This window comes from Coregonus clupeaformis, unplaced genomic scaffold (genome assembly GCF_020615455.1).
Source record: "Coregonus clupeaformis isolate EN_2021a unplaced genomic scaffold, ASM2061545v1 scaf0187, whole genome shotgun sequence".
NCBI classification, from domain to species: Eukaryota; Metazoa; Chordata; class Actinopteri; order Salmoniformes; family Salmonidae; genus Coregonus; species Coregonus clupeaformis.
This window is the reverse complement of record NW_025533642.1, coordinates 181,621-325,799: the sequence shown is the minus strand read 5'-3', so window position 1 is coordinate 325,799 and position 144,179 is coordinate 181,621. Positions and strand designations below refer to the sequence as shown.

At 48.9% G+C, this 144,179-nt stretch overlaps 2 protein-coding genes across 3 annotated transcripts in view; one reads left to right on the top strand and one right to left on the bottom strand.

The window, feature by feature from the left end:
- The first annotated feature begins 51,020 nt into the window (after positions 1–51,020).
- Positions 51,021–136,211, top strand: ptpn2b (protein tyrosine phosphatase non-receptor type 2b). The gene is made up of 10 exons (XM_041869321.2): positions 51,021–51,179; positions 57,589–57,679; positions 57,894–57,994; positions 64,689–64,787; positions 65,996–66,133; positions 72,201–72,410; positions 100,460–100,621; positions 103,255–103,469; positions 129,779–129,886; positions 136,055–136,211. Exons 1-10 carry the CDS (start codon positions 51,123–51,125, stop codon positions 136,074–136,076), a joined length of 1,203 nt encoding a protein of 400 aa, XP_041725255.1. The 5' UTR covers positions 51,021–51,122; the 3' UTR covers positions 136,077–136,211.
- Positions 136,212–138,801: 2,590 nt separating this feature from the next.
- psmg2 (proteasome (prosome, macropain) assembly chaperone 2) overlaps positions 138,802–144,179 on the bottom strand; it is an 8,032-nt gene continuing 2,654 nt past the window's right edge. The window contains exons 4-8 of one of the 2 annotated variants that reach the window (XM_041869318.2): positions 143,168–143,286; positions 142,916–142,979; positions 142,776–142,885; positions 141,782–141,902; positions 138,802–140,049 (exon numbers count right to left, since the gene is read on the bottom strand). In XM_041869318.2, coding sequence (XP_041725252.1) covers positions 139,969–140,049; positions 141,782–141,902; positions 142,776–142,885; positions 142,916–142,979; positions 143,168–143,286 — 495 coding nt within the window. In that variant the 3' untranslated portion in view covers positions 138,802–139,968. Of the gene's footprint in view, positions 140,050–141,781; positions 141,903–142,775; positions 142,980–143,167; positions 143,287–144,179 lie in introns of both variants that reach the window. The other variant, XM_041869317.2, reaches the window with a different exon arrangement.

Genomic DNA, 144,179 nt, shown 5'->3' with positions numbered 1-144,179 from the left:
ATAATACTATACTAGGTATATACTATATTAGGTATATACACAACACTAATACTATACTAGGTATATACTATACTAGGTATATACACAACACTAATACTATACTAGGTATATACTATACTAGGTATATACTATACTAGGTATATACACAACACTAATTATATACACTAATACTATACTAGTTATATACTATACTAGGTATATACACAACAATAATACTATACTAGGTATATACTATATTAGGTATATACACAACACTAATTATATACACTAATACTATACTAGGTATATACTATACTAGGTATATACACAACACTAATTATATACACTAATACTATACTAGTTATATACTATACTAGGTATATACACAACAATAATACTATACTAGGTATATACTATATTAGGTATATACACAACACTAATACTATACTAGGTATATACTATACTAGGTATATACACAACACTAATTATATACACTAATACTATACTAGGTATATACTATACTAGGTATACACTTTCCATGACAGACTGACCAAGTGAATCAAATCAAATTGTATTTGTCACATGCGCCGAATACAACAGGCTATATACAGGCTATATACAGGCTATATACAGCTATATACAGGCTATATACCGCTATATACAGGCTATATACAGGCTATATACAGGCTATATACAGGCTATATACAGGCTATATACAGCTATATACAGGCTATATACAGCTATATACAGGCTATATACAGGCTATATACAGGCTATATACAGGCTATATACAGGCTATATACAGCTATATACAGGCTATATACAGGCTATATACAGGCTATATACAGCTATATACAGGCTATATACAGGCTATATACAGGCTATATACAGGCTATATACAGCTATATACAGGCTATATACAGCTATATACAGGCTATATACAGGCTATATACAGCTATATACAGGCTATATACAGGCTATATACAGGCTATATACAGGCTATTTACAGGCTATATACAGGCTATATACAGCTATATACAGGCTATATACAGGCTATATACAGGCTATATACAGCTATATACAGGCTATATACAGGCTATATACAGGCTATATACAGGCTATATACAGCTATATACAGGCTATATACAGCTATATACAGCTATATACAGGCTATATACAGACTATATACAGCTATATACAGGCTATATACAGGCTATATACAGGCTATATACAGCTATATACAGGCTATATACAGGCTATATACAGGCTATATACAGGCTATATACAGCTATATACAGGCTATATACAGGCTATATACAGGCTATATACAGCTATATACAGGCTATATACAGCTATATACAGCTATATACAGGCTATATACAGGCTATATACAGCTATATACAGGCTATATACAGGCTATATACAGCTATATACAGCTATATACAGGCTATATACAGGCTATATACAGCTATATACAGGCTATATACAGGCTATATACAGGCTATATACAGGCTATATACAGCTATATACAGGCTATATACAGGCTATATACAGGCTATATACAGCTCTATACAGGCTATATACAGGCTATATACAGGCTATATACAGGCTATATACAGCTATATACAGGCTATATACAGCTATATACAGGCTATATACAGGCTATATATACAGGGGGTACTGGTACAGAGTCAACGGGAAATAACAGTAGAGAGGCTATATACAGGGGGTACCGGTACAGAGTCAATGTGTAATAATAGTAGGGAGGCTATATACAGGGGGTACCGGTACAGAGTCAATGTGAAATAACAGTAGGGAGGCTATATACAGGTACCGGTACAGAGTCAATGGGAAATAACAGTAGGGAGGCTATATACAGGGGTACCGGTACAGAGTCAATGGGAAATAACAGTAGGGAGGCTATATACAGGGGTACTGGTACAGAGTCAATGGGAAATAACAGTAGGGAGGCTATATACAGGGGGTACCGGTACAGAGTCAATGGGAAATAACAGTAGAGAGGCTATATACAGGGGTACCGGTACAGAGTCAATGGGAAATAACAGTAGGGAGGCTATATACAGGGGGTACCGGGACAGAGTCAATGGGAAATAACAGTAGAGAGGCTATATACAGGGGGTACCGGTACAGAGTCAATGGGAAATAACAGTAGGGAGGCTATATACAGGGGGTACCGGTACAGAGTCAATGGGAAATAACAGTAGGGAGGCTATAGACAGGGGGTATCGGTACAGAGTCAATGGGAAATAACAGTAGAGAGGCTATATACAGGGGGTACCGGTACAGAGTCAATGGGAAATAACAGTAGGGAGTCTATATACAGGGGGTACCGGTACAGAGTCAATGGGAAATAACAGTAGGGAGGCTATATACAGGGGGTACCGGTACAGAGTCAATATACAGGCTATATACAGGCTATATACAGGGGGTACCGGTACAGAGTCAATGGGAAATAACAGTAGGGAGGCTATATACAGGGGGTACCGGTACAGAGTCAATGGGAAATAACAGTAGGGAGTCTATATACAGGAATTACGTACAGAGTCAATGGGAAATAACAGTAGGGAGGCTATATACAGGGGATTGCCGGGACAGAGTCAATGTGTAATAACAGTAGGGAGGCTATATACAGGGGTACCGGTACAGAGTCAATGGGATATAACAGTAGGGAGGCTATATCACAGGGGGTACCGGTACAGAGTCAATGGGAAATAACAGTAGGGAGGCTACATACAGGGTACCGGGACAGAGTCAATGGGAAATAACAGTAGGAGGCTATATACAGGGGTACCGGGACAGAGTCAATGGGAAATAACAGTAGAGAGGCTATATACAGGGGGTACCGGTACAGAATCAATATACAGGCTATATACAGGCTATATACAGGGGGTACCGGTACAGAGTCAATGGGAAATAACAGTAGGGAGGCTATATACAGGGGTACCGGTACAGAGTCAATGGGAAATAACAGTAGGAGGCTATATGCAGGGGTACCGGTACAGAGTCAATGGGAAATAACAGTAGGGAGGCTATATACAGGGGGTACCGGTACAGAGTCAATGGGAAATAACAGTAGGGGCTATATACAGGGGTACCGGTACAGAGTCAATGTGAAATAACAGTAGGGAGGCTATATACGGGGGTACCGGTACAGAGTCAATGGGAAATAACAGTAGGAGGCTATATACAGGGGTACCGGTACAGAGTCAATGGGAAATAACAGTAGGGAGGCTATAGACAGGGTTACCGGTACAGAGTCAATGGGAAATAACAGTAGAGAGGCTATATACAGGGGGTACCGGTACAGAGGCTATATACAGGGGGTACCGGTACAGAGTCAATGGGAAATTTCAGTAGAGAGGCTATATACAGGGGGTACCGGTACAGAGTCAATGGGAAATAACAGTAGAGACTATATACAGGGGGTACCGGTACAGAGGCTATATACAGGGGGTACCCGGTACAGAGTCAAATGGGAAATAACAGTAGAGAGGCTATATACAGGGGGTACCGGTACAGAGTCAATGGGAAATAACAGTAGGGAGGCTATATACAGGGATACGGTACAGAGTCAATGGGAAATAACAGTAGGGAGGCTATATACAGGGGTACCGGTACAGAGTCAATGGGAAATAACAGTAGAGAGGCTATATCGGGGTACTACAGAGTCAATATACAGGCTATATACAGGCTATATACAGGGTACCGGTACAGAGTCAATGTGTAATAACAGTAGGGAGGCTATATACAGGGGTACCGGTACAGAGTCAATGGGAAATAACAGTAGAGAGGCTATATACAGGGGTACCGGTACAGAGTCAATGGGAAATAACAGTAGAGAGGCTATATACAGGGGTACCAGTACAGAGTCAATGGGAAATAACAGTAGAGAGGCTATATACAGGGGTACGGTACAGAGTCAATGGGAAATAACAGTAGGAGGCTATATACAGGGGGTACCGGTACAGAGTCAATGGGAAATAACAGTAGGAGTCTATATACAGGGGGTACGGTACAGAGTCAATGGGAAATAACAGTAGGAGGCTATATACAGGTACGGTACAGAGTCAATATACAGGCTATATACAGGCTATATACAGGTTACGGTACAGAGTCAATGGGAAATAACAGTAGGAGGCTATATCGGGGGTACGGTACGAGTCAATGGGAAATAACAGTAGGGGAGTCTATATACAGGGGTACGGTACAGAGTCAATGGGAAATAACAGTAGGGGGGCTATATACGGTTGCAGGGACAGAGTCAATGTGTAATAACAGTAGGGAGGCTATATACAGGGGTACCGGTACAGAGTCAATGGGAAATAACAGTAGAGAGGTATATACAGGGTTACGGTACAGAGTCAATGGGAAATAACAGTAGGAGGCTACATACAGGGGTACCGGTACAGAGTCAATGGGAAATAACAGTAGGGGGCTATATACAGGGGGTACCGGTACAGAGTCAATGGAAATAACAGTAGGGAGGCTATATACAGGGGACCGGTACAGAGTCAATGGGGAAATAACAGTGAGGCTATAGACAGGGGTTACCGGTACAGAGTCAATATACGGGGTACCGGTACGAGTCAATATACAGGGGTACCGGTACAGAGTCAATGTGTAATAACAGTAGGAGGCTATATACAGGGAGGTGCCGGTACAGAGTCAATGTGAAATAACAGTAGGAGGCTATAGACAGGGTGTTGCGGTACAGAGTCAATGGGAAATAACAGTAGGGGCTATATACAGTACGGTACAGAGTCAATGGGAAATAACAGTAGGGGGCTATATACAGTAAATTCGGTACAGAGTCAATGGGAAATAACAGTAGGAGGCTATAGACAGGGGTACGGTACAGAGTCAATGGGAAATAACAGTAGGAGGCTATAGACAGGGTTACCGGTACAGAGGCTATATACAGGGGTACCGGTACAGAGTCAATGTGTAATAACAGTAGGGAGGCTATATACAGGGGTACGGTACAGAGTCAATGGGAAATAACAGTAGGGAGGCTATATACAGGGTACCGGTACAGAGTCAATGTGTAATAACAGTAGGGAGGCTATATACAGGGGTACTGTACAGAGTCAATGGGAAATAACAGTAGGAGGCTTATGCAGGGATTTGCGGTACAGAGTCAATGTGAAATAACAGTAGGAGGCTATATACAGGGTACCGGTACAGAGTCAATGGGAAATAACAGTAGAGAGGCTATATACAGGGGTACCGGTACAGAGTCAATGGGAAATAACAGTAGGAGGCTATATACAGGGGGTATCGGTACAGAGTCAATGGGAAATAACAGTAGGGAGGCTATATACAGGGGTACCGTTACAGATCAATGGGAAATAACAGTAGGGAGGCTACATACAGGGGGTACGTACAGAGTCAATGGGAAATAACAGTAGGGAGGCTATATACAGGGGGTACCGGTTACAGAGTCAATGGGATACGTAGGGAGCTATATACGGGGCCGTACGGTCAATGGGAAATAACAGTAGAGAGGCTATAGACAGGGGGTACCGGTACAGAGTCAATATACAGGGGGTACCGGTACAGAGTCAATATACAGGGGGTACCGGTACAGAGTCAATGTGTAATAACAGTAGGGAGGCTATATACAGGGGGTACCGGTACAGAGTCAATGTGAAATAACAGTAGGGAGGCTATAGACAGGGGGTACCGGTACAGAGTCAATGGGAAATAACAGTAGGGAGGCTATATCGGGGGTACGGTACAGAGTCAATGGAAATAACAGTAGGGAGGCTATATACAGGTACCGGTACAGAGTCAATGGGAAATAACAGTAGGGAGGCTATAGACAGGGGAATTGCGTACAGAGTCAATGGGAAATAACAGTAGGAGGCTATATACAGGGGTACGGTACAGAGTCAATGGGAAATAACAGTAGGGGGCTATAGACAGGGGTCAGTTACAGAGGCTATATACAGGGGGTCGGTACAGAGTCAATGTGTAATAACAGTAGGAGGCTATATACAGGGGTACCGGTACAGAGTCAATGGGAAATAACAGTGGGAGGCTATATACAGTACTGGTACAGAGTCAATGTGTAATAACGTAGGGGGCTATATACAGGGGTACCGGTACAGAGTCAATGGGAAATAACAGTAGGGAGGCTATATGCAGGGAGTACGGTACAGAGTCAATGTGAAATAACAGTAGGAGGCTATATACAGGGGTACCGGTACAGAGTCAATGGGAAATAACAGTAGAGAGGCTATATACAGGGGTACGGTACAGAGTCAATGGGAAATAACAGTAGGAGGCTATATACAGAGTATCGGTACAGAGTCAATGGGAAATAACAGTAGGGAGGCTATATGCAGGTTCGGTACGAGTCAATGTGAAATAACAGTAGGAGGCTATATACGGGGTACGGTACAGAGTCAATGGGAAATAACAGTAGAGAGGCTATATGCAGGGATGGTCAGAGTCAATGGGAAATAACAGTAGGGAGGCTATATACAGGGGGTACGGTGCAGAGTCAATGGGAAATAACAGTAGGAGGCTATATACAGGGGGTACCAGTACAGAGTCAATGGGAAATAACAGTAGGAGGCTATATACAGGAAGTACCGGTACAGAGTCAATGGGAAATAACAGTAGGAGGCTATATACAGGGGTACCGGTACAGAGTCAATGGGGAAATAACAGTAGAGACTATATACAGGGGTACGGTACAGAGGCTATATACAGGAATTGCAGTCAGAGTCAATGGGAAATAACAGTAGGGAGGCTATAGACAGGGGGGTACCGGTACAGAGTCAATGGGAAATAACAGTAGGAGGCTATATACAGGGGTACCGGTACAGAGTCAATGGGAAATAACAGTAGGGAGGCTATATACAGGGTACCGGTACAGAGTCAATGGGAAATTTCAGTAGAGAGGCTATATACAGGGGTACCGGTACAGAGTCAATGGAAATAACAGTAGAGAGGCTATATACAGGGGTACCGGTACAGGGCTATATACGGTGCACCGTACAGAGTCAATGGGAAATAACAGTAGAGAGGCTATATACAGGGGGTACCGGTACAGAGTCAATGGGAAATAACAGTAGGGAGGCTATATACAGGGGTACGGTACAGAGTCAATGGGAAATAACAGTAGGAGGCTATATACAGGGGTACGGTACAGAGTCAATGGGAAATAACAGTAGAGAGGCTATATACAGGGGGTACCGGTACAGAGTCAATATACAGGCTATATACAGGCTATATACAGGGGGTACCGGTACAGAGTCAATGTGTAATAACAGTAGGGAGGCTATATACAGGGGGTACCGGTACAGAGTCAATGGGAAATAACAGTAGAGAGGCTATATACAGGGGGTACCGGTACAGAGTCAATGGGAAATAACAGTAGAGAGGCTATATACAGGGGGTACCAGTACAGAGTCAATGGAAATAACAGTAGAGAGGCTATATACAGGGTACAGTACAGAGTCAATGGGAAATAACAGTAGGGAGGCTATATACAGGGTTACGGTACAGAGTCAATGGGGAAATAACAGTAGGGAGTCTATATACAGGGGGTACGGTACAGAGTCAATGGGAAATAACAGTAGGGAGGCTATATACAGGGGTACCGGTACAGAGTCAATATACAGGCTATATACAGGCTATATACAGGGGTACACTGTACAGAGTCAATGGGAAATAACAGTAGGAAGGCTATATACAGGGGGTACCGGTACAGAGTCAATGGGAAATAACAGTAGGGAGTCTATATACAGGGGTACCGGTACAGAGTCAATGGGAAATAACAGTAGGGAGGCTATATACAGGAGTACCGGGACAGAGTCAATGTGTAATAACAGTAGGGAGGCTATATACAGGACCGGTACAGAGTCAATGGGAAATAACAGTAGGGAGGCTATATACAGGGAGACCGGTACAGAGTCAATGGGAAATAACAGTAGGGAGGCTACATACAGAGGTACCGTGTACAGAGTCAATGGGAAATAACAGTAGGGAGGCTATATACAGGGGGTACCGGTACAGAGTCAATGGGAAATAACAGTAGGGAGGCTATATACAGGGGGTACCGGTACAGAGTCAATGGGAAATAACAGTAGAGAGGCTATAGACAGGGGGTACCGGTACAGAGTCAATATACAGGGGGTACCGGTACAGAGTCAATATACAGGGGGTACCGGTACAGAGTCAATGTGTAATAACAGTAGGGGCTATATACAGGGGGTACGGTACAGAGTCAATGTGAAATAACAGTAGGAGGCTATAGACAGGGGGTACCGGTACAGAGTCAATGGGAAATAACAGTAGGAGGCTATATACAGGGGTACCGGTACAGAGTCAATGGGAAATAACAGTAGGAGGCTATATACAGGGAGTACCGGTACAGAGTCAATGGGAAATAACAGTAGGGAGGCTATAGACAGGGGGTACCGGTACAGAGTCAATGGGAAATAACAGTAGGGAGGCTATATACAGGGGGGACCGGTACAGAGTCAATGGGAAATAACAGTAGGGAGGCTATAGACAGGGGGTACCGGTACAGAGGCTATATACAGGGGGTACCGGTACAGAGTCAATGTGTAATAACAGTAGGGAGGCTATATACAGGGGGTACCGGTACAGAGTCAATGGGAAATAACAGTAGGGAGGCTATATACAGGGGGTACCGGTACAGAGTCAATGTGTAATAACAGTAGGAGGCTATATACAGGGGTACCGGTACAGAGTCAATGGGAAATAACAGTAGGGGGAGGCTATATACAGGGGATTGCCGGTACAGAGTCAATGTGAAATAACAGTAGGGAGGCTATATACAGGGGTACCGGTACAGAGTCAATGGGAAATAACAGTAGAGAGGCTATATAAAGGGGTACCGGTACAGAGTCAATGGGAAATAACAGTAGGGAGGCTATATACAGGGGTATCGGTACAGAGTCAATGGGAAATAACAGTAGGAGGCTATATACAGAGGTACCGGTACAGAGTCAATGTGAAATAACAGTAGGAGGCTATATACAGGGGTACCGGTACAGAGTCAATGGGAAATAACAGTAGAGAGGCTATATACAGGGGTACCGGTACAGAGTCAATGGGAAATAACAGTAGGAGGCTATATACAGGGGGTACCGTGCAGAGTCAATGGGAAATAACAGTAGGGAGGCTATATACAGGGGGTACCAGTACAGAGTCAATGGGAAATAACAGTAGGGAGGCTATATACAGGGGGTACCGGTACAGAGTCAATGGGAAATAACAGTAAGGAGGCTATATACAGGGGTAACCGGTACAGAGTCAATGGGAAATAACAGTAGAGAGGCTATATACAGGGGTACTGGTACAGAGGCTATATACAGGGGCGTGACAGAGTCAATGGGAAATAACAGTAGGAGGCTATAGACAGGGGTACCGGTACAGAGTCAATGGGAAATAACAGTAGGAGGCTATATACAGGGGTACCGGTACAGAGTCAATGGGAAATAACAGTAGGGAGGCTATATACAGGGGGTACCGGTACAGAGTCAATGGGAAATAACAGTAGAGAGGCTATATACAGGGGGTACCGGTACAGAGTCAATATACAGGCTATATACAGGCTATATACAGAGGTACAGGGACAGAGTCAATGGGAAATAACAGTAGGAGGCTATAGACAGGGGTACCGGTACAGAGTCAATGGGAAATAACAGTAGGGAGGCTATATACAGGGGTACCGGTACAGAGTCAATGGGAAATAACAGTAGGAGGCTATAGACAGGGGTACGGTACAGAGTCAATGGGAAATAACAGTAGGGAGGCTATAGACAGGGGGTACCGGTACAGAGTCAATGGGAAATAACAGTAGGGAGGCTATATACAGGGGGTACCGGTACAGAGTCAACGGGAAATAACAGTAGAGAGGCTATATACAGGGGGTACCGGTACAGAGTCAATGGGAAATAACAGTAGGGAGGCTATATACAGGGGTAATCGGTACAGAGTCAACGGGAAATAACAGTAGAGAGGCTATATACAGGGGGTACCGGTACAGAGTCAATGGGAAATAACAGTAGAGAGGCTATATACAGGGGGTACCGGTACAGAGTCAATATACAGGCTATATACAGGCTATATACAGGGGGTACCGGGACAGAGTCAATGGGAAATAACAGTAGGGAGGCTATATACAGAAATTGCGGTACAGAGTCAATGGGAAATAACAGTAGGGAGGCTATATACAGGGGTACCGGGACAGAGTCAATGGGAAATAACAGTAGGGAGGCTATATACAGGGGGTACCGGTACAGAGTCAATGGGAAATAACAGTAGGAGGCTATATACAGGGGGAAATACGGTACAGAGTCAATGGGAAATAACAGTAGGGAGGCTATATACAGGGGGTACCCGGTACAGAGTCAATGGGAAATAACAGTAGGGGAGGCTATATACAGGGATACCGTACAGAGTCAATGTGTAATAACAGTAGGGAGGCTATATACAGGGGTACCGGTACAGAGTCAATGGGAAATAACAGTAGGGGAGGCTATATACAGGGGGTACCGGTACAGAGTCAATGGAAATAACAGTAGGGAGGCTATATACAGGGGGTACCGGTACAGAGTCAATGGGAAATAACAGTAGGGAGGCTATAGACAGGGGGAACCGGTACAGAGTCAATGGGAAATAACAGTAGGGAGGCTATATACAGGGGTACGGTACAGAGTCAATGGGAAATAACAGTAGGGAGGCTATATACAGGGGATACCGTACAGAGTCAATGTGTAATAACAGTAGGGAGGCTATATACAGGGGTACCGGTACAGAGTCAATGGGAAATAACAGTAGGAGGCTATATACAGGGGTACAGGTACAGAGTCAATGGGAAATAACAGTAGGAAGGCTATATACAGGGGTACCGGTACAGAGTCAATGGGAAATAACAGTAGGGAGGCTATATACAGGGGGTACCGGTACAGAGTCAATGGGGAAATAACAGTAGGGAGGCTATAGACAGGGGTACCGGTACAGAGTCAATGGGAAATAACAGTAGGAGGCTATATACAGGGGTACCGGTACAGAGTCAATGAGGAAATAACAGTAGGGAGGCTATATACAGGGATACCGGTACAGAGTCAATGTGTAATAACAGTAGGGAGGCTATATACAGGGGGTACCGGTACAGAGTCAATGGGAAATAACAGTAGGGAGGCTATATACAGGGGGTACCGGTACAGAGTCAATGGGAAATAACAGTAGGAAGGCTATATACAGGGGGTACCGGTACAGAGTCAATGGGAAATAACAGTAGGGAGGCTATATACAGGGGGTACCGGTACAGAGGCTATATACAGGGGGTACCGGTACAGAGGCTATATACAGGCTATATACAGGCTATATACAGGGGGTACCGGTACAGAGTCAATGGGAAATAACAGTAGAGAGGCTATATACAGGGTTACCGTACAGAGGCTATATACAGGGGTACCGGTACAGAGTCAATGGGAAATAACAGTAGGGAGCTATAGACAGGGGTACGGTACAGAGTCAATGGGAAATAACAGTAGGGAGGCTATAGACAGGGGTACCGGTACAGAGTCAATGGAAATAACAGTAGGGAGGCTATATACAGGGGGTACCGGTACAGAGTCAACGGAAATAACAGTAGAGAGGCTATATACAGGGGTACCGGTACAGAGTCAATGGGAAATAACAGTAGGGAGGCTATATACAGGGGGTACCGTACAGAGTCAACGGAAATAACAGTAGAGAGGCTATATACAGGGGGTACCGGTACAGAGTCAATGGGAAATAACAGTAGAGGCTATATACAGGGAGTACGCAGTACAGAGTCAATATACAGGCTATATACAGGCTATATACAGGATTACCGGGACAGAGTCAATGGGAAATAACAGTAGGAGGCTATATACAGGGGTACCGGTACAGAGTCAATGGGAAATAACAGTAGGGAGGCTATATACAGGGGGTACCGGACAGAGTCAATGGGAAATAACAGTAGGGAGGCTATATACAGGGGTACCGGTACAGAGTCAATGGGAAATAACAGTAGGGAGGCTATATACAGGGGTACCGGTACAGAGTCAATGGAAATAACAGTAGGGAGGCTATATACAGGGAGTACGGTACAGAGTCAATGGGAAATAACAGTAGGGGAGGCTATATACAGGGATACCGGTACAGAGTCAATGTGAAATAACAGTAGGGAGGCTATATACAGGGGTACCGGTACAGAGTCAATGGAAATAACAGTAGGAGGCTATATACAGGGGTACGGTACAGAGTCAATGGGAAATAACAGTAGGAGGCTATATACAGGGGTACCGGTACAGAGTCAATGGGAAATAACAGTAGGAGGCTATAGACAGGGGTACCGGTACAGAGTCAATGGGAAATAACAGTAGGAGGCTATATACAGGGGTACCGGTACAGAGTCAATGGGAAATTACAGTAGGGAGGCTATATACAGGGGATACCGGTACAGAGTCAATGTGTAATAACAGTAGGGAGGCTATATACAGGGGTACCGGTACAGAGTCAATGGGAAATAACAGTAGGGAGGCTATATACAGGGGTACCGGTACAGAGTCAATGGGAAATAACAGTAGGGAGGCTATATACAGGGGGGTACCGGTACAGAGTCAATGGGAAATAACAGTAGGAGGCTATATACAGGGGATTGCGGTACAGAGGCTATATACAGGGAAATTGCATCAGAGGCATATACAGGCTATATACAGGCTATATACAGGGGTACGGTACAGAGTCAATGGGAAATAACAGTAGAGAGGCTATATACAGGGGTACGGTACAGAGGCTATATACAGGGTACCGTACAGAGTCAATGGGAAATAACAGTAGGGAGGCTATAGACAGGGTACGGTACAGAGTCAATGGGAAATAACAGTAGGAGGCTATAGACAGGGTACCGTACAGAGTCAATGGGAAATAACAGTAGGGAGGCTATATACAGGGGGTACCGGTACAGAGTCAACGGGAAATAACAGTAGAGAGGCTATATACAGGAAATCGGTACAGAGTCAATGGAAATAACAGTAGGAGGCTATATACGGGGTACCCGGTACAGAGTCAACGGGAAATAACAGTAGAGAGGCTATATACAGGGGTACGTACAGAGTCAATGGGAAATAACAGTAGAGAGGCTATATACAGGGGTACAGTGTACAGAGTCAATATACAGGCTATATACAGGCTATATACAGAGATACCGGGACAGAGTCAATGGGAAATAACAGTAGGAGGCTATATACAGGGGTACCGTACAGAGTCAATGGGAAATAACAGTAGGGAGGCTATATACAGGGGTGCACGTGACAGAGTCAATGGGAAATAACAGTAGGGAGGCTATATACAGGGAAATTGCGGTACAAAGTCAATGGGAAATAACAGTAGGAGGCTATATACAGGGGTACCGGTACAGAGTCAATGGGAAATAACAGTAGGGAAGGCTATATACAGGGGGTACCGGTACAGAGTCAATGGGAAATAACAGTAGAGAGGCTATATACAGGGGACCGGTACAGAGGCTATATACAGGGGTAACGGTACAGAGTCAATGGGAAATAACAGTAGGGAGGCTATAGACAGGGTACCGGTACAGAGTCAATGGGAAATAACAGTAGGGAGGCTATATACAGGGGTACCGGTACAGAGTCAATGGGAAATAACAGTAGGGAGGCTATATACAGGGATACTGTACAGAGTCAATGGGAAATAACAGTAGAGAGGCTATATACAGGGGGTACCGGTACAGAGTCAATATACAGGCTATATACAGGCTATATACAGGGGGTACCGGGACAGAGTCAATGGGAAATAACAGTAGGGAGGCTATAGACAGGGGGTACCGGTACAGAGTCAATGGGAAATAACAGTAGGGAGGCTATATACAGGGGGTACCGGTACAGAGTCAATGGGAAATAACAGTAGGGGAGGCTATATAGACAGGGGAGTACCGGTACAGAGTCAATGGGAAATAACAGTAGGGAGGCTATAGACAGGGGTACGGTACAGAGTCAATGGGAAATAACAGTAGGGAGGCTATATACAGGGGGTACCGGTACAGAGTCAACGGAAATAACAGTAGAGAGGCTATATACAGGGGTACTGTACAGAGTCAATGGGAAATAACAGTAGGGAGGCTATATACAGGGGTACGGGTACAGAGTCAACGGGAAATAACAGTAGAGAGGCTATATACAGGGGGTACCGGTACAGAGTCAATGGGAAATAACAGTAGAGAGGCTATATACAGGGGGTACCGGTACAGAGTCAATATACAGGCTATATACAGGCTATATACAGGGGTACGGGACAGAGTGAATGGGAAATAACAGTAGGGAGGCTATATACTAGGGGTAACTGTACAGAGTCAATGGGAAATAACAGTAGGGAGGCTATATACAGGGTACCGGGACAGAGTCAATGGGAAATAACAGTAGGGAGGCTATATACAGGGGTACCGGTACAGAGTCAATGGGAAATAACAGTAGGGAGGCTATATACAGGGGGTACCGGTACAGAGTCAATGGGAAATAACAGTAGGAGGCTATATACAGGGGGTACCGGTACAGAGTCAATGGGAAATAACAGTAGGGGAGGCTATATACAGGGATACCGGTACAGAGTCAATGTGTAATAACAGTAGGAGGCTATATACAGGGGGTACCTGTACAGAGTCAATGGGAAATAACAGTAGGAGGCTATATACAGGGAGTACCGGTACAGAGTCAATGGGAAATAACAGTAGGGAGGCTATATACAGGAGTTACGTACAGAGTCAATGGGAAATAACAGTAGGAGGCTATAGACAGGGAGTACCGGTACAGAGTCAATGGGAAATAACAGTAGGGGAGGCTATATACAGGGGTACGGTACAGAGTCAATGGGAAATAACAGTAGGGGAGGCTATATACAGGGGATACCGTTACAGAGTCAATGTGTAATAACAGTAGGGAGGCTATATACAGGGGGTACCGGTACAGAGTCAATGGGAAATAACAGTAGGGAGGCTATATACAGGGGGATACGGTACAGAGTCAATGGAAATAACAGTAGGGAGGCTATATACAGGGGATACCGGTACAGAGTCAATGGGAAATAACAGTAGGGAGGCTATATACAGGGGTACACGGTACAGAGGCTATATACAGGGGTACCGCAGTACAGAGGCTATATACAGGCTATATACAGGCTATATACAGGGGTACCGGTACAGAGTCAATGGGAAATAACAGTAGAGAGGCTATATACAGGAATACCGGTACAGAGGCTATATACAGGGGGTACAGTACAGAGTCAATGGGAAATAACAGTAGGAGGCTATAGACAGGGGGTACCGGTACAGAGTCAATGGGAAATAACAGTAGGGGAGGCTATAGACGGGGGACGGTACAGAGTCAATGGGAAATAACAGTAGGAGGCTATATACAGGGATACGGTACAGAGTCAACGGGAAATAACAGTAGAGGGGCTATATACAGGGGCAACTGTACAGAGTCAATGGGAAATAACAGTAGGGAGGCTATATACAGGGGGTACCGGTACAGAGTCAACGGGAAATAACAGTAGAGAGGCTATATACAGGGGGTACCGGTACAGAGTCAATGGGAAATAACAGTAGAGAGGCTATATACAGGGGGTACCGGTACAGAGTCAATATACAGGCTATATACAGGCTATATACAGGGGGTACCGGGACAGAGTCAATGGGAAATAACAGTAGGGAGTTTATACAGGGGGTACCGGTACAGAGTCAATGGGAAATAACAGTAGGGAGGCTATATACAGGGTACCGGGACAGAGTCAATGGGAAATAACAGTAGGGAGGCTATATACAGGGGTACCGGTACAGAGTCAATGGGAAATAACAGTAGGAGGCTATATACAGGGGTACCGGTACAGAGTCAATGAGAAATAACAGTAGGAGGCTATATACAGGGGTACCGGTACAGAGTCAATGGGAAATAACAGTAGGGAGGCTATATACAGGGGATACCGGTACAGAGTCAATGTGTAATAACAGTAGGAGGCTATATACAGGGGGTACCGGTACAGAGTCAATGGGAAATAACAGTAGGAGGCTATATACAGGGGTACGACAGAGTCAATGGGAAATAACAGTAGGGGAGGCTATATACAGGGGGTACCGGTACAGAGTCAATGGAAATAACAGTAGGGAGGCTATAGACAGGGGTACCGGTACAGAGTCAATGGGAAATAACAGTAGGGAGGCTATATACAGGGGTACCGGTACAGAGTCAATGGGAAATAACAGTAGGGAGGCTATATACAGGGATACCGGTACAGAGTCAATGTGTAATAACAGTAGGGAGGCTATACACAGGGGTACGGTACAGAGTCAATGGGAAATAACAGTAGGGAGGCTATATACAGGGGGTACCGGTACAGAGTCGAATGGGAAATAACAGTAGGGAGGCTATATACAGGGGTACCGGTACAGAGTCAATGGGAAATAACAGTAGGGAGGCTATATACAGGGGGTACCGGTACAGAGGCTATATACAGGGGGTACCGGTACAGAGGCTATATACAGGCTATATACAGGGGGTACCGGTACAGAGGCTATATACAGGCTATATACAGGCTATATACAGGGGGTACCGGTACAGAGTCAATGGGAAATAACAGTAGGGAGGCTATATACAGGGGGTACCGGTACAGAGTCAATGTGAAATAACAGTAGAGAGGCTATATACAGGGGGTACCGGTACAGAGTCAATGGGAAATAACAGTAGGAGGCTATATACAGGGGGTACCGGTACAGAGTCAATGGGAAATAACAGTAGGAGGCTATAGACAGGGTACCGGTACAGAGTCAATGGGAAATAACAGTAGGGAGGCTATATACAGGGGTACCGGTACAGAGTCAATGGGAAATAACAGTAGGAGGCTATATACAGGGAATACGGTACAGAGTCAATGGAAATAACAGTAGGAGGCTATATACAGGAAATTACCCGGGACAGAGTCAATGGGAAATAACAGTAGGGAGGCTATATACAGGGGGCACCGGTACAGAGTCAATGGGAAATAACAGTAGGGGAGGCTATATACAGGGGGAATTTCAGGGACAGAGTCAATGGGAAATAACAGTAGAGAGGCTATATACAGGGGGTACGGTACAGAGTCAATGGAAATAACAGTAGAGAGGCTATATACAGGGGGTACCAGTACAGAGTCAATGGGAAATAACAGTAGAGAGGCTATATACAGGGGTACCCGGTACAGAGTCAATATACAGCTATATACAGGCTATATACAGGAATCGGGGACAGAGTCAATGGGAAATAACAGTAGGGAGGCTATAGACAGGGGGTACCGGTACAGAGTCAATGGGAAATAACAGTAGGGGAGGCTATATACAGGGAGTACCGGTACAGAGTCAATGGGAAATAACAGTAGGAGGCTATAGACAGGGTACGGTACAGAGTCAATGGGAAATAACAGTAGGGAGGCTATATACAGGGGTACCGGTACAGAGTCAATGGGAAATAACAGTAGGGGAGGCTATATACAGGGGTACCGGTACAGAGTCAACGGAAATAACAGTAGAGAGGCTATATACAGGGGGTACCGTACAGAGTCAATGGGAAATAACAGTAGGGAGGCTATATACAGGGGGTACCGGTACAGAGTCAACGGGAAATAACAGTAGAGAGGCTATATACAGGGAAGTACGGTACAGAGTCAAATGGAAAATAACAGTAGAGAGGCTATATACAGGGGGTACCGGTACAGAGTCAATATACAGGCTATATACAGGCTATATACAGGGGGTACCGGGACAGAGTCAATGGGAAATAACAGTAGGGAGGCTATATACAGGGGGTACCGGTACAGAGTCAATGGGAAATAACAGTAGGGAGGCTATATACAGGGGGCAACGGGACAGAGTCAATGGGAAATAACAGTAGGGAGGCTATATACAGGGGGTAACGGTACAGAGTCAATGGGAAATAACAGTAGGAGGCTATATACAGGGATACGGTACAGAGTCAATGGGAAATAACAGTAGGGAGGCTATATACAGGGGTACCCGGTACAGAGTCAATGGGAAATAACAGTAGGAGGCTATATACAGGATACCGGTACAGAGTCAATGTGTAATAACAGTAGGGAGGCTATATACAGGGGGTACCCGGTACAGAGTCAATGGGAAATAACAGTAGGGACTATATACAGGACTGCGTACAGAGTCAATGGGAAATAACAGTAGGGAGGCTATATACAGGGGGTACGGTACAGAGTCAATGGGAAATAACAGTAGGGAGGCTATAGACAGGGGTACCGGCACAGAGTCAATGGGAAATAACAGTAGGAGGCTATATACAGGGGGTAACGGTACAGAGTCAATGGGAAATAACAGTAGGAGGCTATATACAGGGATACGTACAGAGTCAATGTGTAATAACAGTAGGGAGGCTATATACAGGGGGTACGGTACAGAGTCAATGGGAAATAACAGTAGGGAGGCTATATACAGGGGGTACGGTACAGAGTCAATGGAAATAACAGTAGGAGGCTATATACAGGGGGTACCGGTACAGAGTCAATGGAAATAACAGTAGGGAGGCTATATACAGGGTCAACGGTACAGAGGCTATATACAGGGATACGGTACAGAGGCTATATACAGGCTATATACAGGGGGTACCGGTACAGAGGCTATATACAGGCTATATACAGGCTATATACAGGGGTACCGGTACAGAGTCAATGGGAAATAACAGTAGGAGGCTATATACAGGGGGTACCGTACAGAGTCAATGTGAAATAACAGTAGAGAGGCTATATACAGGGGTACCGGTACAGAGTCAATGGGAAATAACAGTAGGGAGGCTATATACAGGGATACCGGTACAGAGTCAATGGGAAATAACAGTACGGAGGCTATAGACAGGGGGTACCGGTACAGAGTCAATGGGAAATAACAGTAGGGAGGCTATATACAGGGGGTACATTGCACAGAGTCAATGGGAAATAACAGTAGGAGGCTATAGACAGGGGGTGCAACTGTACAGAGTCAATGGGAAATAACAGTAGGGAGCTATATACAGGGGGCACCGCACAGAGTCAATGGGAAATAACAGTAGGGAGGCTATATCACAGGGGGTACCGGTGCAGAGTCAATGGGAAATAACAGTAGGGAGGCTATAGACAGGGGGTACCGGTACAGAGTCAATGGGAAATAACAGTAGGGAGGCTATATACAGGGGGTACCGGTACAGAGTCAATGTGAAATAACAGTAGGAAGGCTATATACAGGGGTACCGGTACAGAGTCAATGGGAAATAACAGTAGGAGGCTATATACAGGGGAATTACGGTACAGAGTCAATGGGAAATAACAGTAGAGAGGCTATATACAGGGGGTACGGTACAGAGTCAATGGGAAATAACAGTAGGGGAGGCTATAGACGGGGTACCGGTACAGAGTCAATGGGAAATAACAGTAGGAGGCTATATACAGGAGTACCGGTACAGAGTCAATGGGAAATAACAGTAGAGAGGCTATATACAGGGAGTACCGGTACAGAGTCAATGGGAAATAACAGTAGGGAGGCTATATACAGGGTACCGGTACAGAGTCAATGGGAAATAACAGTAGGGAGGCTATATACAGGGGTACCGGTACAGAGTCAATGGAAATAACAGTAGAGAGGCTATATACAGGGGAACCGGTCACAGAGTCAATGTGTAATAACAGTAGGGAGGCTATATACAGGGGTAACGGTACAGAGTCAATGGAATAACAGTAGGGGAGGCTATATACAGGGATAACGTGTACAGAGTCAATGGGAAATAACAGTAGGGAGGCTATATACAGGGGGTACGGTACAGAGTCAATGGGAAATAACAGTAGGGAGGCTATATACAGGGGGCACCGGTACAGAGTCAATGGGAAATAACAGTAGGAGGCTATATACAGGGGTACCGGCACAGAGTCAATGGGAAATAACAGTAGGGAGGCTATAGACAGGGGTACCGGTACAGAGTCAATGGGAAATAACAGTAGGGAGGCTATATACAGGGGTACGGGACAGAGTCAATGGGAAATAACAGTAGGGAGACTATATACAGGGAATGCGGTACAGAGTCAATGGGAAATAACAGTAGGGAGGCTATATACAGGGGGTACGGTACAGAGTCAATGGGAAATAACAGTAGAGAGGCTATATACAGGGGGTACACGGTACAGAGTCAATGGAAATAACAGTAGGGAGGCTATATACAGGGGTAACGGTACAGAGTCAATGGGAAATAACAGTAGGAGGCTATATAACAGGGGATACCGGTACAGAGTCAATATACAGGCTATATACAGGGGGTACCGGGACAGAGTCAATGTGTTAACAGTAGAGAGGCTAAAATACAGGGAGTACCAGTACAGAGTCAATGGGAAATAACAGTAGGGAGGCTATATACAGAGGTACCGGTACAGAGTCAATATACAGGCTATATACAGGCTATATACAGGGTGCACCGGGACAGAGTCAATGTGTAATAACAGTAGGAGGCTATATACAGGGTACACGGTACAGAGTCAATGGGAAATAACAGTAGGGGAGGCTATATACAGGGGTACCGGTACAGAGTCAATGGGAAATAACAGTAGGGAGTCTATATACAGGGGAGTACCGGCACAGAGTCAATGTGTAATAACAGTAGGAGGCTCTATACAGGGAGTACGGTACAGAGTCAATGGGAAATAACAGTAGAGAGGCTATATACAGGGGGAGTACCGGTACAGAGTCAATGGGAAAATAACAGTAGGGAGGCTATATACAGGGGGTACCGGTACAGAGGCTATATACAGGGGGTACCGGTACAGAGTCAATGGGAAATAACAGTAGAGAGGCTATAGACAGGGGGTACCGGTACAGAGTCAATGGGAAATAACAGTAGAGAGGCTATATACAGGGGGTACCGGTACAGAGGCTATATACAGGGGGTACCGGTACAGAGGCTATATACAGGGGTACGGTACAGAGTCAATGGGAAATAACAGTAGAGAGGCTATAGACAGGGGAACCGGTACAGAGTCAATATACAGGCTATATACAGGGGAGTACCAGACAGAGTCAATGTGAAATAACAGTAGGAGGCTATATACAGGGGTACCGTACAGAGTCAATGGAAATAACAGTAGGAGGCTATATACAGGAGTACCGTACAGAGTCAATGTGAAATAACAGTAGGAGGCTATATACAGGGGTACTGTACAGAGTCAATGGGAAATAACAGTAGGGAGGCTATATACAGGGGGTACGGTACAGAGTCAATGGGAAATAACAGTAGAGAGGCTATAGACAGGGGGTACCGGTACAGAGTCAATATACAGGTGGTACGGTACAGAGTCAATGGGAAATAACAGTAGAGAGGCTATATACAGGTACTGTACAGAGTCAATGGGAAATAACAGTAGGAGGCTATATACAGGGGGTACCGGTACAGAGTCAATGGGAAATAACAGTAGGGAGGCTATAGACAGGGGGTATCGGTACAGAGTCAATGGGAAATAACAGTAGGGAGGCTATATACAGGGGGTACCGGTACAGAGTCAATGGGAAATAACAGTAGGGAGGCTATATACAGGGGGTACCGGTACAGAGTCAATATACAGGCTATATACAGGGGGTACCGGGACAGAGTCAATGTGTAATAACAGTAGAGAGGCTATATACAGGGGGTACCAGTACAGAGTCAATGGGAAATAACAGTAGGGAGGCTATATACAGGGGGTACCGGTACAGAGTCAATGGGAAATAACAGTAGGAGGCTATATACAGGGTTACCGGTACAGAGTCAATGGGAAATAACAGTAGGGAGGCTATATACAGGGGTACCGGTACAGAGTCAATATACAGGCTATATACAGGGGACTGGGACAGAGTCAATGTGTATAACAGTAGAGAGGCTATATACAGGGTACCAGTACAGAGTCAATGGGAAATAACAGTAGGGAGGCTATATACAGGGGGTACCGGTACAGAGTCAATATACAGGCTATATACAGGCTATATACAGGGGGTACCGGGACAGAGTCAATGTGTAATAACAGTAGGGAGGCTATATACAGGGGGTACCGGTACAGAGTCAATGGGAAATAACAGTAGGGAGGCTATATACAGGGGGTACCGGTACAGAGTCAATGGGAAATAACAGTAGGGAGTCTATATACAGGGGGTACCGGTACAGAGTCAATGGGAAATAACAGTAGGGAGGCTATATACAGGGGGTACTGGGACAGAGTCAATGTGTAAAAACAGTAGGGAGGCTATATACAGGGGTACTGCGGTACAGAGTCAATGGGAAATAACAGTAGGGAGGCTATATACAGGGGGTACGGTACAGAGTCAATGGGAAATAACAGTAGGAGGCTATATACAGGGGGCACCGGTACAGAGTCAATGGGAAATAACAGTAGAGAGGCTATATACAGGGGTACGGACAGAGTCAATGGGAAATAACAGTAGGGAGGCTATATACAGGGTACCGGTACAGAGTCAATGGGAAATAACAGTAGGGAGGCTATATACAGGGGTACACTGTACAGAGTCAATGGGAAATAACAGTAGGGAGGCTATATACAGGGGTACCGGTACAGAGTCAATGGGAAATAACAGTAGGGAGGCTATATACAGGGGTATCGGTGCACAGAGTCAATGGGAAATAACAGTAGAGAGGCTATATACAGGGGGTACGCTACAGAGTCAATGGGAAATAACAGTAGGGAGGCTATATACAGGGGTACCGGTACAGAGTCAATGGGAAATAACAGTAGAGAGGCTATATACAGGGGGTACCGGTACAGAGTCAATGGGAAATAACAGTAGAGAGGCTTTATACAGGGGTACCGGTACAGAGTCAATGTGAAATAACAGTAGAGAGGCTATATACAGGGGTACCGGTACAGAGTCAATGGGAAATAACAGTAGAGAGGCTATATACAGGGGTACGGTACAGAGTCAATGTGAAATAACAGTAGGGAGGCTATATACAGGGGGTACGGTACAGAGTCAATGGGAAATAACAGTAGAGAGGCTATAGACAGGGGGTACCGGTACAGAGTCAATGGGAAATAACAGTAGGAGGCTATATACAGGGGGTACCGGCACAGAGTCAATGTGAAATAACAGTAGGGAGGCTATATACAGGGGGGCACCGGTACAGAGTCAATGGGAAATAACAGTAGGGAGGCTATATACAGGGTACCGGTACAGAGTCAATGTGAAATAACAGTAGGGAGGCTATATACAGGGGTACCGGTACAGAGTCAATGGGAAATAACAGTAGGGAGGCTATATACAGGGGGTACCGGGACAGAGTCAATGGGAAATAACAGTAGGGGAGGCTATATACAGGGGTACCGGTACAGAGTCAATGGGAAATAACAGTAGGGAGGCTATATACAGGGGGTACCGGTACAGAGTCAATGTGAAATAACAGTAGGGAGGCTATATACAGGGGGTACCGGTACAGAGGCTATATACAGGGGGTACCGGTACAGAGTCAATGTGCAGGGGGCAGAGGTGAAAGCTATGATCCCTTATTGATGTCACTTGTTAAATCCACTTCAAATCAGTATAGATGAAGGGGAGGAGACAGGTTAAAGAAGGATTTTTAAGCCTTGAGACAATTGAGACATGGATTGTGTATGTGTGCCAAACAGAGGGTGAACGGGCAAGACAAAATATTGAAGTGCCTTTGAACGGGGTATGGTAGTAGGTGACAGGCGCACAGGTTTGTGTCAAGAACTGTAACTCTGCTGGGTTTTCACGCTCAACAGTTTCCTGTCTGCATCAAGAATGGTCCACCACCCAAAGGACATCCAGCCAACTTGACACAACTGTGGGAAGCATTGGAGTCCCTGTGGAAGGCTTTAGACACCTTGTAGAGTCCAATGCCCCGATGAATTGAGGCTGTTCTGAGGGCAAAAGGTGGTGCAACTCAACATTAGGAAGGCATCCTTAAGGTTTTGTACAGTGTATACTATACTAGGTATACTCAGTTTTTTAGGTACACCACCCTGTTCACCAAATTGGTTCGCTCCTCCTACAGACAGTTTGGCCGTGGCTTGCTATATAAAGCAGGCAGACAGGCATCCAGTTACTGTTCGATTGAACATTAATGAGTTACCTAAGCAACCTTGAGAGTGGTATGATCGTTGCTGCCAGGCGCGTCGGATCCAGTATCTCAGAAACGGCCGCCCTCCTGGGCTTTTCACGCACGACCGTGTCTAGGGTTTACCGAGAATGGAGCGACAAAAAGCATCCAGTCAGCGGGCAAAAACAGGGGCGAAAACAGCTTTTTGATGAGAGGTCGAAGGAAGAGAATAGCAAGAATCGTGCAAGCTAACCGCGGGCCACAAACAGGCAAATAACGGCACAGTGGTGTGCAGGAACGGCATCTTGGAACCAACAACTCGTCGATCCTTGTCATGGATGGGCTGTTGCAGCAGACGACCACACCTGGTTCCACTCCTATCAGCTAAAAACAAGAAGAAGCGGCTCCAGTGGGCATGCTATCACCAACACTGGACAACTGAGGAGTGGAAAAACATCGCCTGGTCCGACGAATCCTGTTTCCTGTTGCGTCATGCTGATGGCAGAGTCAAGATTTGGCGTAAGCAGCATGAGTCCATGGCCCCATCCTGCCTGGTGTCAACGGTACAGGCGGTGGTGGAATGGTGAGGGGAATGCTTTCCTGGCACACGTTAAGTGCCTTGATATCATTTAAGCAACGTTTGAAGAACACACATTGTAGAATCCCCAAAGAATTCCGGCTGTTCTGTAGGCAAAGGGGGGTCCTACCAGGTACTAGATGGTTGTACCTAATAAACTAAGTATACTATACTAGGTATATACTATACGAATACTATACTAGGGGTATACACTATACTAGGTTTAAACTATACTAACTATATACTATACTAGGTCTACTAATACTACACTAGGGGGTATACAGTGAGGGAAAAAAGTATTTGATCCCCTGCTGATTTTGTACGTTTGCCCACTGATAAAGAAATGATCAGTCTATAATTGTAATGGTAGGTTTATTTGAACAGTGAGAGACAGAATAACAACAACAAAATCCAGAAAAACGCATGTCAAAAATATTATAAATTGTGTATAAAATGTATTTGACCCCCTCTGTCACGATCGTCATATGGAACAGACCAAGGCGCAGCGTGATGAACAAACATACTTTAATTAGTTAAAGTTTAAACATGAATACAAAACAAGAAACGACTCGTGACGTCCACGGTATCAATGACCGAACACGGAACAAAAACCCACAAACACAAAGGGAAAACAGACAGTTTAAATATGGCTCCCAATCAGAGACAACCAGCCAACAGCTGACACTCGTTGCCTCTGATTGGGAGTCACTCAGGCAAACATAGAAATCAACGAACTAGAACCCCCAACATAGAAATAAACACATAGAATAAACACACCCTGGCTCAACAAATAGAGTCCCAGAGCCAGGGTGTGACACCCTCTCAATCAGAAAGATTTCTGGCTCCCAGGTGTCTTTTATACAGGTAACGAGCTGAGATTAGGAGCACACTCTTAAAGGGAGTGCTCCTAATCTCAGCTTGTTACCTGTATAAAATACACCTGTCCACAGAAGCAATCAATCAGATTCCAAACTCTCCACCAAGCATTCCATAAGTGTCAAAGGTTTTATTGACAATTACATTAAGTTTATGCAAAGAGTCAATATTTGCAGTGTTGACTCTTTTTTTTCAAGACCTCTGCAATCCGCCCTGGCATGTTGTCAATTAACTTCTGGACCACATCCTGACTAATGGCAGCCCATTCTTGCATAATCAATGCTTGGAGTTTGTCAGAATTTGTGGGGTTTTGTTTGTCCACCCGCCTCTTGAGGATTGACCACAAGTTCTCAATTGGATTAAGGTCTGGGGAGTTTCCTGGCCATGGACCCAAGATGTCGATGTTTTGTTCCCTGAGCCACTTAGTTATCACTTTTGCCTTATGTCAAGGTGCTCCATCATGCTGGAGAAGGCATTGTTCGTCACCAAACTGTTCTTGGATGGTTGGGAGAAGTTGCTCTCGTGAATGGTCTCAGGATGCTTTACTGTTGGCATGACACAGGACTGATGGTAGCGCTCACCTTGTCTTCTCCGGACAAGCTTTTTTCCGGATGCCCGAAACAATCCGAAAGGGGATTCATCAGAGAAAATGACTTTACCCCAGTCCTCAGCAGTCCAATCCCTGTACCTTTTGCAGAATATCAGTCTGTCCCTGATGATTTTCCTGGAGATAAGTGGCTTCCTCGCTGCCCTTCTTGACACCAGGCCATCCTCCAAAAGTCTTCGCCTCACTGTGCGTACAGATGCACTCACACCTGCCTGCTGCCATTCCTGAGCAAGCTCTGCACTGGTGGTGCCACGATCCCGCAGCTGAATCAACTTTAGGAGACGGTCCTGGCGCTTGCTGGACTTTCTTGGGCGCCCTGACGCCTTCTTCACAACAATTGAACCTCTCTCCTTGAAGTTCTTGATGATCCGATAAATGGTTGATTTAGGTGCAATCTTACTAGCAGCAATATCGTTGCCTGTGAAGCCCTTTTTGTGCAAAGCAATGATGACGGCACGTGTTTCTTTGCAGGTAGCCATGGTCAACAGAGGAAGAACAATGATTTCAAGCACCACCCTCCTTTTAAAGCTTCCAGTCTGTTATTCTAACTCAAATTAGCATGACAGAGTGATCTCACCTGTGTTAACTAGAGAATCACTGACATGATGTCAGCTGGTCCTTTTGTGGCAGGGCTGAAATGCAGTTCAAATGTTTTTGGGGGGATTAAGTTCATTTTCATGGCAAAGAGGGACTTAGTAATTAATTGCAATTCATCTGATCACTCTTCATAACATTCTGGAGTATATGCAAATTGCCATCATAAAAACTGAGGCAGCAGACTTTGTGAAAATTAATATTTGTGTCATTCTCAAAACTTTTGACCACGACTGTAGAAACAAAGCTTGATTTGATTTGATTTGGTTCCAGTCTATACACTATACTAATAAACTCAGCAAAAAAAGAAACGTCCTCTCACTGTCAACTGCATTTATTTTCAGCAAACTTAACATGTGTAAATATTTGTATGAACATAACAAGATTCAACAACTGACACATAAACTGAACAAGTTCCACAGACATGTGACTAACAGAAATTGAATAATGTGTCCCTGAACAAAGGGGGGGGGGGGGTCAAAATCTAAAGTAACAGTCAGTATCTGGTGTGGCTACCAGCTGCATTAAGTACTGCAGTGCATCTCCTCCTCATGGACTGCAACAGATTTGCCAGTTCTTGCTGTGAGATGTTACCCCACTCTTCCACCAAGGCACCTGCAAGTTCCCGGACATTTCTGGGGAGTATGGCCCTAGCCCTCACCCTCCGATCCAACAGGTCCCAGACGTGCTCAATGGGATTGAGATCCGGGCTCTTCGCTGGCCATGGCAGAACACTGACATTCCTGTCTTGCAGGAAATCACGCACAGAACGAGTAGTATGGCTGTTGGCATTGTCATGCTGGAGGGTCATGTCAGGATGAGCCTGCAGGAAGGGTACCACATGAGGGAGGAGGATGTCTTCCCTGTAACGCACAGCGTTGAGATTGAGATTGCCTGCAATGACAACAAGCTCAGTCCGATGATGCTGTGACACACCGCCCCAGACCATGACGGACCCTCCACCTCCAAATCGATCCCGCTCCAGAGTACAGGCCTCGGTGTAACGCTCATTCCTTCGACGATAAACACGAATCTGACCATCACCCCTGGTGAGACAAAACCGCGACTCGTCAGTGAAGAGCAATTTTTGCCAGTGCTGTCTGGTCCAGCGACGGTGGGTTTGTGCTCATAGGCGACGTTGTGGCCGGTGATGTCTGGTGAGGACCTGCCTTACAACAGGCCTACAAGCCCTCAGTCCAGCCTCTCTCAGCCTATTGCGGACAGTCTGAGCACTGATGGAGGGATTATGCGTTCCTGGTGTAACTCGGTGTCACGATCGTCGAACACAGTGGACCAATGCGCAGCGTGATAAGTGAACATACTTTTATTATTCCACACGAAACAAAACAACAAAACGATAACGTGAAGTCCTTGGTTACAATACAAAACCAACATGGCACAAGATCCCACAAAACACTGTGGAAAACAGGCTGCCTAAGTATGGTTCCCAATCAGAGACAACAAGCAACAGCTGATACTCGTTGCCTCTGATTGAGAACCACCCCGGCCAACACAGAAACACATGAGCTAGATAATCAACCTAGAACACAAAACACATAGAAACAACACACCCTGGCTCAACATAACAGAGTCCCAGAGCCAGGGGCGTGACAGTACCCCCAAAGGCGCGGACTACACCGCGCCAAACATAAACCGAACAGGGAGGGCCGGGTGGGCATTCCTCCTTGGAGGCGGTTCCGGCTCGGGCTTGACCACCACCCTCTGTAGCGCCCCTGGTCCGGTCTGGCCCCGCTGGCTGGAGCTGGACTGGACATCGGTGGAGCGGATTGCTTAGGCTCCGATGTGGAGCAGCTGACCGGTACCTGACCAGGCACCGGTGACCCAGGCACGTGCTGTGCCGGACTGGCGACGCCACCACAGGCTTGGTGCGGAGAGCAGGAACGGGCGGACCGGGCTGACGACGCACACAACAGGCTTGGTGTGGGGAGCAGGGACGCAGGCGAACCGGGCTGACGAAGCGCACTACAGGCTTGGTGCGGGAGCAGGAACAGGCCGGGCCGGGCTGGCGACGCGCACCATTGGCTTGGTGCGGGGAGCAGGAACAGGCCGGGCCGGGCTGGCGACCCCGCGCACCATTGGCTTGGTGCGGGGAGCAGGAACAGGCCGGGCCGGGCTGGCGTGCGCACTCATAGGCTTGGTGCGGGGAGCAGGCACAGGCCGGGCCGGGCTGGCGAGCGCACCATTGGCTTGGTGCGGGGAGCAGGAACAGGCCGGGCCGGGCTGGCGACGCGCACCATTGGCTTGTGCGGGGAGCAGGAACAGGCCGGGCCGGGCTGGCGGCCGCACCACTAGCCTGGTGCGGGAGCAGGCACAGGCCGGGCCGGACTGACGACGGCACCATTGGCTTGGTGCGGGGAGCAGGAACAGGCCGGGCCGGGCCGGGCTGGCGACGCGCACCATTGGCTTGGTGCGGGGAGCAGGAACAGGCCGGGCCGGGCTGGCGACGCGCACCATAGGCTTGGTGCGAGAGGCAGGAACAGGCCGGACCGGGCTGGCGACGCGCATCACAGGCTTGGTGCGAGGGACAGGAACAGGCCAGACCGCACTGGGAACACACACCACTGGCCTTACCCGGGGATCAGGAACGGGCCGGACCGGACTGGCGACACACCTCAGTACCTCTCGCCGTGCCTCTACATTTTCCTTCCCTATACTCGCCAATGGCTCCCGTAACCCGGTGGCCTTCTCTCCTCGTCCACTAACTCGCCCCTTATCTGCCTCCAGCAGTCCCGTCGTCCCACGGTGTGAGCCCCCCCTAAAAATGTGATTGGGTTCGTCTCTCCCGTGGCTATGGCCTCCATGGCTCTCGCCAGACTCTCCAGCCTCTGCTCCCAAGTCCAACCTCTCTCCTCCTCACGCGGCTTGACCCAGTCGAGGTTGATATCCATTAGAGTCCTCTCTGGCGTTGGCTCCTGGACACGCTGCTTGACCCAGTCGAGGTGGACATCCATTAGATTCACCTCTGGCGTTGGCTCCTGGACACGCTGCTTGGTCCAGTTATGGTGGGATCTTCTGTCCCGATCGTTGGAGGAAGTGGACCAATGCGCAGCGTGATAAGTGAACATACTTTTATTATTCCACACGAAACAAAACAACAAAACGATAACGTGAAGTCCTTGGTTACAATACAAAACCAACACGGAACAAGATCCCACAAAACACTATGGAAAACAGGCTGCCTAAGTATGGTTCCCAATCAGAGACAACAAGCAACAGCTGATACTCGTTGCCTCTGATTGAGAACCACCCCGGCCAACACAGAAACACATGAGCTAGATAATCAACCTAGAACACAAAACACATAGAAACAACACACCCTGGCTCAACATAACAGAGTCCCAGAGCTAGGGTGTGACACTCGGGCAGTTGTTGTTGCCATCCTGTACCTGTCCCGCAGGTGTGATGCTCGGATGTACCGATCCTGTGCAGGTGTTGTTACACGTGGTCTGCCTCTGCGAGGACGATCAGCTGTCCGTCCTGTCTCCCTGTAGCGCTGTCTTAGGTGTCTCACAGTATGGACATTGCAATTTATTGGCCACATCTTCAGTCCTCATGCCTCCTTGCAGCATGCCTAAGGCACGTTCACGCAGATGAGCAGGGACCCTGGGTATCTTTCTTTTGGTGTTTTTCCAGAGTCAGTAGAAAGGCCTCTTTAGTGTCCTAAGTTTCCATAACTGCGACCTTAATTGCCTACCGTCTTAAGGACCGTTCCACAGGTGCATGTTTATTAATTGTTGTACCTAATACTAGGTACAGTTGAAGTCGGAAGTTTACATACACTCATTAAAACTAATTTTTCAACCACTCCACAAATTTCTTGTTAACAAACTACAGTTTTGGCAAGTCGGTTAGGACATCTACTTTGTGCATGACACAAGTAATTTTTCCAAAGATTGTTTACAGACAGATTATTTCACTTATAATTACATTTACATTACATTTACGTCATTTAGCAGACGCTCTTATCCAGAGCGACTTACAAATTGGTGCATTCACCTTATGATAGCCAGTGGGACAACCACTTTACAATGTTATTATTTTAATTTTTCTGGGGGTGGGGTAAGGGGGGGTAGAATGATTACTTTATCCTATCCCAAGTATTCCTTAAAGAGGTGGGGTTTCAAGTGTCTCCGGAAGGTGGTGAGTGACTCCGCTGTCCTGGCGTCGTGAGGGAGCTTGTTCCACCATTGGGGTGCCAGAGCAGCGAACAGTTTTGACTGGGCTGAGCGGGAACTGTGCTTCTGCAGAGGTAGGGGGGCCAGCAGGCCAGAGGTGGATGAACGTAGTGCCCTCGTTTGGGTGTAGGGACTGATCAGAGCCTGAAGGTACGGAGGTGCCGTTCCCCTCACAGCTCCGTAGGCAAGCACCATGGTCTTGTAGCAGATGCAAGCTTCAACTGGAAGCCAGTGGAGTGTGCGGAGGAGTGGGGTGACGTGAGAGAACTTGGGAAGGTTGAACACCAGACGGGCTGCGGCGTTCTGGATGAGTTGTAGGGGTTTAATGGCACAGGCAGGGAGCCCAGCCAACAGCGAGTTGCAGTAATCCAGACGGGAGATGACAAGTGCCCGGATTAGGACCTGTGCCACTTCCTGTGTAAGGCAGGGTCGTACTCTGCGAATGTTGTAGAGCATGAACCTACAGGATCGGGTCACCGCCTTGATGTTAGCGGAGAACGACAGGGTGTTGTCCAGGGTCACGCCAAGGCTCTTTGCACTCTGGGAGGAGGACTCAACGGAGTTGTCAACCATGATGGCGAGATCATGGAACGGGCAGTCCTTCCCCGGGAGGAAGAGCAGCTCTGTCTTGCCGAGATTCAGCTTGAGGTGGTGATCCGTCATCCACACTGATATGTCTGCCAGACATGCAGAGATGCGATTCGCCACCTGGTTATCAGAAGGGGGAAAGGGAGAAGATTAATTGTGTGCCGTCTGCGTAGCAATGATAGGAGAGGCCATGTGAGGATATGACAGAGCCAAGTGACTTGGTGTATAGCGAGAATAGGAGGCCTAGAACTGAGCCCTGGGGGACACCAGTGGTGAGAACACGTGGTGCGGAGACAGATTCGCCACGCCACCTGGTAGGAGCGACCTGTCAGGTAGGACGCAATCCAAGAGTGAGCTGCGCCGGAGATGCCCAACTCGGAGAGGGTGGAGAGGAGGATCTGATGGTTCACAGTATCAAAGGCAGCAGACAGGTCTAGAAGGACAAGAGCAGAGGAGAGAGAGTTAGCTTTAGCAGTGCGGAGAGCCTCCGTGACACAGAGAAGAGCAGTCTCAGTTGAATGACCAGTCTTGAAACCTGACTGGTTTGGATCAAGAAGGTAATTCTGAGAGAGATAGCAAGAGAGTTGGCCAAAGACGGCACGCTCAAGAGTTTTGGAGAGAAAAGAAAGAAGGGATACTGGTCTGTAGTTGTTGACATCAGAGGGATCAGTGTCGGTTTTTGAGAAGGTGCAACTCTGCGTTCTCTTGAAGACGGAAGGAAATAGCCAGCGGTCAAGGATGAGTTGATAAGCGAGGTGAGGTAAGGGAGAAGGTCTCGGAAATGGTCTGAGAAGAGAGGAGGGGATAGGGTCAAGCGGGCAGGTTGTTGGGCGGCCGGCCGTCACAGTCGCAAGATATTTCATCTGGAGAGAGAGGGGAGAAAGAAGTCAAAGCATAGGGTAGGGCAGTGTGAGCAGGACCAGCGGTGTCATTTGACTTAATAAATGAGGATCGGATGTCGTCAACCTTCTTTTCAAAATGGTTGACGAAGTCATCCACAGAGAGGGAGGGGGGGGAGGATTCAGCAGGGAGGAGAAGGGCTGGGTTAGTTGTCACTCAGGGCTGACAACTAACCCAGCCCTGAGTGATAACTAACCCAGCCCTGAGTGATAACTAACCCAGCCCTGAGTGATAACTAACCCAGCCCTGAGTGATAACTAACCCAGCCCTGAGTGATAACTAACCCAGCCCTGAGTGATAACTAACCCAGCCATGAGTGATAACTAACCACTTGTCACTCAGGGCTGGGTTAGGGTTAGTTGTCACTCACGGCAACTAGAATCCTTACTTCTCCACAGTTCTCACCCAGTGTGAGTCGCCTCCGCTAACTCATCTATACTCTCTCCTTCTCCACAGTTCTCACCATGTGACTGAGTCCTCTCTGTTAACTGAGTCCTCTCTGTAAACTGACTTTCCTTCTCCACAGTTCTAACCCTATTACTGAGTCCTCTCTGTTAACTGATCTACACTCTCCTTCTCAACAGTTCTCACCCAGTGACTGAGTCCTCTATATTAACTGATCTAGACTCCTTCTCCACAGTTCTCACCCTGTGACTGAGTCCTCTACATTAACCGATCTCTCCTTCTCCACAGTTCTCACCCAGTGACTGAGTCCTCTATATTAACCGATCTCTCCTTCTCCACAGCTCACCCAGTGACTGAGTTGTCTCTGTTAAAGGAGAAGTTTACCCAAAATCCTGAAACTCTTAAGTGATTCCATACATTGAAACTAGTTCAGTGTAGTTTGCCCTCTCTCTCCCCCTGTAGTGCTGTACTGAAACAGCTGCGAAAACGGGTGACGTTGCTGGAAGCAGGTCTAGCTCTGCTCCGCTGCCAGTGAATTCATGATTCAGAAATCCGTCAGGCTCGGCTACATACCTCCGCAGTGTCCTCACGCTTGCTTTGTCACTTTCTCCCCTCAAGCACACCTTTGTATTTTGGCACTGCTCCAGATCCAGTCATGGACATACAGTAGCAACAGTTGTATATTTTAGTATCCTTCATGTTTTGGTCATTTCAGATTGCATATCTCGTTCATATGCCTCGTCGCTGAAGTGCTTGCTACATACACGCAGTGATGCAAGGTTGTCTGCAGGAGTGTTTACATCATATTTACCATTTCTAATTGGTACTAACCATCTTCTGCATCTCTGTGTATTTTTTATCGGAAAACAGTGCAATTCGGTGCCTTCTTCCCATGATTTCCTGTATAAAGTGCAGCCAGGGACCTAAAAACATCTTGTTCTTGTTACCATCTCTTTTTCCACTTCACGTATCTGACTTTACCTGCGATTTGCCTAACTATCAACTTTCGCAACAGCTCCTTCTCCCCCCCAAACATCTATGCAGCAGGGTTCCCCCCACGAGGGTGCACATGTGCACTTGTTACCCATCTCTGCTGCCGTAGCAGTTGGCTACATAAAATAATGATGTAAAATAATCGCAAATGTTTTAGGTGGAAAAGTACACTTTTGCTGACTCAAAACCGATAGCACTTCTGACAAAAATAGCTCATTCGGCCGTACTCTTTTCAATAAAAGAATGAATTTGTCCACACTTCACAGATTTCTGAATCATGAATTCACTGGCAGCGGAGCAGAGCTAGGCCTGCTTCCAGCAACGAGGCACGTGACTCATTTTCGCAGCTGTTTCAGTACAGCACTACAGGGAGAGAGAGGGCAAACTCCACTGAACTAGTTTCAATGTATGGAATCACTTGTGAGTTTCTGTATTTTTGGGTAAACTTCTCCTTTAACTGACTCTCTCCTTCTCCTCAGTTCTCACCCAGTGACCGCCCACACAGCAGCGGTCTGGTTGAAGGAGCAGGAGGCCAGCGCCTGACCAAACTCTGGATGGGCCCAGGTCACCCTCCACACTGATCCACTATGGGTCTGGACAGAGAGAATAAAGTATGATGTCATCAACCACCTCTGCTTTCAACACACAATAAAGTAAAAGCATTTGTCTTTATGTAGCCTAGTTAGTTCAGACTTTTCTTCAGCAGTAAAATTATACCGCGTTTGTCTCTTATGAAATAGAAATGTGTCTAATTGTGATGGTCATACTGATAAACTGAAAATGAACAGAAACGTTAGCTAGCTACCTTCCAACTGGCAGTGCCGTTACACTCTCCATTGTCACTCTTGTCCCACACCTTAAACCAGGGGTGTCAAACTCATTTTAGCTCAGGGGCCACATGGAGGAAAATCTATTCCCAAGTGGGTTGGACCGGTAAAATCATGGTATATATAACTTAAAAACAACAACTTCAGATTGTTTTCTTTGTTTTAATACGATCAACATAAAACATAAAGCTGGAGCCTGAGGACAGTGTGTCCAAAATAGTACAAGCACAACATCACTATTAATCATAAAACACGTCAAGTTTATTTGAAAATTCTAAAGAAAAAGAACACACAAACACACAATGCCTCAGTGATTGACAAACTGTTTCACAGATCACAGAACTATATCAGGGGGTCATTTCTCAGGCAGAAATGTAGATAAAAATAATGAAATCCTGTTCCCCAAACAAGTGCAAGAACCACAGAGTCAAGAATAGGTTAAATATATAAATAAAATAAAATCAATTAAAAACAACATCAACATAAAAACATATAAACATAAAGCTGGAGCCTGAGGACAGTGTGTCCAAAAGCACAACATCACTATTAATCATAAAACACCTCAAGTTATTTGAACATTCTGAGGACAAAGAACACACAAACACACAATGCCTCAGTGATTCACAGAAGTATATCAGGGTGTCTCATGCAGCACTTTAAGTGGGGTTGCATAGTTTATTTGACTCCTGATACCTGGCATCTTTTAGCTTTCACCAGCGCATCAATATCAGGCATCACATCCTGAGTGGCAGCCAACTTCAGGATGTGATTCAAGTGCTTGTGCGTGAGCCTTGAGCGCAGCTTTGTTTTATTTATGCTCATTACAGAGAAAACTTGCTCACAAAGATATGTGGTTCCAAACATGCACAACAGTTTTGCAGCGAGGGCTGTCAAGTTGGGGTAACCTGGCAAGAGATTCTGATAAAATGTGTCCAAGCCAGCTGCGGCAAATTTGCCCTTCAAATCCGAGTCACACTGCAAGTCTATTATTTCAAGTTGGATGCTGACGGGCAGATCAGAGGGATTCACAGTGAATGGCGAGCAAAAAACTTTGAAGTCTTTCTCCAGTTCACCAAAAATCTGAAAGCGTTGCTCAAACTCCCGTAACAGTCCCATTATTTTATCTTTGAACCGCTTCATGTCTGCCACATGTTGGGTTGCGCACACATTTTTCAGACAGGGGAAGTGAGCTGCATCACCACCGGCGAGTTGCGTCTCCCACAATGACAGCTTCAACTTGAAAGAACGTATGCTGTCATAATAATGCGTGACAACTCTGTTGCGCCCTTGCAGCTGTTTGTTCAAGTTATTCAGGTGCTCTGTAACATCCACCATAAATGCAAGGTCCTGCATCCATTCTGCGGAATGAAATTCTAACACTGGTTTGCCCTTTTCTTCCATGAACTGTTCAATTTCTTCTCGTAAATCAAAGAAACGCCTCAGCACAGCACCTCGGCTTAACCATCTTACCTCAGTGTGGTATGGCAGGCCATAGATGTGGTCTTTCTCTCTGAGAAGGCTGTCAAACTGACGGTGATTCAGGCTTCTGGATCGGATGAAATTAACAGTTTGGATGACCACCTTCATGACGTTATCCATCTTTAATGACTTGCAACACAAAGCCTCCTGGTGCAAAATACAGTGAAAAGTCCAAAAATCACGTCCTCCATTTGCAGATTGCACTTTCTCTCTGAACTTTGTCACAACGCATGCTTTTTTCCCGATCAGCCAGGCTGACAGCGCGGGACCAGTCCACTCCGACCCTGTCCAGCGCGCCGACGAGTGCGGTGAAAATATCAGCTGCTGTCGTTGTATCTGTCATCGGCACCAACTCCACGAACTCCTCGGTGACGGTCAATGTGTCATCAACTCCGCGGATGAAAATGGCCAGTTGTGCAACATCTGTAATGTCCGTGCTTTCATCAATTGCAACCGAAAAACACAATAAATGACTTTACTTTTGCTTCAACTGGCTGTCCAAATCCACTGAAAGATCGGAAATCCTGTCTGCAACTGTGTTTCTTGTCAGGCTGATATTTGCAAAAAGCCTGGCGCTTTTCAGGGCACACAATCTCCGCTGCCTTCATCATGCATGTTTTTACAAATTCACCCTCACTAAATGGTTTTGAAGCCACTGCGATTTCATTAGCAATGAGGTAGCTAGCTTTCACTGCAGCGTCACTGATGTCTCGGCTGTGAGTAAACACAGACTGCTGTTTCTTCAGACCCGCCAACAGTTCATTCACCTTCTCTCTTCTCCGCTGTCCTTGAAAGTTGTTATATTTGTCGGCATGAAGACTCACATAGTGGCGACAAAGGTTATATTCTTTCAGCACTGCAACATACTGTGAACACACCAAACATACAGCTTTCCCATTCAATTCCGTGAATAAATAGGATGACAATTTTTCTTGGAACACTCTGCACTCTGCGTCCACTTTTCTCTTTTTTGACAGAGACATATTGGGGCAATGAGGGTGCCAAAGCACATAATGTTAAAAGTAGAAGCCGTAATAAATATCGCGGGCAAAACAAAGTAGCTCATCCGGACTGGCTGCACTTGCTTGACCTACTTGCTCTGCCCCGGTATAAACAGTTTGCTTGCTTAACACAATTGCTATTGCCATCCAGTGGACGCAATTGGAACAGCAGTTTATTTTATTGAAAAATTGCAGCACATTTTTATACTTTACAAAATCATCTCGCTGGCCGGATTAAACCTGTTTGCGGGCCGGACGTTTGACACCCCAGCCTTAACGATGGATAGAAGGGACAGGGTTATTTCAAACAGATGGGTTTGCCAAGTAGAACTAACTAACTGGCGGGCTTATCCTTAGACGTCATAGACATCAGGGGAAGTAAATGTAAGATCAGGGGATTCAAAATGATTGGTTTGTTGTTGTTAGCCTCGCCTGGTTCACCAACTACTTCTCAGATAGAGTTCAATGTGTCAAATCGGAGGGCCTGTTGTCTGGACCTATGGCAGTCTCTATGGGGGTGCCACAGGGTTCAATTCTCGGGCCGACTCTTTTCTCTGTGTATATCAATGTTGTCGCTCTTGCTGCTGGTGACTCTCAGATCCACCTCTACGCAAATGACACCATTTTGTATACATCTGGCCCTTCATTGGACACTGTGTTAACAAACCTCCAAACGAGCTTCAATGCCATACAACACTCCTTCAGTAGCCTCCAACTGCTCTTAAACACTAGTAAAACTAAATGCATGCTCTTCAATCGAACGCTGCTGACACCCGCCCACCCGACTAGAATCACTACTCTCGACGGGTCTGACCTAGAGTATGTGGACAACTACAAATACCTAGGTGTCTGGTTAGACCGTAAACTCTCCTTCCAGACTCACATTAAGAATCTCCAATCCAAAGTTAAATCTAGAATCGGCTTCCTATTTCGAAACAAAGCCTCCTTCACTCATGCTGCCAAACATAACCTCGTAAAACTGACTATCCTACTGATCCTTGACTTCGGCGATGTCATTTACAAAATAGCCTCCAACTGTCACGATTCAGACAGACGACCAGGGGACCACAATTGCGTCACACCAGAAAGTTTATTAAACTTAAGGGAAAAGGGAAGTAGGGAGTGAATGAAGGCTCCAGGGGTAACAGGGATCCCGTCCAATGCGCTGGGTCTGTGCCCCCAGTGGCAGCGATCGTCCATGAAGCCGGTGGTGGGTGGTCCAGAAGTCCTGGGGGGGAGAACACAGACACAACAGGGTCGGAATGAAACCAGGCAGCAGTACAGTTCAAGGGAAATCCAAAATACGTAGTAGCAAGGCAGAAGGCTGGTCAGAGTTACCGGGATTGAAGAGTAGTCAGGAGTCGTAATGGCAGAAGCAGGTCTGGATCTCCTGAGGCAGAAGAGTATCCAAAAACAGGCAGGTCGGGTCACAAAACCAGGGTGAGCCAGAAGCGCGAGCAAACAGGTTCCTGGGGTGTGAGCTTTGCAGACGATCTGACACCGGAGAGCTGAAAGACAGGGCCTTAAATACTGGGAGAGGTTAGTGGGTAATGCAGCGCAGCTGGCAGAGTAATTAGAGCCGAGCAGAGCAGGGACAGGTGGAGCTAGTTAGGCTGAGTAGAGAGAGGGAGGTGAGCAGAGTGGAAGATAGTGGAAACAAATTAAGGTGGTAACCCGGTGGAGTGAGAGGGCTCATGACAGAACCCCCCCAAGGGGACGGCCCCAGAAGTCCCAAGAGCAACACCACGCCGGGCGGGAGGAGGGAGCCGGAGGAGGCTTCCTCCGAACGGTCCGAGTGAACGTCCTCATCCTCGGAGGAAGCCGGAGGGCCGTGGTCGGGAGATGGGACAGGTCCCGAGACAGGATCAGGCACAGGACAGGAAGCCGAGCGGGCCGGACGGTTAGGGACCCCTCTGGGGCGGCCCCTACGGATTGCAGGTTGATCAGGATGCCGTTGGTGGAAAGCGGTGATGAGAGTCCTATCCACAATCCGACTAGCTGGCACCCAGGTCCTTTCCTCAGGTCCATAGCCCTCCCAGTCAATGAGGTACTGGAGACCCTACCCCTCCGTCTGGACCGAAGCAGGCGGCGGACGGTGTAAACCAGGCCACCATCGACGAGCCGTGGAGGAGGAGGACCAGGCGCAGCAGGGACCAGCGGACTCTCATGGATGGGCTTAATCTTAGACACATGGAAAGTGGGGCACCCTCAGGGAATTAGGCAGTTGGAGCCGGACAGCAGTTGGGCTAATCACTCTTATGATAGGGAATGGGCCAATGAACCGAGGTGCCAGCTTCGCGACTCCACCCTGAGTGGCAGGTTCTTCGATGACAACCACACCCTTTGACCAACATGGTAGGTGGGAGCAGGAATTCTCCGACGGTTGGCCCCGTGAGTGTAGCTGGCAAACGGACCTGAGGAGTGTGGCTCGGGCTTGTGACCAGGTGCGGCGACATCGACGGGCAAAAGCAAGTGCAGATGGGCAAGTAACCTCCTCCTCCTGGCTGGCAAATAGAGGAGGCTGGTATCCATAAACACATTAGAAAGGGGACATACCGATGGCAGAGCAGGTCAGAGAATTGTGTGCGTACTCCACCCATGTCAATTGCTGCGACCAGGAGTGGAGGTTGCGTGAAGTCATGCACTCGCAGTGCCTTCTCGAGCTCCTGATTAGCCCGCTCTGACTGCCCATTGGATTGGGGGATGGAATCCGGAAGTCAGACTGACTGTGGCTCCCAGCAGGTGACAGAACCTCCTTCCAAAAGCGGAGGAGAATTGTGGACCACGGTCGAAACAACATCCCTTGGCAGTCCGTGGATCCGGAAGACGTGTTCCAGGACCACCTGGCGGTCTCCTAGCGGTTGGGAGCTTGGGGAGGAATGAAGTGTGCCATCTTGCTGAAACGGCCAACGATGGTGAGAATGACGGTCATGCCACTTGAAGGGGGCAGCCCCGTGACAAAGTCAAGGGCGATGTGAGACCAGGGACGTCTGGGCACAGGCAGGGGCTGCAGCAATCCGGCTGGGGGCTGGCAGGACGACTTGTGTTGGTTGCAGATGGGGCAGGCTTGGACGAATTCCCGACATCCTTCCTCAGAGAGGGCCACCAGAACCTCTAAGGCGAGCAGGTTGTAAGTGCGGGTGGAGCCAGGGTGACAAGCTAAGCGGGAGTCATGTCCCACTGAATGACCTGGGACCTCAGGTCTTCGGGGACAAAAAGACGGTCAGCTGGGCAAGTGCTGGGACCTGGCTGGTTACGGAGAGCCTCCAGCACCTGTTCCTCAACAGCCCAGGTCAGGAGCTGCAACGATGCGGGACTTGGCAGAATCGACACAGGATCCTTGGAGGGGTTGTCATCCTTCTGGAATTGACGGGAGAGGCGTCTGGCTTGGTGTTGCGTGATCCAGGCCGGTATAGACAGAGTGAAATTAAACCTGGTGAAGAACAGGGCCCAGCGGACTGCCTGAGTTCAACCGTTTGGCCGTGTGGATGTACTCCAAGTTCTTATGATCGGTCCAAACGAGAAATGGAATGGTGGACCCCTCCAGCCAGTGACGCCACTCCTCCAAGGCAAGCTTCACAGCCAGCAGCTCACGGTTCCCTATGTCGTAATTGCACTCAGAGGGGGACAACCGACGCGTGAGAAAAAGGCACAGGGATGGAGCTTCCTATCCTCCGCAGCCCACTGAGAAATCACAGCACCAACTCCCACATCCGAGGCGTCCACCTCCACAATGAATTGCCGGTCCACATCAGGCATCTGGAGGATGGGAGCGGAGGTGAACCTCACCTTGAGGGTACTGAAGGCTTTGTCGGCTGCTGGGGGTCCAGGTGAAGGGTTGCTTGGTGCTGGTTAGAGCAGTGAGAGGGCAATCGGTACTGTAGTTCCGGATAAACTTCCACTAGAAGTTAGCAAACCCCAGAAACTGTTGCAGCTTCTTTCTGTTCTCCGGAACTGGGCCATGAAGTGACTGCTGATACTTTGGCAGGATCCATTTGGATACTTCCTTCTGCCACTATGTACCCCAGGAAGGCCACTGTCTTGACGATGAAACTCACATTTCTCTGCCTTGGCGTAGAGGAATTCTCCAGAAGACGATGAAGGACTTGCTGGACATGGCGGGTGTGTTCAGACAGGTTTCTGGAGTAAATTAAGATGTCATCCAGGTAAACGAAGACAAACTTGTTTAACATGTCCCGCAGTACATCATTCACTAGAGCCTGGAACACAGCAGGAGCATTGGTGAGGCCAAAAGGCATAACCAGATACTCGTAGTGGCCTGTTGGTGTATTGAATGCGAGTTTCCATTCATCTCCCTCCCCGGATCCGCACTAGGGTGGTAGCGTTTCTGAGATCCAACTTGGTAAAAACAGTGGCTCCTGGAGCAACTCGAAGCAGAGGTGAGCAGAGGCAGAGGGTAACGGTTTTCACTGTGATGTCGTTGAGTCCCCTGTAGTCGATGCAGGGGCGAAGAGATCCGTCCTTCTTCCCCACAAAGAAGAAGCCAGCACCAGCAGGGAGATGAAGATGAACGGATTAATCCTGCGGACAGAGAGCCATTGATGTAGTCCTCCATGGACTTTCTTTCAGGAGCAGACAACGCATAAAGACGACCCCTTGGAGGAGCTGTTCCAGGGAGGGAGGTCGATGGCACAGTCGTACGGGTCGGTGAGGGGGCAGAGATGTGGCTCTTGCTTTGTTAAACACCTCTCTGAGACCATGGTATCATTCTGGGGACATTGGAGAGGTCAGGAGCGGAGTTAGTAGGTACTGGCCGAGGGGGTAGTGCGGCAGCAAGCAGGCAGGTTCGGTGGCAGTCCTCTCCCCACTCCCTGATCACCCCCAGGTCACCCAGTCGAGCTGAGGGTTGTGCCGGCGGAGCCATGGGTAACCCAGGATGAGGGTTGGCCTGGAGAGGGGGAGCAGGTGAAACTGGATAGTTTCTTGATGGTTTCCGGACAGACCCATCGAGACCGGGACGTGACATGAGTGACCGATCCGAGTAAGTGTCCGTCCAGTGCCCGGGCAGGAATAGGAGGTGTCAAACGGAGGTTCTCCAGTCCCAGTTGGCGTGCCAGCTTGATGTCCATTATGTTGGCTTCGGCGCCAGAATCCACCAGAGCAGCCAGGGTGTGAGTTGAGTCAGAGAGGCGGAGGTGAACTTGCAGCAGGGGTTTGCGGTCGGAGGACTGGATGGTCATTGAACTCAACCGGGCTCCCCTACGCCCGGTGAGCTTCGGCCCTTTAAAGGGCAGGTTACCACACGATGTCCATCACCTCCACAATAGAGGCAGAGGTTTGAGGTGAGCGGCGCTGGCGCTCTGCAGGAGTGAGGAGGCTCGCCCAATCTCCGCAGGGCTCAGACTGATCAAGCTGACCTGGGTGAGTGGCAGTAGATGACAGGAGCCCAGTCGGATCTCTCCGAATGCCGGTAGTAGGTGGACCTTGGCGCCCCCTCTCACTGCACGACGGGTCTGTATCCTTCTGTCGATCCTGACAGTCAGTGCGATGGCTTCATCAAGAGTGGAAGGCAGTTCATGGGAGACCAACTCGCCCTTGATATAGTCAGCCAAACTATGGAAGAACGCGTCCCACCAACGATGGTGTGTTCCAAGAACTTCGTCTAGCCAGGGTTCGGAAGTCGATGGAATGGTCTGCGACTGTACGTCTGCCTTGTCGAATACTGAACAGTTCACGAGACGCCTCTGCGGTGGGTGAATCCAGGTCAAACACCTTCAGCATCTCCTCAGCAAACAGGTCGAAGGTTGCACATGCGGGGGTTTGACGTTCGAACTCTGCTGTTCCCCAGAGTCGAGCTCGGCCCGTCAGGTGAGTGATGGCATACCAACTTTAGCCCCCCTCCGTGGCGAAGGTCCTTGGCTGCAAGGAGAACTGAAGTCGGCAGCTAGTCAGGAATGGCCGGACCTGGGTTGAATCGCCGTTGAACCGCTCGGGGTTTCCAATCTTGGGTTCGGAGCAGCCGGCCTGCAATGACCGGGGCAGGTAACTCGGGGCTGGGCTGGTGGGCAGACTGGCTGGGGTAAGGTTGGTGAGGAGTTGAATGATCATGGCGAGTTGTTGTTGCTGCTGCTGGAACTGCTGCTCATGCTCATCGGTTTCCATGTCGGGAAAGTGTGCGCTGAGTCCATAATGGTCAGATCGTACTGTCACGATTCAGACAGACGACCAGGGGACCACAATTGCGTCACACCAGAAAGTTTATTAAACTTAAGGAAAGGGAAGTAGGGAGTGAATGAAGGCTCCAGGGGTAACAGGGATCCCGTCCAATGCGCTGGGTCTGTGCCCCCCAGTGGCAGCGATGCGTCCTATGAAGCCGGTGGTGGGTGGTCCAGAAGTCCTGGGGGGAGACACAGACACAACAGGGCGGAATGAAACCAGGCAGCAGTACAGTTCAAGGGAAATCCAAAATACGTAGTAGCAAGGCAGAAGGCTGGTCAGAGTTACCGGGATTGAAGAGTAGTCAGGAGTCGTAATGGCAGAAGCAGGTCTGGATCTCCTGAGGCAGAAGAGTATCCAAAAACAGGCAGGTCCGGGGTCACAAAACCAGGGTGAGCCAGAAGCGCGAGCAAACAGGTTCCGGGTGTGAGCTTTGCAGACGATCTGACACCGGAGAGCTGAAAGACAGGGCCTTAAATACTGGGAGAGGTTAGTGGGTAATGCAGCGCAGCTGGCAGAGTAATTAGAGCCGAGCAGAGCAGGGACAGGTGGAGCTAGTTAGGCTGAGTAGAGAGAGGGAGGTGAGCAGAGTGGAAGATAGTGGAAACAAATTAAGGTGGTAACCCGGTGGAGTGAGAGGGCTCATGACACCAACACTCTACTCAGCAAATTGGATGTAGTCTATCACAGTGCCATCCGTTTTGTCACCAAAGCCCCATATACTACCCACCACTGTGACCTGTACGCTCTTGTTGGCTGGTCCTCACTACATATTCGTCGCCAAACCCACTGGCTCCAGGCCATCTATAAATCACTGCTAGGCAAATCCCCGCCTTATCTTAGCTCATTGGTCACCATAGCAACACCCACCCGTAGTATGCGCTCCAGCAGGTATATCTCACTGGTCATCCCCAAAGCCAACACCTCCTTTGGCCGCCATTCCTTCCAGTTCTCTGCTGCCAATGACTGGAACGAACTGCAAAAATCTCTGAAGCTGGAGACTCTTATCTCCCTCACTAACTTTAAGCATCAGTTGTCAGAGCACCTTACCGATCACTGCACCTGTACACAGCCCATCTGAAATTAGCCCACCCAACTACCTCATCCCCATATTGTTATTTATTTTGCTCATTTGCACCCCAGTATCTCTATTTGCACATCATCTCTTGCACTTCTATCACTCCAGTGTTAATACTAATTGTAATTATTTTGCACTATGGCCTATTTATTGCCTTACCTCCATAACTTGCTACATTTGCACACACTGTATTATGATTGGACAGGTTGCATTGGTCGGCGCCATTTTTCTAAAAAGTAGTGTAATGACCTGACTAGATCATAAAAGAACAACTGTCCAGACAGAGGATTGAGTTTACGAATGGACGGTTTATTAAACCAACTTCACACAGGCTACTGTTTGGCCGTAGCCCACGCCAAATAAATGAAAGATAACCCACAAGCCAATCGTGACCTTCTCTTGTGAAGCCCAGACGTAAAAAGAGAGAGAACAAAGGCTAAACCTGGTCTTAACTTCCAATGCTCCATCCCCTGCCCAACCCCCTCCACGCCACTCCGCCAACCGCCAGGATGCCCGGCATCAGAACATTCCAGGCATTCCCCGTGATTGGCAGATAGCAGGTTGATTGACATGTCGGACCCCGAACACTGGGTACTGGTAGGTACAACACAACCATCTACTAGCCTAACACATAACACACAGCTGTCTGTGCGGAGTCGCTCCACAGCCCCCCACCACAAAGTCCCTCGTCCCCGAGGGAACAAACAAAGTCTCTGAAGTGACCCGGAGGTCTCCTTTGCCTGCGTGGCTGTGATGGCGCAGAGTGCCTCTCTGGGAACCAGGGGATGAAGGCAAGGACATGGGGGACAAGGAAGCGGAACGGGTAATACAGTCCGTGGCTCTGGGGAACCACGCGGTGACACAGGGGAGTGGGCTGTCTGGAGCCTTTGTCTCGGCACCTGGGGGTGGGTGCCTGGAGAATTTTCATTGCCAGAGCGGGAATTGTGGGGGTTCCTGGGGTTTGGGGAGAAGAGGCCCTCTCTATGGGGCTAACCTGTCCCGGTGCAGTGTCACCTTTCTCCCCCTGGGAGGAAGCTGCACCCAGTAAACAACCTCCCCTACCCTCTCCAGGGACACTGCAGGGTCCCACCCAGTGACTGTCCAACTTGGGGCATCTGCCTTTTTTCCTCAGCGGGCTGTGAGACCCAGACCAGCTCCCCAGCCACAAAGTGCCTTCCCCCGGGTGTGCACGTCATAGTTCCTCTTCTGCCTCACACCTGCATTCAGCAGCTGCTCTCTGGCGAAGGTGTGGGCTGTCTCCAGGCGGTCCTGGAGTCTCCGGGCATACTCCGGCCCCGGGAAACATGAGGGCTATCAGGGGGCCGACCAAACGCCATCTCCGCAGGGTCACGGATCTCTCTCCCAGCATGAGGAGGGCAGGCGTGCAGGAGGTGGAGTCTTGGACAGCGGAGCGGCATGCCATGAGGACCATAGGCAGGTGCTTGTCCCAGTCACGCTGGTGTTTGGAAGAGACGATGGCCAGCTGCTGTCCAAGCGTTTTTGTTGAAGCGCTCCACAAGGCCATCACTTTGAGGATGGAGAGGAGTAGTGCGGGTCTTGTGCATACCCAGCCTCTCACACATGGTGGCGAACACACGGGACTCAAAGTTTCTGCCTTGGTCGCTGTGGATGGACTCTGCAGTTCCAAACCTGCTGAACATCCCCGCTGTCAGGGCGTCGACGATGGTCTCTGCCTCCTGGTCAGGCAGACCATAGGCCTCGGGCCATTTTGTGAAATAGTCCATGACCGTGAGCACCCAGCGGTTTCCACTGTCTGTGGTGGGGAACGGCCCAACTACATCCACTCCCACCCTCTCCATGGGAGCCCCCACTGGGAACTGTTGGAGCTGAGCATGAGAGCGGCCTGGGGGGCCCTTTCTCGCTGTGCAGTTGTCACAGCGGCGGCAAAAGTCTTCCACATCCCTCTTGTGCTGCCCCCAGTAAAAGCCCTGACGGAGGCGGCGCAGTGTTTTTGTGACCCCAAAGTGTCCAGTCCCCACCCCCATGAGTACTCTGGAGCACAGCCTCCCGCAATGCTTTTGGGACCACCACCTGCCACCTCTCCTCCCCCGTAGCTGACTCCTTCCATGCCCGCTGTAACACGCCATCAGCCAGCCGCAGTCGCTCAAACTTTGACCACAACCCTTTGGTCGCGAGTGAGAGCGCTGTCACCTCTTCCCATGGTGGCCTCACCTGCGCCTCTACCCACTGTAGCACTGGCTGTAGGTCTGTGTCCCGTCCCTGCTGCTGCCCCCATTCAGCCACGTCGACAGTCTGCAGCTCACAGCAGACAGGCCCGCTCGCCCGGCACACTGTGGCACAGACCCCCTCCTCTGCACACAGCTCTCTCTCCGTCCCTCTCCGTTCACAGTGGCGGCAGCCGTCTGCAGTACAGGGCCGACGGGACATGGCGTCGGCGTTGAGTGGCGTGCCCCTGCCCTGTGCACCACCGTGAAGTCATACGGCTGAAGCTCCTCCAACCAGCGTGCCACCTGCCCCTCTGGCTCTCTGAAAGACATGAGCCACTGGAGAGCAGAGTGGTCAGTCCCTTAGCAGTAAAGGGCAGACCACCCAGGTAGTACTTGAAGTGTTTGACGGAAGCCACAACAGCCAAGAGCTCCCGCCGGGTGACACAGTAGCGGCGCTCATGTTTGTCAAATGTTTTGCTGAAGTACGCCACCACTCTCTCCCCTCTGGCCCCCACCTGGGCCAGCACCCCACCCATGCCCACATTGCTCGTCGTCTGTGTCCAGGATAAAGGGCAATGTGAGGTCAGGGTGAAGCGAGCACGGGGCCTCGATCAGTGCACGTTTGAGGGTGTTGAACGCCTCCTCACACTCCACTGTCCAAGTGAAAGCCTTGTCCTTCGGCAGCAGGCGGTTCAGTGGAGCAGCAACGCTTGAGAAGCCCCGTACAAACCTCCTGTAGTACGAGGCCAGGCCCAGGAAGCTCTTCAGCTGACGCTGGTCGGTGGGGGTGGGCCAGTCTCTGACAGCCGCTACCTTGTCCTCCATGGTGCTGATCCCCTCCTTCCCCACTCGGTGGCCCAAGAAGGACACCTCTCTCTTTTTATGAAGTGGCACTTTTCGGGGTGGAGCTTCAGACCTGCGGCAGCCACCCTCTCCAGCACACACCGTAGCGCCCCCAGGGCTGACTGGAAGGAGCTGCCATGGGCCAGGATGTCATCGAGGTATACCAGACACTGCTGTCGGGGGATGCCATCCAGCACCCTGTCCATCAAACGCTCAAAAGTAGCTGGAGCGTTGCACAGGCCAAAGCACAGGACCTTGAACTGCCAGTGTCCTCTGTTAGTGGAGAACGCAGTTTTGGCTCTGGCCTCTGGGGAGAGGGGCACCTGCCAGTAGCCACTGCGGAGGTCTAGTGAGGAGAACCAGGAGGACCCCCTAACCAGGTCCAGCGACTCATCGATACGTGGTATGGCGTATGAGTCCTTCCTGGTTACCTCATTCAGCCGCCTGTAGTCCGCACAGAACCTCAGCTTGCCCCCTTCTTGGAACCATGACGACTGGCGCCGCCCAGGGGCTGTCTGAGGGCTCAACGAAGTCTGCCCGCTGCATCTCCAACACAGCCTTGTCTGCCGCCTCCTGGCGTGCCAGCGGGATACGGCGGGGACGCATCTTGATAGGTCGAGGCATCACCTGTGTCGATCTCATGCTGCACCAGATGAGTCTGACCCACCTCTTCCTCACTCAGCGCAAAGCTGTCTCTGAATTCAAACAGCAACTGCCTCAACCGTTCCTGCTGCTCGGGGTCAAGACCAACACAGTTCCTCCCCCATATCTCCCTCACTGCAGACAGTGTCCTCTCCCCTCCCATCTGGGGTAGCTGGGCTGGGGGGGCGCTGCCCGGGCTCACAGAGGACTGTGTCGTGGAGGTAGCTGGGGGAATGTAACGCAACGCCGTAGGTGACAGGGGGCTGGGGAAAAGTCACACCCAGATGTGGGGGAGGGGGCAGCCATGAGTCTCTGCTGCTTTAACTGTTGGAGTAAAGGGTTTGTTGGGTTGAGTGAATGTGACATTAGGGGCCATGGTGACCTCCGGCCCTCCCTGGAAGCTCAGTGTGCCCCTATTTAGGTCTAACTGGCAGCCTGTGCTCCTAAGAAAGTCCAACCCCAGGATACAAGGGTCCTGCACAGCCGCCACCCACACAGGATGACGCACAGTCCTGCCCCCTACTGTCAGAGTCATTATTCCCTTCCCTTTCATGGGTGCCAGCTCACCTGTGACTGTGCGGAGCTGCACAGTTGTAGGCTCACACTGAGTCCAACCTGGCACAATATCTGGCCTCACCAGGGTTACTGTGGACCCAGTGTCCACCAGGGCGGAGCAGGGCACCCCCTCCACAGTGACAGGGACATGACAAAAGTCCCCAACACAGGTCCGGCCCACCACAACAACAGGCTCCATCCGCTTGCCCTCGTCTGCTTCTGGGGGAAGTGGAGCCTTGCTTCCCCGTCTGTGCCGGTGGGCTCCTCCTGAAGAAGATGGTGGTTTTGAGATAGAAAGCCAGGGGTCCGCACTACCCGGTCTATGCGGACCCCGAGCGGTTTCCCTGAACTCTGGGGGACATGGGGCAATCTCGGTGCAGATGGCCTGGCTGGCCACAACCCCAGCAGACCCTGGGACCAGGGCGTGTGTTTCGTGCCGCCTGTAGCGACACAGCACGAATGAGTTCTGTCATTTCAGCCACCCATGCAGGCTTTTCCGGCTCCGGGCTGCTCTGCCCCCCAGCTCGCACAGAGGGTCTGTCTCCCTGCACCCCCACCAAAGCCCCAGCTGAAGCCCCAGCCCACACCAGCTCCTCTCCAAAGCCATCTCCAAGGCTACCTGCAATGACTCAGGATGAGCCAGCTGGGTCTGTATGCGCAGCTCCGTAGAGAGAGCGCCTGTATGAACTGGTCCGTGCTAGCTCGCTCTGCACGGAGGGGGGCATGTGAGCATATGCCCGCCGAGAAGGCTCTCAATGTCATTAGCTAGCACCCGTAGAGGCTCTCCAGGCTGCCTGCGTCTATTACTCAGTTCGGAGCGCAGTAGCCCGGGCTGTACACGCTGTCCATAGCGCCTCCTCAGTGCTCCCACTAAAGCACCATAATCACGTCTGTCCGCGAGCTAATCAATATCAAACAGGCCAGAGCTTCATCCGTGAGGCATAAAGCCAACTGCAGTGCCCTATCTTCATCCGACCACCCCTAAAATGAGCTAACAGTTCAAACTGAGCATGAAAAGCTTCCCAATCCGCCTTACCGGAATACTTCGGGGTCTTAACGGATACGGACGCAGCCGGGAACTGGGCGCCGCCATGTTTGTTTACATCCTGAGCCCCAGATTCCTCGTCCCGCCGCGGCCGACGTCACCCCCTTCGGTCCGCCCACCAGAATCCGCGCGAAACACAGTCGACGAAGCACTCATGCCCGCTTCAGCCGCCATCACTCTAACGTCCTCCCTCAAGCGGCCTCTGGGCTCCGATGCCCTGGCGATCTCCTCAGCCAGAACCCCCGACGTCCATGCACACGCACCTCCTTGGCCATAATACCTCCACCTTCACTTTCGGATTCCCTCGAAGCATCTTCAACCCCCGTTCTCACCTACGGTAGCTAGCCACAGAAGTCAGCTAGCTAGCTGGCTAACTTTTATCAACGTTTTTACTTCTGACACCAATGTAATGACCTGACTAGATCATAAAAGAACAACTGTCCAGACAGAGGATTGAGTTTACGAATGGACGGTTTATTAAACCAACTTCACACAGGCTACTGTTTGGCCGTAGCCCACGCCAAATAAATGAAAGATAACCCACAAGCCAATCGTGACCTTCTCTTGTGAAGCCCAGACGTAAAAAGAGAGAGAACAAAGGCTAAACCTGGTCTTAACTTCCAATGCTCCATCCCCCTGCCCAACCCCCCTCCACGCCACTCCGCCAACCGCCAGGATGCCCGGCATCAGAACATTCCAGGCATTCCCGTGATTGGCAGATAGCAGGTTGATTGACATGTCGGACCCCGCGAACACTGGGTACTGGTAGGTACAACACAACCATCTACTAGCCTAACACATAACACACAGCTGTCTGTGCGGGTCGCTACAGTAGTTTCACTGCCAAGCTGAAATACGCCACTTCATAATATTTGACTGCCAAATTGTGCCAAAGCAAACTATATTATAGTCCCAAACGATATGAATTAATTATTCTCTCGAAACCAGGCCGCAGTCACTAATATGCCTTAAAAAGGTGAGCATTTATTATCTCGAATGACATAGAAAATCTTTGTTTTTGACAGATCCCGAAGGTTTCCTCTAGTTACCACAGCCACAAAGTCAATATCGTAAACATTCATACAAATAAATAGATTTTCGGTCTTAATTTAAGGTTAGGCATAAGGTTAGCAGTGCGGTTTGGTTAAGGTTAGATTTAAAATCACAGTTTAAAATTAGAAATTGTAGAAATAGGCTGAGTTTATGACTTTGTGGCAACTAGTGACGAACATTACCGAAGGACCCCTAATGGCGCATGCGCACATCACCCCGTATTAGACGTCAACTACACTGAGAAAGTCTGTAATCGTTTTTTTTTTTTTTTTTGCGAATGGCTTTGTTTTAAAACAAGTAATGACTTAAATAATTTATAGTTATCATCCATATTGATAAAATAACACTTTAAAAATGGACCAGGACTTTAAGGACATGGATTCAGAGGGCCGGTGGCAGAACTTATACATAGTAAGTTAGCTAGCTGTTAGCTTAGCTAATGCAGCTAGCAGCACCAGTGTCAGCTGCTATTTACGCACGCAAATAGCAGCTATTCGTAGAAATACGCAGGGGATGTTTATTTCTTAGTTCTCTTGTTGCCTTTTACTTTTCTGTCTTTAGACATCTCTTTTCGGTGATGGCGCACAACAATACTTAGCTAGACTCAAAGCCAACAATCTGGAGTTTTTAGCGTGCGCATGCATGCGGTTACTAACGACATCCTCGCTAAGAGGTTTATCTAGCCAGCTAGCTAGCTACTTAGCTAACGGTTGTTCTCTTTTCGATAGTATTTGTATTTATTATAGATCCCCATTAGCTGGGGTCCAGCAAAATTAAGACAGTTATACATTTAAAAAAACATTACAATACATTTATAACATATTTCACAGCACACTAAGTGTGTGCCCTCAGGCCCCTACTCCACTACCACATATCTACAACACAAAATCCGTGTGTGTATGCATGTGTCTGTGCCTATGTTTGTGTTGCTTCACAGTCCCCGCTGTTCCATAAGGTGTATTTTTATGTATTTTTAAAATCTGATTATGCTGCTTGCATCAGTTACCTGATGTGGAATAGAGTTCCATGTAGTCATGGCTCTATGTAGTACTGTGTGCCTCCCATAGTCTGTTCTGGACTTGGGGACTGTGAAGAGACCTCTGGTGGCATGTCTTGTGGGGTATGCATCTGTGTCCGAGCTGTGCGCCAGTAGTTCAAACAGACAGCTCGGTGCTTTCAACATTTCAACATCTCTCACAAACACAAGCAGTGATGAAGTCAATCTCTTCTCCACTTTGAGCCAGGAGATTGACATGCATATTATTAATGTTTGCTCTCTGTGTTTATCCAAGGGCCAGCCGTCCTGCCCTGTTTTGAGCTAATTTTCCTAAGTCTCTCTTTGTGGCACCTGACCACACGACTGAACAGTAGTCCAGGTGCGATAAAACTAGAGCCTGTAGGACCTGCCTTGTTGATAGTGCTGTTAAGAAGGTAGAACAGCGCTATATGTTCTGACCATGATAGTTTACAATCCAGGGTTACTCCAAGCAGTTTAGTCATGTCAACTTGCTCAATCTCCACATTATTTATTACAAAATTTAATTCAGGTTTGGAGTTTAGTGAAGGATTTGTTCCAAATATTTAGGACTAACTTATTCCTTGCCACACACTCTGAAACTAACTGCAACTCTTTAAGTGTTGCAGTCATTTCAGTCGCTGTAGTAGCTGACATGTATAAATCAAATCAAATCAAATTTTATTGGCCACATGCGCCGAATACAACAGGTGCAGACATTACAGTGAAATGCTTACTTACAGCCCTTAACCAACAGTGCATTTATTTTTAACAAAAAAGTAAAAATAAAACAACAACAAAAAAGTGTTGAGAAAAAAAAGAGCAGAAGTAAAATAAAATAACAGTAGGGAGGCTATATATACAGGGGGGTACCGGTGCAGAGTCAATGTGCGGGGGTACCGGCTAGTTGAGGTAGTTGAAGTAATATGCACATGTGGGCAGAGATAAAGTGACTATGCATAAATAATTAACAGAGTAGCAGCAGCGTAAAAGGATGGGGTGGGGGGGCAGTGCAAATATTTAGTCCGGGTAGCCATGATTAGCTGTTCAGGAGTCTTATGGCTTGGGGGTAGAAGCTGTTGAGAAGTCTTTTGGACCTAGACTTGGCACTCCGGTACCGCTTGCCGTGCGGTAGCAGAGAGAACAGTCTATGACTAGGGTGGCTGGAGTCTTTGACAATTTTGAGGGCTTTCCTCTGACACCACCTGGTATAGTGTTGAGTCATCCGCATACATAGATAGACACTCTGGCTTTACTCAAAGCCAGTGGCATGTCATTAGTAAAGATTGAAAAAAGTAATGGGCCTAGACAGCTGCCCTGGGGAATTCCTGATTCTACCTGGATTATGTTGGAGAGGCTTCCATTAAAGAACACCCTCTGTGTTCTGTTAGACAGGTAACTCTTTATCCACAATATAGCAGGGGGTGTAAAGCCATAACGCATACGTTTTTCCAGCAGCAGACTATGATCGATAATGTCAAAAGCCACACTAAAGTCTAACAAAACAGCCCCCACAATCTTTTTATCATCAATTTCTCTCAGCCAATCATCAGTCATTTGTGTAAGTGCTGTGCTTGTTGAATGTCTTTCTCTATAAGCATGCTGAAAGTTTGTTGTCCATTTGTTTACTGTAAAATAGCATTGTATCTGGTCAAACACTATTTTTTCCAATAGTTTACTAAGGGTTGGTAACAGGCTGATTGGTCGGCTATTTGAGCCAGTAAAGGGGGCTTTACTATTCTTAGGTAGCAGAATGACTTTTGCTTCCCTCCAAGCCTGGGGGCACATACATTCTAGTAGGTTTAAATTGAAAATATGGCAAATAGGATTGGCAATATCGTCCGCTATTATCCTCAGTAATTTTCCATCCAAGTTGTCAGACCCCGGTGGCTTGTCATTGTTGATAGACAACAATACTTTTTTCACCTCTTCCACACTCACTTTACGGAAATCAAAATTACAACGTTTGTCTTTCATAATTTGGTCAGATATCAAATCAAATCAAATTTTATTGGCCACATGCGCTGAATACAACAGGTGCAGACATTACAGTGAAATGCTTACTTACAGCCCTTAACCAACAGTGCATTTATTTTTAATAAAAAAAGTAAAATAAAACAACAACAAAAGTGTTGAGAAAAAAAGAGCAGAAGTAAAATAAAATAACAGCAGGGAGGCTATATATACAGGGGGGTACCGGGGCGGGGGCACCGGCTAGTTGAGGTAATATGTACATGTGGGTAGAGTTAAAGTGACTATGCATAAATAATTCACAGAGTAGCAGCAGCATAAAAAAATGGGGTGGGGGGCAGTGCAAATAGTCTGGGTAGCCATGATTAGCTGTTCAGGAGTCTTATGGCTTGGGGGTAGAAGCTGTTGAGAAGTCTTTTGGACCTAGATTTGGCACTCCGGTACCGCTTGCCGTACGGTAGCAGAGAGAACAGTCTATGACTAGGGTGGCTGGAGTCTTTGACAATTTTGAGGGCCTTCCTCTGACACCGCCTGGTATAGAGGTCCTGGATGGCAGGAAGCTTGGCCCCAGTGATGTACTGGGCCGTACGCACTACCCTCTGTAGTGCCTTGCGGTCGGAGGCCAAGCAGTTGCCATACCAGGCGGTGATGCAACCAGTCAGGATGCTCTCGATGGTGCAGCTGTAGAATTCTTTGAGGATCTGAGGACCCATGCCAAATCTTTTCAGTCTCCTGAGGGGGAATAGGCTTTGTCGTGCCCTCTTCACGACTATTTTAATGTGTTTGGACCATGATAGTTTGTTGGTGATGTGGACACCAAGGAACTTGAAGCTCTCAACCTGTTCCACTACAGCCCCGTCGATGAGAATGGGGGCTTGGATATACTTGGATGTGTAGTGTCAACGTTTGTTGCTGGCATGTCATGCCTAAATTAGCTAATCTTGCCAATGATTAGATTGCCAGCTACATTTACATTTAACATTTACGTCATTTAGCAGACGCTCTTATCCAGAGTGACTTACAAATTGGTGCATTCACCCTATAGCCAGTGGGATAACCACTTTACAATTTTTTATTTTTATTTTATTTTTTTGGGGGGGGTAGAAGGATTACTTTATCCTATCCCAGGTATTCCTTAAAGAGGTGGGGTTTCAAATGTCTCCGGAAGGTGGTGAGTGACTCCGCTGTCCTGGCGTCGTGAGGGAGCTTGTTCCACCATTGGGGTGCCAGAGCAGCGAACAGTTTTGACTGGGGTGAGCGGGAACTATGCTTCCGCAGAGGAAGTGGAGTCAGCAGGCCAGAGGTGGATGAACGCAATGCCCTCGTTTGGGTGTAGGGACTGATCAGAGCCTGAAGGTACGGAGGTGCCGTTCCCCTCACAGCTCCATAGGCAAGCACCATGGTCTTGTAACAGATGCGAGCTTCAACTGGAAGCCAGTGGCGTGTGCGGAGGAGCGGGGTGACGTGAGAGAACTTGGGAAGGTTGAACACCAGACGGGCTGCGGCATTCTGAATGAGTTGTAGGGGTTTAATGGCACAGGCAGGGAGCCCAGCCAACAGCGAGTTGCAGTAATCCAGACGGGAGATGACAAGTGCCTGGATTAGGACCTGTGCCGCTTCCTGTGTAAGGCAGGTCGTACTCTCCGAATGTTGTAGAGCATGAACCTGCAGGATCGGGTCACCGCCTTGATGTTAGCGGAGAACGACAGGGTGTTGTCCAGGGTCACCCAAGGCTCTTCGCACTCTGGGAGGAGGACACAGCGAGTTGTCAACCGTGATGGCGAGATCATGGAACGGGCAGTCCTTCCCGGGAGGAAGAGCAGCTCCGTCTTGCCAGGGTTCAGCTTGAGGTGGTGATCCGTCATCCATACTGATATGTCTGCCAGACATGCAGAGATGCGATTCGCCACCTGGTTATCAGAAGGGGGAAAGGAGAAGATTAGTTGTGTATCGTCTGCGTAGCAATGATAGGAGAGGCCATGTGAGGATATGACAGAGCCAAGTGACTTGGTGTATAGGGAGAATAGGAGAGGGCCTAGAACTGAGCCCTGGGGGACACCAGTGGTGAGAGCACGTGGTGCGGAGACAGATTCTCGCCACGCCACTTGGTAGGAGCGACCGGTCAGGTAGGACGCAATCCAAGAGTGAGCCACGCCGGAGATGCCCAGCTCGGAGAGGGTGGAGAGGAGGATCTGATGGTTCACAGTATCAAAGGCAGCAGACAGGTCTAGAAGGACAAGAGGAGAGAGAGTTAGCTTTAGCAGTGCGGAGAGCCTCCGTGACACAGAGAAGAGCAGTCTCAGGTGAATGACCAGTCCTGAAACCTGACTGGTTTGGATCAAGAAGGTCATTCTGAGAGAGATAGCAAGAGAGTTGGCTAAAGACGGCACGCTCAATAGTTTTGGAAAGAAAAGAAAGAAGGGATACTGGTCTGTAGTTGTTGACATCAGTGGGATCGAGTGTTGGTTTTTTGAGAAGGGGTGCAACTCTCACTCTCTTGAAGACGGAAAGGACATAGCCAGCGGTCAAGGATGAGTTGATCAGCGAGGTGAGGTAGGGGAGAAGGTCACCGGAGATGGTCTGGAGAAGAGAGGAGGGGATGGGGTCAAGCGGGCAGGTTGTTGGGCGGCCTACAGTCACAAGTCGCAAGATTTTATCTGGAGAGAGAGGGGAGAAAGAAGTCAAAGCATAGGGTAGGGCAGTGTGAGCAGGACCAGCAGTGTCATTAGACTTAACAAACGGGGATCGGATGTCGTCAACCTTCTTTTTCAAAGTGGTTGACGAAGTCATCCACAGAGGGAGGAGGAGGGGGGTTCAGCAGTGAGGAGAATGTGGCAAAGAGCTTCCTAGGGTTAGAGGCATATGCTTGGAATTTAGAGTGGTAGAAAGTGGCCTTAGCAGCAGAAACAGATGAAGAAAATGTAGAGAGGAGGGAGTGAAAAGATGCCAGGTCGGCAGGGAGTTTAGTTTTCTTCCATTTCCGTGAGCTCGCAATGAGTCATCAAGCCACGGAGCTGGAGGGGAGGACCGAGCCGGCCGGGAGGATAGGGGACACAGGGAGTCAAAGGATGCAGAAAGGGAGGAGAGGAGGGTTGAGGAGGCAGAATCAGGAGATTGGAGGGAGAAGGATTGAGCAGAGGGAAGAGATGATAGGATGGAAGAGGAGAGAGTAGTGGGAGAGAGAGAGCGAAGGTTGCGGCGAAGCATTACCATCTGTGTAGGGGCAGAGATGGTTTGTCAACAGATTCAAAACCCTGCTGGTGCTTCCAATTAGTGAGCACAAGTGTTTATTTGGGCAATCGCAGATGACAACTATTTCCTGAATTTGTTGGTCAGCGGTTTTAACCTTTTAAACATCCATTGGTTGCTGCCAAGTGTGGCAGATTGTGTTATGAGTTTATAGCAATCCGCTGTCTTTAATTTTAAAAGACGCTCCTAAAGATGATGAACTGCCTTTCTCCCTGAGTTGATGTTTCCCGTCCTTGTTTTAGACCAGTCAGTGATGCTGATGAGACCTGCCTTTATGTCATGATCATTTCAGGGATGAGATTATTCCTGATCAATAAGGAGTACCTGCTCTTCTGACATCATCCACTGTTCATAAACTACTGAACTAGTCCCCCGAACCTAAACCGTTATCCTACCAGTAATACATGAGGTTCCATTCAGTGCCCACAGCATCATCCATCCTATCAGTGTGACCAGAGGATCTAGCTAAACATGGTCTGATTCCGTGAAATCTATCTAAAGTAGTCTGACCTTGTGTGCAGGCCTATAGAGAAACCATTCATAGTCTATAAGTCTGTGATGACTGAACCGTTTGTTTGTCTGCAGGAAATACGGAATCAGTCCCATGAATGCCCTTTCAAAGTTGCTAAATATCCAGAAAATCGCAACCGGAACCGATACAGAGATGTCAATCCATGTAAGTGACTTCATACCCCTTTATATCTTGTTCGTTTTTTAAAAGGTTTCGTTGTTGTTGTCTTACGTACCACATTGATAGCTGTATGATACCAACTTCAGATTCAGAAAATGTTATTGTCCTCAATGAGGCAATTCAATACATACATAAACTTGTCTTTCACTTGGATATGTTGTTAATATATTACTTCTCTCCTCTGTGGTTGTCTGTGTAGTTGATCACAGCAGAGTTAAACTGGAGAAGGCAGAGAACGACTACATCAACGCCAGCCTGGTGGTCATAGAGGAGGCCCAGAGGAGTTACATTTTAACTCAGGTGACTTGTCCATTCTGTTGTTATTGTTGTCCATTCTGTTATTATTGTTGTCCATTCTGTTGTTATTGTCGTCCATTCTGTTGTTATTGTCGTCCATTCTGTTGTTATTGTCGTCCATTCTGTTGTTATTGTCGTCCATTCTGTTGTTATTGTTGTCCATTCTGTTGTTATTGTTGTCCATTCTGTTGTTATTGTTGTCCATTCTGTTGTTATTGTCGTCCATTCTGTTGTTATTGTCGTCCATTCTGTTGTTATTGTCGTCCATTCTGTTGTTATTGTCGTCCATTCTGTTGTTATTGTTGTCCATTCTGTTGTTATTGTTGTCCATTCTGTTGTTATTGTCGTCCATTCTGTTGTTATTGTTGTCCATTCTGTTGTTATTGTCGTCTATTCTGTTGTTATTGTTGTCCATTCTGTTGTTATTGTTGTCCATTCTGTTGTTATTGTCGTCCATTCTGTTGTTATTGTCATCCATTCTGTTGTTATTGTCGTCCATTCTGTTGTTATTGTCGTCCATTCTGTTGTTATTGTTGTCCATTCTGTTGTTATTGTTGTCCATTCTGTTGTTATTGTCGTCCATTCTGTTGTTATTGTCGTCCATCTACAGCCCTCTAATATGATGTTTTCCTCTTTGTATTGTTTCTTTCCTATTATGTCTGACTTCTATTAACATAACTAACTCTTGATTAACAGAGCTAACACTTGATTAACAGAGCTAACACTTGATTAACAGAGCTAACACTTGATTAACAGAGCTAACACTTGATTAACAGAGCTAACACTTGATTAACAGAACTAACACTGATTAAAAGAACACTTGATTAAAAGAACACTTGATTAACAGAACTAACATTTGATTAACAGAACTAACACTTGATTCACAGAACACTTGATTCACAGAACACTTGATTCACAGAACACTTGATTCACAGAACACTTGATTCACAGAACTGACACTTGATTAACAGAACACTTGATTAACAGAACACTTGATTAACAGCGCTAACACTTGATTAACAGAGCTAACACTTGATTAACAGAGCTAACACTTGATTAACAGAGCTAACACTTGATTAACAGAGCTAACACTTGATTAACAGAGCTAACACTTGATTAACAGGGCTAACACTTGATTAACAGAACTAACACTTGATTAACAGAACTAACACTGATTAACAGAACACTTGATTAAAAGAACACTTGATTAACAGAACACTTGATTAACAGAACACTCGATTAACAGAACTAACATTTGATTAACAGAACTAACACTTGATTCACAGAACACTTGATTCACAGAACACTTGATTCACAGAAGACTTGATTCACAGAACACTTGATTCACAGATCTGACACTGATTAACAGAACACTTGATTAACAGAACACTTGATTAACAGAACACTTGATTAACAGAACTAACACTTGACTAACATAACACTTGATTCACAGAACACTTGATTCACAGAACACTTGATTCACATAACACTTGATTCACAGAACACTTGATTCACAGAACACTTGATTAACAGAACTAACACTTGACTAACAGAACTAACACTTGATTCACAGAACACTTGATTCACAGAACACTTGATTCACAGAACACTTGATTCACAGAACACTTGATTCACAGAACACTTGATTCACAGAACACTTGATTCACAGAACACTTGATTAAAAGAACAGTTGATTAACAGAACAAATAGTTGATTAACATAACAAATAGTTGATTAACAGAGCTAACACTTGATTAACAGAGCTAACACTTGATTAACAGAGCTAACACTTGATTAACAGAGCTAACACTTGAGTAAAAAGAACACTTGATTGACAGAACTAACACTGATTAATGATTAACAGAACAAACACTCGATTAACAGAACTAACACTCGATTAACAGAACTAACACTAGATTCACAGAACTAACACTCGATTCACAGTACTAACACTCGATTAACAGAACTAACACTCGATTAACAGAACTAACACTCGATTAACAGAACTAACACTCGATTCACAGAACTAACACTCGATTCACAGAACTAACACTCGATTCACAGAACTAACACTCGATTAACAGAACTAACACTCGATTAACAGAACTAACACTAGATTCACAGAACTAACACTAGATTCACAGAACTAACACTCGATTCACAGAACTAACACTCGATTCACAGAACTAACACTCGATTAACAGAACTAACACTCGATTCACAGAACTAACACTCGATTCACAGAACTAACACTCGATTCACAGAACTAACACTCGATTCACAGAACTAACACTCGATTCACAGAACTAACACTTGATTCACAGAACTAACACTTGATTAACAGAGCTAACACTGATTAACAGAACACTTGATTAAAGAACACTTGATTCACAGAACTGACACTGATCAACAGAACACTTGATTCACAGAACACTTGATTCACAGAACACTTGATTCACAGAACACTTGATTCACAGAACTGACACTGATCAACAGAACTAACACTAATTAACAGAACTAACACTTGATTAACAGAACACTTGATTAAAATAACAAACAATTGATTAACAGAACAAATAGTTGATTAACAGAACAAACATTTGATTAACAGAACAAACATTTGATTAACAGAACAAACAGTTGATTAACAGAACAAACAGAACAAACAGTTGATTAGCAGAAACAGCGCCGGAGAAGATGGCTGCCGTTTTACAGCCCTCTAACCATTTGTACTATTATGTGTGTTTTTCCGCGTTATTTGTAATTGATTTTGTACATAATGTTTCTGCCATCGTCTCTTATAACTAAAAAGAGCTTCTGGATATCAGGACAGCGATTACTCACCTCGTATTGGACGAAGATTTTTTCTTCAACGAGGCGGCCGCGAAGGATATCATACAGACACCCGACAAGGCCCAAATCCCCGTCATTCGCATGAGGAAGAGACAGAGATATCGTGGACGTAGATCGGGGTGCCTTGTAAGGATCCGACGGCGAGCGAGTAAACTGCCTCTTCCATCAATCCTATTAGCCAATCTTCAATCATTGGATAACAAATTGGATGACCTAAGATTACGGTTATCCTACCAACGGGACATTAAAAACTGTAATATCTTATGTTTCACCGAGTCGTGGCTGAACGACATGGATAACATACAGCTAGCGGGCTATACGCTACATCGGCAGAATAGAACGGCTGACACCGGTAAGACAAGGGGTGGCGGTCTGTGTATATTTGTAAACAACAGCTGGTGCACAAAATCAAATACTAAGGAAGTCTCGAGGTTTTGCTCGCCTGAGGTAGAGTATCTTATGATAAGCTGTAGACCACACTATTTACCAAGAGTTTTCTTCTATATTTTTCATAGCTGTCTATTTACCACCACAAACCAATGCTGGCATTAAGATTGCACTGAATGAGTTGTATAAGGCCATAAATCAACAGGAAAACGGCTCCTAGTGGCCGGGGACTTTAATGCAGGGAAACTTAAATCCGTTCTACCTAATTTCTACCAGCTGTTAAATGTGCAACCAGAGGAAAAAAAACTCTAGACCACCTTTACTCCACACACAGAGACGCATACAAAGCTCTCCCTCGCCCTCCATTTGGCAAATCTGACCATAACTCTATCCTCCTGATTCCTGCTTATAAGCAAAAACTAAAGCAGGAAGCACCAGTGACTCGGTTAATAAAAAAGTGGTCAGATGACGCAGATGCTAAGCTACAGGACTGTTTTGCTAGCACAGACTGGAACATGTTCCGGGATTTTCTTCAGACAGCATTGAGGAGTACACCACATCAGTCACTGGCTTCATCAATAAGTGCATCGATGATGTCGTCCCCACAGTGACCGTACGTACATACCCCAACCAGAAGCCATGGATTACAGGCAACATCCACACTAAGCTAAAGGGTAGAGCTGCCGCTTTCAAGGAGCGGGACTCTAACCCAGGTGCTTATAAGAAATCCCGCTATGCCCTCCGACAAACCATCAAACAGGCAAAGAGTCAATACAGGACTAAGATTGAATCCTACTACACCGGCTCCGACGCTCGTCGGATGTGGCAGGGCTTGAAAACTATTACAGACTACAAAGGGAAGCACAGCCGCGAGCTGCCCAGTGACACAAGCCTACCAGATGAGCTAAACCACTTCTATGCTCGCTTCGAGGCAAGCAACACTGAAGCATGCATGAGAGCACCAGCTGTTCCGGATGACTATGTGATCACGCTCTCCGTAGCCGATGTGAGTAAGACTTTTAAGCAGGTCAACATTCACAAGGCCGCAGGGCCAGACGGATTACCAGGACGTGTACTCCGAGCATGTGCTGACCAACTGGCAAGTGTCTTCACTGACATTTTCAACATGTCCCTGACTGAGTCTGTAATACCAACATGTTTCAAGCAGACCACCATAGTCCCCGTGCCCAAGGACCTGCCTAAATGACTACCGACCCGTAGCATTGACGTCTGTAGCCATGAAGTGCTTTGAAAGGCTGGTCATGGCTCACATCAACAGCATTATCCCAGAAACCCTAGACCCACTCCAATTTGCATACCGCCCCAACAGATCCACAGATGATGCAATCTCTATTGCACTCCACACTGCCCTTTCCCACCTGGACAAGAGGAACACCTACGTGAGAATGCTATTCATTGACTACAGCTCAGCATTCAACACCATAGTGCCCTCTAAGCTCATCACTAAGCTAAGGATCCTGGGACTAAACACCTCCCCTCTGCAACTGGATCCTGGACTTCCTGACGGGCCCGCCCCCAGGTGGTAAGGGTAGGTAACAACACATCTGCCACACTGATCCTCAACACGGGGGCCCCTCAGGGGTGCGTGCTCAGTCCCCTCTTGTACTCTCTGTTCACCCATGACTGCATGGCCAGACACGACCCCAACACCATCATTAAGTTTGCCGACGACACAACAGTGGTAGGCCTGATCACCGACAACGATGAGACAGCCTATAGGGAGGAGGTCAGAGACCTGGCCGTGTGGTGCCAGGACAACAACCTCTCCCTCAACGTGACCAAGACAAAGGAGATGATTGTGGACTAGAGGAAAAGGAGGACCGAGCATGCCCCCATTCTCATCGACGGGGCTGTAGTGGAACAGGTTGAGAGCTTCAAGTTCCTTGGTGTCCACATCACCAACAAACTATCATGGTCCAAACACACCAAGACAGTCGTGAAGAGGGCACGACAAAGCCTATTCCCCCTCAGGAGACTGAAAAGATTTGGCATGGGTCCTCAGATCCTCAAAAAATTCTACAGCTGCACCATCGAGAGCATCCTGACTGGTTGCATCACCGCCTGGTATGGCAACTGCTTGGCCTCCGACCGTAAGGCACTACAGAGGGTAGTGCGTACGGCCCAGTACATCACTGGGGCCAAGCTTCCTGCCATCCAGGACCTCTATACCAGGCGGTGTCAGAGGAAGGCCCTCAAAATTGTCAAAGACTCCAGCCACCCTAGTCATAGACTGTTCTCTCTGCTACCGCACGGCAAGCGGTACCGGAGTGCCAAGTCTAGGTCCAAAAGACTTCTCAACAGCTTCTACCCCCAAGCCATAAGACTCCTGAACAGCTAATCATGGCTACCCGGACTATTTGCACTGCCCCCCCACCCCATCCTTTTACGCTGCTGCTACTCTGTTAATTATTTATGCATAGTCACTTTAACTCTACCCACATGTACATATTACTTCAACTACCTCAACTAGCCGGTGCCCCCGCACATTGACTCTGCACCGGTACCCCCCTGTATATATAGCCTCCCTACTGTTATTATATTTTACTTCTGCTCTTTTTTTTCTCAACACTTTTTTTGTTGTTGTTTTATTTGTACTTTTTTGTTAAAAATAAATGCACTGTTGGTTAAGGGCTGTAAGTAAGCATTTCACTGTAATGTCTGCACCTGTTGTATTCGGCGCATGTGGCCAATAAAATTTGATTTGATTTGATTAACAGAACAAACAGAACTAACACTTGATTAACAGAACTAACACTTGATTACAGAACTAACACTTGATTAACAGAGCTAACACTTGATTAACAGAACTGACACTTGATTAACAGAACTAACACTTGATTAACAGAGCTAACACTTGATTAACAGAACTGACACTTGATTAACAGAACTAACACTTGATTAACAGAACTAACACTTGATTAACAGAACTGACACTTTATTAACAGAACTAACACTAACAGAACTAACACTTGATTAACAGAACTAACACAGTGATGTTGTTATGAAGGATCTGTTTAACCACAGCCAAACTGATGATGTTACAGAGCAATGACTGGAAACAGGAAATGGATGATGAGGATGAAGGGTTTGAGGGGAGGAACTAATCGTTACCAAATTGACTAAAACAATCTGTTTGCACTCTGACCTGGTGGTGTGATATTATATGAATGGTGTTTCTAAGCCTGAAAAAAGTTACAAATAGAACTGTTGATATCTTGTAATATTTATTACTTGACTGACCCCCAAATGCACTTTAATTTCCCAATGCCTAATCTTGGTTAGCTAATGGGTTTGTGTCTGTCTGGTCTGTCTGTCTGTCTGTATGGTCTGTCTGTCTGTCTGTCTGTATGGTCTGTATGGTCTGTCTGTCTGTATGGTCTGTCTGTCTGTATGGTCTGTCTGTCTGTCTGTCTGTCTGCCTGTCTGTCATCCACAGGGCCCTCTGAGGAACACCTGTGGTCACTTCTGGTTGATGATCTGGGAACAAAATACCAAGGCTGTCATCATGCTGAACAGAGTCATAGAGAAGGGATCAGTGAGTACATTAGGCTGTCATCATGCTGAACAGAGTTATAGAGAAGGGATCAGTGAGTACATTAGGCTGTTATAATGCTGAACAGAGTTATAGAGAAGGGATCAGTGAGTACATTAGGCTGTCATCATGCTGAACAGAGTTATAGAGAAGGGATCAGTGAGTACATTAGGCTGTCATCATGCTGAACAGAGTTATAGAGAAGGGATCAGTGAGTACATTAGGCTGTTATAATGCTGAACAGAGTTATAGAGAAGGGATCAGTGAGTACATTAGGCTGTCATCATGCTGAACAGAGTCATAGAAAAGGGATCAGTGAGTACATTAGGCTGTCATCATGCTGAACAGAGTCATAGAGAAGGGATCAGTGAGTACATTAGGCTGTTATAATGCTGAACAGAGTTATAGAGAAGGGATCAGTGAGTACATTAGGCTGTTATAATGCTGAACAGAGTTATAGAGAAGGGATCAGTGAGTACATTAGGCTGTCATCATGCTGAACAGAGTTATAGAGAAGGGATCAGTGAGTACATTAGGCTGTTATAATGCTGAACAGAGTTATAGAGAAGGGATCAGTGAGTACATTAGGCTGTCATCATGCTGAACAGAGTCATAGAGAAGGGATCAGTGAGTACATTAGGCTGTTATAATGCTGAACAGAGTTATAGAGAAGGGATCAGTGAGTACATTAGGCTGTCATCATGCTGAACAGAGTCATAGAGAAGGGATCAGTGAGTACATTAGGCTGTTATAATGCTGAACAGAGTTATAGAGAAGGGATCAGTGAGTACATTAGGCTGTTATAATGCTGAACAGAGTTATAGAGAAGGGATCAGTGAGTACATAAGGCTGTTATAATGCTGAACAGTCATAGAGAAGGGATCAGTGAGTACATAACTACTATCTTCTAGTATTGCCTGCATGTGGTACACAGATCACACTATTTTTGGTAAGATGGGGGAGTGAAAAGCCACTTTCTGTGGAGTTGTATTTCCTCCGACTCTGTGGTTTAGAGAATGGGAGGGGGCCTGACAGTTCCCCAAGCACAGGATTTTATTCTTCAGATGCTGCTTGAGCCAACCCCCCCTTCATGCATAGTGCTTATGCAGTATATTATTAAGACTGGAAACGCTTCTCTTTTCTGTCACGAGTTCACCGTTCAACTAAGGTGTCTGACTTACTGACTGTCTTCTGTATTTCCCGCCTGACAGGAAAAGTGTGCTCAGTATTGGCCGACGCAGGATGAGCATGAGATGTCGTTCAGAGATACACATTTCCTGATAACGCTGGTTTCAGAAGACGTCAAGTCCTACTACACAACCAGAGTGCTGGAGCTGCATAATGAGAAGGTGAGTCACTTTAACATGATGGAAGTCTGAGTAATGCACCAGGGCTTGTCTCCATAAAGCATGTCATAGCAAGAGTGCTAATCTAGGATCAGGTCTCCTCTGTGATCTTATTCATTGTGATCTAAAACTTTAAACTGATGCTAGATCAGGGTGAAGGAGTTGTAGAATGCTAACGAGTCATATCTAAAATGGTGTGAATATGATGATGCATCAGAGATGACGTTGTGATACATCTCTATTAGAGCTGGGCGATATGGACAATAAGTAATATCGCAATATAAAACTGACTTTTCCATTAGTAGCAGGGCTCTAGACTGACTTTTCCATTAGTGGCAGGGCTCTAGACTGACTTTTCCATTAGTGGCAGGGCTCTAGACTGACTTTTCCATTAGCAGCAGGGCTCTAGACTGACTTTTCCATTAGCGGCAGGGCTCTAGACTGACTTTTCCATTAGTGGCAGGGCTCTAGACTGACTTTTCCATTAGTGGCAGGGCTCTAGACTGACTTTTCCATTAGTGGCAGGGCTCTAGACTGACTTTTCCATTAGTGGCAGGGCTCTAGACTGACTTTTCCATTAGCGGCAGGGCTCTAGACTGACTTTTCCATTAGCAGCAGGGCTCTAGACTGACTTTTCCATTAGCAGCAGGGCTCTAGACTGACTTTTCCATTAGTGGCAGGGCTCTAGACTGACTTTTCCATTAGTGGCAGGGCTCTAGACTCCGACTTTTCCATTAGTGGCAGGGCTCTGGACTGACTTTTTCCATTAGTGGCAGGGCTCTAGACTGACTTTTCCATTAGTGGCAGGGCTCTAGACTGACTTTTCCATTAGTGGCAGGGCTCTAGACTGACTTTTCCATTAGTGGCAGGGCTCTAGACTGACTTTTCCATTAGGGGGAGGGCTCTAGACTGACTTTTCTGTGACTTTATCCACTCCACATAGAAACGTATACAGTACATACAAACAACAACTTACAGACGCACAGAAACAATGACTACATCTCATATGCCCAGACCCTCATGCTCTCACCTCCATCCCTGCCCAGACCCTCATGCTCTCACCTCCATCCCTGCCCAGACCCTCATGCTCTCACCTCCATCCCTGACCAGACCCCCATGCTCTCACCTCCATCCCTGACCAGACCCTCATGCTCTCACCTCCATCCCTGACCAGACCCTCATGCTCTCACCTCCATCCCTGACCAGACCCTCTCACCTCCATCCCTGACCAGACCCTCATGCTCTCACCTCCATCCCTGACCAGACCCCCATGCTCTCACCTCCATCCCTGACCAGACCCTCTCACCTCCATCCCTGCCCAGACCCTCATGCTCTCACCTCCATCCCTGCCCAGACCCTCATGCTCTCACCTCCATCCCTGACCAGACCCTCATGCTCTCACCTCCATCCCTGACCAGACCCTCATGCTCTCACCTCCATCCCTGACCAGACCCTCATGCTCTCACCTCCATCCCTGACCAGACCTACATGCTCTCACCTCCATCCCTGACCAGACCCTCTCACCTCCATCCCTGACCAGACCCTCTCACCTCCATCCCTGCCCAGACCCTCTCACCTCCATCCCTGCCCAGACCCTCATGCTCTCACCTCCATCCCTGACCAGACCCTCATGCTCTCACCTCCATCCCTGCCCAGACCCTCATGCTCTCACCTCCATCCCTGACCAGACCCTCATGCTCTCACCTCCATCCCTGACCAGACCTTCATGCTCTCACCTCCATCCCTGACCAGACCCTCTCACCTCCATCCCTGACCAGACCCTCATGCTCTCACCTCCATCCCTGACCAGACCCTCATGCTCTCACCTCCATCCCTGCCCAGACCCTCTCACCTCCATCCCTGCCCAGACCCTCTCACCTCCATCCCTGCCCAGACCCTCATGCTCTCACCTCCATCCCTGACCAGACCCTCATGCTCTCACCTCCATCCCTGACCAGACCCTCATGCTCTCACCTCCATCCCTGACCAGACCCTCATGCTCTCACCTCCATCCCTGACCAGACCCTCATGCTCTCACCTCCATCCCTGACCAGACCCTCATGCTCTCACCTCCATCCCCGACCCTCATGCTCTCACCTCCATCCCTGACCAGACCCTCATGCTCTCACCTCCATCCCCGACCCTCATGCTCTCACCTCCATCCCTGACCAGACCCTCATGATCTCACCTCCATCCCTGACCAGACCCTCATGCTCTCACCTCCATCCCTGACCAGACCCTCATGCTCTCACCTCCATCCCTGACCAGACCCTCATGCTCTCACCTCCATCCCTGCCCAGACCCTCATGCTCTCACCTCCATCCCTGACCAGACCTACATGCTCTCACCTCCATCCCTGCCCAGACCCTCTCACCTCCATCCCTGACCAGACCCTCATGCTCTCACCTCCATCCCTGACCAGACCCTCTCACCTCCATCCCTGACCAGACCCTCATGCTCTCACCTCCATCCCTGACCAGACCCTCATGCTCTCACCTCCATCCCTGACCAGACCCTCTCACCTCCATCCCTGACCAGACCCTCATGCTCTCACCTCCATCCCTGACCAGACCCTCATGCTCTCACCTCCATCCCTGACCAGACCCTCATGCTCTCACCTCCATCCCTGACCAGACCCACATGCTCTCACCTCCATCCCTGCCCAGACCCTCATGCTCTCACCTCCATCCCTGACCAGACCCTCTCACCTCCATCCCTAGAGCCTGCATTATTGTTTGCCACTTGGCCTTAAATTGTACCAGTTGTTTTTCTCGGTCGTCCATGCTATTTCAATATTTCAATAATAAATCATTAGATTTTTCCATTGTGTTAATTATGGCGGATTGATTGATATCCAAGTTTTTAGTATACGTTTTATCAAGATGAGTGATCAGAAGAGAATAGTCCAGCCCATTGGGTGTCTCACTACACCCCCATATGAAATATACAGACAGATGGATTAAAAGTCAGTTTACATTGTAATACTTCTGACAGCCAACTTTCTAGCTCCATCCATAACTTTTGGACTTTGTAGCATTCCCAGAAAGCATAGATTATTGAGTCATTGTTCGTTTTACACTTAAGACATGACTCTGCCGTTGTGCTGTAGAATTTATGAATTTTGTTGTATAATAAATTCTATACATTAGTTTATACTGGATTAAGCGTACATTTTCGTTATCTGTAATTTAGTTAGTTATGCTCCATCATTCCCTCCATTTTGTGCCAACATCAGTTCTCTTTAAGTCTCGGTTCCAATAGTTTATATTTTCTTCTAAGTGATTGTCAGTTGGATCGGCTCTCTGCTCTCTGCAAGGTTTTGTATATCTTCCCTATCATATGAACATCCTTTTCTGACTCAAATAAGATTCCTTCAAGGTTGCTCTGATTTTAGTGATATGTAACTTTTAAGTTGTATATATTTGAAACTATCTACATTCTATCATGTAAATAAATATATTTTCCAATTTATCAGTGAATTCTGAAAAGCTATCCAAGGATTGTTCCATAAGGTTGTGTTTTTTGGGAGTGATATTGGTTGTTGTAGAATACGTTTATAGTGTTTTTAACTAAGAAGTTGTTAATGTTCTTAGCTTTATCCTTTGAAAATAGACAGGTAAAAAGATTCTGGGGATGAGCATGCGCATCTTCACTATGTACCCATTGTTCCTCTTTAGTGCGTTTAACTATATGTCGCACGTAAAAGCCTTGAATAGCCAGTTGATGCAATTCCAAGTCTGGAAGGTTAAAACTTTCCTCTTTATTCTATGAGTTTTATTTGCCCAAATAAAGTCTGTTATGACCGATATATGACCTTATGGGTCTATAATCAGCAGGGGACTCTCCAAATTTACCTGGTTTCAATATAACTGAAATAACTGTTTGATACATGGAACTAGGAAGTACTGACCTGTGTGACGTGTGTTGTCATTTGTGTAAATAGTGGTGCTACTATAAATAATAATAATGTCCCAAAATGTTGAATAGAATTCTCTGGGAAAGCTTCCGTTCCTGGTGCTTTTCTCTGTGTGAATGTTTTAACAGTATGTCATATTTATTCGTGAGTGATCACTGTTTTAAGTGATTTTTTTTTTTTTGTCTGTTGATATTTTCTTCGGAGTTGAGTCTAAGAAGGCTATAGGATCCATCCAACTGTTTCATTCTGATTTATATAAATGTTCATAGCCTGCATGTTTTTGGCATAATGCTGGCCTAGGCCATATGCTACATGATTCACCACCTGAGGAAGTGGGAACTCAAAACACATCAGCAAGATTGCTAATTTTAAATGTCAAACTGTTGCTAGATTGATCTAACAATACATTTAATGTCCTACAAAAGCGTTCCATTGGTAGGCTCCACTTCATTCCATAGACGCATCATCTCAAGTACATACTCAGTTTGTAAAGTGGTGTTATTTCCTTAACATTGGGAGTTGAGAAATACTTTCTATACTCCCATAAAGCTGAGACGCTCCTCTTTTTTAACAACAGTAAATGCATCCCTCCCTTCACTCCGTGTGCAAAGTGGGGAGAGGGAGTGAGAGCCTGCAGCGAGACAGGGCAGATACATACAATGCAAGAAGCAGGTTTAGGGTTTTAGAACCAAGATATCTGCAGGAACGTTGTGTAGCCTAATCATCGAAATTACAGACGTAAGCAAAATTGCTTCGGTAAGAGTAGGGCACTGTCGGTGTCAGTAATTTTCAGTTTATCGTCCACTAATTATAGTTCACTAATCTCTATCTATTATCCCCTCCCTTCCTGCCCAGGGACCTCATACAGTGTCCTACTATCTCCAGGGTTAGGGTCAATACAGTGTACTACTATCTCCAGGGTTAGGGTCAATACAGTGTCCTACTATCTCCAGGGTCAGGGTCAATACAGTGTCCTACTATCTCCAGGGTCAGGGTCAATACAGTGTCCTACTATCTCCAGGGTCAGGGTCAATACAGTGTCCTACTATCGTCAGGGTCAATACAGTGTCCTATCTCCAGGGTCAGGGTCAATACAGTGTCCTACTATCTCCAGGGTCAGGGTCAATACAGTGTCCTACTATCTCCAGGGTCAGGGTCAATACAGTGTCCTACTATCTCCAGGGTCAGGGTCAATACAGTGTCCTACTATCTCCAGGGTCAGGGTCAATACAGTGTCCTACTATCTCCAGGGTCAGGGTCAATACAGTGTCCTACTATCTCCAGGGTCAGGGTCAATACAGTGTCCTACTATCTCCAGGGTCAGGGTCAATACAGTGTCCTACTATCTCCAGGGTCAGGGTCAATACAGTGTCCTACTATCGTCAGGGTCAATACAGTGTCCTACTATCTCCAGGGTCAGGGTCAATACAGTGTCCTACTATCTCCAGGGTCAGGGTCAATACAGTGTCCTACTATCTCCAGGGTTAGGGTCAATACAGTGTCCTACTATCTCCAGGGTCAGGGTCAATACAGTGTCCTACTATCTCCAGGTTAGGGTCAATACAGTGTCCTACTATCTCCAGGGTTAGGGTCAATACAGTGTCCTACTATCTCCAGGGTTAGGGTCAATACAGTGTCCTACTATCTCCAGGGTTAGGGTCAATACAGTGTCCTACTATCTCCAGGGTTAGGGTCAATACAGTGTCCTACTATCTCCAGGGTTAGGGTCAATACAGTGTCCTACTATCTCCAGGGTCAGGGTCAATACAGTGTCCTACTATCTCCAGGGTCAGGGTCAATACAGTGTCCTACTATCTCCAGGGTTAGGGTCAATACAGTGTCCTACTATCTCCAGGGTTAGGGTCAATACAGTGTACTACTATCTCCAGGGTTAGGGTCAATACAGTGTACTCCTCCTATCTCTTTTTTTCCAAGGATCAGAATTGGAATTTGTTTGCTTCCTGAATTGAAGTGGAATTGAGTCCAATCCTGCTCCTGACTATATCTACAGTACGTCCCAAATGACACCCTATTCCCTTTGTGGTGCAGTTTAGACCGGGGCCCACAGGACTCTGGTCAGAAGTAATGTACTATATAGGGAATAGGGTGCCATTTGGGACACAAGCAATGTCTTTTGTCCTCTGTGTCTTACAGACGGGGGAGAAGAGAGAGATCTATCACTTTCACTACACCACCTGGCCTGACTTTGGTGTCCCGGAATCGCCGGCGTCCTTCCTCAACTTCCTGTTCAAGGTGCGGGAGTCTGGCTCGTTGGGGGCGGACCACGGACCGGCGGTGGTGCACTGCAGCGCTGGAATTGGCCGCTCAGGCACCCTCTCATTGGTTGACACCTGTCTGGTCCTGGTAAGCCCCACCCCTCACACTAACTAGTCTGATAATTTGGTAGTTTTACAGTTGACACCATAAACCAGTCATGTCAAACTCATTTCCCCAGCATTCGGTCCAGAAGGGGCGCACTTATTTATACAGTGCATTCGGAAAGTATTCAGACCCCTTCCCCTTTTCCACATACAGCCTTATTCTAAAATGGATTGAAAAAAAATACCCTATAATGACAACGTGAAAACAGGTTTTTAGAAATGTTTGCAAATTTATAAAAAATAAAAAAACGATACCTTATTTACATAAGTATTCAGACCCTTCGCAATGAGACTCAAAATTGAGCTCAGGTGCATCCTATGTCCATTGATCATCCTTGAGATGTTTCTACAACTTGATTGGAGTCCACTTGGACATGATTTGAAAAGGCACACACCTGTCTATATAAGGCCCCACAGTTGACAGTGCATGTCAGAGCAAAAACCAAGCCATGAGGTCGAAGGAATTGTCCGTAGAGCTCCGAGACAGGATTGTGTCGAGGCACAGATCTGGGGAAGGGTACCACAACATTTCTGCAGCATTGAAGGTCCCCAAGAACACAGTGGCTTCCATCATTCTTAAATGGAAGAAGTTTGTAACCACCAAGACTCTTCCTAGAGCTGGCCGCCCGGCCAAACTGAGCAATCGGGGGAGAAGGGCCTTGGTCAGGGAGGTGACCAAGAACCCGATGGTCACTCTGACAGAGCTCCAGAGTTCCTCTGTGGAGATGGGAGAACCTTTCAGAAGGACAACCATCTCTGCAACACTCCACCAATCAGGCTTTTAAGGTAGAGTGGCCAGACGGAAGCCACTCCTCAGTAAAAGGCACATGACAGCCTGCATGGAGTTTGCCAAAAGGCACCTAAAGGACTCTCAGACCATGAGAAACCAAGATCGAACTCCAAGGCCTGAATGCCAAACAAAGTAAAGGGTCTGACTACTTATGAAAATGTAATTTTGCAAAGATTTCTACAAACCTGTTTTTGCTTTGTCATTATGGGGTATTGTGTGTAGATTGATACAAATATTGAATCCATTTTAGAATAAGGCTGTAACGTAACAGAATGTGGAAGAAGTCCAGGGGTCTGAATACTTTCCCAATGCTCTCTGTATGTCCTCGCCATTAAAAATTGCAAAAAAATAGTCCTCTATCTATCGCTTTTGGAATTTTCAATTCTCCCTGACTTTCTAGCTTTCGTTTCGATGACTGTTAGCTAGCTGGGGAGAGTGAGGAGACTACCTGTAGCTCCATTAGACTGTTAGCTAGCTGGGGAGAGTGAGGAGACTACCTGTAGCTCCATTAGACTGTTAGCTAGCTGGGGAGAGTGAGAGACTACCTGTAGCTCCCATTAGGACTGTTAGCTAGCTGGGGAGAGTGAGGAGACTACCTGTAGCTCCATTAGACTGTTAGCTAGCTGGGGAGAGTGAGGAGACTACCTGTAGCTCCATTAGACTGTTAGCTAGCTGGGGAGAGTGAGGAGACTACCTGTAGCTCCCATTAGACTGTTAGCTAGCTGGGGGAGAGGGTGAGGAGACTACCTGTAGCTCCATTAGGCTGTTAGCTAGCTGGGGAGAGTGAGAGACTACCTGTAGCTCCATTAGGCTGTTAGCTAGCTGGGGAGAGTGAGGAGACTACCTGTAGCTCCATTAGACTGTTAGCTAGCTGGGGAGAGTGAGGAGACTACCTGTAGCTCCATTAGGCTGTTAGCTAGCTGGGGAGAGTGAGGAGACTACCTGTAGCTCCATTGGCTGTTAGCTAGCTGGGGAGAGTGAGGAGACTACCTGTAGCTCCATTAGACTGTTAGCTAGCTGGGGAGAGTGAGGAGACTACCTGTAGCTCCATTAGACTGTTAGCTAGCTGGGGAGAGTGAGGAGACTACCTGTAGCTCCATTAGGCTGTTAGCTAGCTGGGGAGAGTGAGGAGACTACCTGTAGCTCCATTAGACTGTTAGCTAGCTGGGGAGAGTGAGGAGACTACCTGTAGCTCCATTAGACTGTTAGCTAGCTGGGGGAGAGTGAGGAGACTACCTGTAGCTCCATTAGACTGTTAGCTAGCTGGGGAGAGTGAGGAGACTACCTGTAGCTCCATTAGGCTGTTAGCTAGCTGGGGAGAGTGAGGAGACTACCTGTAGCTCCATTAGGCTGTTAGCTAGCTGGGGAGAGTGAGGAGACTACCTGTAGCTCCATTAGACTGTTAGCTAGCTGGGGAGAGTGAGAGACTACCTGTAGCTCCATTAGACTGTTAGCTAGCTGGGAGAGTGAGGGAGACTACCTGTAGCTCCATTAGACTGTTAGCTAGCTGGGGAGAGTGAGGAGACTACCTGTAGCTCCATTAGGCTGTTAGCTAGCTGGGGGAGAGTGAGGAGACTACCTGTAGCTCCATTAGGCTGTTAGCTAGCTGGGGAGAGTGAGGAGACTACCTGTAGCTCCATTAGACTGTTAGCTAGCTGGGGAGAGTGAGGAGACTACCTGTAGCTCCATTAGACTGTTAGCTAGCTGGGGAGAGTGAGGAGACTACCTGTAGCTCCATTAGACTGTTAGCTAGCTGGGGAGAGTGAGGAGACTACCTGTAGCTCCATTAGACTGTTAGCTAGCTGGGGAGAGTGAGGAGACTACCTGTAGCTCCATTAGACTGTTAGCTAGCTGGGGAGAGTGAGGAGACTACCTGTAGCTCCATTAGACTGTTAGCTAGCTGGGGAGAGTGAGGAGACTACCTGTAGCTCCATTAGACTGTTAGCTAGCTGGGGAGAGTGAGGAGACTACCTGTAGCTCCATTAGACTGTTAGCTAGCTGGGGGAGAGTGAGGAGACTACCTGTAGCTCCATTAGACTGTTAGCTAGCTGGGGGAGAGTGAGGAGACTACCTGTAGCTCCATTAGACTGTTAGCTAGCTGGGGAGAGTGAGGAGACTACCTGTAGCTCCATTAGACTGTTAGCTAGCTGGGGAGAGTGAGGAGACTACCTGTAGCTCCATTAGACTGTTAGCTAGCTGGGGAGAGTGAGGAGACTACCTGTAGCTCCATTAGACTGTTAGCTAGCTGGGGAGAGTGAGAGACTACCTGTAGCTCCATTAGACTGTTAGCTAGCTGGGGAGAGTGAGAGACTACCTGTAGCTCCATTAGACTGTTAGCTAGCTGGGGAGAGTGAGGAGACTACCTGTAGCTCCATTAGACTGTTAGCTAGCTGGGGAGAGTGAGGAGACTACCTGTAGCTCCATTAGACTGTTAGCTAGCTGGGGAGAGTGAGGAGACTACCTGTAGCTCCATTAGACTGTTAGCTAGCTGGGGAGAGTGAGGAGACTACCTGTAGCTCCATTAGACTGTTAGCTAGCTGGGGAGAGTGAGGAGACTACCTGTAGCTCCATTGGGACTGTTAGCTAGCTGGGGAGAGTGAGGAGACTACCTGTAGCTCCATTAGACTGTTAGCTAGCTGGGGAGAGTGAGGAGACTACCTGTAGCTCCATTAGACTGTTAGCTAGCTGGGGAGAGTGAGGAGACTACCTGTAGCTCCATTAGACTGTTAGCTAGCTGGGGAGAGTGAGGAGACTACCTGTAGCTCCATTAGACTGTTAGCTAGCTGGGGAGAGTGAGAGACTACCTGTAGCTCCATTAGACTGTTAGCTAGCTGGGGAGAGTGAGGAGACTACCTGTAGCTCCATTAGACTGTTAGCTAGCTGGGGAGAGTGAGGAGACTACCTGTAGCTCCATTAGACTGTTAGCTAGCTGGGGAGAGTGAGGAGACTACCTGTAGCTCCATTAGACTGTTAGCTAGCTGGGGAGAGTGAGGAGACTACCTGTAGCTCCATTAGGCTGTTAGCTAGCTGGGGAGAGTGAGGAGACTACCTGTAGCTCCATTAGAACTGTTAGCTAGCTGGGGAGAGTGAGGAGACTACCTGTAGCTCCATTAGACTGTTAGCTAGCTGGGGAGAGTGAGGAGACTACCTGTAGCTCCATTAGACTGTTAGCTAGCTGGGGAGAGTGAGGAGACTACCTGTAGCTCCATTAGACTGTTAGCTAGCTGGGGAGAGTGAGGAGACTACCTGTAGCTCCATTAGACTGTTAGCTAGCTGGGGAGAGTGAGGAGACTACCTGTAGCTCCATTAGACTGTTAGCTAGCTGGGGAGAGTGAGGAGACTACCTGTAGCTCCATTAGACTGTTAGCTAGCTGGGGAGAGTGAGGAGACTACCTGTAGCTCCATTAGACTGTTAGCTAGCTGGGGAGAGTGAGGAGACTACCTGTAGCTCCATTGGGCTGTTAGCTAGCTGGGGAGAGTGAGGAGACTACCTGTAGCTCCATTGGGCTGTTAGCTAGCTGGGGAGAGTGAGGAGACTACCTTAGCTCCATTAGACTGTTAGCTAGCTGGGGAGAGTGAGGAGACTACCTGTAGCTCCATTAGACTGTTAGCTAGCTGGGGAGAGTGGGGAGACTACCTGTAGCTCCATTAGACTGTTAGCTAGCTGGGGAGAGTGGGGAGACTACCTGTAGCTCCATTAGACTGTTAGCTAGCTGGGGAGAGTGAGGAGACTACCTGTAGCTCCATTAGACTGTTAGCTAGCTGGGGAGAGTGAGGAGACTACCTGTAGCTCCATTAGACTGTTAGCTAGCTGGGGAGAGTGAGGAGACTACCTGTAGCTCCATTAGACTGTTAGCTAGCTGGGGAGAGTGAGGAGACTACCTGTAGCTCCATTAGACTGTTAGCTAGCTGGGGAGAGTGAGGAGACTACCTGTAGCTCCATTAGACTGTTAGCTAGCTGGGGAGAGTGAGGAGACTACCTGTAGCTCCATTAGACTGTTAGCTAGCTGGGGAGAGTGAGGAGACTACCTGTAGCTCCATTAGACTGTTAGCTAGCTGGGGAGAGTGAGGAGACTACCTGTAGCTCCATTAGACTGTTAGCTAGCTGGGGGAGAGTGAGGAGACTACCTGTAGCTCCATTAGACTGTTAGCTAGCTGGGGAGAGTGAGGAGACTACCTGTAGCTCCATTAGACTGTTAGCTAGCTGGGGAGAGTGAGGAGACTACCTGTAGCTCCATTAGACTGTTAGCTAGCTGGGGAGAGTGAGAGACTACCTGTAGCTCCATTAGACTGTTAGCTAGCTGGGGAGAGTGAGGAGACTACCTGTAGCTCCATTAGACTGTTAGCTAGCTGGGGAGAGTGAGGAGACTACCTGTAGCTCCATTAGACTGTTAGCTAGCTGGGGAGAGTGAGGAGACTACCTGTAGCTCCATTAGACTGTTAGCTAGCTGGGGAGAGTGAGGAGACTACCTGTAGCTCCATTAGACTGTTAGCTAGCTGGGGAGAGTGAGGAGACTACCTGTAGCTCCATTAGGCTGTTAGCTAGCTGGGGGAGAGTGAGAGACTACCTGTAGCTCCATTAGACTGTTAGCTAGCTGGGGAGAGTGAGGAGACTACCTGTAGCTCCATTAGACTGTTAGCTAGCTGGGGAGAGTGAGGAGACTACCTGTAGCTCCATTAGACTGTTAGCTAGCTGGGGGAGAGTGAGGAGACTACCTGTAGCTCCATTAGACTGTTAGCTAGCTGGGGAGAGTGAGGAGACTACCTGTAGCTCCATTAGACTGTTAGCTAGCTGGGGAGAGTGAGGAGACTACCTGTAGCTCCATTAGACTGTTAGCTAGCTGGGGAGAGTGAGGAGACTACCTAGCTCCCCATTAGGCTGTTAGCTAGCTGGGAGAGTGAGGAGACTACCTGTAGCTCCATTAGAGCTGTTAGCTAGCTGGGGAGAGTGAGGAGACTACCTGTAGCTCCATTAGGCTGTTAGCTAGCTGGGGAGAGTGAGGAGACTACCTGTAGCTCCATTAGGCTGTTAGCTAGCTGGGGAGAGTGAGGAGACTACCTGTAGCTCCATTAGGCTGTTAGCTAGCTGGGGAGAGTGAGGAGACTACCTGTAGCTCCATTAGGCTGTTAGCTAGCTGGGGAGAGTGAGGAGACTACCTGTAGCTCCATTAGGCTGTTAGCTAGCTGGGGAGAGTGAGGAGACTACCTGTAGCTCCATTAGGCTGTTAGCTAGCTGGGGAGAAGTGAGGAGACTACCTGTAGCTCCATTAGGCTGTTAGCTAGCTGGGGAGAGTGAGGAGACTACCTGTAGCTCCATTAGGCTGTTAGCTAGCTGGGGAGAGTGAGGAGACTACCTGTAGCTCCATTAGGCTGTTAGCTAGCTGGGGAGAGTGAGGAGACTACCTGTAGCTCCATTAGGCTGTTAGCTAGCTGGGGAGAGTGAGGAGACTACCTGTCAGCTCCATTAGGCTGTTAGCTAGCTGGGGAGAGAGTGAGGACTACCTGTAGCTCCATTAGGCTGTTAGCTAGCTGGGGAGAGTGAGGAGACTACCTGTAGCTCCATTAGGCTGTTAGCTAGCTGGGGAGAGTGAGGAGACTACCTGTAGCTCCATTAGGCTGTTAGCTAGCTGGGGAGAGTGAGGAGACTACCTGTAGCTCCATTAGGCTGTTAGCTAGCTGGGGAGAGTGAGGAGACTACCTGTAGCTCCATTAGGCTGTTAGCTAGCTGGGGAGAGTGAGGAGACTACCTGTAGCTCCATTGGGCTGTTAGCTAGCTGGGGAGAGTGAGGAGACTACCTGTAGCTCCATTAGGCTGTTAGCTAGCTGGGGAGAGTGAGGAGACTACCTGTAGCTCCATTAGGCTGTTAGCTAGCTGGGGAGAGTGAGGAGACTACCTGTAGCTCCATTAGGCTGTTAGCTAGCTGGGGAGAGTGAGGGAGACTACCTGTAGCTCCATTAGGACTGTTAGCTAGCTGGGGAGAGTGAGAGACTACCTGTAGCTCCATTAGGCTGTTAGCTAGCTGGGGAGAGTGAGGAGACTACCTGTAGCTCCATTAGACTGTTAGCTAGCTGGGGAGAGTGAGGAGACTACCTGTAGCTCCATTAGGCTGTTAGCTAGCTGGGGAGAGTGAGGAGACTACCTGTAGCTCCATTAGACTGTTAGCTAGCTGGGGAGAGTGAGGGAGACTACCTGTAGCTCCATTAGGCTGTTAGCTAGCTGGGGAGAGTGAGGAGAACTACCTGTAGCTCCATTAGGCTGTTAGCTAGCTGGGGAGAGTGAGGAGACTACCTGTAGCTCCGTTAGCTGTTAGCTAGCTGGGGAGAGTGAGAGACTACCTAGCTCCATTAGGCTGTTAGCTAGCTGGGGAGAGTGAGGAGACTACCTGTAGCTCCATTGGGCTGTTAGCTAGCTGGGGAGAGTGAGGAGACTACCTGTAGCTCCATTGGAGCTGTTACTAGCTGGGGAGAGAGTGAGGAGACTACCTGTAGCTCCATTAGGCTGTTAGCTAGCTGGGGAAGTGAGAGACTACCTGTAGCTCCATTAGACTGTTAGCTAGCTGGGGAGAGTGAGGAGACTACCTGTAGCTCCATTAGACTGTTAGCTAGCTGGGGAGAGTGAGGGAGACTACCTGTAGCTCCATTAGACTGTTAGCTAGCTGGGGAGAGTGAGGAGACTACCTGTAGCTCCATTAGACTGTTAGCTAGCTGGGGAGAGTGAGGAGACTACCTGTAGCTCCATTAGACTGTTAGCTAGCTGGGGAGAGTGAGGAGACTACCTGTAGCTCCATTAGACTGTTAGCTAGCTGGGGAGAGTGAGAGACTACCTGTAGCTCCATTGGACTGTTAGCTAGCTGGGGAGAGTGAGGAGACTACCTGTAGCTCCATTAGACTGTTAGCTAGCTGGGGAGAGTGAGGAGACTACCTGTAGCTCCATTGGACTGTTAGCTAGCTGGGGGGAGTGAGGAGACTACCTGTAGCTCCATTAGACTGTTAGCTAGCTGGGGAGAGTGAGGAGACTACCTGTAGCTCCATTAGGCTGTTAGCTAGCTGGGGAGAGTGAGGAGACTACCTGTAGCTCCATTAGACTGTTAGCTAGCTGGGGAGAGTGAGAGACTACCTGTAGCTCCATTAGGCTGTTAGCTAGCTGGGGAGAGTGAGGAGACTACCTGTAGCTCCATTAGACTGTTAGCTAGCTGGGGAGAGTGAGGAGACTACCTGTAGCTCCATTAGACTGTTAGCTAGCTGGGGAGAGTGAGGAGACTACCTGTAGCTCCATTAGGCTGTTAGCTAGCTGGGGAGAGTGAGGAGACTACCTGTAGCTCCATTAGGCTGTTAGCTAGCTGGGGAGAGTGAGGAGACTACCTGTAGCTCCATTAGGCTGTTAGCTAGCTGGGGAGAGTGAGGAGACTACCTGTAGCTCCATTAGGCTGTTAGCTAGCTGGGGAGAGTGAGGAGACTACCTGTAGCTCCATTAGGCTGTTAGCTAGCTGGGGAGAGTGAGGAGACTACCTGTAGCTCCATTGGGCTGTTAGCTAGCTGGGGAGAGTGAGAGACTACCTGTAGCTCCATTAGGCTGTTAGCTAGCTGGGGAGAGTGAGGAGACTACCTGTAGCTCCATTAGGCTGTTAGCTAGCTGGGGAGAGTGAGGAGACTACCTGTAGCTCCATTAGGCTGTTAGCTAGCTGGGGAGAGTGAGGAGACTACCTGTAGCTCCATTAGGCTGTTAGCTAGCTGGGGAGAGTGAGGAGACTACCTGTAGCTCCATTAGGCTGTTAGCTAGCTGGGGGAGAGTGAGGAGACTACCTGTAGCTCCATTAGGCTGTTAGCTAGCTGGGGAGAGTGAGAGACTACCTGTAGCTCCATTAGGCTGTTAGCTAGCTGGGGAGAGTGAGGAGACTACCTGTAGCTCCATTAGGCTGTTAGCTAGCTGGGGAGAGTGAGGAGACTACCTGTGGCTCCATTAGGCTGTTAGCTAGCTGGGGAGAGTGAGGAGACTACCTGAGCTCCATTAGGCTGTTAGCTAGCTGGGAGAGTGAGAGACTACCTGTAGCTCCATTAGGCTGTTAGCTAGCTGGGGAGAGTGAGGAGACTACCTGTAGCTCCATTAGGCTGTTAGCTAGCTGGGAGAGTGAGGAGACTACCTGTAGCTCCATTGGGCTGTTAGCTAGCTGGGGAGAGTGAGAGACTACCTGTAGCTCCATTAGGCTGTTAGCTAGCTGGGAGAGTGAGGAGACTACCTGTAGCTCCATTAGGCTGTTAGCTAGCTGGGGAGAGTGAGGAGACTACCTGTAGCTCCATTAGGCTGTTAGCTAGCTGGGGAGAGTGAGGAGACTACCTGTAGCTCCATTAGGCTGTTAGCTAGCTGGGGAGAGTGAGGAGACTACCTGTAGCTCCATTAGACTGTTAGCTAGCTGGGGGAGAGTGAGGAGACTACCTGTAGCTCCATTAGGCTGTTAGCTAGCTGGGGAGAGTGAGGAGACTACCTGTAGCTCCATTAGACTGTTAGCTAGCTGGGGAGAGTGAGGAGACTACCTGTAGCTCCATTAGACTGTTAGCTAGCTGGGGAGAGTGAGGAGACTACCTGTAGCTCCATTAGGCTGTTAGCTAGCTGGGAGAAGTGAGAGACTACCTGTAGACTCCATTAGACTGTTAGCTAGCTGGGGAGAGTGAGAGACTACCTGTAGCTCCATTAGACTGTTAGCTAGCTGGGGAGAGTGAGGGAGACTACCTGTAGCTCCATTAGGCTGTTAGCTAGCTGGGGAGAGATGAGGGACTACCTGTAGCTCCATTAGGCTGTTAGCTAGCTGGGGAGTGAGGAGACTACCTGTAGCTCCATTAGACTGTTAGCTAGCTGGGGAGAGTGAGGAGACTACCTGTAGCTCCATTAGGCTGTTAGCTAGCTGGGAGAGTGAGGAGACTACCTGTAGCTCCATTAGACTGTTAGCTAGCTGGGGAGAGTGAGAGACTACCTGTAGCTCCATTAGACTGTTAGCTAGCTGGGGAGAGTGAGGAGACTACCTGTAGCTCCATTAGACTGTTAGCTAAGGCTGGGGAGAGTGAGGAGACTACCTGTAGCTCCATTAGACTGTTAGCTAGCTGGGGAGAGTGAGGAGACTACCTGTAGCTCCATTAGACTGTTAGCTAGCTGGGGAGAGTGAGAGACTACCTGTAGCTCCATTAGACTGTTAGCTAGCTGGGGAGAGTGAGGAGACTACCTGTAGCTCCATTAGACTGTTAGCTAGCTGGGGAGAGTGAGGAGACTACCTGTAGCTCCATTAGACTGTTAGCTAGCTGGGAGAGTGAGGAGACTACCTGTAGCTCCATTGGGCTGTTAGCTAGCTGGGGAGAGTGAGAGACTACCTGTAGCTCCATTAGACTGTTAGCTAGCTGGGGAGAGTGAGGAGACTACCTGTAGCTCCATTAGACTGTTAGCTAGCTGGGGAGAGTGAGGAGACTACCTGTAGCTCCATTAGACTGTTAGCTAGCTGGGGAGAGTGAGGACTACCTGTAGCTCCATTAGACTGTTAGCTAGCTGGGGAGAGTGAGGAGACTACCTGTAGCTCCATTAGACTGTTAGCTAGCTGGGGAGAGTGAGGAGACTACCTGTAGCTCCATTGGAGCTGTTAGCTAGCTGGGGAGAGTGAGAGACTACCTGTAGCTCCATTAGACTGTTAGCTAGCTGGGGAGAGTGAGGAGACTACCTGTAGCTCCATTAGACTGTTAGCTAGCTGGGGAGAGTGAGGAGACTACCTGTAGCTCCATTAGACTGTTAGCTAGCTGGGGAGAGTGAGGAGACTACCTGTAGCTCCATTAGACTGTTAGCTAGCTGGGGAGAGTGAGAGACTACCTGTAGCTCCATTAGGCTGTTAGCTAGCTGGGGAGAGTGAGAGACTACCTGTAGCTCCATTAGGCTGTTAGCTGCTGGGGAGAGTGAGGAGAGACTACCTGTAGCTCCATTAGACTGTTAGCTAGCTGGGGAGAGTGAGGAGACTACCTGTAGCTCCATTAGACTGTTAGCTAGCTGGGGAGAGTGAGAGACTACCTGTAGCTCCATTAGGCTGTTAGCTAGCTGGGGAGAGTGAGGAGACTACCTGTAGCTCCATTAGGCTGTTAGCTAGCTGGGGAGAGTGAGGAGACTACCTGTAGCTCCATTAGGCTGTTAGCTAGCTGGGGAGAGTGAGAGCTACCTGTAGCTCCATTAGGCTGTTAGCTAGCTGGGGAGAGTGAGGAGACTACCTGTAGCTCCATTAGGCTGTTAGCTGAAGCTGGGGAGAGTGAGAGACTACCTGTAGCTCCATTAGGCTGTTAGCTAGCTGGGAGAGTGAGGAGACTACCTGTAGCTCCATTAGGCTGTTAGCTAGCTGGGGAGAGTGAGGAGACTACCTGTAGCTCCATTAGGCTGTTAGCTAGCTGGGGGAGAGTGAGGAGACTACCTGTAGCTCCATTAGGCTGTTAGCTAGCTGGGGAGAGTGAGGAGACTACCTGTGGCTCCATTAGGCTGTTAGCTAGCTGGGGAGAGTGAGGAGACTACCTGTAGCTCCATTAGGCTGTTAGCTAGCTGGGGAGAGTGAGGAGACTACCTGTAGCTCCATTAGGCTGTTAGCTAGCTGGGGAGAGTGAGGAGACTACCTGTAGCTCCATTAGGCTGTTAGCTAGCTGGGGAGAGTGAGGAGACTACCTGTAGCTCCATTAGGCTGTTAGCTAGCTGGGGAGAGTGAGAGACTACCTGTAGCTCCATTAGGCTGTTAGCTAGCTGGGGAGAGTGAGGAGACTACCTGTAGCTCCATTAGGCTGTTAGCTAGCTGGGAGAGTGAGGAGACTACCTGTAGCTCCATTAGCTGTTAGCTAGCTGGGGAGAGTGAGGAGACTACCTGTAGCTCCATTAGGCTGTTAGCTAGCTGGGGAGAGTGAGGAGACTACCTGTAGCTCCATTAGCTGTTAGCTAGCTGGGAGAGTGAGGAGACTACCTGTAGCTCCATTAGCTGTTAGCTAGCTGGGGAGAGTGAGGAGACTACCTGTAGCTCCATTAGGCTGTTAGCTAGCTGGGGAGAGTGAGGAGACTACCTGTAGCTCCATTAGACTGTTAGCTAGCTGGGGAGAGTGAGGAGACTACCTGTAGCTCCATTAGACTGTTAGCTAGCTGGGGGAGTGAGGAGACTACCTGTAGCTCCATTAGACTGTTAGCTAGCTGGGGAGAGTGAGGAGACTACCTGTAGCTCCATTAGACTGTTAGCTAGCTGGGGAGAGTGGGAGACTACCTGTAGCTCCATTAGACTGTTAGCTAGCTGGGGAGAGTGAGGAGACTACCTGTAGCTCCATTAGACTGTTAGCTAGCTGGGGAGAGTGAGGAGACTACCTGTAGCTCCATTAGACTGTTAGCTAGCTGGGGAGAGGAGGAGACTACCTGTAGCTCCATTAGACTGTTAGCTAGCTGGGGAGAGTGAGGAGACTACCTGTAGCTCCATTAGACTGTTAGCTAGCTGGGGAGAGTGAGGAGACTACCTGTAGCTCCATTAGACTGTTAGCTAGCTGGGGAGAGTGAGGAGACTACCTGTAGCTCCATTAGACTGTTAGCTAGCTGGGGAGAGTGAGAGACTACCTGTAGCTCCATTAGACTGTTAGCTAGCTGGGGAAGTGAGGAGACTACCTGTAGCTCCATTAGACTGTTAGCTAGCTGGGGAGAGTGAGGAGACTACCTGTAGCTCCATTAGACTGTTAGCTAGCTGGGGAGAGTGAGAGACTACCTGTAGCTCCATTAGACTGTTAGCTAGCTGGGGAGAGTGAGGAGACTACCTGTAGCTCCATTAGACTGTTAGCTAGCTGGGGAGAGTGAGGAGACTACCTGTAGCTCCATTGGACTGTTAGCTAGCTGGGGAGAGTGAGGAGACTACCTGTAGCTCCATTAGACTGTTAGCTAGCTGGGGAGAGTGAGGAGACTACCTGTAGCTCCATTAGACTGTTAGCTAGCTGGGGAGAGTGAGAGACTACCTGTAGCTCCATTAGACTGTTAGCTAGCTGGGGAGAGTGAGGAGACTACCTGTAGCTCCATTAGACTGTTAGCTAGCTGGGGAGAGTGAGGAGACTACCTGTAGCTCCATTAGACTGTTAGCTAGCTGGGGAGAGTGAGAGACTACCTGTAGCTCCATTAGACTGTTAGCTAGCTGGGGAGAGTGAGGAGACTACCTGTAGCTCCATTAGACTGTTAGCTGGCTGGGGAGAGCGAGGACTACCTGTAGCTCCATTGGACTGTTAGCTAGCTGGGGAGGCGGTGAGACACCTGTAGCTCCATTAGGCTGTTAGCTAGCTGGGGAGAGCGAGGAGACTACCTGTAGCTCCATTAGACTGTTAGCTAGCTGGGGAGAGCGAGGAGACTACCTGTAGCTCCATTAGGCTGTTAGCTAGCTGGGGAGAGCGAGGAGACTACCTGTAGCTCCATTAGACTGTTAGCTAGCTGGGGAGAGTGAGGAGACTACCTGTAGCTCCATTAGGCTGTTAGCTAGCTGGGGAGAGTAGAGAGACTACCTGTAGCTCCATTAGGCTGTTAGCTAGCTGGGGAGAGTGAGGAGACTACCTGTAGCTCCATTAGGCTGTTAGCTAGCTGGGGAGAGCGAGAGACTACCTGTAGCTCCATTAGGCTGTTAGCTAGCTGGGGAGAGCGAGAGACTACCTGTAGCTCCATTAGGCTGTTAGCTAGCTGGGGAGAGTGAGAGACTACCTGTAGCTCCATTAGGGCTGTTAGCTAGCTGGGGAGAGCGAGAGACTACCTGTAGCTCCATTAGGCTGTTAGCTAGCTGGGGAGGCGAGGAGACTACCTGTAGCTCCATTAGGCTGTTAGCTAGCTGGGGAGAGTGAGGAGACTACCTGTAGCTCCATTAGGCTGTTAGCTAGCTGGGGAGAGTGAGGAGACTACCTGTAGCTCCATTAGGCTGTTAGCTAGCTGGGGAGAGTGAGGAGACTACCTGTAGCTCCATTAGACTGTTAGCTAGCTGGGGAGAGTGAGGAGACTACCTGTAGCTCCATTAGACTGTTAGCTAGCTGGGGGAGAGTGAGGAGACTACCTGTAGCTCCATTAGACTGTTAGCTAGCTGGGGAGAGCGAGGAGACTACCTGTAGCTCCATTAGGCTGTTAGCTAGCTGGGAGGAGGAGACTACCTGTAGCTCCATTAGGCTGTTAGCTAGCTGGGGAGAGGGGGAGACTACCTGTAGCTCCATTAGACTGTTAGCTAGCTGGGGAGAGTGAGGAGACTACCTGTAGCTCCATTAGACTGTTAGCTAGCTGGGAGAGCGGGGAGACTACCTGTAGCTCCATTAGACTGTTAGCTAGCTGGGGAGAGCGCGGAGACTACCTGTAGCTCCATTAGACTGTTAGCTAGCTGGGGAGAGTGAGGAGACTACCTGTAGCTCCATTAGGCTGTTAGCTAGCTGGGGAGAGTGAGGAGACTACCTGTAGCTCCATTGGACTGTTAGCTAGCTGGGGAGAGTGAGGAGACTACCTGTAGCTCCATTAGACTGTTAGCTAGCTGGGGAGAGTGAGGAGACTACCTGTAGCTCCATTAGACTGTTAGCTAGCTGGGGAGAGTGAGGAGACTACCTGTAGCTCCATTAGACTGTTAGCTAGCTGGGGAGAGTGAGGAGACTACCTGTAGCTCCATTAGACTGTTAGCTAGCTGGGGAGAGTGGAGAGACTACCTGTAGCTCCATTAGACTGTTAGCTAGCTGGGGAGAGTGGGGAGACTACCTGTAGCTCCATTAGACTGTTAGCTAGCTGGGGAGAGTGGGGAGACTACCTGTAGCTCCATTAGACTGTTAGCTAGCTGGGGGAGAGTGAGGAGACTACCTGTAGCTCCATTAGACTGTTAGCTAGCTGGGGAGAGTGAGAGACTACCTGTAGCTCCATTAGACTGTTAGCTAGCTGGGGAGAGTGAGGAGACTACCTGTAGCTCCATTAGACTGTTAGCTAGCTGGGGAGAGTGGGGAGACTACCTGTAGCTCCATTAGACTGTTAGCTAGCTGGGGAGAGTGGGGAGACTACCTGTAGCTCCATTAGACTGTTAGCTAGCTGGGGAGAGTGAGGAGACTACCTGTAGCTCCATTAGACTGTTAGCTAGCTGGGGAGAGCGAGGAGACTACCTGTAGCTCCATTAGACTGTTAGCTAGCTGGGGAGAGTGAGGAGACTACCTGTAGCTCCATTAGACTGTTAGCTAGCTGGGGAGAGTGAGGAGACTACCTGTAGCTCCATTAGACTGTTAGCTAGCTGGGGAGAGTGAGGAGACTACCTGTAGCTCCATTAGACTGTTAGCTAGCTGGGGAGAGTGAGGAGACTACCTGTAGCTCCATTAGACTGTTAGCTAGCTGGGGAGAGTGAGGAGACTACCTGTAGCTCCATTAGACTGTTAGCTAGCTGGGGAGAGTGAGGAGACTACCTGTAGCTCCATTAGACTGTTAGCTAGCTGGGGAGAGTGAGGAGACTACCTGTGCTCCATTAGACTGTTAGCTAGCTGGGGAGAGTGAGGAGACTACCTGTAGCTCCATTAGACTGTTAGCTAGCTGGGGAGAGTGAGAGACTACCTGTAGCTCCATTAGGCTGTTAGCTAGCTGGGGAGAGCGAGGAGACTACCTGTAGCTCCATTAGGCTGTTAGCTAGCTGGGGAGAGCGAGGAGACTACCTGTAGCTCCATTAGGCTGTTAGCTAGCTGGGGAGAGCGAGGAGACTACCTGTAGCTCCATTAGGCTGTTAGCTAGCTGGGGAGAGCGAGGAGACTACCTGTAGCTCCATTAGGCTGTTAGCTAGCTGGGGAGAGCGAGAGACTACCTGTAGCTCCATTAGGCTGTTAGCTAGCTGGGGAGAGCGAGGAGACTACCTGTAGCTCCATTAGGCTGTTAGCTAGCTGGGGGAGAGCGAGGAGACTACCTGTAGCTCCATTAGGCTGTTAGCTAGCTGGGGAGAGCGAGAGACTACCTGTAGCTCCATTAGGCTGTTAGCTAGCTGGGAGAGCGAGGAGACTACCTGTAGCTCCATTAGGCTGTTAGCTAGCTGGGGAGAGCGAGAGACTACCTGTGGCTCCATTAGACTGTTAGCTAGCTGGGGAGAGCGAGGAGACTACCTGTAGCTCCCATTAGACTGTTAGCTAGCTGGGGAGAGCGAGAGACTACCTGTAGCTCCATTAGACTGTTAGCTAGCTGGGGAGAGTGAGGAGACTACCTGTAGCTCCATTAGACTGTTAGCTAGCTGGGGAGAGCGAGGAGACTACCTGTAGCTCCATTAGACTGTTAGCTAGCTGGGGAGAGCGAGGAGACTACCTGTAGCTCCATTAGACTGTTAGCTAGCTGGGGAGAGCGAGAGACTACCTGTAGCTCCATTAGACTGTTAGCTAGCTGGGGAGAGCGAGGGAGACTACCTGTAGCTCCATTAGACTGTTAGCTAGCTGGGGAGAGCGAGGAGACTACCTGTAGCTCCATTAGACTGTTAGCTAGCTGGGGGAGAGTGGGGAGACTACCTGTAGCTCCATTAGACTGTTAGCTAGCTGGGGAGAGCGAGAGACTACCTGTAGCTCCATTAGACTGTTAGCTAGCTGGGAGAGTGAGGAGACTACCTGTAGCTCCATTAGACTGTTAGCTAGCTGGGGAGAGTGAGGAGACTACCTGTAGCTCCATTAGACTGTTAGCTAGCTGGGGAGAGCGAGGAGACTACCTGTAGCTCCATTAGACTGTTAGCTAGCTGGGGAGAGCGAGGAGACTACCTGTAGCTCCATTAGACTGTTAGCTAGCTGGGGGAGAAGTGAGGAGACTACCTGTAGCTCCATTAGACTGTTAGCTAGCTGGGGAGAGTGAGGAGACTACCTGTAGCTCCATTAGACTGTTAGCTAGCTGGGGAGAGTGAGGAGACTACCTGTAGCTCCATTAGACTGTTAGCTAGCTGGGGAGAGTGAGGAGACTACCTGTAGCTCCATTAGACTGTTAGCTAGCTGGGGAGAGTGAGGAGACTACCTGTAGCTCCATTAGACTGTTAGCTAGCTGGGGAGAGTGAGGAGACTACCTGTAGCTCCATTAGACTGTTAGCTAGCTGGGGAGAGTGAGGAGACTACCTGTAGCTCCATTAGACTGTTAGCTAGCTGGGGAGAGTGAGGAGACTACCTGTAGCTCCATTAGACTGTTAGCTAGCTGGGGAGAGTGAGGAGACTACCTGTGGCTCCATTAGACTGTTAGCTAGCTGGGGAGAGTGAGGAGACTACCTGTAGCTCCATTAGACTGTTAGCTAGCTGGGGAGAGTGAGAGACTACCTGTAGCTCCATTAGACTGTTAGCTAGCTGGGGAGAGTGAGGAGACTACCTGTAGCTCCATTAGACTGTTAGCTAGCTGGGGAGAGCGAGGAGACTACCTGTAGCTCCATTAGACTGTTAGCTAGCTGGGGAGAGTGAGGAGACTACCTGTAGCTCCATTAGACTGTTAGCTAGCTGGGAGAGTGAGGGAGACTACCTGTAGCTCCATTAGACTGTTAGCTAGCTGGGGAGAGTGAGGAGACTACCTGTAGCTCCATTAGGCTGTTAGCTAGCTGGGGAGAGTGAGGAGACTACCTGTAGCTCCATTAGGCTGTTAGCTAGCTGGGGAGAGTGAGGAGACTACCTGTAGCTCCATTAGGCTGTTAGCTAGCTGGGGGAGAGTGAGGGAGACTACCTGTAGCTCCATTAGGCTGTTAGCTAGCTGGGGAGAGTGAGGAGACTACCTGTAGCTCCATTAGGCTGTTAGCTAGCTGGGGAGAGTGAGGAGACTACCTGTAGCTCCATTAGGCTGTTAGCTAGCTGGGGAGAGTGAGGAGACTACCTGTAGCTCCATTAGACTGTTAGCTAGCTGGGGAGAGTGAGGAGACTACCTGTAGCTCCATTAGGCTGTTAGCTAGCTGGGGAGAGTGAGGAGACTACCTGTAGCTCCATTAGGCTGTTAGCTAGCTGGGGAGAGTGAGGAGACTACCTGTAGCTCCATTAGACTGTTAGCTAGCTGGGGGAGAGTGAGGAGACTACCTGTAGCTCCATTAGACTGTTAGCTAGCTGGGGAGAGTGAGAGACTACCTGTAGCTCCATTAGGCTGTTAGCTAGCTGGGGAGAGTGAGGAGACTACCTGTAGCTCCATTAGACTGTTAGCTAGCTGGGGAGAGTGAGAGACTACCTGTAGCTCCATTAGACTGTTAGCTAGCTGGGGAGAGTGAGGAGACTACCTGTAGCTCCATTAGACTGTTAGCTAGCTGGGGAGAGTGAGGAGACTACCTGTAGCTCCATTAGACTGTTAGCTAGCTGGGGAGAGTGAGGAGACTACCTGTAGCTCCATTAGACTGTTAGCTAGCTGGGGAGAGTGAGGAGACTACCTGTAGCTCCATTAGACTGTTAGCTAGCTGGGGAGAGTGAGGAGACTACCTGTAGCTCCATTAGGCTGTTAGCTAGCTGGGGAGAGTGAGGAGACTACCTGTAGCTCCATTAGACTGTTAGCTAGCTGGGGAGAGTGAGGAGACTACCTGTAGCTCCATTAGACTGTTAGCTAGCTGGGGAGAGTGAGGAGACTACCTGTAGCTCCATTAGGCTGTTAGCTAGCTGGGGAGAGTGAGGAGACTACCTGTAGCTCCATTAGACTGTTAGCTAGCTGGGGAGAGTGAGGAGACTACCTGTAGCTCCATTAGGCTGTTAGCTAGCTGGGGAGAGTGAGGAGACTACCTGTAGCTCCATTAGACTGTTAGCTAGCTGGGGAGAGTGAGGAGACTACCTGTAGCTCCATTAGGCTGTTAGCTAGCTGGGGAGAGTGAGAGACTACCTGTAGCTCCATTAGGCTGTTAGCTAGCTGGGGAGAGTGAGGAGACTACCTGTAGCTCCATTAGGCTGTTAGCTAGCTGGGGAGAGTGAGAGACTACCTGTAGCTCCATTAGGCTGTTAGCTAGCTGGGGAGAGTGAGGAGACTACCTGTAGCTCCATTAGGCTGTTAGCTAGCTGGGGAGAGTGAGGAGACTACCTGTAGCTCCATTAGGCTGTTAGCTAGCTGGGGGAGAGTGAGGAGACTACCTGTAGCTCCATTAGGCTGTTAGCTAGCTGGGGAGAGTGAGAGACTACCTGTAGCTCCATTAGACTGTTAGCTAGCTGGGGAGAGTGAGGAGACTACCTGTAGCTCCATTAGACTGTTAGCTAGCTGGGGGAGAGTGAGGAGACTACCTGTGGCTCCATTAGACTGTTAGCTAGCTGGGGAGAGTGAGAGACTACCTGTAGCTCCATTAGACTGTTAGCTAGCTGGGGAGAGTGAGGAGACTACCTGTAGCTCCATTAGGCTGTTAGCTAGCTGGGGAGAGTGAGGAGACTACCTGTAGCTCCATTAGACTGTTAGCTAGCTGGGGAGAGTGAGGAGACTACCTGTAGCTCCATTAGACTGTTAGCTAGCTGGGGAGAGTGAGGAGACTACCTGTAGCTCCATTAGGCTGTTAGCTAGCTGGGGGAAGTGAGGAGACTACCTGTAGCTCCATTAGACTGTTAGCTAGCTGGGGAGAGTGAGAGACTACCTGTAGCTCCATTAGACTGTTAGCTGGCTGGGGAGAGTGAGGAGACTACCTGTAGCTCCATTAGACTGTTAGCTAGCTGGGGAGAGTGAGGAGACTACCTGTAGCTCCATTAGAGCTGTTAGCTAGCTGGGGAGAGTGAGAGACTACCTGTAGCTCCATTAGGCTGTTAGCTAGCTGGGGAGAGGTGAGAGACTACCTGTAGCTCCATTAGACTGTTAGCTAGCTGGGGAGAGTGAGGAGACTACCTGTAGCTCCATTAGACTGTTAGCTAGCTGGGGAGAGTGAGGAGACTACCTGTAGCTCCATTAGACTGTTAGCTAGCTGGGGAGAGTGAGGAGACTACCTGTAGCTCCATTAGACTGTTAGCTAGCTGGGGAGAGTGAGGAGACTACCTGTAGCTCCATTAGACTGTTAGCTAGCTGGGGAGAGTGAGGAGACTACCTGTAGCTCCATTAGACTGTTAGCTAGCTGGGGGAGAGTGAGGAGACTACCTGTAGCTCCATTAGACTGTTAGCTAGCTGGGGAGAGTGAGGGAGACTACCTGTAGCTCCATTAGACTGTTAGCTAGCTGGGGAGAGTGAGGAGACTACCTGTAGCTCCATTAGACTGTTAGCTAGCTGGGGGAGAGTGAGGAGACTACCTGTAGCTCCATTAGACTGTTAGCTAGCTGGGGAGAGTGAGAGAGACCTGTAGCTCCATTAGACTGTTAGCTAGCTGGGGAGAGCGAGAGACTACCTGTAGCTCCATTAGACTGTTAGCTAGCTGGGGAGAGTGAGGAGACACCTGTAGCTCCATTAGACTGTTAGCTAGCTGGGGAGAGTGAGGAGACTACCTGTAGCTCCATTAGACTGTTAGCTAGCTGGGGAGAGTGAGGAGACTACCTGTAGCTCCATTAGACTGTTAGCTAGCTGGGGAGAGTGAGGAGACTACCTGTAGCTCCATTAGACTGTTAGCTAGCTGGGAGAGTGAGAGACTACCTGTAGCTCCATTAGACTGTTAGCTAGCTGGGGAGAGTGAGGAGACTACCTGTAGCTCCATTAGACTGTTAGCTAGCTGGGGAGAGTGAGAGACTACCTGTAGCTCCATTAGACTGTTAGCTAGCTGGGGAGAGTGAGAACTACCTGTAGCTCCATTAGACTGTTAGCTAGCTGGGAGAGTGAGGAGACTACCTGTAGCTCCATTAGACTGTTAGCTAGCTGGGGAGAGTGAGGAGACTACCTGTAGCTCCATTAGACTGTTAGCTAGCTGGGGAGAGTGAGGAGACTACCTGTAGCTCCATTAGGCTGTTAGCTAGCTGGGGAGAGTGAGGAGACTACCTGTAGCTCCATTAGACTGTTAGCTAGCTGGGGAGAGTGAGGAGACTACCTGTAGCTCCATTAGACTGTTAGCTAGCTGGGGAGAGTGAGGAGACTACCTGTAGCTCCATTAGGCTGTTAGCTAGCTGGGGAGAGTGAGGAGACTACCTGTAGCTCCATTAGGCTGTTAGCTAGCTGGGGAGAGTGAGAGACTACCTGTAGCTCCATTAGGCTGTTAGCTAGCTGGGGAGAGTGAGGAGACTACCTGTAGCTCCATTAGACTGTTAGCTAGCTGGGGAGAGTGAGGAGACTACCTGTAGCTCCATTAGACTGTTAGCTAGCTGGGGAGAGTGAGGAGACTACCTGTAGCTCCATTAGGCTGTTAGCTAGCTGGGGAGAGTGAGGAGACTACCTGTAGCTCCATTAGACTGTTAGCTAGCTGGGGGAGAGTGAGGAGACTACCTGTAGCTCCATTAGACTGTTAGCTAGCTGGGGGAGAGTGAGGAGACTACCTGTAGCTCCATTAGGCTGTTAGCTAGCTGGGGAGAGTGAGGAGACTACCTGTAGCTCCATTAGACTGTTAGCTAGCTGGGGGAGAGTGAGGAGACTACCTGTAGCTCCATTAGGCTGTTAGCTAGCTGGGGGAGAGTGAGGAGACTACCTGTAGCTCCATTAGGCTGTTAGCTAGCTGGGGAGAGTGAGGAGACTACCTGTAGCTCCATTAGGCTGTTAGCTAGCTGGGGAGAGTGAGGAGACTACCTGTAGCTCCATTAGGCTGTTAGCTAGCTGGGGAGAGTGAGGAGACTACCTGTAGCTCCATTAGGCTGTTAGCTAGCTGGGGAGAGTGAGGAGACTACCTGTAGCTCCATTAGGCTGTTAGCTAGCTGGGAGAGTGAGGAGACTACCTGTAGCTCCATTAGGCTGTTAGCTAGCTGGGGAGAGTGAGGAGACTACCTGTAGCTCCATTAGGCTGTTAGCTAGCTGGGGAGAGTGAGAGACTACCTGTAGCTCCATTAGGCTGTTAGCTAGCTGGGGAGAGTGAGAGAGACTACCTGTAGCTCCATTAGGCTGTTAGCTAGCTGGGGAGAGTGAGGAGACTACCTGTAGCTCCATTAGACTGTTAGCTAGCTGGGGAGAGTGAGGAGACTACCTGTAGCTCCATTAGACTGTTAGCTAGCTGGGGAGAGTGAGGAGACTACCTGTAGCTCCATTAGGCTGTTAGCTAGCTGGGGAGAGTGAGGAGACTACCTGTAGCTCCATTAGACTGTTAGCTAGCTGGGGAGAGTGAGAGACTACCTGTAGCTCCATTAGACTGTTAGCTAGCTGGGGAGAGTGAGGAGACTACCTGTAGCTCCATTAGACTGTTAGCTAGCTGGGGAGAGTGAGGAGACTACCTGTAGCTCCATTAGACTGTTAGCTAGCTGGGGAGAGTGAGGAGACTACCTGTAGCTCCATTAGACTGTTAGCTAGCTGGGGGAGAGTGAGGAGACTACCTGTAGCTCCATTAGACTGTTAGCTAGCTGGGGAGAGTGAGGAGACTACCTGTAGCTCCATTAGACTGTTAGCTAGCTGGGGGAGAGGAGGAGACTACCTGTAGCTCCATTAGACTGTTAGCTAGCTGGGGAGAGGAGGAGACTACCTGTAGCTCCATTAGACTGTTAGCTAGCTGGGGAGAGGGAGGAGACTACCTGTAGCTCCATTAGACTGTTAGCTAGCTGGGGGAGAGGGAGGAGACTACCTGTAGCTCCATTAGACTGTTAGCTAGCTGGGGAGAGAGGAGGGAGACTACCTGTAGCTCCATTAGACTGTTAGCTAGCTGGGGAGAGGAGGAGACTACCTGTAGCTCCATTAGACTGTTAGCTAGCTGGGGAGAGGGAGGAGACTACCTGTAGCTCCATTAGACTGTTAGCTAGCTGGGGAGAGGAGGAGACTACCTGTAGCTCCATTAGACTGTTAGCTAGCTGGGGAGAGGGAGGAGACTACCTGTAGCTCCATTAGACTGTTAGCTAGCTGGGGAGAGGGAGGAGACTACCTGTAGCTCCATTAGACTGTTAGCTAGCTGGGGGAGAGGGAGGAGACTACCTGTAGCTCCATTAGACTGTTAGCTAGCTGGGGAGAGGAGGAGACTACCTGTAGCTCCATTAGACTGTTAGCTAGCTGGGGAGAGTGAGGAGACTACCTGTAGCTCCATTAGACTGTTAGCTAGCTGGGGAGAGGGAGGAGACTACCTGTAGCTCCATTAGACTGTTAGCTAGCTGGGGAGAGGAGGAGACTACCTGTAGCTCCATTAGACTGTTAGCTAGCTGGGGAGAGTGAGGAGACTACCTGTAGCTCCATTAGACTGTTAGCTAGCTGGGGAGAGTGAGGAGACTACCTGTAGCTCCATTAGACTGTTAGCTAGCTGGGGAGAGTGAGGAGACTACCTGTAGCTCCATTAGACTGTTAGCTAGCTGGGGAGAGTGAGGAGACTACCTGTAGCTCCATTAGACTGTTAGCTAGCTGGGGAGAGTGAGGAGACTACCTGTAGCTCCATTAGACTGTTAGCTAGCTGGGGAGAGTGAGGAGACTACCTGTAGCTCCATTAGACTGTTAGCTAGCTGGGGAGAGTGAGGAGACTACCTGTAGCTCCATTAGGCTGTTAGCTAGCTGGGGAGAGTGAGGAGACTACCTGTAGCTCCATTAGGCTGTTAGCTAGCTGGGGAGAGTGAGGAGACTACCTGTAGCTCCATTAGGCTGTTAGCTAGCTGGGGAGAGTGAGAGACTACCTGTAGCTCCATTAGGCTGTTAGCTAGCTGGGGGAGAGTGAGGAGACTACCTGTAGCTCCATTAGGCTGTTAGCTAGCTGGGGGAGAGTGAGGAGACTACCTGTAGCTCCATTAGGCTGTTAGCTAGCTGGGGGAGAGTGAGGAGACTACCTGTAGCTCCATTAGGCTGTTAGCTAGCTGGGGAGAGTGAGGAGACTACCTGTAGCTCCATTAGGCTGTTAGCTAGCTGGGGAGAGTGAGGAGACTACCTGTAGCTCCATTAGGCTGTTAGCTAGCTGGGGAGAGTGAGGAGACTACCTGTAGCTCCATTAGGCTGTTAGCTAGCTGGGGAGAGTGAGGAGACTACCTGTAGCTCCATTAGGCTGTTAGCTAGCTGGGGAGAGTGAGAGACTACCTGTAGCTCCATTAGGCTGTTAGCTAGCTGGGGAGAGTGAGGAGACTACCTGTAGCTCCATTAGGCTGTTAGCTAGCTGGGGAGAGTGAGGAGACTACCTGTAGCTCCATTAGACTGTTAGCTAGCTGGGGAGAGTGAGGAGACTACCTGTAGCTCCATTAGACTGTTAGCTAGCTGGGGAGAGTGAGAGACTACCTGTAGCTCCATTAGACTGTTAGCTAGCTGGGGAGAGTGAGGAGACTACCTGTAGCTCCATTAGACTGTTAGCTAGCTGGGGAGAGTGAGGAGACTACCTGTAGCTCCATTAGACTGTTAGCTAGCTGGGAGAGTGAGAGACTACCTGTAGCTCCATTAGACTGTTAGCTAGCTGGGGGAGAGTGAGAGACTACCTGTAGCTCCATTAGACTGTTAGCTAGCTGGGGAGAGTGAGGAGACTACCTGTAGCTCCATTAGACTGTTAGCTAGCTGGGGAGAGTGAGGAGACTACCTGTAGCTCCATTAGACTGTTAGCTAGCTGGGAGAGTGAGGAGACTACCTGTAGCTCCATTAGACTGTTAGCTAGCTGGGGGAGAGTGAGGAGACTACCTGTAGCTCCATTAGACTGTTAGCTAGCTGGGGAGAGTGAGAGACTACCTGTAGCTCCATTAGACTGTTAGCTAGCTGGGGAGAGTGAGGAGACTACCTGTAGCTCCATTAGACTGTTAGCTAGCTGGGGAGAGTGAGGAGACTACCTGTAGCTCCATTAGACTGTTAGCTAGCTGGGGAGAGGGAGGAGACTACCTGTAGCTCCATTAGACTGTTAGCTAGCTGGGGAGAGTGAGGAGACTACCTGTAGCTCCATTAGACTGTTAGCTAGCTGGGGAGAGTGAGGAGACTACCTGTAGCTCCATTAGACTGTTAGCTAGCTGGGGAGAGTGAGGGAGACTACCTGTAGCTCCATTAGACTGTTAGCTAGCTGGGGAGAGTGAGGAGACTACCTGTAGCTCCATTAGACTGTTAGCTAGCTGGGGAGAGTGAGGAGACTACCTGTAGCTCCATTAGACTGTTAGCTAGCTGGGGAGAGTGAGGAGACTACCTGTAGCTCCATTAGACTGTTAGCTAGCTGGGGAGAGGGAGGAGACTACCTGTAGCTCCATTAGACTGTTAGCTAGCTGGGGAGAGGGAGGAGACTACCTGTAGCTCCATTAGACTGTTAGCTAGCTGGGGAGAGGGAGGAGACTACCTGTAGCTCCATTAGACTGTTAGCTAGCTGGGGAGAGGGAGGAGACTACCTGTAGCTCCATTAGACTGTTAGCTAGCTGGGGAGAGGGAGGAGACTACCTGTAGCTCCATTAGACTGTTAGCTAGCTGGGGAGAGGAGGAGACTACCTGTAGCTCCATTAGACTGTTAGCTAGCTGGGGAGAGGAGGAGACTACCTGTAGCTCCATTAGACTGTTAGCTAGCTGGGGAGAGTGAGGAGACTACCTGTAGCTCCATTAGACTGTTAGCTAGCTGGGGAGAGTGAGGAGACTACCTGTAGCTCCATTAGACTGTTAGCTAGCTGGGGAGAGTGAGGAGACTACCTGTAGCTCCATTAGACTGTTAGCTAGCTGGGGGAGAGTGAGGAGACTACCTGTAGCTCCATTAGACTGTTAGCTAGCTGGGGAGAGTGAGGAGACTACCTGTAGCTCCATTAGACTGTTAGCTAGCTGGGGGAGAGTGAGGAGACTACCTGTAGCTCCATTAGACTGTTAGCTAGCTGGGGAGAGTGAGGAGACTACCTGTAGCTCCATTAGACTGTTAGCTAGCTGGGGAGAGTGAGGAGACTACCTGTAGCTCCATTAGACTGTTAGCTAGCTGGGGAGAGTGAGGAGACTACCTGTAGCTCCATTAGACTGTTAGCTAGCTGGGGAGAGGAGGAGACTACCTGTAGCTCCATTAGACTGTTAGCTAGCTGGGGAGAGTGAGGAGACACCTGTGGCTCCATTAGACTGTTAGCTAGCTGGGGAGAGTGAGGAGACTACCTGTAGCTCCATTAGAGCTGTTAGCTAGCTGGGGAGAGTGAGGAGACTACCTGTAGCTCCATTAGACTGTTAGCTAGCTGGGGAGAGTGAGGAGACTACCTGTAGCTCCATTAGACTGTTAGCTAGCTGGGGGAGAGTGAGGAGACTACCTGTAGCTCCATTAGACTGTTAGCTAGCTGGGGAGAGGAGGAGACTACCTGTAGCTCCATTAGACTGTTAGCTAGCTGGGGAGAGGGAGGAGACTACCTGTAGCTCCATTAGACTGTTAGCTAGCTGGGGAGAGGAGGAGACTACCTGTAGCTCCATTAGACTGTTAGCTAGCTGGGGAGAGGAGGAGACTACCTGTAGCTCCATTAGACTGTTAGCTAGCTGGGGAGAGGAGGAGACTACCTGTAGCTCCATTAGACTGTTAGCTAGCTGGGGAGAGGAGGAGACCACCTGTAGCTCCATTAGACTGTTAGCTAGCTGGGGAGAGTGAGGAGACTACCTGTAGCTCCATTAGACTGTTAGCTAGCTGGGGAGAGGAGGAGACTACCTGTAGCTCCATTAGACTGTTAGCTAGCTGGGGGAGAGTGAGGAGACTACCTGTAGCTCCATTAGACTGTTAGCTAGCTGGGGAGAGGGAGGAGACTACCTGTAGCTCCATTAGACTGTTAGCTAGCTGGGGAGAGGGAGGAGACTACCTGTAGCTCCATTAGACTGTTAGCTAGCTGGGGAGAGTGAGGAGACTACCTGTAGCTCCATTAGACTGTTAGCTAGCTGGGGGAGAGTGAGGAGACTACCTGTAGCTCCATTAGACTGTTAGCTAGCTGGGAGAGTGGAGGAGACTACCTGAAGCTCCATTAGACTGTTAGCTAGCTGGGGAGAGTGAGGAGACTACCTGTAGCTCCATTAGACTGTTAGCTAGCTGGGGAGAGTGAGGAGACTACCTGTAGCTCCATTAGACTGTTAGCTAGCTGGGGAGAGTGAGGAGACTACCTGTAGCTCCATTAGACTGTTAGCTAGCTGGGGAGAGTGAGGAGACTACCTGTAGCTCCATTAGACTGTTAGCTAGCTGGGGAGAGTGAGGAGACTACCTGTAGCTCCATTAGACTGTTAGCTAGCTGGGGAGAGTGAGGAGACTACCTGTAGCTCCATTAGACTGTTAGCTAGCTGGGGAGAGTGAGGAGACTACCTGTAGCTCCATTAGACTGTTAGCTAGCTGGGGAGAGTGAGGAGACTACCTGTAGCTCCATTAGACTGTTAGCTAGCTGGGGAGAGTGAGGAGACTACCTGTAGCTCCATTAGACTGTTAGCTAGCTGGGGAGAGTGAGGAGACTACCTGTGGCTCCATTAGACTGTTAGCTAGCTGGGGAGAGTGAGAGACTACCTGTAGCTCCATTAGACTGTTAGCTAGCTGGGGAGAGTGAGAGACTACCTGTAGCTCCATTAGACTGTTAGCTAGCTGGGAGAGTGAGGAGACTACCTGTAGCTCCATTAGACTGTTAGCTAGCTGGGGAGAGTGAGGAGACTACCTGTAGCTCCATTAGACTGTTAGCTAGCTGGGGAGAGTGAGGAGACTACCTGTAGCTCCATTAGACTGTTAGCTAGCTGGGGAGAGTGAGGAGACTACCTGTAGCTCCATTAGACTGTTAGCTAGCTGGGGAGAGTGAGGAGACTACCTGTAGCTCCATTAGACTGTTAGCTAGCTGGGGAGAGTGAGAGACTACCTGTAGCTCCATTAGACTGTTAGCTAGCTGGGGAGAGTGGGAGACTACCTGTAGCTCCATTAGACTGTTAGCTAGCTGGGGAGAGTGAGGAGACTACCTGTACTCCATTAGACTGTTAGCTAGCTGGGGAGAGTGAGGAGACTACCTGTAGCTCCATTAGACTGTTAGCTAGCTGGGGAGAGGAGGAGACTACCTGTAGCTCCATTAGACTGTTAGCTAGCTGGGGAGAGTGAGGAGACTACCTGTAGCTCCATTAGACTGTTAGCTAGCTGGGGAGAGCGAGGAGACTACCTGTAGCTCCATTATCATCTTGTTTGACAGCCATGCTTTAAACACTATTTCAGTGTGATGGCTCGATACTGTATTATATGTGGAGCATAGATTTCTAACCTGATTTGCCTTTCTTAATTGATAGTTGGATTGAATTGGATGGAATAGCATGATGAGCATGTTAAGGAAAAGGAATGTTCACAGCCAACAAACACATCTTCAGCTCTCAACCATTGAACCTGTGGTTTCTTTGTCTGTCTCTGTGGTGTCAGATGGACAAGAGGAAAGACCCATTGTCTGTGGACATCAAGGCCGTGCTGCTGGACATGAGGAAGTACCGTATGGGTCTGATCCAGACTCCTGACCAGTTACGCTTCTCCTACAGGGCTGTCCTGGAGGGAGCCAAGTACATCATGGGGGACTGCTCTATACAGGTAACACCTAACCCTCTCTAGGACAAGTAGATACTTCTCCTACAGGGCTGTCCTGGAGGGAGCCAAGTACATCATGAGGGGGACTGCTCTGTACAGGTAACACCTAACCCTCTCTAGGACAAGTAGATACTTCTCCTACAGGGGGCTGTCCTGGAGGGAGCCAAGTACATCATGGGGGACTGCTCTATACAGGTAACACCTAACCCTCTCTAGGACAAGTAGATACTTCTCCTACAGGGCTGTCCTGGAGGGAGCCAAGTACATCATGGGGGACTGCTCTGTACAGGTAACACCTAACCCTCTCTAGGACAAGTAGATACTTCTCCTACAGGGCTGTCCTGGAGGGAGCCAAGTACATCATGGGGGACTGCTCTGTACAGGTAACACCTAACCCTCTCTAGGACAAGTAGATACTTCTCCTACAGGGCTGTCCTGGAGGGAGCCAAGTACATCATGGGGGACTGCTCTGTACAGGTAACACCTAACCCTCTCTAGGACAAGTAGATACTTCTCCTACAGGGCTGTCCTGGAGGGAGCCAAGTACATCATGGGGGACTGCTCTATAGTACAGGTGGATAGCACACCTAGCTACAGGTGGATAACACACCTGGATAACACACCTAGCTACAGGTGGATAACACACCTGGATAACACACCTAGCCACAGGTGGATAACACACCTAGCTACAGGTGGATAACACACCTAGCCACAGGTGGATAACACACCTAGCCACAGGTGGAGAACACACCTAGCTACAGGTGGATAACACACCTAGCTACAGGTGGAGAACACACCTAGCCACAGGTGGATAACACACCTAGCCACAGGTGGATAACACACCTAGCTACAGGTGGATAACACACCTAGCCACAGGTGGAGAACACAACTAGCCACAGGTGGATAACACACCTAGCTACAGGTGGATAACACACCTAGCCACAGGTGGATAACACACCTAGCTACAGGTGGATAACACACCTAGCCACAGGTGGATAACACACCTAGCCACAGGTGGATAACACACCTAGCCACAGGTGGATAACACACCTAGCCACAGGTGGATAACACACCTAGCCACAGGTGGATAACACACCTAGCTACAGGTGGATAACACACCTAGCCACAGGTGGATAACACACCTAGCCACAGGTGGATAACACACCTAGCTACAGGTGGATAACACACCTAGCTACAGGTGGAGAACACACCTAGCCACAGGTGGATAACACACCTAGCCACAGGTGGATAACACACCTAGCCACAGGTGGATAACACACCTAGCCACAGGTGGATAACACACCTAGCTACAGGTGGATAACACACCTAGCCACAGGTGGATAACACACCTAGCCACAGGTGGATAACACACCTAGCCACAGGTGGATAACACACCTAGCCACAGGTGGATAACACACACCTAGCCACAGGTGGATAACACACCTAGCTACAGGTGGATAACACACCTAGCCACAGGTGGATAACACACCTAGCCACAGGTGGATAACACACCTAGCCACAGGTGGATAACACACCTAGCCACAGGTGGATAACACACCTAGCCACAGGTGGATAACACACCTAGCCACAGGTGGATAACACACCTAGCTACAGGTGGATAACACACCTAGCCACAGGTGGAGAACACACCTAGCCACAGGTGGAGAACACACCTAGCCACAGGTGGATAACACACCTAGCTACAGGTGGATAACACACCTAGCCACAGGTGGAGAACACACCTAGCTACAGGTGGATAACACACCTAGCTACAGGTGGATAACACACCTAGCCACAGGTGGATAACACACCTAGCCACAGGTGGATAACACACCTGGATAACACAGGTGGATAACACACCTGGATAACACAGGTGGATAACACACCTAGCCACAGGTGGATAACACACCTAGCCACAGGTGGATAACACACCTAGCCACAGGTGGATAACACACCTAGCCACAGGTGGATAACACACCTGGATAACACAGGTGGATAACACACCTAGCCACAGGTGGATAACACACCTGGATAACACAGGTGGATAACACACCTAGCCACAGGTGGATAACACACCTAGCCACAGGTGGATAACACACCTAGCCACAGGTGGATAACACACCTAGCCACAGGTGGAGAACACACCTAGCCACAGGTGGAGAACACACCTAGCCACAGGTGGATAACACACCTAGCCACAGGTGGATAACACACCTAGCTACAGGTGGATAACACACCTAGCTACAGGTGGATAACACACCTAGCCACAGGTGGATAACACACCTAGCCACAGGTGGATAACACACCTAGCCACAGGTGGATAACACACCTAGCCACAGGTGGATAACACACCTAGCCACAGGTGGATAACACACCTAGCTACAGGTGGATAACACACCTAGCTACAGGTGGATAACACACCTAGCCACAGGTGGATAACACACCTAGCCACAGGTGGATAACACACCTAGCTAGCTGGAGGGAGCCAAGTACATCATGGGGGACTCCTCTCCTCTGCAAGTAGAGCACCTGTGAGGTGGCTGGCTCAGAGGCAAAGTGACTTCAAGTTCTATTTGAGTTAATCTGTCTCTCTTTTCCTCCCCTCTTTCGCTCCCCTCTTTCTCTGTTTCCTCTAGAAAATGTGGCGTGAGTTGTCTAAAGAGGACCAGGAGCCAGTGTCTGATTCTGAATCCCCTCCTCCTGCCCAGCCACACTCCAAGTGTCCCCTGGAGAAATACAATGGCAGCCGGGTGTCCCGGGGGGAAGAGGAGGGGGACGCGAAGCTGGGGGAGAGGACGACGGGGACAGAGTCACCATATAATGAACAGGACATGGACGGGAGCACAACTAAGTGAGTATTGTCTGGTAGTAGGGGGATGTAGTAGAGACTGTCTGGTAGTAGGGGGATGTAGTAGAGACTGGCTGGTAGTAGGGGGATGTAGTAGAGACTGTCTGGTAGTAGGGGGATGTAGTAGAGACTGGCTGGTAGTAGGGGGATGTAGTAGAGACTGTCTGGTAGTAGGGGGATGTAGTAGAGACTGTCTGGTAGTAGGGGGATGTAGTAGAGACTGACTATCTGGTAGTAGGGGGATGTAGTAGAGACTGACTATCTGGTAGTAGGGGGATGTAGTGGAGACTGGCTGGTAGTAGGGGGATGTAGTAGAGACTGGCTGGTAGTAGGGGGGTGTAGTGGAGACTGTCTGGTAGTAGGGGATGTAGTAGAGACTGACTGGTAGTAGGGGGATGTAGTAGAGACTGTCTGGTAGTAGGGGATGTAGTAGAGACTGTCTGGTAGTAGGGGATGTAGTAGAGACTGGCTGGTAGTAGGGGGATGTAGTAGAGACTGACTATCTGGTAGTAGGGGGATGTAGTAGAGACTGACTATCTGGTAGTAGGGGGATGTAGTGGAGACTGGCTGGTAGTAGGGGGATGTAGTGGAGACTGACTGGTAGTAGGGGGATGTAGTAGAGACTGACTGGTAGTAGGGGGATGTAGTAGAGACTGTCTGGTAGTAGGGGGATGTAGTAGAGACTGTCTGGTAGTAGGGGGATGTAGTAGAGACTGGCTGGTAGTAGGGGGATGTAGTAGAGACTGACTATCTGGTAGTAGGGGGATGTAGTAGAGACTGTCTGGTAGTAGGGGGATGTAGTAGAGACTGACTGGTAGTAGGGGATGTAGTAGAGACTGACTGGTAGTAGGGGATGTAGTAGAGACTGGCTGGTAGTAGGGGATGTAGTAGAGACTGGCTGGTAGTAGGGGGATGTAGTAGAGACTGGCTGGTAGTAGGGGGATGTAGTAGAGACTGACTGTCTGGTAGTAGGGGGATGTAGTAGAGACTGACTGTCTGGTAGTAGGGGGATGTAGTAGAGACTGGCTGGTAGTAGGGGATGTAGTAGAGACTGTCTGGTAGTAGGGGATGTAGTAGAGACTGTCTGGTAGTAGGGGGGATGTAGTGAGACTGTCTGGTAGTAGGGGGATGTAGTAGAGACTGTCTGGTAGTAGGGGGATGTAGTAGAGACTGGCTGGTAGTAGGGGGATGTAGTAGAGACTGTCTGGTAGTAGGGGGATGTAGTAGAGACTGGCTGGTAGTAGGGGATGTAGTAGAGACTGTCTGGTAGTAGGGGGATGTAGTAGAGACTGTCTGGTAGTAGGGGATGTAGTAGAGACTGTCTGGTAGTAGGGGGATGTAGTAGAGACTGGCTGGTATTAGGGGGATGTAGTAGAGACTGGCTGGTAGTAGGGGATGTAGTAGAGACTGGCTGGTAGTGGGGGATGTAGTAGAGACTGTCTGGTAGTAGGGGATGTAGTAGAGACTGGCTGGTAGTAGGGGATGTAGTAGAGACTGTCTGGTAGTAGGGGATGTAGTAGAGACTGTCTGGTAGTAGGGGATGTAGTAGAGACTGGCTGGTAGTAGGGGGATGTAGTAGAGACTGTCTGGTAGTAGGGGATGTAGTAGAGACTGGCTGGTAGTAGGGGGATGTAGTAGAGACTGACTGTCTGGTAGTAGGGGATGTAGTAGAGACCTGGTAGTAGGGGATGTAGTAGAGACTGTCTGGTAGTAGGGGGATGTAGTAGAGACTGTCTGGTAGTAGGGGATGTAGTAGAGACTGACTGGTAGTAGGGGATGTAGTAGAGACTGTCTGGTAGTAGGGGGATGTAGTAGAGACTGGCTGGTAGTAGGGGGATGTAGTAGAGACTGACTGGTAGTAGGGGGATGTAGTAGAGACTGGCTGGTAGTAGGGGGATGTAGTAGAGACTGACTGTCTGGTAGTAGGGGGATGTAGTAGAGACTGTCTGGTAGTAGGGGGATGTAGTAGAGACTGTCTGGTAGTAGGGGGATGTAGTGGAGACAGACTGGCTGGTAGTAGGGGGATGTAGTAGAGACTGTCTGGTAGTAGGGGGATGTAGTAGAGACTGTCTGGTAGTAGGGGGATGTAGTAGAGACTGGCTGGTAGTAGGGGATGTGGTAGAGACTGTCTGGTAGTAGGGGATGTAGTGGGAGACAGACTGGCTGGTAGTAGGGGATGTAGTAGAGACTGGCTGGTAGTAGGGGGGATGTAGTGGAGACTGTCTGGTAGTAGGGGGATGTAGTAGAGACTGTCTGGTAGTAGGGGGGATGTAGTAGAGACTGGCTGGTAGTAGGGGATGTAGTAGAGACTGGCTGGTAGTAGGGGATGTAGTAGAGACTGTCTGGTAGTAGGGGGATGTAGTAGAGACTGGCTGGTAGTAGGGGATGTAGTAGAGACTGTCTGGTAGTAGGGGATGTAGTGGAGACTGTCTGGTAGTAGGGGGATGTAGTAGAGACTGACTGGTAGTAGGGGGGATGTAGTAGAGACTGTCTGGTAGTAGGGGATGTAGTAGAGACTGTCTGGTAGTAGGGGGATGTAGTAGAGACTGTCTGGTAGTAGGGGGATGTAGTAGAGACTGTCTGGTAGTAGGGGATGTAGTAGAGACTGTCTGGTAGTAGGGGGATGTAGTAGAGACTGGCTGGTAGTAGGGGGATGTAGTAGAGACTGTCTGGTAGTAGGGGGATGTAGTAGAGACTGTCTGGTAGTAGGGGGATGTAGTAGAGACTGGCTGGTAGTAGGGGATGTAGTAGAGACTGGCTGGTAGTAGGGGGATGTAGTAGAGACTGGCTGGTAGTAGGGGGATGTAGTAGAGACTGTCTGGGAGTAGGGGGATGTAGTAGAGACTGTCTGGTAGTAGGGGGATGTAGTAGAGACTGACTGGTAGTAGGGGGATGTAGTAGAGACTGTCTGGTAGTAGGGAGATGTAGTAGAGACTGTCTGGTAGTAGGGGGATGTAGTAGAGACTGACTGGTAGTAGGGGGATGTAGTAAAGACTGTCTGGTAGTAGGGGGATGTAGTAGAGACTGTCTGGTAGTAGGGGATGTAGTAGAGACTGTCTGGTAGTAGGGGATGTAGTAGAGACTGTCTGGTAGTAGGGGGATGTAGTAGAGACTGACTGGTAGTAGGGGGATGTAGTAGAGACTGTCTGGTAGTAGGGGATGTAGTAGAGACTGGCTGGTAGTAGGGGGATGTAGTAGAGACTGTCTGGGAGTAGGGGGGATGTAGTAGAGACTGTCTGGTAGTAGGGGGATGTAGTAGAGACGTAGTAGGGGGATGTAGTAGAGACTGTCTGGTAGTAGGGGGATGTAGTAGAGACGTAGTAGGGGGATGTAGTAGAGACTGTCTGGTAGTAGGGGGATGTAGTAGAGACTGTCTGGTAGTAGGGGGATGTAGTAGAGACTGTCTGGTAGTAGGGGGATGTAGTAGAGACTGTCTGGTAGTAGGGGGATGTAGTAGAGACTGTCTGGTAGTAGGGGGATGTAGTAGAGACTGTCTGGTAGTAGGAGGATGTAGTAGAGACTGTCTGGTAGTAGGGGGATGTAGTAGAGACTGGCTGGTAGTAGGGGGATGTAGTAGAGACTGTCTGGTAGTAGGGGATGTAGTAGAGACTGGCTGGTAGTAGGGGATGTAGTAGAGACTGTCTGGGAGTAGGGGGATGTAGTAGAGACTGTCTGGTAGTAGGGGATGTAGTAGAGACTGACTGGTAGTAGGGGATGTAGTAGAGACTGTCTGGTAGTAGGAGATGTAGTAGAGACTGTCTGGTAGTAGGGGGATGTAGTAGAGACTGACTGGTAGTAGGGGATGTAGTAAAGACTGTCTGGTAGTAGGGGATGTAGTAGAGACTGTCTGGTAGTAGGGGATGTAGTAGAGACTGTCTGGTAGTAGGGGATGTAGTAGAGACTGTCTGGTAGTAGGGGGATGTAGTAGAGACTGACTGGTAGTAGGGGATGTAGTAGAGACTGTCTGGTAGTAGGGGATGTAGTAGAGACTGTCTGGTAGTAGGGGATGTAGTAGAGACTGACTGTCTGGTAGTAGGGGGATGTAGTAGAGACTGACTGGTAGTAGGGGATGTAGTAGAGACTGTCTGGTAGTAGGGGGATGTAGTAGAGACTGTCTGGTAGTAGGGGGGGATGTAGTAGAGACTGGCTGGTAGTAGGGGGATGTAGTAGAGACTGTCTGGTAGTAGGGGATGTAGTGGGAGACTGTCTGGTAGTAGGGGATGTAGTAGAGACTGTCTGGTAGTAGGGGATGTAAGTAGAGACTGTCTGGTAGTAGGGGATGTAGTAGAGACTGTCTGGTAGTAGGGGGATGTAGTAGAGACTGTCTGGTAGTAGGGGGATGTAGTGGAGACTGTCTGGTAGTAGGGGGATGTAGTAGAGACTGACTGACTGGTAGTAGGGGATGTAGTAGAGACTGTCTGGTAGTAGGGGGATGTAGTAGAGACTGTCTGGTAGTAGGGGATGTAGTAGAGACTGTCTGGTAGTAGGGGATGTAGTAGAGACTGTCTGGTAGTAGGGGGATGTAGTAGAGACTGTCTGGTAGTAGGGGGATGTAGTAGAGACTGACTGACTGGTAGTAGGGGGATGTAGTAGAGACTGTCTGGTAGTAGGGGGATGTAGTAGAGACTGTCTGGTAGTAGGGGGATGTAGTAGAGACTGACTGACTGGTAGTAGGGGATGTAGTGGAGACTGTCTGGTAGTAGGGGATGTAGTAGAGACTGACTGGTAGTAGGGGGGATGTAGTAGAGACTGTCTGGTAGTAGGGGATGTAGTAGAGACTGTCTGGTAGTAGGGGGATGTAGTAGAGACTGTCTGGTAGTAGGGGATGTAGTAGAGACTGTCTGGTAGTAGGGGATGTAGTAGAGACTGTCTGGTAGTAGGGGGATGTAGTAGAGACTGTCTGGTAGTAGGGGATGTAGTAGAGACTGTCTGGTAGTAGGGGGATGTAGTAGAGACTGTCTGGTAGTAGGGGATGTAGTAGAGACTGGCTGGTAGTAGGGGGATGTAGTAGAGACTGTCTGGTAGTAGGGGGATGTAGTAGAGACTGGCTGGTAGTAGGGGATGTAGTAGAGACTGTCTGGGAGTAGGGGGATGTAGTAGAGACTGTCTGGTAGTAGGGGATGTAGTAGAGACTGACTGGTAGTAGGGGGGATGTAGTAGAGACTGTCTGGTAGTAGGGAGATGTAGTAGAGACTGTCTGGTAGTAGGGGGATGTAGTAGAGACTGACTGGTAGTAGGGGATGTAGTAAAGACTGTCTGGTAGTAGGGGATGTAGTAGAGACTGTCTGGTAGTAGGGGATGTAGTAGAGACTGTCTGGTAGTAGGGGATGTAGTAGAGACTGTCTGGTAGTAGGGGATGTAGAGAGACTGACTGGTAGTAGGGGGATGTAGTAGAGACTGTCTGGTAGTAGGGGGATGTAGTAGAGACTGGCTGGTAGTAGGGGGATGTAGTAGAGACTGTCTGGGAGTAGGGGGATGTAGTAGAGACTGTCTGGTAGTAGGGGGATGTAGTAGAGACGTAGTAGGGGGATGTAGTAGAGACTGTCTGGTAGTAGGGGGATGTAGTAGAGACGTAGTAGGGGGATGTAGTAGAGACTGTCTGGTAGTAGGGGGATGTAGTAGAGACTGTCTGGTAGTAGGGGGATGTAGTGGAGACTGTCTGGTAGTAGGGGGATGTAGTAGAGACTGACTGACTGGTAGTAGGGGGATGTAGTAGAGACTGTCTGGTAGTAGGGGGATGTAGTAGAGACTGTCTGGTAGTAGGGGGATGTAGTAGAGACTGTCTGGTAGTAGGGGGATGTAGTAGAGACTGTCTGGTAGTAGGGGGATGTAGTAGAGACTGACTGACTGGTAGTAGGGGGATGTAGTAGAGACTGTCTGGTAGTAGGGGGATGTAGTAGAGACTGGCTGGTAGTAGGGGATGTAGTAGAGACTGTCTGGTAGTAGGGGATGTAGTAGAGACTGTCTGGTAGTAGGGGATGTAGTAGAGACTGACTGTCTGGTAGTAGGGGGATGTAGTAGAGACTGACTGGTAGTAGGGGGATGTAGTAGAGACTGACTGGTAGTAGGGGATGTAGTAGAGACTGGCTGGTAGTAGGGGATGTAGTAGAGACTGGCTGGTAGTAGGGGGATGTAGTAGAGACTGGCTGGTAGTAGGGGGATGTAGTAGAGACTGGCTGGTAGTAGGGGGATGTAGTAGAGACTGACTGTCTGGTAGTAGGGGGATGTAGTAGAGACTGACTGTCTGGTAGTAGGGGGATGTAGTAGAGACTGGCTGGTAGTAGGGGGATGTAGTAGAGACTGTCTGGTAGTAGGGGGATGTAGTAGAGACTGGCTGGTAGTAGGGGATGTAGTAGAGACTGGCTGGTAGTAGGGGGATGTAGTAGAGACTGTCTGGTAGTAGGGGGATGTAGTAGAGACTGTCTGGTAGTAGGGGATGTAGTAGAGACTGTCTGGGAGTAGGGGGATGTAGTAGAGACTGTCTGGTAGTAGGGGATGTAGTAGAGACTGACTGGTAGTAGGGGGATGTAGTAGAGACTGTCTGGTAGTAGGAGATGTAGTAGAGACTGTCTGGTAGTAGGGGGATGTAGTAGAGACTGACTGGTAGTAGGGGATGTAGTAGAGACTGTCTGGTAGTAGGGGGATGTAGTAGAGACTGTCTGGTAGTAGGGGATGTAGTAGAGACTGACTGGTAGTAGGGGGATGTAGTAGAGACTGTCTGGTAGTAGGGGGATGTAGTAGAGACTGTCTGGTAGTAGGGGGATGTAGTAGAGACTGACTGTCTGGTAGTAGGGGGATGTAGTAGAGACTGGCTGGTAGTAGGGGGATGTAGTAGAGACTGACTGGTAGTAGGGGGATGTAGTAGAGACTGTCTGGTAGTAGGGGGATGTAGTAGAGACTGTCTGGTAGTAGGGGGATGTAGTAGATACTGTCTGGTAGTAGGGGGATGTAGTAGAGACTGGCTGGTAGTAGGGGGATGTAGTAGAGACTGGCTGGTAGTAGGGGGATGTAGTAGAGACTGACTGTCTGGTAGTAGGGGGATGTAGTAGAGACTGTCCTGTAGTAGGGGGATGTAGTAGAGACTGACTGGTAGTAGGGGGATGTAGTAGAGACTGGCTGGTAGTAGGGGATGTAGTAGAGACTGTCTGGTAGTAGGGGATGTAGTAGAGACTGTCTGGTAGTAGGGGGATGTAGTAGAGACTGACTGGTAGTAGGGGATGTAGTGGAGACTGGCTGGTAGTAGGGGATGTAGTAGAGACTGGCTGGTAGTAGGGGGATGTAGTAGAGACTGTCTGGTAGTAGGGGATGTAGTAGAGACTGTCTGGTAGTAGGGGATGTAGTAGAGACTGGCTGGTAGTAGGGGATGTAGTAGAGACTGACTGGTAGTAGAGGGATGTAGTGAGACTGTCTGGTAGTAGGGGATGTAGTGGAGACTGTCTGGTAGTAGGGGATGTAGTAGAGACTGTCTGGTAGTAGGGGGATGTAGTAGAACTGTCTGGTAGTAGGGGGATGTAGTAGAGACTGTCTGGTAGTAGGGGGATGTAGTAGAGACTGTCTGGTAGTAGGGGATGTAGTAGAGACTGTCTGGTAGTAGCGGGATGTAGTAGAGACTGGCTGGTAGTAGGGGGATGTAGTAGAGACTGACTGGTAGTAGGGGGATGTAGTAGAGACTGGCTGGTAGTAGGGGGATGTAGTAGAGACTGACTGTCTGGTAGTGGGATGTAGTAGAGACTGTCTGGTAGTAGGGGGATGTAGTAGAGACTGTCTGGTAGTAGGGGATGTAGTAGAGACTGACTGGTAGTAGGGGAATGTAGTAGAGACTGACTCTCTGGTAGTAGGGGGGTGTAGTAGAGACTGACTGTCTGGTAGTAGGGGGGTGTAGTAGAGACTGACTGTCTGGTAGTAGGGGGGTGTAGTAGAGACTGGCTGGTAGTAGGGGGATGTAGTAGAGACTGACTGGTAGTAGGGGGATGTAGTAGAGACTGTCTGGTAGTAGGGGATGTAGTAGAGACTGTCTGGTAGTAGGGGATGTAGTAGAGACTGTCTGGTAGTAGGGGGATGTAGTAGAGACTGGCTGGTAGTAGGGGATGTAGTAGAGACTGTCTGGTAGTAGGGGGATATAGTAGAGACTGTCTGGTAGTAGGGGGATGTAGTGGAGACAGACTGACTGGTAGTAGGGGGATGTAGTAGAGACTGACTGGTAGTAGGGGGATGTAGTAGAGACTGTCTGGTAGTAGGGGGATGTAGTAGAGACTGTCTGGTAGTAGGGGGATGTAGTAGAGACTGTCTGGTAGTAGGGGGATGTAGTAGAGACTGGCTGGTAGTAAGGGGATGTAGTAGAGACTGGCTGGTAGTAGGGGGATGTAGTAGAGACTGGCTGGTAGTAGGGGGATGTAGTAGAGACTGGCTGGTAGTAAGGGGATGTAGTAGAGACTGGCTGGTAGTAGGGGGATGTAGTAGAGACTGTCTGGTAGTAAGGGGATGTAGTAGAGACTGTCTGGTAGTAAGGGGATGTAGTAGAGACTGTCTGGTAGTAGGGGGATGTAGTAGAGACTGACTGTCTGGTAGTAGGGGGATGTAGTAGAGACTGTCTGGTAGTAGGGGGATGTAGTAGAGACTGTCTGGTAGTAGGGGGATGTAGTAGAGACTGGCTGGTAGTAAGGGGATGTAGTAGAGACTGGCTGGTAGTAGGGGGATGTAGTAGAGACTGTCTGGTAGTAGGGGATGTAGTAGAGACTGGCTGGTAGTAAGGGATGTAGTAGAGACTGGCTGGTAGTAGGGGGATGTAGTAGAGACTGTCTGGTAGTAAGGGGATGTAGTAGAGACTGTCTGGTAGTAGGGGGATGTAGTAGAGACTGACTGTCTGGTAGTAGGGGATGTAGTAGAGACTGTCTGGTAGTAGGGGATGTAGTAGAGACTGTCTGGTAGTAGGGGGATGTAGTAGAGACTGGCTGGTAGTAGGGGGATGTAGTAGAGACTGGCTGGTAGTAGGGGGATGTAGTAGATACTGACTGGTAGTAGGGGGATGTAGTAGAGACTGGCTGGTAGTAGGGGGATGTAGTAGAGACTGGCTGGTAGTAGGGGGATGTAGTAGAGACTGTCTGGTAGTAGGGGGATGTAGTAGAGACTGTCTGGTAGTAGAGACTGTCTGGTAGTAGGGGGATGTAGTAGAGACTGTCTGGTATTAGGGGGATGTAGTAGAGACTGGCTGGTAGTAGGGGGATGTAGTAGAGACTGACTGGTAGTAGGGGATGTAGTAGAGACTGGCTGGTAGTAGGGGATGGCAGTAGAGACTGACTGTCTGGTAGTAGGGGGATGTAGTAGAGACTGTCTGGTAGTAGGGGGATGTAGTAGAGACTGACTGGTAGTAGGGGGATGTAGTAGAGACTGGCTGGTAGTAGGGGGGTGTAGTAGAGACTGACTGGTAGTAGGGGGATGTAGTAGAGACAGACTGTCTGGTAGTAGGGGGATGTAGTAGAGACTGGCTGGTAGTAGGGGGATGTAGTAGAGACTGGCTGGTAGTAGGGGGATGTAGTAGAGACTGTCTGGTAGTAGGGGATGTAGTAGAGACCGTCTGGTAGTAGGGGATGTAGTAGAGACTGACTGTCTGGTAGTAGGGGGATGTAGTAGAGACTGACTGGTAGTAGGGGGATGTAGTAGAGACTGTCTGGTAGTAGGGGGATATAGTAGAGACTGACTGGTAGTAGGGGGGTGTAGTAGAGACTGACTGGTAGTAGGGGGATGTAGTAGAGACTGACTGGTAGTAGGGGGGTGTAGTAGAGACTGACTGGTAGTAGGGGGATGTAGTAGAGACTGACTGTCTGGTAGTAGGGGGATGTAGTAGAGACTGGCTGGTAGTAGGGGGATGTAGTAGAGACTGGTAGTAGGGGGATGTAGTAGAGACTGACTGGCTGGTAGTAGGAGGATGTAGTAGAGACTGTCTGGTAGTAGGGGGATGTAGTAGAGACTGGACTGGTAGTAGGGGATGTAGTAGAGACTGTCTGGTAGTAGGGGATATAGTACAGACTGACTGGTAGTAGGGGGATGTAGTCGAGACTGACTGGTAGTAGGGGGATGTAGTAGAGACTGTCTGGTAGTAGGGGGATGTAGTAGAGACTGTCTGGTAGTAGGGGGATGTAGTGGAGACAGACTGGCTGGTAGTAGGGGGATGTAGTAGAGACTGACTGTCTGGTAGTAGGGGGATGTAGTAGAGACTGGCTGGTAGTAGGGGGATGTAGTAGAGACTGTCTGGTAGTAGGGGGATGTAGTGGAGACAGACTGGCTGGTAGTAGGGGGATGTAGTAGAGACTGACTGTCTGGTAGTAGGGGGATGTAGTAGAGACTGGCTGGTAGTAGGGGATGTAGTAGAGACTGGCTGGTAGTAGGGGATGTAGTAGAGACTGTCTGGTAGTAGGGGATGTAGTAGAGACTGGCTGGTAGTAGGGGGATGTAGTAGAGACTGTCTGGTAGTAGGGGATATAGTAGAGACTGACTGGTAGTAGGGGGTGTAGTAGAGACTGACTGGTAGTAGGGGATGTAGTAGAGACTGACTGGTAGTAGGGGTGTAAGTAGAGACTGACTGGTAGTAGGGGGATGTAGTAGAGACTGACTGTCTGGTAGTAGGGGATGTAGTAGAGACTGGCTGGTAGTAGGGGGATGTAGTAGAGACTGTAGTAGGGGGGATATAGTAGAGACCGACTGGCTGGTAGTAGGAGGATGTAGTAGAGACTGTCTGGTAGTAGGGGATGTAGGAGACTGGCTGGTAGTAGGGGGATGTAGTAGAGACTGGCTGGTAGTAGGGGATGTAGTAGAGACTGTCTGGTAGTAGGGGGATGTAGTAGAGACTGTCTGGTAGTAGGGGGATGTAGTAGAGACTGACTGGTAGTAGGGGGATGTGTAGAGACTGTCTGGTAGTAGGGGATGTAGTAGAGACTGTCTGGTAGTAGGGGAGATGTAGTAGATACTGTCTGGTAGTAGGGGATGTAGTAGAGACTGACTGGTAGTAGGGGGATGTAGTAGAGACTGGCTGGTAGTAGGGGGATGTAGTAGAGACTGACTGTCTGGTAGTAGGGGATGTAGTAGAGACTGTCCTGTAGTAGGGATGTAGATAGAGACTGACTGGTAGTAGGGGATGTAGTGAGACTGGCTGGTAGAGGGATGTAGTAGAGACTGTCTGGTAGTAGGGGATGTAGTAGAAACTGTCTAGTAAGTAGGGATGTAGTAGAGACTGCTGGTAGTAGGGGATGTAGTGGAGACTGGCTGGTAGTAGGGGGATGTAGTAGAGACCGGCTGGTAGTAAGGGGGATGTAGTAGAGACTGTCTGGTAGTAGGGGATGTAAGTAGAGACTGTCTGGTAGTAGGGGGATGTAGTAGAGACTGGCTGGTAGTAGGGGATGTAGTAGAGACTGACTGGTAGTAGGGGATGTAGTGGAGACTGTCTGGTAGTAGGGGGATGTAGTGGAGACTGTCTGGTAGTAGGGGGATGTAGTAGAGACTGTCTGGTAGTAGGGGATGTAGTAGAGACTGGCTGGTAGTAGGGGAATGTAGTAGAGACTGGCTGGTAGTAGGGGGATGTAGTAGAGACACTGTCTGGTAGTAGGGGATGTAGTAGAGACTGTCTGGTAGTAGGGGGATGTAGTAGAGACTGTCTGGTAGTAGGGGGATGTAGTAGAGACTGACTGGTAGTAGGGGGATGTAGTAGAGACTGACTCTCTGGTAGTAGGGGGGTGTAGTAGAGACTGACTGTCTGGTAGTAGATGTAGTAGAGACCGTCTGGTAGTAGGGGATGTAGTAGAGCTGCTGGTAGTAGGGGATGTAGTAGAGACTGGCTGGTAGTAGGGGGATGTAGTAGAGACTGTCTGGTAGTAGGGGGATGTAGTAGAGACTGTCTGGTAGTAGGGGGATGTAGTAGACTGTCTGGTAGTAGGGGGATGTAGTAGAGACTGGCTGGTAGTAGGGGGATGTAGTAGAGACTGCTCTGGTAGTAAGGGTATAGTAGAGACTGTCTGGTAGTAGGGGATGTAGTGGAGACAGACTGACTGGTAGTAGGGGATGTAGTAGAGACTGGCTGGTAGTAGGGGGATGTAGTAGAGACTGTCTGGTAGTAGGGGTAATGTAGTAGAGACTGTCTGGTAGTAGGGGATGTAGTAGAGACTGTCTGGTAGTAGGGGATGTAGTAGAGACTGGCTGGTAGTAGGGGGATGTAGTAGAGACTGGCTGGTAGTAGGGGATGTAGTAGAGACTGGCTGGTAGTAGGGGATGTAGTAGAGACTGGCTGGTAGTAGGGGGATGTAGTAGAGACTGGCTGGTAGTAGGGGGATGTAGTGAGAAGACTGTCTGGTAGTAGGGGGATGTAGTAGAGACTGTCTGGTAGTAGGGGATGTAGTAGAGACTGTCTGGTAGTAGGGGATGTAGTAGGATGACTGTCTAGTAGTAGGGGATGTAGTAGAGACTGTCTGGTAGTAGGGGATGTAGTAGAGACTGTCTGGTAGTAAGGGGATGTAGTAGAGACTGGCTGGTAGTAAGGGCATGTAGCAGAGACTGGCTGGTAGTAGGGGGATGTAGTAGAGACTGTCTGGTAGTAGGGGATGTAGTAGAGACTGGCTGGTAGTAGGGGGATGTAGTAGAGACTATCTGGTAGTGAAGGGATGTAGTAGAGACTGTCTGGTAGTAAGGGATGTAGTAGAGACTGTCTGGTAGTAGGGGGATGTAGTAGAGACTGACTGTCTGGTAGTAGGGGGGATGTAGTAGAGACTGGGTCTGGTAGTAGGGGGATGTAGTAGAGACTGTCTGGTAGTAGGGGGATGTAGTAGAGACTGGCTGGTAGTAGGGGATGTAGTAGAGACTGGCTGGTAGTGGATTAAGTAGTCTGTCTGGTAGTAGGGGGATGTAGTAGAGACTGGCTGGTAGTAGGGGATGTAGTAGAGACTGGCTGGTAGTAGGGGGATGTAGTAGAGACTGTCTGGTAGTACAGGGGATGTAGTAGAGACTGTCTGGTAGTAGAGATGTCTGGTAGTAAGGGATGTAGTAGAGACTGCTCTGTTATTAGGGGATATAAGTAGAGACTGGCTGGTAGTAGGGGATGTAGTAGAGACTGACTGGTAGTAGGGGATTAGTAGAGACTGGCTGTAGTAGGGGATTAGTAGAGACTGACTGTCTTAGTGGGGGATGTATAAACTGTCTGTAGTAGGGGGATGTAGTAGAGATGACTGGTAGTAGGGGGATGTAGTAGAGACTGGCTGGTAGTAGGGGGTGTAGTAGAGACTGACTGGTAGTAGGGGATGTAGTAGAGACAGACTGTCTGTAGTAGGGGATGTAGTAGAGACTGGCTGGTAGTAGGGGGATGTAGTAGAGACTGGCTGGTAGTAGGGGATGTAGTAGAGACTGTCTGGTAGTAGGGGATGTAGTAGGGACTGTCTGTAGTAGGGGATGTAGTAGAGACTGCTGTCTGGTAGTAGGGGATTAGTAGAGACTGGCTGGTAGTAGGGGATGTAGTAGAGACTGTCTGGTAGTAGGGATTAAGTAGAGACTGACTGGTAGTGTGTATCGAAGACTGATAGTAGTAGGGATTAGTAGAGACTGATTAGTAGGGGTTATAGGACTATGTGTGTATTTGGCTGTCTAGTAGTAGATGTATGATGCTTTGGATATGATAGTATAAGGGGGATGTAGTCGAACTGACTGGTTAGTAGGGAGGATGTCGTCGAGACTGCTCTGTAGTAGGGGAATCTAGTAGGGCTGGTTAGTAGGGGATGTAGTAAGACTGTCTGGTAGTAGGGGGATATAGTACAGAACCCTGACTGGTAGTAGGGATGTAATCCGAGACTGAGCTGGTAGTAGGGGATCTAGTAGAGACTGTCTGTAGTAGGGTGTGTAACTGTCTTGTGGTTAGTGGGGGCCTGCTGGTGTGGGATTAAGCTGTCTGTTAGGGGATATAGTAGAGACTAGCTGGTAGTAGGGGGATGTAGTAGAGACTGTCTTAGTAGGGGATGTAGTGGAGACAGACTGGCTGTAGTAGAGGGATATCTCATGTCTGTATAGGATTATGAGACTGGCTGGTAGTAGGGGGATTAGTAGAGACTGGCTAGTAGTAGGGGGATGTAAGTAGAGACCTGTCTTAGTAGGGGATGTAGTAGAGACTGGCTGTAGTAAGGGGATGTATTAAGACTGTCTAGTAGTAGGGGGATATAGTAGAGACTGACTGGTAGTAGGGAGTGTAGTAGAGACTACTTAGTAGGGGAATGTAGTAGAGACTGATCTAGTAGTAGGGGGGAGTGTAGTAGAGACTACTTTAGTAGGGGGATGTAGTAGAGGCTGACTGTCTGTAGTAGGGGTTAGTAGACTGGTGTTATAGATTATAGACCTGGTATATAGGGGATTGTATAACTACTGGCTGGTAGTAGGGGGAGATGTAGTAGAGACTGTCTGGTAGGTAGGGGATGTAGTAGAGACTGGCTGGTTGTAGGGGGATGTAGTAGAGACTGGCTGGTAGTAGGGGGATGTAGTAGAGACTGTCTGGTAGTAGGGGGATTAGTAAACTGTCTGGTAGTAGGGGATTAGTAGAGACTACTTATAGAGGGGATAGTAGAGAGACTTCTTAGTAGGGGGATATAGTAGACTACTGTAGTAGGGATTAGTAGAACTGCTGGTAGTAGGGGGATGTAGTAGAACTGTCTGTAGTAGGGGGATGTAGTAGAGACTGTCTTAGTAGGGGATGTAGTGGAGACAGACTGCTGGTAGTAGGGGGATGTAGTGGAGACTGACTGTCTGGTAGTAGGGGGATGTAGTAGAGACTGGCTGGTAGTAGGGGATGTAGTGGAGACAGACTGGCTGGTAGTAGGGATTAGTAGAGACTACTGGTAGTAGGGGGATTAGTAGAGACTGTCTGGTAGTAGGGGATGTAGTAGAGACTGGTAGTAGGGGGATGTAGTAACTACTGGTAGTAGGGGGTGTAGTAGGACTGTCTGGTAGTAGGGGGATTAATAGAGACTGTCTGGTAGTAGGGGATGTAGTAGAGACTGCTGGTAGTAGGGGGATTAGTAGGACTGGCTGTAGTAGGGGGATTATAAACTTCTAGTAGTAGGGGAATTAGTAGAGACTACTGGTATGGATTAGTAGACTGTCTGGTAGTAGGGGATTAGTAGAGACTGTCTAGTAGTAGAGGGATTAGTAACTTGTAGTAGGGGGATTAGTAGAGGCGTAGTAGGGGGATGTAGTAGAGACTGACTGGTAGTAGGGGGGTGTAGTAGAGACTACTGTAGTAGGGGGATTATAGAACTACTTAGTAGGGGTTATAGAACTACTTATAGGGGATTTAACTACTGTCTTATGATGTAATAGGGACTGGCTGGTAGTAGGGGATGTAGTAGAGACTGTCTGGTAGTAGGGGATTAGTAGAGACTGGTAGTCGGGGGATGTAATAGAACTGACTGGCTGTAGTAGGAGGATGTAATAATCTGTCTGTAGTAGGGGATTGTAGGGACTGACTGTAGTAGGGGATATGTAGAGACTGACTTTAGTAGGGGATTAGTAGAGACTGGTGGTAGTAGGGGGATTAGTAGAGACTGGCTGGTAGTAGGGGATGTAGTAGAGACTGTCTGGTAGTAGGGGATGTAGTGGAGACAGACTGGCTGGTAGTAGGGGGATGTAGTAGAGACTGACTGTCTGGTAGTAGGGGGATGTAGTAGAGACTGGCTGGTAGTAGGGGGATGTAGTGGAGACAGACTGGCTGGTAGTAGGGGGATGTAGTAGAGACTGACTGGTAGTAGGGGGATGTAGTGGAGACAGACTGTCTGGTAGTAGGGGGATATAGTAGAGACTGTCTGGTAGTAGGGGGATGTAGTAGAGACTGGCTGGTAGTAGGGGGATGTAGTAGAGACTGACTGGTAGTAGGGGGATGTAGTAGAGACTGTCTGGTAGTAGGGGGATGTAAGTAGAGACTGGTAGTAGGGGATGTAGTAGACTGACTGGTAGTAGGGGGATGTAGTAGAGACTGTCTGGTAGTAGGGGATGTAGTAGAGACTGTCTGGTAGTAGGGGGATGTAGTAGAGACTGGCTGGTAGTAGGGGGATGTAGTAGAGACTGGCTGGTAGTAGGGATGTAGTAGAGACTGGCTGGTAGTAGGGGGATGTAGTAGAGACTGGCTGGTAGTAGGGGGATGTAGTAGAGACTGACTGGTAGTGGGGGATGTAGTAGAGACTGTCTGGTAGTAGGGGATGTAGTAGAGACTGGCTGGTAGTAGGGGGATGTAGTAGAGAATCTGTCTGGTAGTAGGGGGATGTAGTAGAGACTGTCTGGTAGTAGGGGGATGTAGTAGAGACTGTCTGGTAGTAGGGGGGATGTAGTAGAGACTGGCTGGTAGTAGGGGGATGTAGTAGAGACTGTCTGGTAGTAGAGGGGGATGTAGTAGAGACTGTCTGGTAGTAGGGGGATGTAGTAGAGACTGTCTGTAGTAGGGGATGTAGTAGAACTGTCTGGTAGTAGGGGATATAGTAGAGACTGTCTGGTAGTAGGGGGATGTAGTAGAGACTGGCTGGTAGTAGGGGGATGTAGTAGAGACTGTCTGGTAGTAGGGGGATGTAGTAGAGACTGTCTGGTAGTAGGGGGATGTAGTAGAACTGTCTGGTAGTAGGGGGATGTAGTAGAGACTGGCTGGTAGTAGGGGATGTAGTGAGACTGGCTGGTAGTAGGGGATGTAGTAGAGACTGTCTGGTAGTAGGGAGTGGAGAGGGATGTAGTAGAGACTGTCTGGTAGTAGGGGGATGTAGTAGAGACTGGCTGGTAGTAGGGGATGTAGTAGAGACTGGCTGGTAGTAGGGGGATGTAGTAGAGACTGTCTGGTAGTAGGGGATGTAGTAGAGACTGTCTGGTAGTAGGGGATGTAGTAGAGACTGGCTGGTAGTAGGGGGGATGTAGTAGAGACTGTCTGGTAGTAGGGGATGTAGTAGAGACTGTCTGGTAGTAGGGGGTGTAGTAGAGACTGGCTGGTAGTAGGGGATGTAGTAGAGACTGTCTGGTAGTAGGGGGATGTAGTAGAGACTGGCTGGTAGTAGGGGGATGTAGTAGAGACTGTCTGGTAGTAGGGGGATGTAGTAGAGACTGTCTGGTAGTAGGGGGATGTAGTAGAGACTGTCTGGTAGTAGGGGGGTGTAGTAGAGACTGTCTGGTAGTAGGGGGACTGACTGGCTGGTAGTAGGGGATGTAGTAGAGACTGACTGGCTGGTAGTAGGGGATGTAGTAGAGACTGGCTGGTAGTAGGGGATGTAGTGGAGACTGGCTGGTAGTAGGGGGATGTAGTAGAGACTGACTGGCTGGTAGTAGGGGATGTAGTGGAGTGACTGGTAGTAGGGGATGTAGTAGAGACTGGTAGTAGGGGGATGTAGTAGAGACTGTCTGGTAGTAGGGGGGTGTAGTAGAGACTGTCTAGTAGTAGGGGGATGTAGTAGAGACTGACTGGCTGGTAGTAGGGGGATGTAGTAGAGACTGTCTGGTAGTAGGGGGATGTAGTGGAGACTGGCTGGTAGTAGGGGGATGTAGTAGAGACTGTCTGGTAGTAGGGGGATGTAGTAGAGACTGGCTGGTAGTAGGGGGATGTAGTAGAGACTGACTGGTAGTAGGGGGATGTAGTAGAGACTGTGTGGCTGGTAGTAGGGGGGTGTAGTGGAGACTGTCTGGTAGTAGGGGATGTAGTAGAGACTGTCTGGTAGTAGGGGGGATGTAGTAGAGACTGTCTGGTAGTAGGGGGATGTAGTAGAGACTGTCTGGTAGTAGGGGGATGTAAGTAGAGACTGTCTGGTAGTAGGGGATGTAGTAGAGACTGTCTGGGAGTAGGGGGGATGTAGTAGAGACTGTCTGGTAGTAGGGGGATGTAGTAGAGACTGTCTGGTAGTAGGGGGATGTAGTAGAGACTGTCTGGTAGTAGGGGGATGTAGTGGAGACTGGCTGGTAGTAGGGGGATGTAGTAGAGACTGTCTGGTAGTAGGGGGATGTAGTAGAGACTGTCTGGTAGTAGGGGGATGTAGTAGAGACTGTCTGGTAGTAGGGGATGTAGTAGAGACTGTCTGGTAGTAGGGGGATGTAGTAGAGACTGTCTGGTAGTAGGGGATGTAGTAGAGACTGTCTGGTAGTAGGGGGATGTAGTAGAGACTGTCTGGTAGTAGGGGATGTAGTAGAGACTGTCTGGTAGTAGGGGGATGTAGTAGAGACTGTCTGGGAGTAGGGGGATGTAGTAGAGACTGGCTGGTAGTAGGGGGATGTAGTAGAGACTGTCTGGTAGTAGGGGGATGTAGTAGAGACTGACTTGTAGTAGGGGGATGTAGTAAAGACTGTCTGGTAGTAGGGGATGTAGTAGAGACTGTCTGGTAGTAGGGGATGTAGTAGAGACTGTCTGGTAGTAGGGGGATGTAGTAGAGACTGTCTGGTAGTAGGGGGGATGTAGTAGAGACTGTCTGGTAGTAGGGGGATGTAATAGAGACTGACTGTCTGGTAGTAGGGGGATGTAGTAGAGACTGTCTGGTAGTAGGGGGATGTAGTAGAGACTGTCTGGTAGTAGGGGATGTAGTAGAGACTGTCTGGTAGTAGGGGGATGTAGTAGAGACTGGCTGGTAGTAGGGGATGTAGTAGAGACTGTCTGGTAGTAGGGGGATGTAGTAGAGACTGTCTGGTAGTAGGGGGATGTAGTAGAGACTGTCTGGTAGTAGGGGATGTAGTAGAGACTGTCTGGTAGTAGGGGGATGTAGTAGAGACTGTCTGGTAGTAGGGGGATGTAGTAGAGACTGTCTGGTAGTAGGGGGGATGTAGTAGAGACTGTCTGGGAGTAGGGGGATGTAATAGAGACTGACTGTCTGGTAGTAGGGGGGATGTAGTAGAGACTGTCTGGTAGTAGGGGGATGTAGTAGAGACTGTCTGGTAGTAGGGGGATGTAGTAGAGACTGGCTGGTAGTAGGGGGATGTAGTAGAGACTGTCTGGTAGTAGGGGGATGTAGTAGAGACTGTCTGGTAGTAGGGGGATGTAGTAGAGACTGTCTGGTAGTAGCGGGATGTAGTAGAGACTGGCTGGTAGTAGGGGGATGTAGTAGAGACTGGCTGGTAGTAGGGGGATGTAGTAGAGACTGGCTGGTAGTAGGGGGATGTAGTAGAGACTGTCTGGTAGTAGGGGGATGTAGTAGAGACTGACTGGTAGTAGGGGGATATAGTAGAGACTGACTGGTAGTAGGGGGATGTAGTAGAGACTGGCTGGTAGTAGGGGGATGTAGTAGAGACTGGCTGGTAGTAGGGGGATGTAGTAGAGACTGTCTGGTAGTAGGGGGATGTAGTGGAGACAGACTGGCTGGTAGTAGGGGGATGTAGTAGAGACTGACTGTCTGGTAGTAGGGGGATGTAGTAGAGACTGGCTGGTAGTAGGGGGATGTAGTGGAGACAGACTGGCTGGTAGTAGGGGGATGTAGTAGAGACTGACTGGTAGTAGGGGGATGTAGTGGAGACAGACTGTCTGGTAGTAGGGGGATATAGTAGAGACTGTCTGGTAGTAGGGGGATGTAGTAGAGACTGGCTGGTAGTAGGGGATGTAGTAGAGACTGACTGGTAGTAGGGATGTAGTAGAGACTGTCTGGTAGTAGGGGATGTGTAGAGACTGGTAGTAGGGGATGTAGTAGAGACTGACTGGTAGTAGGGGGATGTAGTAGAGACTGTCTGGTAGTGGGGATGTAGTAGAGACTGTCTGGTAGTAGGGGATGTAGTAGAGACTGGCTGGTAGTAGGGGATGTAGTAGAGACTGGCTGGTAGTAGGGGATGTAGTAGAGACTGGCTGGTAGTAGGGGGATGTAGTAGAGACTGACTGGTAGTAGGGGATGTAGTAGAGACTGTCTGGTAGTAGGGGGATGTAGTAGAGACTGGCTGGTAGTAGGGGATGTAGTAGAGACTGTCTGGTAGTAGGGGGATGTAGTAGAGACTGTCTGGTAGTAGGGGGGATGTAGTAGAGACTGTCTGGTAGTAGGGGATGTAGTAGAGACTGGCTGGTAGTAGGGGGATGTAGTAGAGACTGTCTGGTAGTAGGGGGATGTAGTAGAGACTGTCTGGTAGTAGGGGATGTAGTAGAGACTGTCTGGTAGTAGGGGATGTAGTAGAGACTGTCTGGTAGTAGGGGGATGTAGTAGAGACTGGCTGGTAGTAGGGGGATGTAGTAGAGACTGTCTGGTAGTAGGGGATGTAGTAGAGACTGTCTGGTAGTAGGGGGATGTAGTAGAGACTGTCTGGTAGTAGGGGATGTAGTAGAGACTGGCTGGTAGTAGGGGGATGTAGTAGAGACTGTCTGGTAGTAGGGGGATGTAGTAGAGACTGTCTGGTAGTAGGGGGATGTAGTAGAGACGTAGTAGGGGGATGTAGTAGAGACTGTCTGGTAGTAGGGGGATGTAGTAGAGACTGGCTGGTAGTAGGGGGATGTAGTAGAGACTGTCTGGTAGTAGGGGATGTAGTAGAGACTGTCTGGTAGTAGGGGGATGTAGTAGAGACTGTCTGGTAGTAGGGGGATGTAGTAGAGACTGGCTGGTAGTAGGGGGATGTAGTAGAGACTGTCTGGTAGTAGGGGGATGTAGTAGAGACTGTCTGGTAGTAGGGGGGTGTAGTAGAGACTGGCTGGTAGTAGGGGGATGTAGTAGAGACTGTCTGGTAGTAGGGGGATGTAGTAGAGACTGGCTGGTAGTAGGGGATGTAGTAGAGACTGTCTGGTAGTAGGGGATGTAGTAGAGACTGTCTGGTAGTAGGGGGATGTAGTAGAGACTGGCTGGTAGTAGGGGGATGTAGTAGAGACTGGCTGGTAGTAGGGGGATGTAGTAGAGACTGTCTGGTAGTAGGGGGATGTAGTAGAGACTGTCTGGTAGTAGGGGGGTGTAGTAGAGACTGTCTGGTAGTAGGGGGACTGACTGGCTGGTAGTAGGGGGATGTAGTAGAGACTGACTGGCTGGTAGTAGGGGGATGTAGTAGAGACTGGCTGGTAGTAGGGGGATGTAGTGGAGACTGGCTGGTAGTAGGGGGATGTAGTAGAGACTGACTGGCTGGTAGTAGGGGGATGTAGTGGAGAATGACTGGTAGTAGGGGGATGTAGTAGAGACTGGTAGTAGGGGGATGTAGTAGAGACTGTCTGGTAGTAGGGGGGTGTAGTAGAGACTGTCTAGTAGTAGGGGGATGTAGTAGAGACTGACTGGCTGGTAGTAGGGGATGTAGTAGAGACTGTCTGGTAGTAGGGGGATGTAGTAGAGACTGTCTGGTAGTAGGGGGATGTAGTAGAGACTGTCTGGTAGTAGGGGGATGTAGTAGAGACTGTCTGGTAGTAGGGGGATGTAGTAGAGACTGTCTGGTAGTAGGGGGATGTAGTAGAGACTGTCTGGTAGTAGGGGATGTAGTAGAGACTGACTGGCTGGTAGTAGGGGGATGTAGTAGAGACTGTCTGGTAGTAGGGGGATGTAGTGGAGACTGGCTGGTAGTAGGGGGATGTAGTAGAGACTGTCTGGTAGTAGGGGATGTAGTAGAGACTGGCTGGTAGTAGGGGGATGTAGTAGAGACTGACTGGTAGTAGGGGGATGTAGTAGAGACTGTGTGGCTGGTAGTAGGGGGGTGTAGTGGAGACTGTCTGGTAGTAGGGGGATGTAGTAGAGACTGTCTGGTAGTAGGGGGATGTAGTAGAGACTGTCTGGTAGTAGGGGGATGTAGTAGAGACTGTCTGGTAGTAGGGGGATGTAGTAGAGACTGTCTGGTAGTAGGGGGATGTAGTAGAGACTGTCTGGGGAGTAGGGGGATGTAGTAGAGACTGTCTGGTAGTAGGGGGATGTAGTAGAGACTGTCTGGTAGTAGGGGATGTAGTGAGACTGTCTGGTAGTAGGGGATGTAGTGGAGACTGGCTGGTAGTAGGGGGATGTAGTAGAGACTGTCTGGTAGTAGGGGATGTAGTAGAGACTGTCTGGTAGTAGGGGATGTAGTAGAGACTGTCTGGTAGTAGGGGGATGTAGTAGAGACTGTCTGGTAGTAGGGGGATGTAGTAGAGACTGTCTGGTAGTAGGGGATGTAGTAGAGACTGTCTGGTAGTAGGGGGATGTAGTAGAGACTGTCTGGTAGTAGGGGGATGTAGTAGAGACTGTCTGGTAGTAGGGGGATGTAGTAGAGACTGTCTGGGAGTAGGGGGATGTAGTAGAGACTGGCTGGTAGTAGGGGGATGTAGTAGAGACTGTCTGGTAGTAGGGGGATGTAGTAGAGACTGACTTGTAGTAGGGGGATGTAGTAAAGACTGTCTGGTAGTAGGGGGATGTAGTAGAGACTGTCTGGTAGTAGGGGGATGTAGTAGAGACTGTCTGGTAGTAGGGGGATGTAGTAGAGACTGTCTGGTAGTAGGGGGATGTAGTAGAGACTGTCTGGTAGTAGGGGGATGTAATAGAGACTGACTGTCTGGTAGTAGGGGGATGTAGTAGAGACTGTCTGGTAGTAGGGGGATGTAGTAGAGACTGTCTGGTAGTAGGGGGATGTAGTAGAGACTGTCTGGTAGTAGGGGATGTAGTAGAGACTGGCTGGTAGTAGGGGGATGTAGTAGAGACTGTCTGGTAGTAGGGGGATGTAGTAGAGACTGTCTGGTAGTAGGGGGATGTAGTAGAGACTGTCTGGTAGTAGGGGGGATGTAGTAGAGACTGGCTGGTAGTAGGGGATGTAGTAGAGACTGTCTGGTAGTAGGGGGATGTAGTAGAGACTGTCTGGTAGTAGGGGGATGTAGTAGAGACTGTCTGGGAGTAGGGGGATGTAATAGAGACTGACTGTCTGGTAGTAGGGGGATGTAGTAGAGACTGTCTGGTAGTAGGGGGATGTAGTAGAGACTGTCTGGTAGTAGGGGGATGTAGTAGAGACTGGCTGGTAGTAGGGGGATGTAGTAGAGACTGTCTGGTAGTAGGGGGATGTAGTAGAGACTGTCTGGTAGTAGGGGGATGTAGTAGAGACTGTCTGGTAGTAGCGGGATGTAGTAGAGACTGGCTGGTAGTAGGGGGATGTAGTAGAGACTGGCTGGTAGTAGGGGGATGTAGTAGAGACTGGCTGGTAGTAGGGGGATGTAGTAGAGACTGTCTGGTAGTAGGGGGATGTAGTAGAGACTGACTGGTAGTAGGGGGATGTAGTAGAGACTGTCTAGTAGTAGGGGATGTAGTAGAGACTGGCTGGTAGTAGGGGGATGTAGTAGAGACTGTCTGGTAGTAGGGGATGTAGTAGAGACTGACTGGTAGTAGGGGATGTAGTAGAGACTGTCTAGTAGTAGGGGGATGTAGTAGAGACTGGTAGTAGGGGGATGTAATAGAGACTGACTGGCTGGTAGTAGGAGGATGTAGTAGAGACTGTCTGGTAGTAGGGGGATGTAGTAGAGACTGACTGGTAGTAGGGGGATGTAGTAGAGACTGTCTGGTAGTAGGGGGATGTAGTAGAGACTGACTGGTAGTAGGGGGATGTAGTAGAGACTGTCTGGTAGTAGGGGGATGTAGTAGAGACTGGCTGGTAGTAGGGGGATGTAGTAGAGACTGGCTGGTAGTAGGGGGATGTAGTAGAGACTGTCTGGTAGTAGGGGGATGTAGTAGAGACTGTCTGGTAGTAGGGGGATGTAGTAGAGACTGGCTGGTAGTAGGGGGATGTAGTAGAGACTGTCTGGTAGTAGGGGGATGTAGTAGAGACTGTCTGGTAGTAGGGGGATGTAGTAGAGACTGTCTGGGAGTAGGGGGATGTAATAGAGACTGACTGTCTGGTAGTAGGGGGATGTAGTAGAGACTGTCTGGTAGTAGGGGATGTAGTAGAGACTGTCTGGTAGTAGGGGGATGTAGTAGAGACTGGCTGGTAGTAGGGGGATGTAGTAGAGACTGTCTAGTAGTAGGGGGATGTAGTAGAGACTGACTGGTAGTAGGGGGATGTAGTAGAGACTGTCTGGTAGTAGGGGGATGTAGTAGAGACTGGCTGGTAGTAAGGGGATGTAGTAGAGACTGGCTGGTAGTAGGGGGATGTAGTAGAGACTGTCTGGTAGTAGGGGGATGTAGTAGAGACTGTCTGGTAGTAGGGGGATGTAGTAGAGACTGGCTGGTAGTAGGGGGATGTAGTAGAGACTGTCTGGTAGTAGGGGGATGTAGTAGAGACTGTCTGGTAGTAGGGGGATGTAGTAGAGACTGTCTGGGAGTAGGGGGATGTAATAGAGACTGACTGTCTGGTAGTAGGGGATGTAGTAGAGACTGTCTGGTAGTAGGGGGATGTAGTAGAGACTGTCTGGTAGTAGGGGGATGTAGTAGAGACTGGCTGGTAGTAGGGGGATGTAGTAGAGACTGTCTGGTAGTAGGGGGATGTAGTAGAGACTGTCTGGTAGTAGGGGGATGTAGTAGAGACTGTCTGGTAGTAGCGGGATGTAGTAGAGACTGTCTGGTAGTAGGGGGATGTAGTAGAGACTGTCTAGTAGTAGGGGGATGTAGTAGAGACTGGCTGGTAGTAGGGGGATGTAGTAGAGACTGTCTGGTAGTAGGGGGATGTAGTAGAGACTGACTGGTAGTAGGGGGATGTAGTAGAGACTGTCTAGTAGTAGGGGGATGTAGTAGAGACTGTCTGGTAGTAGGGGGATGTAATAGAGACTGACTGTCTGGTAGTAGGGGGATGTAGTAGAGACTGTCTGGTAGTAGGGGGATGTAGTAGAGACTGACTGGTAGTAGGGGGATGTAGTAGAGACTGTCTAGTAGTAGGGGATGTAGTAGAGACTGTCTGGTAGTAGGGGGATGTAGTAGAGACTGTCTGGTAGTAGGGGGATGTAGTAGAGACTGGCTGGTAGTAGGGGGATGTAGTAGAGACTGACTGGTAGTAGGGGGATGTAGTAGAGACTGTCTGGTAGTAGGGGGATGTAGTAGAGACTGTCTGGTAGTAGGGGGATGTAGTAGAGACTGTCTGGTAGTAGGGGGATGTAGTAGAGACTGTCTGGTAGTAGGGGATGTAGTAGAGACTGGCTGGTAGTAGGGGATGTAGTAGAGACTGGCTGGTAGTAGGGGGATGTAGTAGAGACTGACTGTCTGGTAGTAGGGGGATGTAGTAGAGACTGTCTAGTAGTAGGGGGATGTAGTAGAGACTGACTGGTAGTAGGGGGATGTAGTGGAGACTGGCTGGTAGTAGGGGGATGTAGTAGAGACTGTCTGGTAGTAGGGGATGTAGTAGAGACTGTCTGGTAGTAGGGGATGTAGTAGAGACTGTCTAGTAGTAGGGGGATGTAGTAGAGACTGGCTGGTAGTAGGGGGATGTAGTAGAGACTGTCTGGTAGTAGGGGGATGTAGTAGAGACTGTCTGGTAGTAGGGGGATGTAGTAGAGACTGTCTGGTAGTAGGGGGATGTAGTAGAGACTGTCTGGTAGTAGGGGATGTAGTAGAGACTGACTGGTAGTAGGGGGATGTAGTAGAGACTGTCTGGTAGTAGGGGGATGTAGTAGAGACTGTCTGGTAGTAGGGGGATGTAGTAGAGACTGTCTGGTAGTAGGGGATGTAGTAGAGACTGGCTGGTAGTAGGGGGATGTAGTAGAGACTGTCTGGTAGTAGGGGGATGTAGTAGAGACTGGCTGGTAGTAGGGGGATGTAGTAGAGACTGTCTGGTAGTAGGGGGATGTAGTAGAGACTGGCTGGTAGTAGGGGGATGTAGTAGAGACTGTCTGGTAGTAGGGGGATGTAGTAGAGACTGGCTGGTAGTAGGGGATGTAGTAGAGACTGTCTGGTAGTAGGGGGATGTAGTAGAGACTGTCTGGTAGTAGGGGGATGTAGTAGAGACTGTCTGGTAGTAGGGGGATGTAGTAGAGACTGTCTGGTAGTAGGGGGATGTAGTAGAGACTGGCTGGTAGTAGGGGGATGTAGTAGAGACTGGCTGGTAGTAGGGGATGTAGTAGAGACTGTCTGGTAGTAGGGGATGTAGTAGAGACTGGCTGGTAGTAGGGGGATGTAGTAGAGACTGTCTGGTAGTAGGGGGATGTAGTAGAGACTGGCTGGTAGTAGGGGGGTGAGGTGCTGTAAGAGATGAGACATTGCAGCGTTTAGCTGTTTGTCTTTGCGGTGTGTCTCTTCTCTAAAAGCTGGTTTCCGGGACACAGATGAAGTGTATTCCTTGACTAAAACATGTTCAATTATTTTTCTACATTAGTTTAATTTTGCTACAGGAAACTGTCCCAAAAAGTCTGGGGAAGTCAGGAGAAGCTTCCTTTATTGATTGCCTCCATTCTGACCAGGGTGCTGCTATGCTAAACTTAGTGGCAAAAAGGTTTGATTGACTCTTTCATACTTTTGTCATAGTGCTCGCAAGAGACACCGAGATGAGAGGTTGTCTAACTGGACCCCCAAGATCACAGAGCCCAAGCAGACGAAGCCCAGCATAACAGACTCTGACAAAAAGAGGAAAAGGTGATTAATCCTGCACCTTTCAAATACATTATCATTACACTTTACCTTTAAACCACATGACCTTCAGAATCACATGGCATTTGTCATTTCACGTCATGAAATAACCAGGATATCGTTTTGGATCCAAACATGTCTGTATTGAAGGGTGATTCATTCACAGGGACAAAAAAAATTCTGAGTTTTGTTTTTTTATTCACTAGGACTTCCTGTGTTAAAGGGTAATAGTTATTCACTAGGACTTCCTGTGTTAAAGGGTCATAGTCATTCAATAGGACTTCCTGTGTTAAAGGGTCATAGTTATTCAATAGGACTTCCTGTGTTAAAGGGTCATAGTCATTCAATAGGACTTCCTGTGTTAAAGGGTCACAGGGAGTCCTATTGAATGACTATGACCCTTTAACATAGGGAGTCCTATTGAATGACTATGACCCTTTAACATAGGGAGTCCTATTGAATGACTATGTTAAAGGGTAATAGTTATTCACTAGGACTCCCTGTGTTAAAGGGTCATAGGGAGTCCTATTGAATGACTATGAACCTTTAACATAGGGAGTCCTATTGAATGACTATGTTAAAGGGTAATAGTTATTCACTAGGACTCCCTGTGAGACTGACTGACTGTGTGGTAGTTATTTAATAGTTTTAATGTCTTCACTATTTTTCTACAATGTAGAAAATAGTAAAAATAAAGAAAAAATGTTGAATGAGTAGGTGTTCTAAATCTTTTGACCGGTAGTGTAAGTATTCAGACCCTTTACTCAGTACTTTGTTGAAGCACATTTGGCAGCGATTACAGCCTCGAGTCTTCTTGGGTATGACGCTACAAGCTTGGCACAGCTGTATTTGGGGAGTTTCTCCCATTCTTCTCTGCAGATCCTCTCAAGCTCTGTCAGGTTGGATGGGGAGCGTCGCTGCACAGCTATTTTCAGGTCTCTCCAGAGATGTTTGATCGGGTTTAAGTCCGGGCTCTGGCTGGGCCACTCAAGGACATTCAGAGACTTGTCCCGAAACTACTCCTGTGTTGTCTTGGCTGTGTGCTTAGGGTCGTTGTCCTGTTGGAAGGTGAACCTTCAGCCCAGTCTGAGGTCCTGAGCACTCTGGAGTAGGTTTTCATCAAGGATTTCTCTGTACTTTGCTCCGTTAAACTTTGCCTCGATCCTGACTAGTCTCCCAGTCCCTGCCGCTGAAAAACATCCCCACAGCATGATACTGCCACCACCATGCTTCACCGTAGGGATGGTGCCAGGTTTCCTCCAGACATGACGCTTGGCATTCAGGCCAAAGTGTTCAATCTTGGTTTCATCAGACCAGAGAATCTTGTTTCTCATGGTCAGAGTCCTTTAAGTGCCTTTTGGCAATCTCCAAGCGGGCTGTCATGTGCCTTTTACTGAGGAGTGGCTTCTGTCTGGCCACTACCATAAAGGCCTGATTGGTGGAGTGCTGCAGAGATGGTTGTCCTTCTGGAAGATTCTCCCATCTCCACAGAGGAGCTCTGTCAGAGTGACCATTGGGTGCTTGGTCACCTCCCTGACCAAGGCCCTTCTCCCCAATTGCTCAGTTTGGCAGGGCGGCCAGCTCTAGGAAGTCTTGGTGGTTCCAAACTTCTTCCATTTAAGAATGATGGAGGCCACTATGTTCTTGGGGAACTTCAATGCTGCAGAAATGTTTTGGTACCCTTCCCTAGATCTGTGCCTCGACACAATCCTGTCTTGGAGCTCTACGGACAATTCCTTCGACCTCATGGCTTGGTTTTTGCTCTGACATGCACTGTCAACTGTGGGACCTTATATAGACAGGTGTGTGCCTTTCCAAATCATGTCCAATCAATTGAATTGACCACAGGTGGACTCCAATCAAGTTGTAGAAACATCTCAAGGATGATCAATGGAAACAGGATGCACCGGAGCTCAATTTCGAGTCTCATAGCAAAGGGTCTGAATACTTATGTAAAGAAGGTATTTTAAAAATATATATATATTTTACATTTGCACACATTTCTTAAAATCAGTTTTCGCTTTGTCATTATGGGGTATTGTGTGTAGATTGCTGAGGATTCTTTAAAAAAAATTTTTTAGAATAAGGCTGTAACTTAACAAAATGTGGATAAGGCAAGGGGTCTGAATACTTTCCGAAGGCGCTGTATTTCCACATGTATGGTTCTGGCCTAAATCTCTTGTTCTCTTGGACAGTTTGCTGTGCTGGCCTGTTGGGGGCGCTGTGCTGGCCTGTTGGGGGCGCTGTGCATGGCATCAGAGTGGTGCTGCTGTGCTGGCCTGTTGGGGGCGCTGTGCTGGCCTGTTGGGGGCGCTGTACATGGCATCAGAGTGGTGCTGCTGTGCTGGCCTGTTGGGGGCGCTGTGCATGGCATCAGAGTGGTGCTGCTGTGCTGGCCTGTTGGGGGCGCTGTGCATGGCATCAGAGTGGTGCTGCTGTGCTGGCCTGTTGGGGGCGCTGTGCATGGCATCAGAGTGGTGCTGCTGTGCTGGCCTGTTGGGGGCGCTGTACATGGCATCAGAGTGGTGCTGCTGTGCTGGCCTGTTGGGGGCGCTGTGCATGGCATCAGAGTGGTGCTGCTGTGCTGGCCTGTTGGGGGCGCTGTGCATGGCATCAGAGTGGTGCTGCTGTGCTGGCCTGTTGGGGGCGCTGTGCTGGCCTGTTGGGGGCGCTGTGCTGGCCTGTTGGGGGCGCTGTGCTGGCCTGTTGGGGGTGCTGTGCATGGCATCAGAGTGGTGCTGCTGTGCTGGCCTGTTGGGGGCGCTGTACATGGCATCAGAGTGGTGCAGGCAGCTGCTGTGCTGGCCTGTTGGGGACGCTGTACATGACATCAGAGTGGTGCTGCTGTGCTGGCCTGTTGGGGGCGCTGTGCATGGCATCAGAGTGGTGCTGCTGTGCTGGCCTGTTGGGGGCGCTGTACATGACATCAGAGTGGTGCAGGCAGCTGCTGTGCTGGCCTGTTGGGGACGCTGTACATGACATCAGAGTGGTGCTGCTGTGCTGGCCTGTTGGGGGCGCTGTGCATGGCATCAGAGTGGTGCTGCTGTGCTGGCCTGTTGGGGGCGCTGTGCTGGCCTGTTGGGGGCGCTGTGCATGGCATCAGAGTGCTGCTGCTGTGCTGGCCTGTTGGGGGCGCTGTACATGACATCAGAGTGGTGCTGCTGTGCTGGCCTGTTGGGGGCGCTGTGCTGGCCTGTTGGGGGCGCTGTGCATGGCATCAGAGTGGTGCAGGCAGCTGCTGTGCTGGCCTGTTGGGGGCGCTGTACATGACATCAGAGTGGTGCAGGCAGCTGCTGTGCTGGCCTGTTGGGGGCGCTGTGCATGGCATCAGAGTGGTGCAGGCAGCTGCTGTGCTGGCCTGTTGGGGGCGCTGTACATGACATCAGAGTGGTGCAGGCAGCTGCTGTGCTGGCCTGTTGGGGGCGCTGTGCATGGCATCAGAGTGGTGCAGGCAGCTGCTGTGCTGGCCTGTTGGGGGCGCTGTGATTTTGTCCTCTGTGACAGCAACACCCACTTCCGTACCGACAAGATGATTTTATAACACAAAGAAGTTCACTTTCAGCTTTAAAAAGAACACCCCAACTTGACGTCATCGTAAAGATCCCAGCTTGTGTCTGATCTGTTCTGGTCAGCAGGGCTGGTTTGGTTTTATGTGACGTCGGGTTTCTGCGATTGCTTTTCTTGTGGAGTTTGTTTGTGCCAGTCTGTCGGTAGGTCTTTGAGTGCTCTGCTCTGTCTGTAGCGTGATGTGTCTGTAGCATGATGTGTCTGTAGCATGGTGTGTCTGTAGCGTGATGTGTCTGTAGCGTGATGTGTCTGTAGCATGATGTGTCTGTAGCATGATGTGTCTGTAGCATGTAGCATGGTGTGTCTGTAGCATGATGTGTCTGTAGCGTGATGTGTCTGTAGCGTGATGTGTCTGTAGCGTGATGTGTCTGTAGCGTGATGTGTCTGTAGCGTGATGTGTCTGTAGCATGGTGTGTCAGTGTGTTTGTTTGTGCCTGTCAGTTGAGCTGTTGTTTCAGCTGCTGTTACTCCAGAGGTGGGCATGTGCCTGTCAGTTGCTTGTCAGTGGTTCAGAAAGGGACTGTTGGTTAATTTGCTGCGCTGCCCTTCCTATTGTAATCCTAGCCTGGTCCCAGATCTGTGTCCCTCTACTCTTCCTATTGTAATCCTAGCCTGGTCCCCAGATCTGTGTTCCTCTACTCTTCCTATTGTAATCCTAGCCTGGTCCCCAGATCTGTGTTCCTCTACTCTTCCTATTGTAATCCTAGCCTGGTCCCCAGATCTGTGTTCCTCTACTCTTCCTATTGTAATCCTAGCCTGGTCCCCAGATCTGTGTTCCTCTACTCTTCCTATTGTAATCCTAGCCTGGTCCCCAGATCTGTGTTCCTCTACTCTTCCTATTGTAATCCTAGCCTGGTCCCCAGATCTGTGTTCCTCTACTCTTCCTATTGTAATCCTAGCCTGGTCCCCAGATCTGTGTTCCTCTACTCTTCCTATTGTAATCCTAGCCTGGTCCCCAGATCTGTGTTCCTCTACTCTTCCTATTGTAATCCTAGCCTGGTCCCCAGATCTGTGTTCCTCTACTCTTCCTATTGTAATCCTAGCCTGGTCCCCAGATCTGTGTTCCTCTACTCTTCCTATTGTAATCCTAGCCTGGTCCCCAGATCTGTGTTCCTCTACTCTTCCTATTGTAATCCTAGCCTGGTCCCCAGATCTGTGTTCCTCTACTCTTCCTATTGTAATCCTAGCCTGGTCCCCAGATCTGTGTTCCTCTACTCTTCCTATTGTAATCCTAGCCTGGTCCCCAGATCTGTGTTCCTCTACTCTTCCTATTGTAATCCTAGCCTGGTCCCCAGATCTGTGTTCCTCTACTCTTCCTATTGTAATCCTAGCCTGGTCCCAGATCTGTGTTCCTCTACGCTGCGTGACCGAGTGTAATGACTTGATTACAGGAAGAGACACTGCAATGTATCATCATGTGACCTCTTCCCTCAATGGCCTGAAGATTTCTGTTGTTGTCCGGATAAAGCCTGGTCATCGTGTCTCATGCAACCTATGTGCAACTTGTTTCAGTTAGAAACGTCACCTACCAGTCCTTTTGAGATACGGTAAACTTCTCGGCCAGTATCGTTTTAGTTGTGGAAATCTTGAAAGGCAAACGGACATCTGAGTTACTTTTCTGGGTCCCTACATCCCATATCCATGTTTCCATATCACCAAACGAGGCTACTCCAGACAGTAGGACCACTCATTTAACCAGAACAGCTGCTTACTGCTCCCTTCATTGATGCTGTGTTTAACCCATGCCTTGACCAAGGACTACACATCCATTTAAAACTCCTGAATGTAGAACTACTAGCCTGAGAGCCAGTCTGTGTTATCATGGCAACTCATATAGCCTGAGAGCCAGTCTGTGTTATCATGGCAACTCATATAGCCTGAGAGCCAGTCTGTGTTATCATGGCAACTCATATAGCCTGAGAGCCAGTCTGTCTGTGTTATCATGGCAACTCATATAGCCTGAGAGCCAGTCTGTGTTATCATGGCAACTCATATAGCCTGAGTGCCAGTCTGTGTTATCATGGCAACTCATATAGCCTGAGAGCCAGTCTGTCTGTGTTATCATGGCAACTCATATAGCCTGAGAGCCAGTCTGTGTTATCATGGCAACTCATATAGCCTGAGAGCCAGTCTGTGTTATCATGGCAACTCATATAGCCTGAGAGCCAGTCTGTGTTATCATGGCAACTCATATAGCCTGAGAGCCAGTCTGTGTTATCATGGCAACTCATATAGCCTGAGTGCCAGTCTGTGTTATCATGGCAACTCATATAGCCTGAGTGCCAGTCTGTGCTATCATGGCAACTCCTTGTCACTCATTGTCATGCCAAGGACAGCAGTGGAGTTGGTAAGAGCCCATCAACAGATCTGGGACCAGGCTATAGAACTACTGTACCTGGTTGGTTCAACCCCAGTATTTTAGCAGCTGTAAGCACAGCAGTCTGTGGTTGTGAGACTAAAGCAGACATTTGGCCCTACATACATGCAGTACATCTGTTCCTGTAGTCACATCAAACCAGGTTGGGGTGGTGTGTTAAATGTCTTTATATTGTGTTCTTCTGAAATCAACATCCTTTCCCCATTCCCATCCTCTCTCTGTTGTGACAGGGCGAGAACCAGTGACCGCTAACGGACTCCACCGTGGCTCCAGCCTCCTCCAGATCTGGCTGCTGAGATGACGTTGACAGGGATCTCCCTCCACTCCTCTATATCCCCGTCCCCCGCTATATCCCCCTCTATATCCCCCTCTATCCCCCTCCCTCTATCCCCCTCTATATCCCCCTCCCTCTATCCCCCTCCCTCTATCCCCCTCCCTCTATCCCCCCTCTATATACCCTCTATATCCCCCTCTATACCCCGTCCCCCTCTATATCCCCCTCCCTCTATCCCCCCTCCCTCTATCCCCCCTCCCTCTATCCCCCCTCTATATACCCTCTATATCCCCCTCTATATCCCCGTCCCCCTCTATATCCCCCCTCCCTCTATCCCCCTCCCTCCTATCCCCCCTCTATATCCCCCTCCCTCTATCCCCCTCCCTCTATCCCCCCTCTATATCCCCGTCCCCCTCTATATCCCCCTCCCTCTATCCCCCCTCTATATACCCTCTATATCCCCCCTCTATATCCCCGTCCCCCTCTATATCCCCCCTCCCTCTATCCCCCCTCCCTCTATCCCCCCTCTATATCCCCGTCCCCCCTATCCCCTCTATATCCCCCGTCCCCCTCTATATCCCCCTCCCTCTATCCCCCTCTATATCCCCCCTCCCTCTATCCCCCCTCCCTCTATCCCCCTCCCTCTATCCCCCCTCTATATACCCTCTATATCCCCCTCTATATCCCCGTCCCCCCTCTATATCCCCCCTCCCTCTATCCCCCTCCCTCTATCCCCCCTCTATATCCCCCGTCCCCCTATCCCCCCTCTATATCCCCGTCCCCCCTCTATATCCCCCTCCCTTTATCCCCCTCTATCCCCCCTCTATATCCCCCCTCTATATCCCCCTCTATATCCCCCTCCCTCTATCCCCCTCTATATCCCCCCCCAGGTATTCCTTAAAGAGGTAGGGTTTCAAGTGTCTCCAGAAGGTGGTCAGTGACTCCGCTGTCCTGGCGTCGTGAGGGAGCTTATTCCACCATTGGGGTGCCAGAACAGCGAATAGCTTTGACTGGGCTGAGTGGGAACTGTGCTTCCGTAGAGGAAGGGGAGCCAGCAGGCCAGAGGTGGGTGTAGGGTCTGATCAGAGCCTGAAGGTAAGGAGGTGCCGTTCCCCTCACAGCTCCGTAGGCAAGCACCATGGTCTTGTAACAGATGCGAGCTTCAACTGGAAGCCAGTGGAGTGTGCGGAGGAGCGGGGTGACGTGAGAGAACTTGGGAAGGTTGAACACCAGACGGGCTGCGGCATTCTGGATGAGTTATAAGGGTTTAATGGCACAGGCAGGGAGCCCAGCCAACAGCGAGTTGCAGTAATCCAGACGGGAGATGACAAGTGCCTGGGTTAGGACCTGTGCCTAATCCCTCTATCCCCCCCTCCCCCTCCCTCTCCTCCCCCCTCCCTCTAGCCCTCCTCCCCCCCCTCTATCCCCTCCCCCCCTCCCTCTCTCCTCCCACCTCCCCTCCCTCTATCCTCCCACCTCCCCTCCCTCTATCCCTCCTCCCCCTCTCCCCCCTCTATCCCCTCCCCCCCTCCCTCTCTCCTCCCACCTCCCCTCCCTCTATCCTCCCACCTCCCCTCCCTCTATCCCTCCTCCCCCTCTCCCCTCTCTATCCCCTCCCCCCTATCTCCTCCCCCTCCCTCTATCCCTATCTCCTCCCCCTCCCTCTATCCCTATCTCCTCCCTCTAGCCCCCCCCCTTTGAAAACCCCACTAGCTACCCCCTAGTGGAATGGAGTCACAATAATGCATCACCAGTTTGGGCTTGGTTGCTTTGTTTTAGCCTCTTCTTACATGTACTTACGTTGTCCATCCTTTGCTTTGCATCTATGTTAAAAAGGCAGGCAGACAAAGATCTGAACTCGGCCTGCTATGCAATGCTGTTCATGTGTTTTTAGAGAAACCTTTTTCAGAGGGCAAAATGAAATGTTATATTTTTTATAAGAAATGACTTGAAATGTCCTACCATGTCTGAGGACAGGAGTTGAGTGACATGTTGTAATATGTTTCCATGATGTACATAGTGTACTTTTTAAGAAGTGGAAAAATATTTTTCATTGTACAAAAATGGAAACAGGCATTGTATTTGGTTTAAAAGACAAACAAAAAATGCTTTCATGACCAGTTTCTTTTGAATGAAATTGTCAAGTATGCAATTCCTTTATCTAAAAGTATAATCTAAGAATAAACTAGTTATCTAGTTTTCTTAAATGGCTTAATAACCTTTGACCTTGTTTTAAGTTTATTTACGCTTGTATTGCTGGGCTACACAGCAACTATCTTTTTATCATTTCTCTTTCAACCATCAGACTGCCCTCTAAAGGGTTCACATGCTTTAGTAACATTCACATCCATGACTAATCTCCCTAGCAACAGAATCTGGGAAACACCTAAACTTACCATGCATGCATCGGTGAATTCCAATGCTGTATCTTTCCCATAAACCCAGCAATCTAGGACTGTATCGGGTTACAATGAGCGGCATTGCTGGCCGAAACACAGTGGCCACTGGCCAAGCTCGTTCTCTTAAATGAGGGTTAGGAGGGTGTCAACACCAACTGACAATAGCTTATTCATGAATAACCACAGGCTGAGTCCCAAACTGCACCCTATTCCCTATAGCGTGACCAGGTCAATAGTAGTGCCCTGTATAGGGACACACACATTCTCTACAAAGACTGCATTAACTGACGCTGGACACCAGATCGATTATTTAATTCTTTTAATAACCATACAGTAAATATTTAGTCATCACCAGGGTAGGTAATGACAACCACCAGGCACACTTCAGGACTGTAAACCTGGACTCATAACACCAAAGATGGAAATCAATTTTCTAAGCATTTAGACCAATCTATAATCTGATTTTGGAGAGAGGGGATGGGGCACAGAGATTTAGAAGGGGGGTGGGGGATGCCACTGGGTGATTTAGAAGAGAGCAGGGGTGATGCCACTGGGTGATTTAGAAGAGAGCAGGGGTGATGCCACTGGGTGATTTAGAAGAGAGCAGGGGGGATGCCACTGGGTGATTTAGAAGAGAGCAGGGGGGATGCCACTGGGTGATTTAGAAGAGAGCAGGGGGGATGCCACTGGGTGATTTAGAAGAGAGCAGGGGTGATGCCACTGGGTGATTTAGAAGAGAGCAGGGGTGATGCCACTGGGTGATTTAGAAGAGAGCAGGGGGGATGCCACTGGGTGATTTAGAAGAGAGCAGGGGTGATGCCACTGGGTGATTTAGAAGAGAGCAGGGGGATGCCACTGGGTGATTTAGAAGAGAGCAGGGGTGATGCAACTGGGTGATTTAGAAGAGAGCAGGGGGATGCCACTGGGTGATTTAGAAGAGAGCAGGGGTGATGCCACTGGGTGATTTAGAAGAGAGCAGGGGGGATGCCACTGGGTGATTTAGAAGAGAGCAGGGGTGATGCCACTGGGTGATTTAGAAGAGAGCAGGGGGATGCCACTGGGTGATTTAGAAGAGAGCAGGGGGATGCCACTGGGTGATTTAGAAGAGAGCAGGGGTGATGCCACTGGGTGATTTAGAAGAGAGCAGGGGGATGCCACTGGGTGATTTAGAAGAGAGCAGGGGTGATGCCACTGGGTGATTTAGAAGAGAGCAGGGGGATGCCACTGGGTGATTTAGAAGAGAGCAGGGGTGATGCCACTGGGTGATTTAGAAGAGAGCAGGGGTGATGCCACTGGGTGATTTAGAAGAGAGCAGGGGGGATGCCACTGGGTGATTTAGAAGAGAGCAGGGGTGATGCCACTGGGTGATTTAGAAGAGAGCAGGGGTGATGCCACTGGGTGATTTAGAAGAGAGCAGGGGTGATGCCACTGGGTGATTTAGAAGAGAGCAGGGGGGATGCCACTGGGTGATTTAGAAGAGAGCAGGGGGGATGCCACTGCCAAAGAGAAGCCTCCATGACGCTGGTATCCTCCACTTTGGCTGCGTCTGGGCCTATAAAGGATGGAATAGCCATGTATCAACAGGACATTAAAAACTGAGATCCTGTGTTTCACAGAGTCATGGCTGAACAAGGACATGGAGAATATACAATTAGCTGGTTTTTCCGTGCATCGGCAAAACAGAACAGCAGCCTCCGGTAAGATCAGGGTGGGGGTGGTGTGTTTCTCTGTCAACAACAACTGGTGCACGGTCTACTACTAAGGAAGTCTTGAGGTTTTGCTCGCCTGAGGTAGAGTATCTCATGATAAGCTGTAGACCCACTATCTACTAAGACAGTCTATATTCTTCGTAGCTGTCTATCTACCACCAACAAGCTGTATAGGGCCATAAGCAAACAGGAAATGCTCACCCAGATGCGGCGCTCCTAGTGGCTGGGGATTTTAATTCAGGGAAACTGAAATGTGTTCTACCTCATTTTTACCAGCATGTCACCTAGGCAACTAGAGAAAAAATTAAAGAATGTCGATTACCTCCACACAGAGAAACGTACAAAGCTCTCCCTCACCATAGCTCTATCCTCCTGATTCCTGCTTACAAGCAAAAACTCAAAACAGGAAGTACCAGTGACGCGCTCAATACGTAAGTATTGAGGAGTACACCACATCTGTCACCGGCTTCATTAATAAGTGCATCGACGACCTCGTCCCCACAGTGACCGTACGTATATACAGTGGCTTGCGAAAGTATTCACCCCCCTTCGCATTTTTCCAATTTCGTTGCCTTACAACCTGGAATTAAAATAGATTTTTTGGGGGTTTGTATCATTTGATTTACACAACATGCCTACCACTTTGAAGATGCAAAATATTTTTGGTGAAACAAACAAGAAATAAAAGCGTGCATAACTATTCACCCCCCCAAACTCAATAAAATACTTTGTAGAGCCACCTTTTGCAGCAATTACAGCTGCAAGTCTCTTGGGGTATGTCTCTATAAGCTTGGCACATCTAGCCACTGGGATTTTTGCCCATTCTTCAAAGCAAAACTGCTCCAGCTCCTTCAAGTTGGATGGGTTCCGCTGGTGTACAGCAATCTTTAAGTCATACCACAGATTCTCAATTGGATTGAGGTCTGGGCTTTGACTAGGCCATTCCAAGACATTTAAATGTTTCCCCTTAAACTACTCGAGTGTTGCTTTAGAAGTATGCTTAGGGTCATTGTCCTGCTGGAAGGTGAACCTCCGTCCAAGTCTCAAATCTCTGGAAGAACGAAAACAGGTTTCCCTCAAGAATTTCCCTGTATGCATATTGACGCCACACACACATACCGTACACTGCTGCTACTCTGTTTATTATCTATGCATAGTCACTTTAATAACTCTACCTACATGTACATATTACCTCAATTACCTCGACTACCCCATACCCCTGCACATTGACTCGGTACTGGTTCCCCCTTGTATATAGCCTCGTTATTGTTATTTTATTGTGGTACTATTTTTCCTTTACTTTTTTAAAACTCTGCATTGTTGGTTAAGGGCTCATAAGTAAGCATTTCACAGTAAGGTCTACACCGGTTGTATTCGGCACGTCACAAAAAATATATATACATATTTTTTAATATATATTGTGCCGATGTGACGTACTTCTTTTTCCCTACTGAACATAGTTGAATGCACTGACTAAGTTGCTCTGGATAAGAGCGTCTGCTAAATAACTCAAATGTAAATACATACACAAGCAACCATAACATCATATGGCTGTGTTCATACAGTAGCACTTACAGGTGCGTCCACTAGGTGGAGCCAGGTGTTGAGGTGGTTGAGGAGAGTGAAGGCGTCTGGGATGTTGTCTCCTTCAGAGCAGAAGATCAGCACCACCGCCATAGGAATGTCCTCAGCACAGCTGGAACACAGAGACAACATGGAAAAAACCTTAAAGCTGCAATATGTTACTTTTTGGGCGACCTGACCAAATTCACATAGAAATATGAGTTATAGATCTGTCATACTCATTAAAAGCAAGTCTAAGAAGCTATAAATATGTTATAATAATATAATATATAATATGCCATTTAGCAGACGCTTTTATCCAAAGCGACTTACAGTCATGCGTGCATACATTTTTTTTTTTTTTTGTATGGGTGGTCCCGGGGATCGAACCCACTACCTTGGCGTTACAAGCGCCGTGCTCTACCAGCTGAGCTACAGAGGACCATGTGCGCTATTTCTATACTTCCCATTCTTAGGTTTAGTTTTTGCCTCTTAACTTTCTGTTTGGTACACCAGCTTCAAACATCCGAAAAATACAATATTTTTGGTTATGGAAAATATATTTCACAGCAGTTTAGATGGTCCAATGGTTCTCTCCACTGTACCTGCCTGTTTAGTCACAAAGGGAAATTAGGTGAACTATTAGAATTTTAGCAACCAGAAAATGGCGGAGCAATTTCTGCATAGTGCACCTTTAAGTTAACTTTTTGCGCAGGGTAAGCATATTCCTCTACATCAGATTTAGTGTTCAGAGTTCCACAGTGCATGTGTGAAGATGATACAGCCAGTTGAGTAATGTCTATGATTGTGAAGTCATCACCACCCACTATCCCATCCCCTGTTTTTCAAGATAGAAGAGAAGTTGTCCCCCTAACCACAGACCTAGAATCAGATCACCCTTACCCCTACTCCTAACCATAACCATCATAGGGGTAAAAACAAATCTGATCCCGTATCAGTGTTCAGAGGTGACTTCTACCTACATTCCCCTCGGTCTGTTCTGTACCTGTCAGTGAAGAGGCCTTTAGTGGCGCCCCCTCCAGGTATATAGAGGCGCTGCTCTGGGTCAGTAACTCCAGGGAAGGCAGATACTGTCTCCATCTCCCGCCACTCCATCTCCCGCCTCTCCATCTCCCGCCACTCCATCTCCTTCAGCCTGTCCCCAGTCACCTTCTGCATGGATGGAGTCTGCAGGTAACGCAGCGGAGAGCTGCCAGGAAGGGTTTCATCATGTCAGACAATGATATCCAAATACTTTTTATATATTTTATGTAGGATTTGTCAGTCAGAGCTCTCTGCCACGCACTCAAGATATTCATGTGACAAATGGAATGTAAAAAATACTAGTTGAATAGAGTAATTCTGTCCATATAAAAAAGGTAGCTAGTTGTTCTATACCCCAGTAGCTGTTGATCATCCCTCTGGTAAGCATGACTGCTGGACAGCAGTACAGTTCTGGAGAAACCACTGGCTTTGATCCAAGACACCATCAGCTTACAGAACTTCTTGGACTTTGTCTGCAACAGAAAGGACCTTTGATTTATATGATAGTAAAAAATGCACTGTTCCTCTCCCAAGTTAAAAACCCTGATTTGGACAGCATAACCATATCCATGTGAAACCAACGTCAGTGAACTAACAGCTTCTCGTCCTCCACCGTCCCCTTAAGGTTGCTACACACTTTACGCAGCGTTGTTTCTACTTTAGTGGGGCTCCAATTTTGGAGCGGTCAGTATACGACACTCCGTTGCTCTGTTTGCGTAGGGTCCTTTACTGGGCTCCAACCAGTGGTTCTCTAATCACAAATACACGTGACCACCCTCCTTTACAACGTACCAACCAGAACAAACATAATAGGCTGTGGGTGACTTCAGGCGTCGTATCGACACCATAAGCAGGATGTGGGACGGCCTGCAGCCATGCCTGACACAAAGCGCCATAGCGGTCAGGAAAAGAGTGGAAATGTGTAGTGTATTTGTATCAGAGCGGAACATTAATGCACTTTATTTTGGCCAACATCGCTCAGCTACTCTACGACTAACATTATTAGCCTTGCTTCAGAGATTACTAACCGCTAGCCTAGCTAGCTACCATCTTTGTTTACTTCAGAGACTACTAACCGCTAGCCTAGCTAGCTACCATCTTTGTTTACTTCAGAGACTACGAACTGCTAGCCTAGCTAGCTACCATCTTTGTTTACTTCAGAGACTACTAACCGCTAGCCTAGCTAGCTACCATCTTTGTTTACTTCAGAGACTACTAACCGCTAGCCTAGCTAGCTACCATCTTTGTTTACTTCAGAGACTACTAACCGCTAGCCTAGCTAGCTACCATCTTTGTTTACTTCAGAGACTACGAACTGCTAGCCTAGCTAGCTACCATCTTTGTTTACTTCAGAGACTACTAACCG

Bases quoted from the DNA above. Each gene is read 5' to 3' on its own strand.
- ptpn2b (XM_041869321.2), top strand. From the start codon at position 51,123: ATGGACCAGGACTTTAAGGACATGGATTCAGAGGGCCGGTGGCAGAAC. The intron at 64,788-65,995 runs GTGAGTACATTA...CCCGCCTGACAG, and splicing joins GAGTCATAGAGAAGGGATCA to GAAAAGTGTGCTCAGTATTG. The intron at 103,470-129,778 runs GTGAGTATTGTC...CTTTTGTCATAG, and splicing joins ATGGACGGGAGCACAACTAA to TGCTCGCAAGAGACACCGAG.